Genomic DNA, 144,179 nt, shown 5'->3' with positions numbered 1-144,179 from the left:
TTCCTGCACGACGGGTGGAAGGTGTAAGTCAGATGGTCCATCCACTGGTCCTCGGAGTTTAGTCAAGAGGGGAGAGAATGAAGCCTTTTAGAGGCAGAGCGACTTCAGAGATTATCTGGCCCAAACCTTCATTTCAAACGAGAGGAAACAGACTTAGAGAGGTGAAATGATCGTACAGAATCACTTGGAATTAATGGCAGAAAAGGGTGAGGCCCCCAGGGCCCTGACTTGTCCCCCAGTCTCCCTCTGGTGAAGGCAGCATATGGGGTTTCCAGGGAAATCAGGCAAGTCCTCAACGGCAGATAATGAGGTCGCTGAGGCTGGGGTCCCAGAGGTGGACACAGAGGAAGCACAGTGGCCACAGGAAACAGACAGAAAGGACAGTGGCGCCAGAGGTGGCATAAGGCAGCATGGGGTGAAGTGACAAGTGGACGGCTTAGCAACTACCGCTTTGGGAATTGAAAAGATGAGATCACGACATAGGTGGATGAGAAAGAAGTTATTGGGTAGGTTTATCCTCTGGATGAAAAGGCATGGACGCGTCAGGGTCCCAGGGAGGTGTTGACCTTGCTCTTAGGTGATACCAGGATGCGCTGCCTGGGCAACAGGATGGACTTTGATAAAACGTGGCCACAGGAGATGAAATGCTTCCGTGCATTTTGGAAGCCTGATTTTTCTGTCTGAAGTGGTTGACACGAAAGCATATTGGGTTCTGCAAAAGTTCTGCTTACAGGTTTGCGTTAGGGATGATTAAGAAATTCCCAGCTGGGTGGGATTTCGTATGAGGCGTATGCAAAGAAAGTTGAGGCAGGACCCCGACCTTGTTGTTTACCCACCGCTGTATGAATTCGTTCTAAATTATCTCTAAGATTTGTATCCACAGCCAAAGGTCACATTATGATTGAGACAAAGTTTTCCTTTTGGTTGGAAGTTCATTCGTAGTGCTCGAACACCTTGGGCAAGACCTCCCAGCTCAGGCTCCTGACCTGCCCTGGGCCACCCTCTCACGAGCTCTGGACATTCCACTGCAATAACCTCCTAATGTGTCTTTTTCCTCCAGAAGAACATATTAGGAAAACAACCATCAAGTTCCTAAGGGTCAAGAGAATATACAGGTCATGTTGTGTATGTGCAGACCCTGGGTCCCATATTCGAGGCCAGAGTTTGCTGTCACAGTCTGGTGGACTTTCCAGAAACCGGTATTCCTCAGAGGAATGTTTCAAGTCTGCTGTTTGAAGCCTTGGTAACTTTACCTGGCCTTCTTTTTTATTCAGATTAATCAACCAGGGCTGGGAATTCCTTCCTAAGCCCACTCTCCTGCCTCCTCTACATTAGATAAGCCCACATACTACAGACAGAATCCAACTTGCACTAAACTAGAAACACAAGAAAATCAAGTAAGAATCACTTACTCAGGAAAAACATCGCTCTTTTAGATTTAAACAGGTTTTTTCCTCCTTAGTCAAGATATATTTATTGTCGTTTCCAGAATTACTCTTGTAAGTATCTGGGTATCATAACCACAAAAAGACAGCTGATTAGTTTCAACTGCTGGATAAAAGCATGCAGCATTTTCAAGATTTCTGGTTTCACCCTTTTAACCCAAAGAATAACTATAAATAGATGGCAGAGTCTGGGATTTCCACAGCTAAGTGCTGCTATAAATAGTTTTAAACATTTTCCCACTTCATGTTTTCTAAAAGAACATTCTCCACTTCCTTTCTTGGATAACCTCTGGGAATAAAGTGAAATCACATTCAGAATTTTATTGAGGGAGTTTAACGAAACTCTTAATGAACCTATTAGCAATTCTAGACATTCCTCAGATATTGAAAGAACTGAAAATAAAATGATTCTACAAATTCATCAAATAGTCCTGAGGAATGTATTTTTAAAATAAGCTTTTAAATCCTCATCTCTTCTCTCTCGATACTGGGAATTTTCTTTGTAAAAAAAAAAAATGAAGCCAAGACCTGGACCCCTCACTTACAGTTGTGATTTAACTTAAGTGAAATTTATCCTAATTTTCTTGAGAACTTAGCTAGATTGGGAACTGTGGAGGCTACAAAATGAAAATAATTTTTTTTTCTTTCAACTTTCTTTACACATAAACATCCAGAAATAAAGATGAGTTCACTTCAGCCGTTCAGCAATCCAGACTATTTATCTCCTTGCTTCAAGAATATTCGTAAGACACCCTATAGAACACAAACACAGATTTTAAATTCTTTGAAAAACCTCTGCCATTAAACACTTTCCCATGGTGCATGTCCATGGCAGTCAGAGCAAAGCCAGAGCAGCATAGAGGTGCCTCTCCTGAGAGGGATGCCTGCACTCTAGCAGCCTCTGCTGGTGGTTATTTTTGACAGTGGAGAAAGCAAAATTAGCCAGTCTCCTAAACGGCAGGAAATTTAACAAAGAAAGGACAGCAGTGAACACAGGTAATGTTAGTAAATCTTATGTTCCTGTTTTATATTTTGGTTAAAGAAAAAAGGCGGGGGGGAGAAATGAGATGCTATAAAATTGTTTTAGAGATTTACAAAAATTAAGACAATTTTTACTTTTAGATTTACAAAAAATATTGAGCAAAAAGTAGAGAGTTCCTGTATATCCCCTCACACACCGCCCATTTCCCCCATTTCTAACATCTTACATTAGTTGTACATTTACTACAACTGATGCACCAATATGAACATTAACTAAAGGCCATAGTTTATATTACAGTTCCTTTTTTAAAAAATTATTTATTTATTTTATTTTGGCTGTGTTGGGTCTTCGTCTCTGTGCGAGGGCTTTCTCTAGTTGTGGCAAGCGGGGGCCACTCTTCATCGCGGTGTGCGGGCCTCTCACTATCGCAGCCTCTCCTATTGCGGAGCACAGGCTCCAGACGCGCAGGCTCAGTAGTTGTGGCTCACGGGCCTAGTCGCTCCGCGGCATGTGGGATCCTCCCAGACCAGGGCTCGAACCCGTGTCCCCTACATTAGCAGGCAGACTCCCAACCACTGCGCCACCAGGGAAGCCCTACAGTTCACTTTTTGTGTTGTACGTTCTATGGGTTTTAACAATTGTATAATGCCATGTATCCATCATTATAGTATCATACAGAATAATAGTTTTACTGTCCTAAAAATTCTCTGTGCTCTGTATTCACCCCTTCCTCGCTCCAACCCTGGGCAAGTACTGCTTTTTTACTCTCTCCGGAGTTTCGCCTTTTCCAGAATGTCATAAAGTTGGAATCATACAGTACGTAACCTTTTTCAGGTTAGTTTCTTTTACTTTGTAATATGCGTTTAAGGTTCTTCTATGTCTTTTTGTGGATTGACAGCTCATTTCTTTTTATAACTGATTAATATTCCGTTGCCTGGATGTAGCATAGTTTATTTATCCTTTTACTAACTGAAGTACATTTCGGTAGCTTCCAAGTTTTGGCAATTATGAAATAAAAACATGCATGTGCAGGTTTTTGTGTGGACATAAGTTTTCAGCTCCTTTGGGTAAATATCAAGGAGCATAACTGCTGGATCACATGGTAAGAGTCTGTTTAGTGTAGTAAGAAACTGTCTTCCCAAGTGAGCACCATTTTGTATTCCCACCAGCAATGAATGAGAGTTCCTATTACCCCACATTCTCACCAGCATTTGGTGGTGTCAGAGTTCCAGATTTTGGCCATTCTAAGAGGTGTGTAGTGGTATCTCCTTGTTTTAACTTGCATTTCTCTGATGACATGTGATGTGGTGCACCTTATGCTTATTTGTCATCTGTATATCTTCTTTGGCAAGGTGTCTATTAAGGTCTTTGGTCCATTTTTTTTAAACTGGGTTATCTGTTTTCTTACTTTTGAGATTTAAGAGTTCTTTGAATATTTTGGAGAACAGTTCTTTACCTGATGTGTCTTTTGCAAATATTTTCTTAGTCTGTGGCTGGTCTTCGAATTTTCTTGATATTGTCTTTCACAGAGCAGAAGTTTTAAATTTCAACAAAGGGCAGTTTATCAATCATGTCTTTCATGGATTGTGTCTTTGGTGTTCTATCTAAAAAGGCATCACCATACCCAAGGTCATGTAGGTTTCCTCCTGTTATCTTAGAAGTTTTCATAGTTTTACATTTTATATTTAGGTCTGTGATCCATACTGAGTTAATTTTTGTGAAAGGTGTAATTTCTGGGTCTGGGTTTATTTTACTGCAAGTAGATGTCCAGTTGTTCCAGCACCATTTTCCCCCAGTTTTATAGGAATTTAATTGACAAATAACACTGTATAAGTTTAAGGTGTTCAATGTAGTGGTTTTATATATGTATCTAATCAGCACCATTTGTTGAAAAGACAATCTTTTCTCCATTGTTTTGTCTTCGCTTGTTTGCAAAGATCAGTTCCCTTCTGTTATAGGTTGAATTATGTCCCGCCCCCAAAAGATATGTTTAAATACTCACCTTAAAAACCTATAAGTGTGGGGCTTCCCTGGTGGTGCAGTGGTTAAGAATCTGCCTGCCAATGCAGGGGACACGGGTTCAAGCCCTGGTCTGGGAAGATCCCACATGCCACAGAGCAACTAAGCCCGTGTGCCACAACTACTGAGCCTGTGCTCTAGAGCCTGCGTGCCACAACTACTGAAGCCCGTGCACCTAGAGCCCGTGCTCTGCAACAAGAGAAGCCCGTGCACCACAACAAAGAGTAGCGCCCGCTCGCTGCAACCAGAGAAAAGCCCACGCACAGCAACAAGGACCCAACACAGCAAAAAATAAATTAAAAAAAAAACCAAAAAACCTATAAGTGTGATCTTATTTGGAAATAGGGTCTTTGCAGATTATCAAGTTAAGATGAAGTCATTAGGGTGGGTCCTAATTCAATACGGCTGATGTCCTTATGTCAGTACATTTGAGCTGCTATAACAAAAACACCATAGACTGGGTGGCTTAAACAACAGAAATTTATCACAGATCTGGAGGGTGTGTAGTCCAAGTCCTGGCTGATTTGGTTCCTGGTCAGAGCCTGCTTCCTGGTTCACAGACAACTAACTGTCTTCTTGCTGTGTCGCACTTGGCAGCAGGGGTCAAGGTGCTGTCTGGGGTCTCCTTTTTAAGGGCATAATTCCATTCATGAGGGCTCCACCATCATGATCTAATCACCTCCCAAAGGCCCCCACCTCCAAACACCATCACGTTGGGCGTCAGAATTTCAACGTATGAATTTTGGAGGGACACAAATATTCAGTCTATAGCATCTCACATAAAGGTGAAATTTGAACACATATACAGAGGAAGAAAACATAGACACACACAGGTAAAAGACAGCCACGTGAATGGACAGATTTATCTACAAGCCAAAGAACAAGGATTGCCAGCAAACAGCGGAAGCTAGAAGAGGCAAGAAAGGATCCTTCCATAGAATGGTTAAGACTAGCCTCCAGAAGCATGAAGTGACAATTTCTGTTGCTTTAAGCCACACAGTTTTTGGTACTTTGCGCGGCAGTGTTAGAAAACTAATAATACACTGTCTATTCCTAGTTTGCTGGAAACTTTTGCTTCGTTTTTTAAATCAGAAATGGATGCTGAACTTCACCAATGTTTTTTCTGCATATATTGGTATTACAATATGGTTTTTATTTTTTCTATATGATGAATTACATTGATTTTTCATTTTTTTCCAAATGTTTTTCTTCATCTATTGAGATTACCATTTGGGTTTTCTTTTTTATTCTATGAGTAGGGTGAGTTATATTGACTTTTGAATGTTGAACTAGTCTTGAGTTCCTAGAATGAACCTCATTTGGTTGTGATATATTATCCTTTTGACATATTGCCAGATTTGATTTGCTAATATTTTGCTGAGAACTTCATGACTCTGTTCCTGAAGGATACTGGTATCTAGTTTTCTTCTCTTGTTTTCTCCTTGTATGACTTTTTTTTTTTCTGGCCACACCACGCGTGGCATGTGGGATCCTAGTTCCCCAACCAGGGATCGCACCCTCACGCCCTGCATTGGAAGCATGGAGTTTTAACCACTGAACCACCAGGGAAGTCCCTCTTTATATGACTTTTGCATCAGAATAATACCTTGTAAGATATGCTGGGAAGTTATATTTCCTCTTCTGTATTCTGGAAGAGATTGATAAAATTCACCAGTAAATCAGGGCATTTAGGCTTGGAGTTCTCCAAATGGTAAATTTTTTTTCTAAAGCTATATATCCAGTTTAATAAATATAGAACTATCCAGTTTCTACTTCTTCTAGAACAAGATTTGGTAGCTTGTGCCTTTCAAATAATTGGTCTGTTTAATCTAAATTGTCGAATTTATGAGACTAGAGTTCTTCACAGTGTTCCCTTGTTCTTTTAATGTTTATGGAATCAGTACTGGGATCCCATCTTTCATTCCTGTTATTGGTAATCTGTGTTTTCTCTCATGTTTTTCTCGGTCAGCCTAGTTGGTAGTTCATTAATTTTACTGATCTTTTCAAAGAACTAGTTTGGGGTCAAATTTCTCTAATGTCTGTTTTGAATTTCATTTATTGTTACTATTTCTTCCTGCTTTGAGTTTGCTTTTTTGTTTTTTTGTTTTTTATATTCCACAAATATGCCATATTGCATTTTCATTTTTATTCAGTTCAAACTTTATAATTACCCTAGAAAATTCCTCTTTGCCCCATTAGCTATTTAGAAGTACACTGTTTAATTTACAAATATTTGGGAATTTTTCAGTTATTGATTTCCAATTTAATTCCATTAGGGTCAGAGAAAACAACTGGAATAATTTCCATTTATGCTTTTAAATTTGTTAAGGTATGTTTTATGGTCCAGAATATGGTTTATCTTGGTAAATGTTTCCTATGCACTTGAAAAGAATATGTATTCTACTGTTTTGGGTGAAGTATAATTATTAATTTTATCACATTGATTGGTAATGTTTTTCTGGTCTTCTACATCCTTGCTGATTTTTGGTCTATTTATTCTATCAGTTACCAAGAGAAAGGTCTTGCGATCTCTAAGTATAATTGCAGACTTATCTCTTTTAAATGCTCTCATATTTAAAAACATTTTTAATTGCTTAACGTGGTAAAAATACATAGCATAAAGTTTAGCATTTTAACCACTAATAGGTGTACAACTTAGTGGCATTAAATATGTTCACAATGTTATCCAGCCATCACCACATCCATTTCCAGAACTCTTTCATCATGGCAAACAAACTCTTTACCCACTAAACACTAACTCCGCAGGTTCCCCTCCCCATAGACCCTGGTAACCTCTGTTCTCCTTTCTGTCTCTAGGAAACTGCTTACTCTAGGTACTTCATATTAATGGAATCATACAATATTTGTCATGTTGTGTCTGGCTTATTTCACCTAACATAATGTTTTCAAGGTTTATCTATGTTGTAGCATATATCAAAATTTCATTCCTTTTTAAGAATGAATAATATTCTAGTATGTATATATGTTACATTAAAAAAAATCTCTTCATATGTTGATGGATGTTTGGGTTGCCCTTTGGCTATTGTGAATAATGCTGCTGTGAACATTGGTGTGCAAGTATTTGAGCCCCTGCTTTCTATTCCTTTGAATATATACCTGGAAGTAGAATTGCTGGATCATATGGTAATTCTGCTCAACTTTTGGAGGAATCAAACATTTTTCCACAGTGGCTGCACATTTTACATTCTTATTGGCAGATACTGGTTCATTTTTTTCTTTTTTTTAAAAATAGCCATCCCATTGTGTGTGAACTGGTATCTCACTGTGGTTCTGATTTGCACTTTCCTAATGACCTGGGATGTTGAGTACCATTTCGTGTGCTTTTTTAGCCACTTATATACTTTCTTTGGAGAAATGTCTATTTAAGTATTTTGTCCATTTCTGAATTGTGTTGATTTTTGCTGTTGAATTGCAGGGGTTCTTTATATATTCTAACTTATTTTTTTATCAAGTATATGATTTGAAAATATTTTCTCCCATTCTATGTCTATCTTTTCACTTTCTTGATAGTGTCCTTTGATGCATAAAATCTTTCAATTTTGATAAATTCCTATTACTGTATTTTTTTCTATTGCCAGTAGATTTGGGGAGGGATTTTATTGAACCTGTAGATAATGTTGGGTAGTTTGTCATGTTAGCAATATTAAATCTTCCAATCTATGAACGTGCGTTCTCTCTCCATTTACTTACGTCTTTAATTTCTTTCAGAAATTTTTGTAGTTTTCAGTGTACAAGTCTTTTGTCTCCTTGGTTAAATTTATCCTTAAATATTTTACTCTTTCTGATTCTATCATGATTTTTTCTCTTAATTTCCTGTTTGGATTGCCTAGTGCATTAAAATAAAACCCATTTTTGTGTGTTCATTTTTTATCCTGCAACTTTGTTTATTAGCTCTAGCAGGGTTTTTCTGGTTGTTTTTGAAACTTTAGTGTAATTCTATCAGAGTTTGCTCCATATTTTTTGATACCCTGTAGTCAGGGGCATTCGCATTTAAGATTGTTTTGTCTTCTTAATGAACTGACCCCTTTATCATTACGTACTTTGTTTTGGCCCCTTCAGCTTTCTTTGGATTAGTGTTTGGATATTACTTTTCCCATAGTTTTACTTTTAAGCTATCACCATATATAAAGTGGGTTTCTTGTAATAATGGAGTCTTGTTTTTATCTAATATGAAAACCTCTGTCGTTTACTGGGTGCATTTAGACTTGTCACATTTAATGTTATGGATGTGTTTGAATTTAGGCTGATCATTTTGTTTTCTGTTTGTCCTGGTTTTAGTTGTTGTTCCTATCCTCCCCCTTTCCTGCACTTTTTGAATGTATTATTTGAATGTATTTATTACTATTCCATTTAAATTTATCTTTTAAAAAAAACTCCTATTGCATATTTTTTTCCTGGTAGCTCTATTACAACATACACACTTTATAGTCCAGTTACAGTTAATTTCTCTTTTTAAGCAAGACACAGACGCCTTACAAGCATATCAGTCCCTTCAGCCTCATCCCTTTTATATTACTGTCATATGTATCACAACTATGTACATTGGCAGCCTCACTAAACAATGTTCTAGTGTTTGCTTGCTTTCCATCACACACATTTTAAGCAGCTTAAAGAAAAAATACTTTATCCAGATATTTATAATTTCTCTTGCTATTCCTTCATTCCTTAAGTTTCAAGTTTCCCTTAGCCAGGAGAACTTCCTTTAGCATTTCTTTTAGAGCAGAAGTGCTGGTGCCAATAGCTCCTAGCTTTTTTCATTTGAAAATGTATTTTGTATTTCCAAAGGACATTTTTGGTACATATAGAATTCTGGGTTGATAGCTTTTTTTTTTCTTTCAGCACTTTAAAGATGTTTGACAGTCTTCATGCCACCATGGTTTCAGATGAGAAATCTTCCATCATATGTAATTTTTATCTATATGTAATGTGTTTCTATCTACTGCTTTCATAGTTTTTCTTTTTTTCTTCTTCTCTCTCCCTGTGTCTCTCCTCTCAGTCTGTCTCTCCTCCTTTTAAGTCTTCTTCTCCCCTTCCTCTTCTCCCTTACCTGCTTTCCACTCCACCCTTCTTCTTTTTGCAGTTTGGTTATGATGTGTCTTGGCATGGTTTTCTTCAAGTTTTTCCTGATCGAGGTTCACTGAGGTTTATGTTTTCCCTCAAATTTGGTAAGTTTTAAGCATGCCAATTTTTTTCTAAATATCTTTTCTGCACCAATCTTTTTCTTCTCCTTCTGAGACTCCAATGATATAAATGTTAGATATTATTTCGATATTGTCCCCACAGGTCCCTGAGGCTCTGTTAATTTTGTTTTAAATCTTTGTTTGCTGTGTACTTCAGATTAGATTATTTCAATTAATTATTTTCTAGTGTGTCTCTTTCCAATGTGTCCATTCTATTGAGCCCATCCAGTAAATTTTTTAAAAAATTGTATTACATTGTATTTTTCAGTCCTAAAATATTCATCTTGTTCTTTTTAAAAATAGATTTTCTCTCTCTGTTGAGAACTTATTTGTACCTTTTGTTTATCTCAAGCATGGTTATAATTAGCCACTTAAAGACATCGTCCACAGATTCCAACATCTGAGTCATCTCACTGTTGGCATTTGATTGTCTTTTCCCTTGAGAAGGTCATACTTTCCTTAGTTTTTTGTATTAAGTAATTCTGCCTTATATCTTAGACATTAAGTATTTGTGATATGAGACTTGGGTCCTGTCTGAGTGCTTTGCGAACGCTCATTTTGTGTGGTCTGTTTTAGCGGGCCGTCAGCCTGGTCAGGTTGAGACTGCAAGTCCTGTTTGCCTTCAGTGGCAGTGTTTTCTATCTCGTTGCAGTTTTCCAAGCCTTTCTATTCTTCACTGGGTCTGTTCTGTGCATTCACAGCTCTGGATGAGCATGGGGCTTGTGCAGATTCCTACACAGACTTGGGGGATGACCTTCTCAAACTCACCTCTCTGGGATTTCCCTGACAAAGTCTGACTCTCCAGGGCCTCTTTCCCCAGTTCCTCTGACCATAAAGATAGTTTTCCTTTGGGATTTTAGGTGTCTCTGCAAGATGAGTTAGCTTTATGGCTGAGCCGAGAGAGAAAAAAGGCAAAAAAAAAAAGAAAAAGAAAACAGCTTCCCCATCCCCCCTGCCCCCTTCAGCTCACAGGGTCCCCTTTTCTTAGTTCTCTGGCCAGAAAAATAGGGTTTCTCTTGGAGGTTTTGCTGTCGGCACCTGCTGTGTAGTTCTGCAACTCGGACTGCGCTCAGGTGAAAGTCAGGAGATAAAAGAAAAACACTCCTGGACACTCACTGGTACTGGTCATTTTTCAAATTCTTATTTCCCCCTCAATGTGCCTGCTGTTGTTTACTTTTCAGTCCTCAGGTAGTTGCTATTTGTATCCTTTTTAGAGATGTTAGCTACAATCAACTAGAGAGGTAAGGAGTAACAAATGTTTGTTAAATGAAAAAAGTAAGTCTCATCTATCTCTCTTACTGGGCTGTCAGCTCCAGGAAGGCATGGACTGTGTCTCTTCTCCAATGTGATGTGACGTGCCTGATCCAGTGTGGTACACGGTGAGATCAAAATAGGTTTTGAATTAAATAATATTGGGCAAAGAAGAATGAGTAAGAAAATATTGAAATGATTAAGAAAAAAGAAGTTAACCAAGAACATGTATAGGGCGACTAAGTATGAGAGAATGATAGAAGAATGATGGATCTTTTGCTTAAGACAGGAGATTAATGATAAAAACTCTGTAGACATACCAGGGTTTTGAAAGATATAAGTAGAGGAATTTTGCTGTTGTAATATTAAATAATAAACAAAGCTCTTGGCAGAGAAGGCAAACCTGAAAGTAATACACTGTTCGGTAAACAATAGAAATTGGCATGGATTTCCAAAAAAGAGAAAAACAATCATTAAAAAATCTGGGCTTTAGGTTTTGATAAGAGAAACAGTAATAGTGTGAGGTATAGAAAATAAAGAAAGAGAGGAAGCCTACTGTCCCCTCTGAACAATGCCTAATGAAAGGTTTGAAAGCCAGAGACAATGGGAGATGTCCTTTCTAACTGTTCTATGAGGTGGCAGTGCTTGTTCAAATGAAGCTTCAGAAAGACACTCAGATGCCGGATAACAAAATGGTCACAGGTCAAGGCACGTGACCCATATCGAGGGTCATCAGTACAGAAGAAGTAACATTACACAGGATGGCTGCTGACATCCCTTGGCACATGACAAGGGGAATTATCATGGGGATTCTTTAGTAGAACAGAAGACTGACTGATGTTTAGCCACACATGGCTGTAGGTCGTTCAAATGGTCTGTCTCCAGTGGTAGTGTTTTCGTTATAAAATGAAAGGGGGGGGGAGGAACATTTCCAAAATACGTATCTTTCAACAGAAAAAGAACAATGTGTTTAAATCCCGTAAATTATTCGAATAGTACCGATTCAAGAAATGGTATGGTTGAATCTTAACAGTCTTATTTCTTCCAGAAATTTTGAAGCTCTTTATAGGAAAACACTTTTAAAAATAATTTAAATGATTTTCAATATTTGTTTTAAAACATGAAAGGCCTTAAACACTGACTATAACAATATGGTCACCATTTCTAGCCAATGTGATCATTATTATTGGATTACAGACATACAGAAAAAGAGATCAGTCGGGGAGGTGAGGAGGGAGAAACGGCACTAGCGACACCAGTGATTAACTGTGAACGATGTCCAGTGACTTATGAGGAAAGCTGGGGAGAAACCTTCCATGCTCTAGTGATCTAATGGAACGACCTTTAAATTTATACTTTTTTGTTTGCAAGTTAATAATAACTGGTAATCAAGTCTAAGTCTGATTTTTGTCCTACTGGATGAGCGATAATAAAATTGAAGTTAAGCTGCAGAGAAAGAAATCAGAGTGCTCACTCTAAAGTCCATTTTAGGGACTTCCCTGGTGGCACAGTGGTTAAGAATCCACCTGCCAGTGCAGGGGACACGGGCTCAATCCATGGTCCAAGAAGATCCCGCATGCCTCGGAGCAACTAAGTCCCTGCACAACTACTGAGCCTGTGCTCTAGAGCCCGTGAGCCACAGCTACTGAAGCCCGCGGGCCTACAGCCCGTGCTCTGCAACAAGAGAAGCCACCGCAATCAGAAGTCCGTGCACCTCAAAGAAGAGTAGCCCCTGCTCGCCGCAACTAGAGAAAGCCCGTGCGCAGCAATGAAGACCTAAAGCAGCCTAAATAAATAAATAAAATTTTTAAAAGGACAAAAGCTCTGATAGGGTGTGTCACTCTCAAGAAGAGAAGAATAAAGTCCATTTTATCTGCTGAGATAAACAGAAACATATGAAGCCAAATTTAAATCTGCGTGAAGAATATTCTTGATTGAGCATGTACACAAACACATAATACAAATGCAAATAAAGTATAAGAGTGGGGAGGAATGGGAAGCCCAGGTTATGTAGTGTAGCTTAGTGTTTCTCCTTCTAACATACAAAATAGGAGGATGCATATTCCCGACGTGCAGATGACATTGTTTATATCACACACTAGGAGACTCCAAATAGATCACTGGCCCTGCAACCTAACTACCATTAGAAACAGAGACAGAGGTCAATTATCCTAAAACAAAACTTGTCATTTTTAGTAGGTACCTCCCAACTTGTAACTGGTTTTTAGGTAATAATAATATTATTAGGTAAAAATAATTATTAGGTAAAAAAAATTATATTAGGTAAAAATAATAAGGCAACTTAATCTGTTATCCACAGATAAGGAACTAGCTCATTCCAGAAAGTATAAGTTACTTTGTTCAAAGCTAAACATTCAAAAATAATTATGAGACTATGTAACTAAAAGCTAATAGAGAAAAATTGGGAAAATTTGGTTAATTAAAAAAAAAAGGGCAGGCAAATGCAATGTGGTACTCTGGATTGGATTGTGGAACAGAAAAAGGACATTACTGGAAAAACTGGTGAAATTCAAATAAAGCAAAAAGAGAAAAACAACTTGTTATATACAAAGAAATCCCCATAATCATATTTTTAAGCAGAAACTCTGCAGAATGGGAAGAAATAGCACAACAGATTCAAAGTGCTGAAAAGAAAAAAACTCCCAAACCAAGAATACTCTATCCAGCAAAGTTATCATTTAGAATTAAAGGTGAGATAGAGTTTTCTTGACAAAAGTTAAAAGAGTCATCACCACTAAACTGCCCTTACAAGAAATGTTAAAGGGAATTCTTTAAGGGAAAAAGTAAAGGCACTGATTAGTAACAAGAAAACATATGAAAGTATAAATCTCACTGGTAAAGGTAAATATATAGTAAATGTAGTGAATTAATCACCTGTGAAGCTAGTATAAAGATAAGGGCAAAACTTGTCAAGATAACTATAGCTACAATAATTAGTTAAGGAATACACAGGACAAAAAGGTGTAAAAAGTGAATCAGAAACATAAAACGTGGGAGAGGAAGAGTAAAGATGTAGAACTTAAGAGTACATTCAAACTTGTTATGGGCTAAAAAACAGACTTAGAAATATAGGTTATTATATGGAAGCTTGATGGTCATCACAAAGCAAAATCCTACAGTAGATATACAAAAGATAACGGGAGAGGAATATAAGAATACCAGTAAAGAAAGTCTTCAAACCACAAAAGAATAGAGCAAGAAAGAAGGAACAGAGAGGAACTACAAAAACACCCAGAAAACAATAAAATAGCAATAAGCATACACCTATCAATACTTACTTTAAATGTAAATGGACTAAATGCTCCAATCGAAAGAAAGAGTGTGGGCTTCCCTGGTGGCGCAGTGGTTGAGAGTCCGCCTGCCGATGCAGGGGACATGGGTTCATGCCCCAGTCCAGGAAGATCCCACATGCCACGGAGTGGCTGGGCCCGTGAGCCATGGCCGCTGAGCCTGCGCGTCCGGAGCCTGTGCTCTGCAACGGGAGAGGCCACAGCAGTGAGAGGCCCGCATACCACAAAAAAAAAAAAAAAAAAAAAGCGTGGCTAAATGGATTAAAAAACAAAACAAACAAATAAAAAAAAACAAGACCCATCTGTATGCTGCTAACGAAACTCACTTTCAGATCAGAGCAAAAATAGAGACTAAAAAACAATAGAAAAGATCGATGAAACTAAGAGCTGGTTCTTTGAAAAGGTAATAGACAAACCTTTAAGCCAGACTCATCAAGAAAAAAGAAAGAGCATAAATGAATGAAATCAGAAATAAAAGAAATTACAACAAGTAACACAGAAATACAGATGATCATAAGAGATTACTGTGAACAACTACTGTATATGCCAACAAATTAGACAACCTACAATAAATGGATAAATTCCTATGGTATACAACCTACAAAGATTAAATCATGAAATGAGATAGGAAATATGAACAGACCAATTACTAATGAGGAGATTGAATCAGTAATCAAAAACTTCCCAACGGTCAAAAGTTCAAAACCAGATGGCTTTAATGGTGAATTCTACCAAATACTCAAAGAATATCAATCCTTCTCAAACTCCTCCCAAAAAAAAGAAGAGGGAACTCTCCCAAGCTCATTTTATAAAGCGAGCATTACCCTGATACCAAAACCAGACAAGGACGACACAAGAAAAGAAAATTACAGGCCAATGACCCTGGTGAACATAGACGTAAAAATCCTGAACTAAATATTACCAAACTGAATTCAACAATACAATAAGATCATACACGTTATCAAGTGAGATTTATTCCAGAGTTTTAAGGATGGTGTAATATCCACAACCAAGTCAATGTGATACACCACATTAACAAAATGAAGGGAAAAGAAAAACATATGTTCTTAATAGATGCAGAAAAAGCATTTGAAAAAATACAAAGTCAATTCATGATAAAAATCCTCAGCAAAGTGAATGTAGAGGGAACATACCTTAACATAACAAAAGCCATGTATGACAAGCTTAGAGCTAATAGCATACTCAATACAAAAACACTTTACAGCTTTTCCTGTAAGATCAGGAACAAGACAAGAATACCCATTCCTGCCACTTTTATTCAACACTGTATTGGAAGTTCCAGCAACAGCAATTAGGTAAGGAAAATGTGAAAGAAATCCAAATTGGAAAGGAGAAACTAAACTTCATTATTTGCAGATGACATATTATATATAGAAAATCCAAAGACTCCATCAAAAAACTATTAGAACTAAAAAATTCAGTAAAGTGGGTTACAAAATACACAAAAATTTGTTGTTTTTTCTATACACTAATAACAAATACCAGAAATAGAAATTAAGAAAAAAATCCCATTTACAGTTGCATCAAAAGAATAAAATACTGGGCTTCCCTGGTGGCGCAGTGGTTGACAGTCTGCCTGCCGATGCAGGGGACGCGGGTTCGTGCCCTGGTCCGGGAAGATCCCACATGCCGCGGAGCGGCTGGGCCCGTGAGCCATGGCCGCTGAGCCTGCGCGTCCGGAGCCTGTGCTCTGCCACGGGAGAGGCCACAGCGGTGAGAGGCCCATGTACCGCAAAAAAAAAAAAAGAGAAGAAGAAGAAAATACTTAGAAATAAATTTAACCAAGGAGGTGAATGATCTATATATTGAAAACAAGACATTAAATAAATTGAAGATGACACAGATAAATGGACACTTCCACGTCCATGGAATGGAAGAATCAATATTGTTAGAATGTCCATACTCCGCAAAGCAATCTACAGATTCAATGCAGTTCCTATCAAAATTCCAATGGTATTTTTGCAGAAATAGAAAAATCCTAAAATTTGTATGGAACTATAAAAGACCCTGAATAGCCAAGCAATCTTGAGAAAGAAGAAAACTGGAGCCATCATGCCCCTAAACTATATTACAAGGCTACAGTAGTTAAAAGAGTAGGTATTAGTAGTCATATAGTTATATAGTAGTTATATATAGTAGTAGTAGGTATTAGTAGTTATATAGTAGTTAAAAGAGTAGCCCAGAAATCAACTCACACATATATGGTCAATTAATTTATGACAAAGGAGCCAGGAATACACAACAGGAAAAGAACAGTCTCTTCAGTAAATGATGTTGAGAAAACTGGTCAGCCACATGCAAAAGAATGAACTTTAACCACTATCTTACATTAGACACAAAAATGAACTCAAAATTGATAAAAGACTGAATGTAAGACCTAAAACCATAAAACTCCTAGAAGAAAACATGGATGATAAGCTCCTTGCCATAGATCTTGGTTATGATTTTTCAAATCTGGCAACAAAAGCAAGTAAACAACTGAGACTACATTTTTCAATTTAAAAAGCTTCTGCACAGAAATGAAAACCATTAACAAAATGAAATGGCAACCTACTTAATTGGATAAAATATTTGCAAATCATATATCTGACTAGGGGCTAAGATACAAAATATATAAAGAACTGATAGAACTTAATAGCAAAAAACAGACAATGATTTAAAAATGAGCAGAGGATCTGAATAGACATTTTTCCAAAGAAGATCTAAAGATGGCCAACAGGTACATGAAAAGATGCTCAATAGGGCTTCCCTGGTGGCACAGTGGTTGAGAGTCCGCCTGCCGATGCAGGGGACACAGGTTCGTGCCCCGGTCTGGGAAGATCCCACATGCCACGGAGCGGCTGGGCCCGTGAGCCATGGACGCTGAGCCTGCGTGTCCAGAGCCTATGCTCTGCAACAGGAGAGGCCACAACAGTGAGAGGCACGTGTACCACAAAAAAAAAAAAAAAGTAAAGATGCTCAATATCACTAATTATCAAGGAAATACAAATTAAAACCACAATGAGGTATCATCTCACACCTCTCAGAATGCCCATTATGAAAAAGACAAAAATAACAAGTGTTGGTGAGGGTGTGGAGGAAAGGGAGCCCTTGCGCCCTCTACTGGTGGGCGTGTATATTGGTGCAGCCACTATGGAAAACAGTATGGAAGGGCCTCAAAAAATTAAAATTAAAACTACCGTTATGATCCAGCCATTTACTTCTGGATATTTATCCAAAGAAAATGAAAATACTAACTCAAAAATATATATGGACCCCCATGTTCACTGCAGCATTATTTACAATAGCCAGATCTGGAAACAAAGTGTCCATCAACAGATAGATGGATAAAAGAGATGTGGTATACATACACACAATGGAATATTGTTCAGCCATAAAAAAGAATGAAATCTTGCCATTTGCAACAATATGGATAGACCTCGAGGGCATTATGCTAAGTGATATAGACTCAGGGAAAGGCAAATACAGAAAGAGCTCTCTCACATGTGAAGTCTTAAAAAATAAAATAAAATAAAGCTCACAGATACCGAGAACAGATTGGTAGTTGCTAGAGGTGGGGATGGCAGAAATGTTTTCTTTTCTTAGTTTAAATAAGTTGAAAAAATAACTTTAAAAAGCTAATCTAGAATGTTAGAAGTTAGGATAGTGGTTATTGGGTGGAGGCAGTGAATAAGAGGGGCTGGGTGCTGCTAATTCTGCCTTGTTATCTGGGTACTGATTACATGGAATTGGTTAGTTTATAAAAACTTTCCAGCTGTATGTTTATGATATGTGTACTTTTCTGTATGCATATTATAACTCAATAAAAAAACTTTAATGCTGAAAAACTAGCAAGATCTTTTGGGTGGTGCCCCTAGAAAGGAAGTGCTAGCTCCACACTCCTTCCCCCATACCTGGTTTCATTCATCGCTTCCTTATGGGTGCCCCTGAGTTGTATCCTTTGCATTAAGCTCATCCTCTAGCCCAGCTAGAGATACAGTAAGTTCAAGACGTTGCAGTCTAGGCTACCTCCCCTGCCAGGGCAGCACGGATGCTCAGATACAATCACGGGGCCATGAGGGACCCCATCAGCGCTGGGGGTGCAGAGCCAACGTGAAGCACGGTGACAAAGAAAAAAAATTCTCTTTCTCAAAAGCACAGTTTAAATGCTCTTTGCTGGCAAAGGCAATACTCTTCCTAGAATCTTCTCCCCAATTCTGGTGCCACTGCAAAGGGAAGTTAAAGAGCTTCAAAATTACCTAGTAGAGGTTTGATGATCCACATGTTTACTAGAAAAAAAAAAAAGAAGAAGAAGACGACGACTGGTTGTGGAGTTGGGAGACAAACCTGTCTGCATCTGCAGCCTCATGGCCGTGAAGCACCACTGTCAGGTACAGTGGTGCTTGGACCTGAATGGCATCACCCAGTATCCAGGGAAACATTTTTGGTTCAAGATGGCAATGTAGGGGGATTCTGAACCCCACTCCTCCCACAAACACACTGAACCTACAGCTACATATGGAACAATTTTTTCTGTTAAAAAAAAACCCCTAGAAAGTAGCTGAGCGATGACTACACATTAAACAAATGAAAAGAAAACCACAATGAAACTAGTAGGAGGGACACAGTTACCACAAACCCACCAGGCCGGGCCACCACCAACTGGGAGGGAACTCACAACCCTGAGCTTCTCCTTGTGGAACAGAGGGTTTCATCCTCACATCAAGCGTCCCAACTTTTAAGACCTGCTCCCGAGAAATAAGCCCCCGAATATCCAGCTTTGAAAACCAAAGGGGCTCCCGTGCCCGAGACCCACAGGCTATGGCAGTCTGAGAAACGGCCCTCACCCACTCCGCCTCACCTGCCAAAGGGCTCGGCACAGAAGCAGCTAATCACACCCAGACTTCACATGAAAGAGGCTCATTGGCTAGTCTTTTTTTTTTTTTTTTTTTGCGGTACGCGGGCCTCTCCCTGTTGTGGCCTCTCCCGTTGCGGAGCACAGGCTCCGGACACGCAGGCTCAGCGGCCATGGCTCACGGGCCCAGCCTCTCCGCAGCACGTGGGATCTTCCCGGACCGGGACACGAACCCGCGTCCCCTGCGTCGGCAGGCGGACTCTCATCCACTGCGCCACCAGGGAAGCCCTCATTGGCTAGTCTTAAAGCACCGGCCCGAGTGGCAGGCTTCCAACTTAACATATACCTAGAGGCCTGCAGGGATACTCACCGGGGACAGAGGCTGCTAGGGACCACCTACCCCTGCCATCTGTTTTTTCCCCCCAACCCAGGCCTTCTCCCCACACCTAATGTTCCCCTCTGCCAAGCTCCAGCATGCTTTTTTTTTTTTTTTTTAATTCCAGGCCTTTGTTTTTGCTTCCCCCGCACTGGCACCAAGCATCAACACCCCCTCCACCTGGCCTGAGGCATCAGGCACCACCTGCTCCCTTCTCCCTGTGCAGCGCTCCAGAGCACAGGTATGTCCCCAGGGGTGGGGGGTGGGGGACTGTCACCCACATCTGTGGCCCTGATTTTCACGTCTGGTGCTACAGCTTCTGTGGCTGCCACTAAGGAGAAGCGCCTCGACTACCTGGCTAGGGAGGTCAGGGGGCCTCACGTTCCTGGCACCCAGTGGACTGTGACAGTCAGGGAGACAGTTCTTGGCAGACTACCGCCCCCAAGGGCACTGCACAGGCGGCAGACTGAAACGCACCCCTCGTCTTTCTGAGAAAGAGGCCTATTTGTTCGTCTAGGAGCTTTGGGCTGGGGGCAGGATTCTGGTTAGGCACACATTTAGGGGCCTGTGGAGTTGCTCTTGGGAAATGGGGCCAGTGATGCAATCTTCACGCTCTCCCCTCTGCCTCGCTCCAACTTTCCGTATCTCCCTGAAAGGAGCACGATTTCTGTAGCTACCACCAGGGGACACCTGGACATCACCTGGCCCCTGTGGCCAAGGGGCTCGTGCCTGCAGGTCCCATAGGGCGTAACTGATGGGGAAAGAGTTCTTAAACAGCTACCAGGCTCAGGGCACAGCAAGAGGACACAGACCCAGGAGTTCAATCTTTCTGTGAAAGGGACCAATTAGTTTACCATCGTAGCTGCAGCCTGAGGTGCTGGCTTCTAATTAAACACACATCTAAGGCTGACTGTGACCCTTTCAAGAGACCTCAGGTGGTGGCACTGTCTTCTCACTCTCTCTCTACCATGCTTCAGAGCACCAGTATCTCTCAAAGGGGAGCTATTACAGGTTTCTGATACCCCAGTTTCTGCAGCTGCCCCCTAGGGGATGTCCCTCGATCGTCTGGTCCTGGTGGCCAGGGAGGTTTGCTCCCGGCTCCCGTGAGACTGTAACAGTTGGAGAGACAGTTCTGGGCTGGTGGCCACCCTGAGGGCAATGCAGACAGCAGCAGACTGAAACACACTCCCAAGCTTTCTGTGAAAGAGGCTTATTCACTCATTCTGGAGCTTCGGACTGAAGGGCAGGCTTTCGCTTTAACACACGTGCAGGGCCCTACGAGGCGCTCTCAGGGACCACAGGTTGGTGGACGTCACCTTTGAGCTCCTCCCCTGCTTTGCTGCAGCCCACTGCTATGTCCTAGAATGGAGCTTATGCACACCTCTGGAGCCCTGATTTTGCGACTCCAAGGGACACCTCCAGATCACCTGGGTCTGAGGACCAACAGCAGAAACACTTGCAGCCCCACAGGACTGTGGATATCTGCCCACTTGAAAAGCCGCTGCCTGGGGGTCTGGCTTCCCATCAGCCTGAACCTAAGTGCTGACTGCGGTCTTCCCCTCTGGGACATGGACAGGTCTTTGCACACCCTCAACACGTGGGAGCTATTACAAATAAAAGAGACCACTTCAACAATAAATAAGGTCTGAGAGACAACCAAGAGGTAGAACACGGTTGAACAAGAGGGTTCCTCTCCTACGTGAGGACACTCTTTCAAAACTGGGAGAGGTGTCTTTCATCGAATGCATAGACACAAGCACAGAGTGTCAAGCAAAATGAAGAAAGAGAAGAGTTTGTTCCAAACAAAAGAACATAAAACCATGAAGAAAAAAAACCACTCAAGGAAATGGAGATAAGTAATTTCCTTGATAAAGAGTTCAATGTCCTGGTCATAAAGGTGCTCAGTAAACTTGGGAGAAGACTGGATGAAGAGAGTGAGAACTTCGACAGAGAGAAAATATAAGAATGTACAAAACAGACGTCACAGAGATGTAAAATACAATAAACGGGGCGTCCCTGGTGGCGCAGTGGTTGACAGTCTGCCTGCTAATGCAGGGGACATGGGTTCGAGCCCTGGTCCGGGAAGATCCCACATGCCGCGGAGCAACTAGGCCCGTGAGCCACAACTACTGAGCCTGCGCGTCTGGAGCCTGTGCTCCGCAACAAGAGAGGCCGCGATAGTGAGAGGCCCGCGCACTGCAATGAAGAGTGGCCCCCGCTTGCCACAACTAGAGAAAGCCCTCGCACAGAAATGAAGACGCAACACAGCCAAAAATAAATAAATAAATAAAATACAATAAATGAACTGAAAAAATGCCTTAGAGGGGTTTAACAGCAAACTAGATGAAGCAGAAAAAACAATCAGTCAACTTGAGGACAAGGCAGTGGAGCTCACCCAATCAGAGCAGGAAAAAGAAGGAAAAAGAGTGAAGATACGGCACAGCATCAAGCTTAATAACATTCCTATTACAGGGGTCCCAGTAGAAGAAGAGAGGAAAAGGGGCAGAAATCTGTTTTGAAAAAGTAATGGCTGAAAACTTGTCTAACCTGGGGAAGGGAATAGACATCCATAACCAGTAAGTCTAGAGAGTGGCAGTTGAGAGGAACCTGAGGAGACCCACACAAAGACACATCGTAATTAAAATGTCACAAGTTAAAGACAAAGAGAGATTATTAAAAGTAGTAAGAGAAGAAAAACTTGTTATGCACAAGGAAGTGCCCATAGGACTATAAGCTGATTTTTCAAAAGAAACTTTGAATATATTCACTCCCTTATGGCCTGCAAAGTGCTGAAAGAAAAAAACTTCCAATCAAGAATAGTCTCTCCAGCAAAGGAATCACACATAATTGAAGGTGAGATAAAGGGTTTTCCTCACAAGCAAAAGTTAAGAGTTGAAAATCACTGGATTGGCCTTATAAGAAATGTCAAAGGACTTCTTTAAGCCCAAAAGAAAGGGCATTAAAGAGTAACAAGAAAACACATGAATGTATAAATCTCATTGGTAATTGTAAGTACATAAAGAGGTAGTGGGTTAATCACTTGTAAGGTTAGTCCAAAGATTAAAAGACAAAAGCAGAAAAATAATTTGTTAATGGGGTACACAAGATAAAAACGTAAAATGTGACATCAAAAACAAAATGGGAGGGGGCTTCCCTGGTGGCGCAGTGGTTGAGAGTCCGCCTGCTGATGCAGGGGACAGGGGTTCGTGCTCCGGTCCGGGAAGATCCCACATGCCGCGGAGCGGCTGGGCCCGTGCGCCATGGCTGCTGAGCCTGAGCGTCCGGAGCCTGTGCTCCGCAACGGGAGAGGCCACAACAGTGAGAGGCCCGCACACCGTAAAAAAAAAAAAAAAAAAAAAATGGGAGGGGTATAAATATAGAAGTATAGAATACATTTAAACACATGTTGTTATTAACTTAAAATAGGCTCTTAAAAATGTAAGTTGTAAGCCTCATTATAACCACAGCAAAAACCTATAGTAGATACACAAAAGATAATAAGTATCAATGCATACCACTAAATAAGGCCATCAAACCACAAAGGACGAGAGCAAAAGCAAGGAATTACAAAACAGACAGGAAAGAATCAAAATGCTGATAAAGTACCTATCAATAATTACTTTAAATGTAAATGGAGTAAATTCTTAGAAGAGTAGCTAAATGGTTAAAAAACAAGACCCATCTATATGCTGCCATCAAGAGGTTTACTTTAGTTTTAAGTGTGTACACAGAGAGAGAGAGAGAGAGAAGGGATGGGGAAAGGTATTTCATGCAAAGGGAAACCAAAAGAGAGCTGAGTAGCTTTACATATATCAGACAAAACAGACACTGAGACAGACAATAAGAGACACAGAAGAGCACTGCATAATGATAAAGGGATCAACCCAACAAGGGGATATAACATTTGTAAATATTTAGGCAGTCAACAGAGGAGCACCTACATATATAAAGCAAATATTAACAGAAATAGGGAGAGAAATAGCAATACAATAATAGTCAGGAACTTTAATATTCCACATAACGTTAATGGATAGATTTTTCCAGAGAGAAAATCAATAAGAAAGCACTGGCCTTAAATGCTATGTTAGACCAGACACTTAAACAAAAATATACAGAACATTTCATCCAAAATCAACAGAATACACATTCTTCAAGTGCACATAGAACATTCCCCAGAATAGATCACATGTTCAGCCACAAGACAAGTCTTAACAAATTTAAGTAGACTGAAATCATATCAGATATTTTTCTGACCACAACAGTATAAAACTAGAAATTACAATAAGAAAATTGGACAATTCACAAATATGTGGAGATTACACATCTTATAAACAACCAATGGGTCAATGGAGAAACAAAGGAGAAGTTGAAACCTACCTTGAGACAAATGAAAACGGAAATAAATCATATTAAAACTGATGGGATGATGCTGAACCAGTTTTAAGAGGAAGTTTATAGCAGTAAATGCTTATATCTAAAAACAAGAAATCTCAAATAAATGACTTAACTTTACAACTCAAAGATCTAGAAGAAGAATAACAAAGAAAGCCCAAAATTAGGAGAAGGGAGGAAATAAAGAGCATAAATCAATTTTTAAAAGACAATAGAAAAGATCAATGAAACTAAGAACTTATTCTTTGAAAAGATAAACAAAATTGACAAATCTGTAGCAAGGTTCACCAAGAGAAGGGACTCAAAATCAGACATGAAAGAGGAAACGTTATAACTAATACCAAAGAAATGGAAAGGATTGTAAGAGACTACTATGAACCATTAAATGCCAATAAACCAGACTACCTAGAATAAATGCATAAATTCCTAGAAACATGAAGAAATTATGTGAATTTGGAGAAAAAATAAAATTATGAATTATGAAGAATAGAAAATCTGAACAGACCAAATTACAAGTTAGGAGATTCAATCAGTAACGAAAAAACTGCCCCAAAACAAAAGTCAAGGCCCAAACGGCTTCACTGGTGAATTCTAACATTTAAAGAGGAATTAACACCAATCCTTCTCAGTCTCTTCTGAAATATTTAGGAGGAGGGAATGCTTCCAAACTCATTTTATGAGGCCAGCATTACCTTGATACCAAAACCAGATGAGACACCACTAGGAAAGAAAATTAAGGCCAATATTCCTGACAAACATAGACACAAAAATCAACAAAATATTATCAAACTGAATTAACATTAAAAGGATCACACACAATGATCAAGTGGGATTTCTTCCAGGGATTCAAGATGGTTCAACATCTACAAAAATCAATCAGTGTGAGATGCCATGTATGACAAAGCCACTGTATCATACTGAACAACGAAAAGCTGAAAGCTTTCCCTCTAAGACCAGGAACAAGTTGGGATGTCCACCCTTACCACTTTTATTCAACATAGTTGGAAGTCCTAGCAAGAAAAAATAGGTAAGAAAAGGAAATAAAGTCATTCAAATTGGAAAGAAGCCAAATTGTCACTAATTGTGGGTGACCTGATGTTGTGTATATAAAACTCTAAACACTCTACCAAATAACTGTTAGAATAAACAAATTCAGTACAACTGCAGAATACAAAATCAATATACAAATCTGTTGCATTTCGATACACTAAATAACTATCATAAAAGAAGAAAACAATTCCATTTATAATTGCATCAAATAAAATGCCTAGGAATAAATTTAACCAAGGCTGTGAAAGACCTGTACACTGATAAATAAGATATTAATGAAAGAAACTGAAGACACAAATCAATGGAAAGATATTCCTTACTCAGGGATTGGAAGAATATTGTTAGAATATCCATACTACTCAAAACAATAAACAGATATAATGCTATATCCCTATCAAAATTACAAAGGCACTTCACAGAAATGAAACAAACAATTCTAAAATTTGTATAGAACCACAAAAGACCCCGAACAGCCAAAGCAATCTTGAGAAAGGAGAACAAAAAGGAATCACACTTCCTGGTTCCAAACTATATTACAAAGCTAGGGACATTGTATTGGCATAAAAATAGACACATAGATCAATGGAACAGAATGTAGAGTCCAGAAATAAACCCATGCATCTGTGGTCAATTAATTTAAGACAAAGGAGCCAAGAATACACAATGAGGAAAGGACAGTCTGTTCAATAATAGTAATGGGAAAACTGAACAGGCACATGCAAAAGAATGAAACTCAATAGTAATTTAAACAAACTTTAAACACAAAAATTAACTCAAGGACTTTCCTGGTGGCACAGTGGTTAAGAATCCTCCTGCCAACACAGGGGACACGGGTTCGAGCCCTGGTCCGGGAAGGTCCCAAATGCCGCGGAGCAACTAAGCCCGTGCACCACAACTACTGAGCCTGTGCTCTAGAGCCTGTGAGCCACAACTACTGAAGCCCGTGTGCCACAACTACTGAAGCCCGTGTGCCACAACTACTGAAGCCCGTGTGCCACAACTACTGAAGCCCTCGCGCCTAGAGCCCGTGCTCCACAACAAGAGAAGCCACCAGAATGTAAGCCTGCACGCTGCAATGAAGGGTAGCCCCTGCTCGCTGCAACTAGAGAAGCCCACGCGCAGCAAAGATCCAACGCAGCCAAAAATAAATGAATAAATAAATGATAATAAAAAAGAAGATTAACTCAAAATGGATTAATGACTTGAATGTAAGACTTGAAACCATAAAACTTGTAGAAGAAAACATAGGGATAAGTTTCTTGACGTCAGTCTTGCAATAATTTTTTTTTAATTGACACCTAAAGCAAAGGCAACAAAAGCAAAAATAAACAAGAGGGACCACCTCAAACTAAAAAGCTTCTTCACAGCAAAAGAAGACAAAGAAAACAAATATAAACAAAAAGAATAGGCAGTCCAAAGAATGGGAGAAAATATTTTCCAATTATATAGCTAATAAGATTAATATCTAAGGTTAATATCTAAGGTATATTAAGAACTCATACAACTCAATAGCAAATAAAAACCCTATTACTATCGTGTTTTTGTTTTTTGGTTTTTTTTTGCGGTACGCGGCCCTCTCACTGTTGTGGCCTCTCCCGTTGTGGAGCACAGGCTCCGGACGCGCAGGCTCAGCGGCCATGGCTCACGGGCCCAGCCGCTCCGCGGCATGTGGGATCCTCCCGGACCGGGGCACGAACCCGCGTCCCCTGCAGCAGCAGGCAGACTCTCAACCACTGCGCCACCAGCGAAGCCCTATTTTTTAATATATTTAAAAAATGGGCAGAGCCTCATTTTTCTTATAGATGTACTGATGGCCAAAACGTAAATGAAAAGATCTTAAACATCATAATCATCAGGGAAATCCAAATCAAAACCACCATAAGATATCGTCTGACATCTGTTAGAATGTCTATCATCCAAGAGACAGGAGATAACAAGTGTCGACAAGGAAGTGGAGAAAGGGGACCACTTGTGAGCTCTTAGTGGGAAGGTAAGTTGGTGCAGCCGCTGTGGAGAACAGCATGAAAGATCCTCAAAAAATTAAAAATTGAAGCTACCATATGATCCAGCAACTCTGGGTATTTATCGGAAGAAAACATCACTAACTGGAAAAGATATATGCACCCCGACACTCATTGTAGCATTATTTATAACAGCAAAGATATGGAAACAATCTAAGTGTCCACTGACGGATGAATGAATAAAAAAAATGTCATATATATACATACATACACACACACACACAAAATGGAGTGTTATTCAGCCATAAAAAAGAATTAAATCTTGCCATTTGCAACAATACGGATGGACTTTGAGGGCATTATGCGCTAAGTGAAATAAATCAGGCAAATACCATATGATCTCACTGACTGTGGGCAAAAGCACTGAACTCAGAGACAGAACATAGATTGGTGGTTGCCAGAGGTGGGCATAAGGCTGGGGGTTGGGAGAAATGGGTGAAGGTGGTCAAAAGGTACAAGCTTACAGTTAATAAACAAGTCATAGGGATGCAATATACAGCAAGGTGACTATTGTTAATAATAATGTATATCTGAAAGTTGCTGAGAGTGGCTCTTAAAAGTTCTCATCGGGCTTCCCTGGCGGCGCAGTGGTTGAGAGTCCACCTGCCGATGCAGGGGACACAGGTTCGTGCCCCGGTCCGGGAAGATCCCACATGCCGCGGAGTGGCTGGGCCCGTGAGCCATGGCCGCTGAGCCTGCGCGTCCGGAGCCTGTGCTCCGCAATGGGAGAGGCCACAACAGTGAGAGGCCCGCGTAACGCAAAAAAAAAAAAAAGTTCTCAGCAAAAAAAAAAATTTGTAACTGTATGGTGACAGGTGTTAACTAGACTTATCATGGTGATCATTTTGCAATATATACAAATATCAAATCATTATATTGTACACCTGAAACTAGTATAAGGTTTTATGACAATTACACCTGAATGAAAAATAAAAGGGTGACTCCAGATTTCCTCTGTGGTGTGTCTCCAGGATGACCCGAGGACCAATGAATCTAGTGCCTTTTATATGTATCCCATCTTTTATTCCCTACTATTTCTTTTTTCAGGTAATCGTTTGTACACTGGTGACTATGTTTTGTTGTTGTTGTTAAAGATTTTTCCCTTGAAAAAAATGCATTCTTCATTCTAATTACATTTACAGCTTGTGCATATCCTCCCACCTTCAGCCCACACAGGTCCGAAGACATTCTCCACAGGCACGTAAAGTCCTACTTTAAACATCTGTTAGGAAGTCAGAGCAATAAGTAGAATAAGTCTCTGTGATTGATTTTAAGCGGAATGATTTAATTTTGAGCTTTATTAACCTATAATGAACACTTTATTAACCTATAATGAAATCTAAACCATGAATTTTGCCGATGTCCATCTTATAACTGAGCTGCATTCTCTCCTGCGGGGGGTAAATGTTTGCTTTACGTTGTGTTTTTCTGGTGATTTTATGGTGTGTGGCAGAAAATCAATTTCCACCAGTGTACTTTGGGGCAAAGGTATTTATATACATTGGGGGAGGGGAGGGAGGCAAGGAATGATCCTTCAGTGCTGCCTTATTTTGAGTCAAGTCCAAAGGCAAAAGGTTTTAAAAGGAATGTCAGGTGACTCTCCAGGTAGTAAATAATCTATAAATAATGACAAATGGGAGAATGAAAGGAAAACCTTTCTGTGTAATCTGAGCCATCCACTACAGAAGAATATATCATGACTTAATATTAAATATTTTAATTTGTCAGTGAATTCAAAGTATAGAAAACATCTTCTATCCAGGAAGCGATAACTGATTTGTATGTGTCACAGGATACATTGTCACTTAGACTGACAGTCACCCAAGCCCAGGTACAGACCAGGGAATCAGATAATCTCGTTATCACTGTCCTGATATAACATTAACCCATGGCTGTTAGGCACGCATATTTGAAAGCAATGCCATTACGTATTAAGTGGTAATTGAAAGTTAAAATTATAGACGCTCATTTTTCTAACTGTGATTTAGAGCTACTTGGTGTGTGTGTGTGTGTGTGTGTGTGTGTGTTTCTGTTGGAATTACTTGAGCCTTTTATCCACGCTATAAAGCCCAATTTGTTTCTAGAATCAAGGATTCCAAATAAATGGGAAATTTTTCTTCTAAAAAAATAGCAAGGTGGTAGACTAAACATTCCAATTAAAAGGGAATTGTCAGAGGGAATTTTTTTTAAAGACTCAACTATGTACTATTTATAAGAGACATACATACTCTAAATATAAGGACAGATTGAAATGAAAAGGTAAGAAAATCAGCAAACATGAAGCAAAAGAAAACTGCTGGGTCTTCATGAATATCAGGTGAAGTATCAATATTTCTAGAGATAGAGAGATGTCCCAGTAATTAGAGGAGTAAATTCAATGGGAAGATGAAACAGTTTGACTGCAACCAATACTATAGCTTTAAGAGATATAAAGCAAAAAGTAATAGAATAAAAAAAGAAATAGATACATCAGCAACAATAATTGGAGATTTTAAGACACATCTCTTAGTAAATCATGAATTGAGGAAACAAAAGAATCAGTACGGATATAGAATATTTGACCCGATACCCTAGTTAACCTAATTGACATATACAGAACATGATACCCAACAACCAAAGAAAACACGTTATTTTTGCCATTACTTGGAACATTTATCTAAATAGATTACGTGTTGCACCACAAAGCAAATCATGACAAATTCAAAAGATCACTATCATACAGAATAATTTACATGACAGTAAGTTTGAAATCAAGAAAAGAAAATAGCTAGAAATTTTCTGAATGTATGGAAATTAAGTAATGCAGTTCTAAATTATCCTTGGTGATGAGTGACGTCACTAAGATGGCAGAGTAGGAGACCCCCATCTCTGTCCTCCCACAGCAAACTACAATTAGATGCTCTCCACAAATGAACATCGCTCGGGGAGAGCTCAGGGATTCACTTAAGAAGCTTCACCAATACAGTGGAGCAAAAACCCTGAGAATAACGGCACAAAAAGGGTAAGAGGAACAGTTTCTTTAGCCTGCATCATCCCACCCCTCAGGCTGTCACTGCTCAGTGCCACGAGGTAGCTCACTGGCTGGAAAGGCTTCCCCTCTATGGGAAAGGGAGAGCTGGGTCAGGGACCAGCTTCCCCGCCTTTCAGGGCCCCTCATGAAGGACCTGCTTCAGTGTCGCCACCCAGAGACTGGCATAGCTGAGACATCTAGAGATGGCCAGGAACAGGGAAGAAGGGCAGGGGTATCCATTACCAGCCGTGCGGTGTAAGCGATGGAGTCCCCAGTGCAGTGCTGTGCAGAAAACCAAACCCAGGAGCTTTCACCGCGGAGCAGACCAAGGGCCAGCGTAACTGCAGTGGACCCTCTGCAGGGTCCGCTTCTGAGGGCCTCACAGCACTGCACATGTGTAGACTCCAGCTGCCTGAGCTGACCCAGCTCGCACCACGGGGGGCACCCTGGGTGCGAGGCTCCAATCCAGCAGGCAGCCCCGCCTCTGGCGGAGTGCATGCTTCACAGCAGTCTAGTCCCCTGTGGCCGCCTCACAGCGGTGCACGCACTGTAACTGCACGAGCGCACACCAACAGCGCAGGCTCCCACCGCTGCTACGGCACCCAGACTCCGCCCGCACCACCACTGGCAAGTGAACAGGGCAAAGCCCTGCAGTCGCCTGTTTGTAAGCAGCCGCCCTGGCGTCTGGCACAGATACCCACAGCTAGCCCTGCAGCTGCTCAAGTGAGCACTGGCACAGCCTGCGTCCCAGCAGCTGCCTGTGTACCTGAATCCAGCCCCAGTGGCAATCCTGTCACTGGCCTACCCTGCCACGTGGGCCCAGTTGAGCCTTGCGTCTTTGTGCCTGCGTGCAGCAAGCCCCGATTCCCGTCACCACGTCTCACCGTCACGCACACTCCTACACCGAGCTCCTCCAGCTGTGTGAGCGCACACTCACAGCCCCGGCCCCTGCAACTGCTTTCACATCCCCAGCTGGCCCCAGGCCTCACCGCCGGACCTGGCCCTCACCACAGCCTGTGTGCCAGCAGCCCTTGCCATGACAAGTCACCTGCCCTGATCCCACACCACTGATCCGGAGGCATCACTGAAAACCCCAACTGAAGTCGTGGACCCTGATGGCCTGAGCCAGCGCGACACCACGCCCACCCCCAGCTCAGCGCTGTCGCGTGCCCTCACGGTTGGTGCCCTGCACCGCTCGACACAGGGCCACAGTACGCTAAAGCACGTCCCCACCCGCAGAAGAAGGTCTTTCCTCACTAAACTCAGCCCATGAAGTCTGGAAGAGGTGACTGCTTCTTCAAATGCGCAGATACCCATGGAGGGCTACAGGCTCCTAGGAGTCGCGGAAACACACCTCCAAAGAAACACAATAAACTACCAGTGACTGACCGTCCCCCCAAAATGGAGTTGCACAAGTGCCTGATAAAGAGTTCAAAACAATTCATCGAACGAAGCTCAGACAGCTACAGATAAACCGTCTAAATTTTAGAAATACAAGAACAAAATAAGTTTGACAGAGAGATAGGGGAAGAAACGACACAAATTCTGGAGACCAAGAAGGCTCATATTAGAAGGGTAAGAAGAGCAGCTACATTCGGACCACGACGCCCCTCCTCCAGGCCGTTGCAGCACTGCCCCGAGAGGGCATCCCTGGGCCTACAGGTTCCCCAGTGGGAAAAAGAAAGCCCAAGTTGGACACCCAGGAAGTGTTGCTTCCCAGGAAGCCCGTTCACGCCCACCTCTCAAGGGGAGTCCTGTGAGGCCTGGTGACTGCAGATCGGATTGTGGCAGAAGGAGATGGGGCTTTACGGCCACCGGCTCTCAGATCCTGACAGAATGAGTACCTACGCACTGTGCCCAAGCAGTCGTGTGTACCAGCAGCTCCGCACATCTACACAGCCCAAGTAGGGCCTCAGTCTGACCAGGGAACTTCAGTCCTGCCTGGTTTAGGACCCCAAATGGCTAGCCTTGCCAGCCTTGGAGGCTGTTCCGCTGACTTTCCCAGGTAGGGAAACTTAATTCATAGCCCCATCTACCGCTAACTATACACTCCCTGTCCCCCACGACCAGGAAGCCTGGGTGGAGCACCTGAGAAGCTACGTAACCCAGCGCACTCAAGCTGAGAGCCCGGCCAGCTGCTCTGCAGGGCAGCAAAGCCAAGATGGTGGCCCTGGCTGGCAAGGGAACTCAGCGCACGGTTCTGCCTCATTTGAGACTTTAAACGATGAGCATGGCCAGCCCTGGAGCATGTTCATTGCCACTGCCGTCTTGGGGCCTGTTCTGCCGGCCCGCCCCAGGCAGGAAAACTCATTCATAGCCCAACTTATTGCTTGCTGCTGTCCCCAGACCTGCCTGATAAGGAACCTAGCCAGTGCACCCAGGAAGCTGAGTCGCCCATCCTTCAGCCCCACTTAAAGTGGCAAATGAGCAAAGACCAGCCAGCAGCTCTGTCTGTCTGCAGAGCAAAGTCGGCAGCCCCATCTGGCCAGGCAGCTCAGTGTGCCGTTCTGCCGGATCTGAGTCCCCAGACAATGAGCCATGCTGGCCTTGGGGCCCTTTCTACCACCCTCCCCCAAACAGTGACGCTAATTCACACCCACCCAACTAGGAAGCCTGACCAGAGAATCCAGACAACAGCAGGGCCCATCCACACCCTGTGTGTGGGCAGGGAACCAAGCCAGCAGTGCTATCTACCGGTGCTCAGTCAGCCCCACCCACCCCGGCCCCCAGACCTCAGAGCTCAGGCAGCAGCTTCACCTAAAAATAGGTCCCAACAGCCAACGCCATGTGCCCGAGGATGCTACCAGCTGCCCCGTTCAAAAACCCAAGCAGAGTGGACTGGAGAAGAACTGTCTCTGCCCAAGTGAACCTGTGAAGTCTGGAAGAGGAGACTGCTTACTCAGATGCTTAGATACCAATGTAAGGAATCAGGAATCACACACATACAATATCAGGTAAAGATGACACCCCCAAATGAAACTAACAAAGCGCCCGTAACTGACCCTGAAGAAACTGAGATCTATGAACTGCCTAAGAACTCAAAATAATCTTCCTACTTTAGTAAAATACAGGAACACAGAGACACACAAATAAAAGAAATTAAACAATGCATGAACAAAATGAGAATTTCAACAATGAAACAGAAACAAAATCAGAAATTATAGAGATGAAGAATTCAATGACTGAACTGAAGAATTCAACAGAGAGCTTCAAAGGAAGATTCAACCACGTAGAGAAAAGAATCAAACTCAAATATTGAATGTATGTCATGTAAAATTATTCAGTCAGAAGAGCAAAAAGAAAAAAAGAGTGAAGAAAGCCTATGGAACTTTCTGGACACCATACACAAACTATATACATATAGCGCCAGCATGCTGAACTGCAAAAAGCCAAAGTAAACAAATAATTCCTTAATGAAGAAAAGTGTTTGCTACATCAAACGTGAAGGCAAAGGTACTATTTCATCAAACATTTTGAAACATCATGGTATTATGGCATCATAAAAAGAAAATAATTCTACAGCAACTGAACTCAAAGGCACAGAACGTTGAGATCTAGCAGATGTTCAAAATAGCTATCATAAAGAAATGCAACAAGCTACAAGAAACTCAGAAATGCAATTCAATGAACTCAAAAATAAATGTACAGAAGGAGTTCTTTACCAAAGACATTAAAATTATAAAAATAAACCAACAAATCCTGGAGCCGAAGAAATCAACGAATGAGAAGAAGAATTCATTAGACAGCATAGGTAAGAGTGCAGATCAGATGGAAAAAAGAATGAGAGACTCAGAGGATGTGAAGTTAGAAATGATTCAGTTAAAAGAGAAAAGAGAACTAAGATTTTTTTTAAAGTGAAGAAACCCTTTGAGAGTGACGGGATTCAATCAGAAAAGCAAATCTAAGAATAATTGATGTACCAGAAGGAGAAGAGGGCAGAGAGTTTATTTAAAGAAATAATAGCTGAGAACTTCCCAAACCTGGGGAAGGAGTTGGACATTCAAATCCACAAAGCTGGTAGAACATCTTATTATCTCCATGTAAAAAAGATCATCTGGACAGTTCCATTTCAAGATGGTGACGTAAGAGGATTCTGAACTCACCCCCTCTCACAAACACACAAAATCTATGGCTACCTATTCAACAACTTCCCCTGAAAAAGCCTAACACCTGGCTGAGTGACTCCTACACACTGCACAAATGAGACAGCCCACCCTGAAGCAGGTGAGAGGGGCTGGGACACGATCTCGCCATAAAGCCCTACCTCCAGAGCCGAAACCCCTGGTCAGGAGGGAACTCAGCAACCCCTGAGGAGTGAAGGGTTTAAACCCCACATCAGGACTCCAACTTTTAAGATCTGCCCCCGAGAGGCAAGCCCCCAAACCATCTAGCTTTCAAAACCAATGGGGCTTGTGTCCCCAACAAGGCTATAGACAACCTGAGAAACAGCTCTTAAAGGGCATACACACCTGGACTCATGTGCCCTAGGGCCCAGCGTGGAAGTGGCTGATCGAGGGGTGCCCAGACTTTGTGTTGGGGAGACCCATCTGCTTGTCTGGGAGCATCAGCCCAGGGCCGGCTTCTGATCTGACGTACACCTGGGGGCTGCCTGGGGACAGAGGACTCTTGGGCGCCGTCTCTGGCTCTCCCTCTGCCTTGCTATAGCTGTGGGTGCTATTGTCTTTTAACTCTAGGCTTTTCTTTCCTGGGGGCACCATCTCTATACTCTTTCTTTGACTTCCTCCAGCCAGTGGGCACCATCTTCACAATCACCCTGCCTCGTGCACTAGCTGGAGGCCTCTTTTCTTTTTTTCATTTCTGTTTCCCAGCAGATGCCATCGTGTTGCTCACCCTCTGCTCCACCCAGTGGTATCATCTTTGCACTCCAGAGCACCAGTTACTCCCAGAGGGGACCTTTTACGTGAACCTAGTGGGCTGGTTTTATGCCTGGTGCCTAGTTTTTGCAGCTGCCACCGTGGGACATCTCTATTTTGCCTGGCTCTGATTTGTCAACGGGGCTTACACTCAGGGGTCCCACAGAACTGTAACCAACAGAGAAAGGATTCTTTAAAGGCTACCACTTCTGTGGCACGGCAGGAGTGAACAGACCCAGGAGCTCAGTCTTTCTGTGAAAGATTATTAGCTTATCATCATAGATGCATTAATTAGATTAATTAAACACACATCTAACTATAATCCTTCCCAGAGACCAGGTGCTATCTTCACACTCTCTCTGTTGTGCTGCAGAATACCGATATCTCCTAAAAAGAAGCATTTACACTAATATGGTGCCCTGGCTTTTACATCTGGTGCCTCAGTCTTTGCAGCTGCTACCCGAGGATGCCCCAGCATCTTTTGGCACTGGTGGCCAGGAAACCTTGTGATCCTGGGTCCCATGGGACTGTAACAACCTGAAAGATAGTTCTTGGCATGCTACCACCACCAGGGCGCTGTATAAAAACAAGACTGAAACACATCCTTGGTCTCTCTTTAAAAGAGGCCTATTTGCTTATCTTGGAGCTTCTGAATACAGGGCAGGCTTCCAGTTTAGCACACATCCAGGGGACTGCAGATGTGTTTTCAGGGGATGTAGACCAGTACATGCCATCTGTGCACTCCCTCTCACTACAGCTCATTGGTACCCCCAGACCAGAGCCCTGACTTTTGTGACTGCTGCCCAGGGGACACTTCTAGTTCATCTGGCACTGGTGGCCAGAGTTGTGGTCCCACAGGACTGTATATATTGTATATTTAAAGAACTGCTGCTAGAGGGTCTGGCTTACAATCAGCCTGAATCTAGGTGCTGACTGAGATCCTGGGACACTGACAGGTCTTGGCATAGCCTCAAATGAAAATAAAACAGAGTGAACCATCAGAAATAAAAGAATGTTGGACACTCAAAAGGTTTGAGAGACAACCAAGTGTGAGGGTAGTGTTGAACGGTAAGGTGTATCTCTATATGAAGCCACTCCTGCAAGACTGGGAAAGGGAGCTGTTTTATCTAATGCACAGAAACCAAAACAGAGTCAAGAAAAAAATGAAGAAACACAGGGTGTGTTCCAAGCAAAAGAACATAATAAAATCTCACTAAAAAAAAAACAAAACCTTTATGAAATGGAGAGAAGTAATTTACCTGATAAAGAGTTCAAAGTAATGGTCACAGAGGTGCTCACCAAACTCAGGAGAAGAGTGGATGAACACCATGAGAACTTCAGCAAAGAGAGAGAAAATATAAGCAAGTACCAAATAGATGTCAAAGAGCTAAAGAACACAATGACTGCACTGAAAAATACACTAGAGGGGTTTAAGAGCAAACTACATGAGGCAGAAAAAATGATCGGTGAACTCAAAGAGCAGTGGAACTCAGAGCAGCAAAAAGAAGAATGAAAAAAAGTGATTAAAAAATATTAAAAATTTAATTTAAAAATTTAATTAAAAATTTTAAAAAATGATTAAAAATAAAAAACAAGACTCTATGCTGCCTACAAGAGACTCACTTCAGATGTAAGAACACACACAAACTGAAAGTGAAGGGACAGAAAAAGACATTCCTTTCAAATGGAAACCAAAAGAAAGCTGGAGTAGCTATACTTATATCAGACAAAATAGACTTTCAAATAAAGACTGTAATAAGATACAAAAAAGGGCATTACAAAATAATACAAGGGTCAATCCAACAAGAGGATATAACTGTAAATACTTAGGCACCCAGCAGAGCAGCATCTAAATATATAAAGCAAACATTAACAGACCAGAAGGGAGAAACAGACAGCAACACAATAATAGTAGGTGAGTTTAAGGCCCCACTTTCATCAGTGGAGAATAAGTAAACATTAGCCTTAACTGACACAATAGACTAGACTTAACACATAGATACAGAACAGTCCATCCAAAAGCAGCATACACATTCTTCTCAAGCGTACATGGAACATTCTCCAGGATAGATCATATGTTTGGAGACAAGCCAGTCTTAATACATTTAAGAAGACATGTCATATCAAGCATCTTGTCTAACTACAATGGTATAAAACTAGAAATCAATTACAGAAAGAAACAGGAAAATTCACGATATGTGATTATACAACAAGCTCCTTGAAAAATCAGTGGGTCTAAGAAGAAATCAAAAGAATAAAAAAAATACCTTGGGACAAATGAAATCAGAAATACAGCATTTCGAAACTTTTGTGATGCAACAAAACAAGTTCTAAGATGGAAGTTCATAGCAAAAATACCTATGTCAGGAAACAATTTGAAATTAACTTTATACCTCAGGAACAAGGCAAAAAGAAGATTAAACAAAGGCCAAAGTTATAAGGGAGGAAATAACAAAGATCAGAGAGGAAATAAATAAAACAGTGTTCTAAAAGACGATAGAAAACATCAATGAAACTGAAAACTGGTTCCTTGAAAAGATAAAATTGACAAATGAGTAGCTGTATTCACCAAGAAAAATAGAGAGGACTTAAATGAAAAAAACAGACCTGAGAGAGGAGATGTTACTATTGATAACATTAAAATGCAAAAGATTAAGAGACTACTATAAAAAGCGTTATATGCCAACAAGTTTGATATTTAGAAGAAATTGGAGAATTCCTAGAAACATATGACTTACGAAGACTGAATTAGAAAGAAATATAAAGTATGAACAAGAAGATTACTGGTAAGGAGAATTGAATCAGTAACAAAACCTCCAAACAAAGTTCAGTCTTTACTGGCGAATTCTACTAAACATTAAAAGGAGGATTAATACCAATCAATCCTCTAAAACTCATCCAAAAAATGGAAGAGGAGGGAACACTTCTAAGTTCATCTTCAAGGCCAGCATCACCCTGATACCAAAACCAGACAAGGATGACACTAGCAAATTACAGGCCAATATCCCTGATAAACATAGTTGGTAAAATCCTCAACAGAATATTACCAAACTCAACATTAAAAGGATCATACACCATTGTCAGTGTAATTTACTCAAGGGATACAATGATGGTTCAATATCTGTGAAATCACGGTGATATACAACTTCATTAAAAAAAAAATGAAGGATAAAAGTTATATGATCGATATGATTTACAAAATTAATGTAAAATTGGTGCCGTCACTATGGAAAACAGTAGGGAGGCTCCTTAAAAAATTAAAAATAGAACTACTATATGATCCAGCAATTCCACTTCTGGGTATTTTTCTGAAAAAAAAAAAAAACGCAGACACTAATTTGAAAAGGTACCTGCACCGTTAGGCTCATTGCAGCATTATTTACGATAGCCCAGATACGGAAACAATCTGAAGTGTCCATCAGCAGACGAATGGATAAAGAAGATGTGATATATATATTTATGTATATACAATGGGATATTACTCAGCCATAAAAAGCCATTGGCAACAACATGACTGGATCTCGATGGTATTATGTTAAGTGAAATAAGTCAGAGACAGAAAGACAAATACTGTATGATTTCACTTACAAGTGGAATCTAAAAACACAAGTAAACAAACATAACAAAACAGAAACAGACTCATAGATACATAGAACAGGCGGTTGCCAGAGGGGAGATGAAAGAAATAAGTGAGGGAGATTAGAGATACAAAATAAACGAGTCATGGGGGTGTAATGTACAGTTGTAGGATACAGTCAGTGATAATGTAATATGTCTGTGTGGTGACAGATGGTAACTAGATTTATTGTGGCGATGATTTTGTAATGTATAGAGATACCAAATCACTGTTGTGCACCAGAAAAAAAATCATATGATCATTTTAATAGATGCTGAAAATCAATTGACAAAATTCAACATATGTTTATAATAACAAGTCTCAACAAGTGGGTATTGACGGAATGTACCTCGACATAATAAAACCATACATGACAACCCATAGCTAACACCATACTCAATGGAAAGCCGAAAGCCTTTCCCCTAAGATCAGGAACACGACAATGATGCTCACCCCTACCACTGCTGTTCATCATAGTACCGAAAGTCCTAACCAGAGTAATGAGGTTAAAAAATAGAATAAAAGGGTTTCCCTGGTGGCGCAGTGGTTGAGAGTCTGCCTGCCATTGCAGGGGACACGGGTTCGTGCCCCGGTCCGGGAAGATCCCACATGCCGCGGAGCGGCTGGGCCCGTGAGCTATGGCTGCTGAGCCTGCGCATCCGGAGCCTGTGCTCCGCAACGGAAGAGGCCACAACAGTGAGAGGCCCTCGTACCACAAGAAAAAAAAAAAATAATAATGAAAGGCATAAGAATTGGAAAGAAATAATTTGTTTTCTATATTTGATAACATAATTTTATATACATATGCATATATATATTCATATTCTTAAAGTCTCCAAATCAAAACCAGAATGAGACATCACCTTCGACCTGCTGAATGACTATATTTTTTGTTTTCATTTTTGGCTTCACCACACGGCATGCAGGATCTCAGTTTCCCAACCAGGAATCCAACCTGTGCCCCTGCAGTGGAAGCGCAGAGTGCTAACCACTGGACCGCCAGGGAATTTCCATGAGTGACTATCTTTAAAAAGATAAAACGTAAGAAATGCTAGTAAGGATGTGGAGAAAAGGGAACCCTCATGCACTGTTTTGGGGGATGTAAATTGGTACAGCCGCTATGAAAGACAATATGGAGTTTCCTTGAAAAATTAAACGTAGGTGGATTCTGGTTCAAGATGGTCACGTAGGAGACTCCTGAACTCACTCTCTCCCGGGGACACACTGAATCTACAGCTACAAATGAAAAGAATTCCCTCTGAAAGAAGTCCAGAAATGCCCTTGCACAGTGACATACATTCAGGAGGAACTCACAACTCCCAGCTCCTTTCTGAAAAGTGAAGGGCTCTGAGAGGGACGGAGTAAAGGGACAAAGTAGGTGATTAAATACTTAATCCCATGAGGGGATCATAAGTAGAGAGGGAACTTTGGGAGACCCCTGTAAGTTAATGATCACTCAAGAAAGCAGGCTTGCTTAACAACAAAACTAACAAAACTGTAAATCAAGGCAATGACACCTGCACCCTGCTGGTTGAGGTCACTCTATGCACACTAAAAATAAAAATACAGGGGAAAGGTGACATTATACTGAAACCTGAGATGATTTACCATATTTTAGTATATGTTACCACCTTTTGCTTATTTCCATAGCACCATGACTGTCCCGGTTGGGCCATATAGGGTCAAAAACTCCCCAGCCCAAAGTGTAGGAGGAGTTAATGATGGAAGACTCAAAGAACAAGGAAGAAGGTGGTCTTTTCCCCCTCCCCACTTTTCCTTCGGTTCTAAAACTGTAGCCCACTAAGTTCTCAGGACGGTACCCTCTTGCCTGCCCACTTGTATCTCTCACAAGCATCCTATACTAATAAATGACTTCTGTTGCCTGTCAATTTGCCTCTTGGTGAATTCTTTCTGCACTGAGACAGAAGAACCTGGACTTCATTAAGTTCTGAGTTGAGTTCTGCGGTTTCAGACCAGGTGAATGGTTTTAATTAAAAGACAGTGGTTTTGAGTCCCCTCCTAAGTCAGGGATGGTGGGTTCAAGTCCCATCCAAGGAGGAGTGTGGGTTCAGTATGAACTCAAAATTTCGCAGCCCAGCTTTTAAATTTCCACCCAAGGGACAAGCCCCCAAATACCTAGCTCTGAAGGCCAACGGGGCTTGCATGCACGAGACCCACAACGTATGGGAAACCAATGGGCTCGCAGGACTCAGTGGTGAACCCGCAAGTCTCAGCACAGAGGCCGCAGACTGGCACGTCCATCTCGCGGTCCTTCCGTGAGCTAGGCCTATTTATGTATCCTAAAAGCCGCAGTCTGACGGTCAGGCTTCTATTTAACACACATGTAGGGGCTGAATGGGCCCTTCTCTGCAGACCAGCAAGGCTGACGGCACCATCTTGCCACTCCCCTTCTCCCGAATCCAGGTCACCAGTGTCTCCCTGAAAGGAGCTTGTGCACATGTCTGATGCGCTGGCTTCTGCAGCTACCACCCTGGGGTCACGCCCCCTGGCTGTGGTGGCCAAGAGAGCTTACTGTTCACCGGTCCCACAGGACTGTAACAAACGACAAAGCAGTTCTTAACCGGGTATTCCCCAGGGCTCAGTCCAGAGGGAGGAGACGGAAAGGCCCACTTCCCGGTCTTTCCCTTAAAGAGGTCTATCTGCATTCTTTAAAAGCTGCTGCCTGAGGGGCTGGCTTCTCCTTTGGGACGCTTACAGTTCTTCAAAAACCCTCAACTACTGGGAGCCAGAAACAACAAACAACACCCTCTCCCCCCATGCCCCCAAACACAAAGAAGAAAGCTTGGTCACTCACACAGGTATGAAGGAATCAAGAGGTGGGGTTGGGAGGAAGGATAAGTTTCATTTCTTACACAAGACCACTCCCTCAAGACTGAGAGAGGTGGCTGTTTATCTAATGCACAGAAACTAAAACAAGATGGTCAAGAAGGATGAAGAAACAGAGGACTATGTTCCAAACAAAAAGATAAAACTCCAGCACAGACCTTCATGAAACAGATAAGTCATTTACCTGGTAAACAGTTCAAAATTGTCCTCACCGAGGTCAGGAGGGAAAAAAATGCATGAACAAAGTGAGAATTTCAACAAAGAGATAGAAAATACAAGAAAGTACCAAACAGAAATCACAGAATTGAAGAATTCAATAACTGAACTGAAAAAGTCCACAGAGGGGTTCAATAGCCGAATAGATGAAGCAAAGGAAGAATCAGTCAGCAAACTCCAAGAAAGGGCAGTAGAATTTGTCCAAAGAGCAAAAAGAAAAGAAAAGAAAAACAATGAAGACAGCTTACAGGACTTCACCAAGGGCACCCACATTTGCATTGCAGAGATATCAGAAGCGAAGAGAGAAAGGAATAGAAAGATTATTCAGAGAAATAATGGCTGAAAACTTCTCTAAACTGGGAAAAGAAACAGACATCTACATCCAGGAATTCTAGAGTTCCAAAGAAGATGAATCCAAAGAGACTCATACTGAGACACGTTATAATTAAAATGTCAAAAGTTAAAGACAAGGAGAGAAATCTTAAAAGCAGGAAAACAACGTGTTACATATAAGGGGACCTCCGTAAGACCACCAGCAGAGTTTTCAGGAGAAACTTTGCAGGCCAGAAGTGAGTAGCATGATGTATGTAAAGTGCTGAAAGAAAAATACTGCCAATCAAGAATACTCCACCTGGCAAAACTGTCCTTCAGAAATGGAGAGATAAAGTGTTTTCCAGAAAAGCAAAAGCTGAAGGAGTTCATTACCATTAGACCTGCCTTACAAGAAATGGTAAATGGACTTCTTCAAGCTGCAATTAAAGGTGCCAATTACTATGAAAGTATAAATCTCACAGGTAAAGGCAAATGTATAGTTAAATTCAGAATACTCTAATGTTTTAATGGTAGTGGGTAAATTACTCAAAGTGAGAATAAAAGTTAAAAGACAAAAATGTCTTAAAAATAACTATAAACAACTTGTTAAGGGACACACAATAAAATAAGATGTAAATTGGGATATCAAAAAGAAAATGGATTAGAGTAAAAATGTAGAGCTTTAGTATGTGTTCAAATTTAGATTGTTAGCTGAAAATAAACGATTATAGATATACGATATTTTATATAAACCTCATGGTAACCACAAAACAAAAATCCATAATAGATACACAAAAGCTGAACAGAAAGGAACCTAAGCATACCACTACAGAAAATCATCACATCACAAAGAAAGAGAGCAAGAGAAGAAAGGAACAAAGGAATTACAGAACAGCCAGAAAACAGTGAACAAAATGGTATTGTATACGTCCACCAGAGGGCAAGTATAAGACTGTTCAACTGTATTCATGACAGTTCAGATCTGGACACAATACAAATGCCCATCCACACAATAGGTAAATAAATTGTACTCTATGCATATAATAAATTACTACACCACAATTAAAATGAAAGAAGTACTGATCCATAGAATGAGAATGTCCCCACCAGGAGAGCAACAACATCTGCATGAAGGGTACTTACTCTGGCCTCTCTCCATCTAATAGTTCGGAGGATGCAGAGAGCGGTTCTCCCCTAGATGTGTGACACCATCTCTCAGGAACCAAAAGACCTCTGATTTAGCCCAAACTTTTATAAAGTCTCTCACTAAAAAGGTTCTTTTAGCTTCTGAGAGAATTCTAAGTTTGAGGACTCAACTTCCTCCAAGGTGCCAGGTGGGAAACATGTCAAATCATCCCCCTCCACTGACTGTAATCTTTCACAGTCACCCACTGGGGGCCATGGACTCCAGCTTCCAAACAACATCCCCTTTTTCTCAGTTAAGATTAGCTTTAGCTATAATTCTCATACACACTCACACTCAGCAATGGCCCTAGAAGCTCCAAGATCCCAGCTCTTTCTATCTTACTCCTCTGCCACATGGCCCAAAGTAGCTCTTCAAGCTCCAGCCATCACTTTTTCATTCCACCACCCAGAAGAGATAAGTGGGAGAGAAGGAAAACACCCCTTTTTTTCTAAGACCATTTCCCAGTGGTCTCACAACAACTATGCTTATGTCTCATTGACCGAAATGTAGTCAACGTGGCCACACTTGGCTACAAGTGGAAGTTAGGAAAGGCAGTCATCTAGCTGCATGGCAATCTTCCTAGATTGACTCTGGATTCTTTCTATAAAGAAAAGGAGAACTGATATCAGGGCTCTCCGCTACTACCTCTAACCCAAAAATAATGTTTCCAAGCCTATCAGTAGATGCCAGCAATTGTTATACTGCAGCTGCTTGTGTGTGTGCGTGTGTGTGTGTGTTTCCTCTTCCTGGGAATGGGAGAAGAAAAATGGTTGTCTACTTTATCGATGTGTAAATCACAGTTCAGCTGGCTCAGATGCCTAGTTACAAGTCCCCTACATACAAACGAGTTCCGTTCTGAGAGGGTGTTCGTAAGTCCAATTTGTTTATAAGTCCCACAACGTTAACCTAGGTACCCAACTAACACAATTGGCTATATAATACGGTACTGTGATAGGTTTATAATACTTTTCACACAAATACATACATAAAAAACAAACAAAAAATAAAGAAAACACTTTTAATCTAACAGTACAGTACCTTGAAAAGTACAGTAGTACAGTACAACAGCTGATATACAGGGACTAGCACGCACGTTTGCATCTTTGAAAGTTTGCAACTTGAAGGTTCGCCTGTAGGGGACTTACTGTACACCTGGATTTGGCAAGACCATTAAAAAGCCTTCTACTCAGTCACCACCCTGTGCTGTGCATGGTGACCATAAACTGTGTATATCAAGGGCAATTGTTGCTGTGTTACTTGTTACATATTTATTATTATCATTCTCTAGTGTTAAACGTAAAAACGACTTGTACTTCTCTGTACTCTTGGCTCCAAAAGCTGAGAGCCTACTTCAGGATAAAGCTGTCGTCTCATCACGAAGAGGTCTGCAGGGCGCCAACCTCATCTTGCTATCAGGTACCCACCTCTCCTCAGTGTTCTCATTTTATTACTTGTTCTGTTCTACAGACATCATTGTAAGCTGCCGCATAGTTTATTTGTAACAGACTGAAATGTACACACAACTAATGAAAAGTTATCACCATATGTCAAGTTTAAATATTTCACTAACAGACAAAATTAGAAAAGTCACGACTGCAGCGTCCCGCCAAAAGCATGAGTCATATCTGAAACAGGGTCCAGGAGAAACAGGTGGCCGGACGTTAGCGTCTGCAGAAGGGTTGCTGCTAGCAGGGCAGCTGGAAGGTGGCTGTAAGTCAGGCCAGCGCTTGGGTGTAGAGCCAGCGACTTACATGGTGCTTGGTACAGCTGCAGAGCAGGCGGGGCCAGACTGCGAAAGGCCTAGGAGCCCATGAAGAGTGTGATTTTAAGCTTAGAAAAGAGGAGTCACTGAAGGTTTTCCAGAGGGGGAAGAGTGAGATCAGACTGTTTTAGCGAGGTGGCACTGGCAGCAGCGTGGGGAGGATTTGAAGTAGGGCGGCAGCACAGCGGTCCAGATGAGAGGAGGTCAAGGGCTCAGCAAAGTCCCTGCTACCAGAAGACAGGAGAAGTCAAAAGCCATCTCCTAAAAAAGGAACTGGGATAAAGGAAGCCCGCCAGCCAGCTGGATAATATATAGGGTAGGGTGTGCACGGATGAAGCTGAGGGAAGATGGAAGGGTGACGTCAAGTCTTTTAGCAGCAAACTGAGAGGATTCAGGGAAAAGAGTGGGGTGGTGGTGGTGGAGATACTTTCTGCTAAGAACATTTAAAATTCTTGTAGAATTTTTAGGCTTGGATGTCGAGAAAGCAGATTTTTAAAAAATTTTATTTTTGGCTGCGTTGGGTCTGTGTTGCTGCGTGTCGGTTTTCTCTAGTTGCGGCGAGCGGGGGCTTCTCTTCATTGCGGTGCATGGCCTTCTCCTTGCGGTGGCTTCTCTCGTTGCAGAGCACGGGTTCTAGGTGCGCGGGTTCAGTAGTTGTGGCACATGGGCTCAGTAGTTGTGGCTCGCAGGCTCTAGAGCACAGGCTCAGTAGTTGGGGCGCATGGGTTTAGTCGCTCTGTGGCATGTGGGATCTTCCCGGACCAGGGCTCGAACCCGTGTCTCCTGCATTGGCAGACGGATTCTTAACCACTGGGCTACCAGGGAAGTCCAAGAAAGCAGATTTTTAAAAAAATGATTGTAGCTCGGGAGAAGTAATCTGTGGATTTGGGGGCCATTAGCAAAGAGTGGATGAGCCAAACGCATAGATGGAAACTCAAGGACGTCTGGGGAACTAGAGTGGTTGAGTGCGGAGAGGCATTTTCAGTAGGCAAAGGCTGATCACAGACAGGCTTCAAAAGGTTGAGTGAAGGACTGAGCATCTGACACAGGGACAAGGGTCTGGGCGGAGGCCACAAAGAGGAGGAAGAGATGGTGTCAAAAGCACCTTCTCGGGTAAGAGAAGCACCAATGGGTATTTCAACAAATTGCAATAACTTAGGGTAAGTTCTGTAATAGAGGCACCTTCAAGGGAGTGTTGAAGGTCAAGGGGCATTTACTACGGTCTGGGGGCTCTTTCAGCAGAAAGAAAACTTGAGCTAGGTCCGGATGGGTAAATTAGAGAGGAAGAACATTCCAGCAGAAACAATGGTGCTTACAAAAATGCTAAGATACCAAACAGCATGGCTGTTTTAAACCATGAAAGGGGTCTGTGGGAATGCAGCTTAGTTTAGAAGACGGCAAGCAATGGTAAACATTGGCAGAAAGGCAGGTCTGGACCAGACTGGGAAGAGCTTTACAGGTGTCCTTAAGAGCACGTACCCCAAAGAGACGTAAGAAGTCTTAGCAGGATTGTTCCTAAACAACGAACGCAAACCTACTCAGAGTGGATTAGGTGAAAGGGAATTTATCACGAAGAATCAAGGAACTTGCATGAAGCCAGGTGCTGGAAGTCAGCTGGAGATCATAGGAGAGTCCGTGGGCAGCTTGCCTTCCTTCTCTCCCCTTCTTTCAGGGCACAGGAGCTGCGTGCAACTTGCACTCATATCTCTGCACGTTCATTTGTTCTTCTCCCAAAGCATCAACACGTGTGTTTGGGGTTTCCATAGCACCAATTATGACTGCAATTCCTCAGGACTCCTATGCTCTAGTGTTTAGTCCTGTCTGGCTCATAATCTGTACCTGATGGTCTGTAACTTCATGACCTAGGATCCAACACTGGAGGCTGGAGAGAGGGATTCCCTTGTACAAACCTGATCTTATAGATCTGTCTCACTTAGTCTTGCCTCTGGGGAGCACTGCCAAAGAAGGGGGCATAGAGTAGGAAAGCACCTCCCATGTTTCTACGTAGCAGGAGTGTGCTGGGGGTATTCAGTAAATCCTAGAGAAAACACACGGCACGTCTTCCTGGAGTGCAGATTTCCTGTTTAATTCATCAGCTTTTGATTATTTCTATAGCCTGATCCATGCCTAGCGAATAAAGTAAAAACACAAAGTCCTACCTCTCCAGGGGCCTACCTTATTACAGCAAGGGGGACACAGGTAATGCATACTGTGTCACATAGAAATAAATGTAATACAACATCAAGCGGAGTAAGAGGGATTACATTAGGATCAGATTTGCTGCAAATAACAAAAACCTAAAACAAGCTTAAACAAGTTAAAAGGTTTTTGTAGTTTTGGTTTTTTTGCTTTCAATAAGTCTGGAGGTAATAAACTCAATGCTGGTATGATGCGCCATAGTGTCAGGAATTCAAGCTATTTTCATATGGTTGTTCTGCCATGTGTGCCTGCCAACGTGGCTGACGCTCCAGCCATTACACCCGATTTTACTCAGTAAGAAAAAAGAGTACACAGCGCATCTTATACCACACACACACCACTTCCTTTTACCTTTCATTGGATAGTCAAACCATCTAGGAGGAAGAAAAGCTGGGAAACAGTCTTTATTTTAGGCAGCCATGTACCTAGGTAAAAATGAGGGATCTAATGATTATAAAATGGGAGGTGGGTATTGGGGAAAAACTAGCAATGTCTGTTGCAAGGTAAACAAGTAATAACAAAAGGGCACACGTGGTTAAGAGTTTCTTTGATGACATTTAACCGAGACTGGCAGAGAGACGACAAGCATGTCCATATATGGGGAGGAAAATTCCAGGTTCTGGGAAGGCCTGTCCTGCTCGATGCACAGGAAAGACAGCAAGAGGTCAGGGTGGCTGACGCTTTAGAATGACCAGGGTAACTCACGGATCAACTGAAACCAGTTCCTTACTGCAGTAAAGAATGTCACCCAGATGGGAGAAGAGAGAGCATTTATGGGTTTGGGGGGGTCTGGGTTTGAGAAGGGCTCCGTCCTGACGGCCACTGCGCAGCTGAAGCTGGGAGTCCCAGGCACAGCTGTGGTGCACACAGTGGGGAGGGTGTTCCCGGTAAGGCCTGGAGTCGGGGAAGCATCATAGGCAGGGCTTAATTTGGATTTGACTCCGAGATGCGAGTGCAGTTGACCCTTGAACAGCACAGGTTTGAACTGCAAGGGTCCACTTGTTCTTGGACTTTTTTCAATGGTAAACACTACAGTACTGGAGGAACCACCTTTACGTTACACTCGAATTTTTGATGGTGTGGAGCCCCAGAGCCCCCAGCCCCAAGTGGTTTAAGGTCAACCACCTCGAGCAGAGAATTAACAGAAAGATGGCCTTGGCTGCCGTTTTTGTTCGCTCAGTTTGCTCTAAAAAAGCCCCACAGACTGAGGGCTTAAACAGAAATTGTCCCTCAGTTCTGGGGGCTAGAAATCCAAAAGCAAGATGTTGGCAGGGTTGGGTCCCCCTGAGAGCTGTGAGGAAGGATCTGCCCCAGGCCTCTCTCCTGGGCTTGGAGATGGCCGTCTCCTCCCTGTATTCCTTCCCATCATCTTCCCTTTGTGTGTCTGTGTCCCAGTTTCCCCTTCTTCCAAGGATGCCAGTCATGCTGGATTAAAGCCCACCCTCAGGACCTCATCTTAGCCCACCCGCCACTTTTAAGACCTTATCTCCAAATACAGTCACATCCCGAGGTGGGGGGCGGCTAGGACTTCGCCACATGGATTTTCAAGGGGACAAAGTTCACCCACAACAGCTGCTTGCAGAAGATACAGTGACTGGGAAGGGGGAGGGGGCTCGAGGATGGAAATAGGGAGGCTACATTCGTACAGGTGAGACATGACAGCACCTGGATGAGATGGGGGGGTCTGGGTGACTGTGATGGTCAAACTAATAGTTTACTGAGGGATTGGATGTGGGGTGGATAGAGCAGAGTTAAGAATGACTAAGGGGACTTCCCTGGTGGCACGGTGGTTAAGAATCTGCCTGCCAATGCCGGAGACACTGGTTCGGTCCCTGGTCTGGGAAGATCCCACATGTCATGGAGCAACTAAGCCTGTGTGCCACAACTACTGAGCCTGCGCTCTAGAGCCTGCGAGTCACAACTACTGAAGCCCGCATGCCTAGAGCCCATGTTCCGCAACAAGAGAAGCCACCGCAATGAGAAGCCCCTCTCGCTGCAACTACAGAAAGCCTGCACACAGCGAGGAAGACGCAACGCAGCCAAAAAAAAAAAAAAAGAATGACTGAGGATTTTAGCCACCAGTAGACTAGAACTGCTGCTTACTGAGCTCCTTCCTTCCTGCCTCAGGACCTTTGCACTTGTTCCCTCAGCCTGAAATGCTCTCATCTTCCTTCTGCTCATCATTCCAGTTTTAACTTAAATGTCTCCCCCGTACAGAGGCATTTCCTGACCTTATGATTTAAAGGAACTACTTCACAACTCTCTCTCACACCTCCCTATTTTAATTCACTGCTTGCCCTTATAACTGGATCCATCTCTCACTGCTGACATTGAGACAGGGACCTTATCTGCCTATATGACCAGGTCCTAGACCAGGGCCTGGTACATAACAAGCACTCAATAATTGATTGAATGAGTGAGCAAATGAATGAATGACCTAGTGCCAATGGGTGTAGCAGGAGAGGAGCAGGGAAACAGAATAACCTCTAGGTTTCCAGCAGGGAGGACTGAGCAGATGAGAGACGAAACCCACCTCAACCTGGCTTTAATAGAGGCTTCTTTGTTCGTTAACTAGAACGCTGAGAGATGGGCTGTTGAATCAGATCAGCTGTGAAACACACCCTAAGGATTTCAAAGCCTTCATGTCCTATTTCTTAGCTCTGCCTTCAGGTTGAAGCCGACTTCCTGGCTGTGGAGTGCCAAGTTTCACACTAATATTAATTAATCAGCTCAAAGAGAGGAAGGAACATTTCTGGTAGCATCTTTGGCAGAATCAACAAGCTTCATTTCCAGGACCCACAATAACCTCCACTTGAGTCTCAGAAGCCCTAAGGGGGTTAAGTTCATCCCTAAACAATTTTTGTGTGGAAACAGAAGTAGGGCTGCTTTGATTGTCCTAGAGGAGTGGTTCAGGAACCCATTACCCGTTTTTTACCTTGTTTTTTTAAACCCAGGTTATACTTACTGCTATTTACTATACTGGAAATTGAAGTGGAAAGTTTAAAATATTTAGTAAGTCCTTTTAGAGAACAGTAAAGTCCATTGTATGTTAATATTTATGGAAAAAATTCAAAACAAAGAATTTAGAGGAGTGGCATTGTTTTACATTTTTTGTTAAATCTCTTTAATGTCTGGCTTAATTGAATACAGCTGGATTCTCTGCATTCCATCTGCTGCCATGATTTTTTGGTTGAGGCATCTGAAGAAAATCCAGCCTCAATCAGATATGTGATTAGAAAAGGGAAGGAGTTTTAATAGCCTTCAGATAATGTGAATATTATTTCGTATTATACTAAAACTCAGGAACTGGTCATTTCTTAAAGGTTGTTAGCAATGTGGAATTTGACATATCGAATTTTTGTACCCTGTTACATTAAAATCCATTGGTCTGTCTTGCACTTTGAAATAACCATTTACCCACACGTGATTTTTAGAGTCCAAGCACTGATTTATAAAATATTGGTTCACTGAGTTATGCAGATCTTCTAAATGTTGACATACAATACTGAAAGCACAATAAGTAATATCACCCCAGAACTAAAGAAGTCCAGCTACTGAGAACATGCCAAGTTCATGAGAGCAAATCTAGGTTTTCCAAAATTCTAATGTGCATTGAAAAGCTCGAGGTTATTATCAGCAATACTATCAGTTGTTTTTCTTTGAAGTGACAGAGACGGTTTATTCATTTTTGATAAAATATCTACCAGAATAACCATAGCTTATCTGTTATTCAAGTAAAATTATGTTCTGTGAAAAAACTAGCTAGTTGAGCTCACAAATCCATGTTTTTCCTCTAGAGAACTACTATACATTAATCAGGGTGCAAACATGCTTCACACATACTTACCTTTTACTCACACATGTTAAAAGGATGTGTACTCAAGGGTCAGGATTTAATAGAATTCATGTTTATTGTTTTGTCAAGGGTATTCTTAAGTGAAATGAGTGGTTTTTCACCGGGAGTCCATGGCGATGAATGCGTGGCCACCATGCACTTTGGTATCACTGCCTTGATGCCAAGGTGCTAGCAGGTTTACCCACCAACATTACTCCAAATTCAATGCAAATACTGTTTCAGTGTCATTGTAAATATACTTTTGACTTTGGACCACCTGAAAAGGTCTTCAGGAGCTTCAAGGGATCAATGTCCAGACTTCAAAATGAAAACAAGAAAACCCACAAGAAACCACTGCCTTACATGGATCATGGCCTCTCCTGAGACAGTGGATGGAATCAACTTTCCCCAAAGCACATGAGTTCTGTTGGGGAGCGGTGGATATCTGATCCAAATGGAAATCTTAGGGCTCTCAAGAGCGGAACAGGGCAGGGCATGCACAAACATCCAATGACAGAAACACAAGAAAATAACTAGAAAGTTATGTTTATTACAACCATAACCTCCAGGTGTTCATTACAACCATAACCTCTAGGTGAGTAAGTCGGATTTGAGACAGCAGCAAGAACTTCATTCAATATTCAAAACAGTGTTTAAATCTTTTAGAACAAGAATGCCTTCTCTTGGGCTTCCCTGGTGGCGCAGTGGTTGAGAGTCCGCCTGCCGATGCAGGGGACACGGGTTTGTGCCGCGGTCCGGGAAGATCCCACATGCTGCGGAGTGGCTGGGCCTGTGAGCCATGGCCGCTGAGCCTGCGCGTCTGGAGCCTGTGCTCCGCAACGGGAGAGGCCACAACAGTGAGAGGCCCGCGTACCGCAAAAAAAAAAAAAAAAAAAAGAATGCCTTTTCGTTTTAGTTTTACAGATAAAAGTAAATGAAAGCTCGAATGGAGGCTGAACAAACACAGGCAGTGCTGGGCTACATTCTAAGTTGTTAGTGAAGAGAAGGTACTCTTGTGCCCTTCCTTCACACCGAGACAAGCTTCCCTTTGCTTCTACATTCAGATAGCACCCTTCTGTTCCCACTTAACGGTAGTTAGTTTACAGTACAGCTGATCATGTTACAGCTTTCTTTAATTACATTCCACACCTGAGTTCAGGTAGGATCAATTTAGGTGTTCCAAGGCCCTCACACACACTAAGACCTCACAGCATTCAGGGTGAACGTTCGTGGTTTTTCAGAGACACAAGTTTATTCAATTCTGCTGTCAGATTACTCCGTGGAGACGCCAAGATCACATGAGACTCAATACTTTGTCTTAGTATCATGCCAAGTAAAATCTCCTCCTCGTGAAGTTTATCAAACGATTACCCTGTATCTTTTCTAGTATTTTACTTTTTATTTTTAAAATTTATTTATTTATTTATTTTTGGCTGCGTTGGGTCTTCGTTGCTGCGTGAGGGCTTTCTCTGGTTGCTGCGAGCGGGGGCTACTCTTCGTTGCGGTGCGTGGGCTTCTCATTGCGGTGGCTTCTCTTGTTGCGGAGCACGGGCTTTAGGCGTGTGGGCTTCAGTAACTGTGGCTTGTGGGCTCTAGAGCGCAGGCTCAGTAGCTGTGGCACACGGGCTTAGCTGCTCCGCGGCATATGGGATCTTCCCGGACCAGGGCTCGAACTCGTGTCCCCTGCACTGGCAGGCAGATTCTTAACTACTGCACCACCAGGGAAGCCTGTTTTTAACTTTTTAGATGAAGTTTTATGTTTAAATCCTCCCGTCTGGCTTTTATTTGGGTGTAGGTTGTCGAGTTTGTTTATATAACATTTTCCCCAAATGTACAGAGGTAGTAGCATTTTTTGACTAATTCATTCTTTTCCCTCAGATTTTAAACGCCACTTTCATGAGACACAATACAAAACACACGTACACAGCAGCACCTGTGTCTCTAGACTCTTCCTTTTGCCCCGCTGAGCCGTCCGCTTCCACACTAGCAAGACACTGTTATTGTAGCGTTACACTATGTGTCGGTACCTGCCGGAAAAATCCCTCCCTCCACGGACCCGCTTCCTATTGTTGCTATCAAAAATCACCACCTACTTAGAAACTTAAATAAAACCAACGTATCTTACGGTTTTGAGGTCAGAAGCTCAAAGCAGGTGTCACTGGAGTCGGCAAGGTACCGAGCAGGGCTGTGTCCTCCTGGGGCTCCGGGGGACAGTCCGCGCCCGCGTCCCTTCCAGGCTCTGGAGCCTGCCTTCCCTCGCCGGCCCCCTTCCTCCGTCTAGGAAGCCAGCGAGGGCGAGCGAGCGAGCCCTGCCCCCAGCACGTCGCTCTCAGCTCCTTAACTGCCCCCTCCCACTTTTCAGGCCCCTCGTGACTACATTGGGCCCACCTGGAAAACCCGGCGTTCGCTCCGTAAGGTCATGCATTGGCAATCCTAAATCCACCTGTGCCCTAAATTCTCCTTTGCCAAGCAAATTAACGTATTCATGGGTTCCAGAAATTACAGGGATGCCTTCGGATGGCCGTCACTCCGACTGCCATGCTCAGTAGCCCTCCTCTTCAAAAATTTTTGAGTTGTTTCCCTACATGAATTTTACAATGCGTTTGTCAAGTTCCCTCTCCTTCGCACGTCCCCCTCTTCACGAAATAAACCTAGTTTTACTGAAAATGTACTAAAGTCATAGTGTGAGGTTGAATATCATGCATCCTGACAATGAATGATAAAAACCAAGTTTACATTTATCATGCTAGAAAGGCAATTACTTTTCTGTAGAGAAAATGCAAAATGGTTTTCACAGTCAAAAGAAAGGTATACTTTATCACTGATCTATGATACAGTTACATAATAAAAGTTATTTTTCTGAATATTTTATTTTTGTGATATGTCAGATTGTAAAAATTTATATACTTAAAAATTATTTTTCTCATTCTAAATAAGTATCCATGTTCAAATCCAATTTTTTATTTGTAAACTTGTGTTCTTTTCCTTGAAGTGCTCTCTGCAGCACAGGCTGATTGGAAGCTCTGTGCTCCGCAGAACCTGTTTCCACTCCTCGTAGATGAAAGCAAATGCCACCCGGTTACTCAAGCCTGCAACTGGGGAGGCATTCTTCACCCTCCCTGCCCCTCCTTATCACCAAGGTCAAGACTCCCGTGGATCCCACCTTCTAGTTATCTCCTGCAAAAGTCATCTCTTATTTTTCTCCTTTATTTTTATTTGCCTCTGAAATAAATTAATCCCACTGCCCCACCCCAGACCGCAAGGGTCATGACCTCAGGGCCTTTATCTGTTCTCTCTCTTTACCTGACACCCAGCATGAAGTGGGATATGGAAAACTGGATACATATTTGTTGAATCAATATTTCTTTGTAAAAACTTGAAACAATACAGGAAGTCCAGCTGAACTTCATCTAATCTTACTTCCCCTCCCCTGAGAAGACCGCTGTCATCAGTTTTTAGACATTTGCATCTAGAAATATAGTTTTATTTTTTACAGAAATGAGGTAATAGTGCATGTATTATCCAGCAACTTGCTTTTTTCACCTAACGCGCAGATCATTTGGGTAAATTTAGGTACATTTGGGTCTACTTGGTCTTTTTCTAACTGCTGCATAACATTTCATGTGTCATCTTTGTGTATTCGTGTAACCACTCTGCTACTGACTGTTCATTTAAGTAGATTTCTTGATTCCAAAGTATCTGTCCGTTTGACATGCCTGAGAAGATTCATGGAGTACAGACCGCCTTGCATTTCACAACCGTCCTGCCCACTTGCTCCCCAGCCCCCAACCTTACCACACTGTTCTGCAGTGAGGGGGGAAAGGTGTAATAACTTTAGGACACCAGAGGATAATTCGCCAATTTCTTTTAATTAAGGTACCATTAAGACAAGCATTTCCAATCAAACTTTACCTTTATTTACAATAATTATCAGATTTTGTGATATACATTGATTAAATTGTATATTGCTAACAAGAGTCATAGCTCAATCCAGAAGAAATTTTAACTCTTAGGACCCTGATGACATAGTCTGATCAATAAAAGACTTGGAAGCATAAAATATATTCCATTAAGATAAAATTATGTGGCAGAAGTGGAATGAAAATGTTTTCAAGGAGACAAAGGATCAATGTAAAATTCTAATTGGTAAAAATCTTTTTTACATGGAGAATGTTGGTATTAAATCACTATGGTATTTATAACCCATGGGGTCCACTTAAAAGATTTCTGTAATTTTAACTATTTTTTAATTCTGTAATTAATTTTAAAATTTCACTTATAACTCATCATAACTTATTTCTTTTGTAACTAATTAAACTTATGATAAAATAATTTTAGCTATTAACTTACAAATGTGTGAGGGAAATACACAGCACACTTCTAGGGGGCATCCGAATAAAAAACAGAGAAGAGCGGCTCATTACCATGCTGCACACAGGTCTCTTCAGCCTTGAGAACCTGTGGGCTCTTAGCTTCAGTCCTTGAGACTCGCTGCTCTCACTTGGAAGGCTCGTTCACCTTCCTTCCCTTCTCTAGCTCTCATCTAACTCCACCCTCAAACTTCATCTCAAATCTCTCTCTACCTGAGAAGCCTTCTATGTGCCCCAACTAAATGAGATCTCGTTGGTATACGTCCCCAGTGTATCCTAAATATCCCCCTTTACGTAAAGCTCACCCCACACCTAAGTCCCTGCTAAATGCAATCAGTCTTTTCACTGTTATATCCCAGAGCCACTGTATGCAGACTGGGTTAGACGCGCTCTTTACAAGGAACCGTTTCAGTAGAGTGGTGGAAAAGGAAGTCAGACTGCAAGGGGTTAAAAAATGTACACCGTAAGGAAGTAGAGGCAGAGGGTGCATGCTGAGTACAGCTTGAGAGAGGGGAAGGCAGAAAGGAGGGTAAATCTGTGACCAGCAGGGAGAGAGGAGGCTGAAGAGCACAGGGGATAAGTGAGTGTGTCGAGCTGGGTTTGGATATAAACAGGGGACGAGGGAGGCTCACGTTCTCAGTGTCCCCATGTCAGAACCTGGCACAAAACTCTACAACCAGGTGACTAACAGTAATATGGGGGCAATTCACAGGAAGTAACATACTTACATATCACAACATTTACTGACTGCACGTGTACAGATTGTAACATTTAACACTGAACCAGCTTTATCTCTTCATACATTTTCCTAATTGTAGGGATGTCTGGTCTCAGTTAGTTAAAGGAAGCGTGATTAGCATTGGCTGTGCACAGTATCCATACCTGACTTTTTCCCTCCGGAATGAGTCTAGCTCTCACAGGGCATTACTTTCCACAGAAAGAGGGGAAACCGCGTTGAAAATCTTTTGAGTGTTTAATGCTTCCTGGTGGCAATATACCTGTCCAAATAATTGTTCCTTGAGCAATCTCTATCCACCTGGACTTGTCCCTCAAGGTCACCATTTACCAATCACGTTACATGATGTCAATCATGTAGAGACAGTCAAATCAAGCAGCCACCGTCCTGGCCCTGATTAGAATTTTCCGCTAAAATGTCTTCCTGCATAAAGCTACGCACAGGCTTGCATTCAGGCAAAAAAAAAATATTTTTTTTTCCACTTAAATCATTCGGCATTCTTCTGAAGTGCAAATATCCCTGGAAAGGATTACACAGTAAACCACACTCACTGTAGCCAAAGGGCAGTAGAAGGATTCAGAAGGCCTCAGAGTCTGTTTTGACATCAATAAAACGGCTGCCCTGATTTCCCAGATTTTTGTGAAGGTCACAGAAGTATGTTAGTACTTTATCCCACATGTGCACTCAAGTACCTTCAAGAACTACTCAAAAACTGAGGCTCATCATAAACTATCAGAAGTTAAAGCGCCAGGCCTGGGGAGGTGAAGCAAGAGTGAATTTGATATAAGGCCTGATAAAACAAACCAGTGTGTCAAGAACCTTGTAAACAGGCTGTCCAGCTGTGCGTAAACTTGTAGCGATGGGAAGGCAGGGGCCTGACTCAGAAACATGCAGGTGGGCGAGTGAAGGGCAGGAGAGGAGATTCTGTGCACCCGGCTGGGAGAAGAGGAGGAAGCCAGGAAGGCGGAGGGGGTGAGAGCCACCGTGGAGAGGAAGGTGAGCCTGGCCCGATAACCCAGGGCTGACGCCTCGACAGCGCTTATCGCACTGCTGTCACTGCGGGCCTTCCCACAGCAGGCCTGACCAGTCTCCGTTGCCACCAGGAGTCCTCTTAGCCGCCCGAAGCCAAGGTCTGCAGCACCTGCGAGGTACCGCTGGTCACCGGTGCGCCCCTCGGAAGGGGACATCTCGGCTTAAGGGTCCATCCCGGGGTCCAGGGGCCCTCAGGTGTGCAAGCAGGAAGTGGGGCGTTCCCTCAAGCCAATCTGCGCCCAGAGCCGGACCAAGGGGCACAAGGCCGCCCGGGCCCCTCCTCGGCCGACACCCACCTTCAACCCGCTCCGCCCGGAAGTCGCCGCTTCCCTTTGGGGAGGGGCCGGGGGGAGGGCAAGCTTTGGAGCATGCGCAGTAGCCAGAGCGGGCAGTCCACGCGTCCGGGCGGCAGTTGCGTGTCGACTGTCAGCACGACTCGACCAATCGGGAGACGAGTTCTTGCCGCTGAGCCCCGCCCGCGGAGGGGGACTATGGTAACGGGCAGCCAATCAGGAGTCGTGTTGTTGGCGCGGAGCCCCGCCCCCGGTAGGGGCATAGGGTGACGGGTGAGGGTCATGGGGTGTGAGTGATCCTGAGCTCTCGACCCCCGAGGGCCGCGTCTTCCTCTTGCCCCGTGGCCTGGAGCAGCGCGCCGGGCCCCTCATTCGCCAGCCCGCCCACCGTCCAGCGGCGGCGCGGCCCATGCGGCTGGGGGCGGAGGCCGGATCCGGCGCGGGCTGGGCGTCTCAGGGGCGGCCGGCGGCCCGGCGAGGTGAGGGGGCGGCGGCGGGGCCCGGCCCAGCCCGGTGATTGGCCGCCGACTGAGGGCCGCCGGGCGGCCGGCGGCGGCGGTGCGGGGAAGAGCCGGCGGAGCCTTCCTCGTGCGGAGCCGAGAAGATGCTGCTGTCCCTGGTGCTCCACATGTACTCGATGTGCTGCGTGCTGCCGGCCGCCGTGCTCCTGGGCACGGCTCCCACCTACGTGCTGGCCTGGGGGGCCTGGCGGCTGCTCTCCGCGTTCCTGCCCTCGCGCTTCTACCAGGCGGTGGACGACCGGCTCTACTGCATCTATCAGAGCATGGTGCTCTTCTTCTTCGAGAACTGCACCGGCGTGCAGGTGAGGCCCCGCCCGCCGCACCTGCAGCCCCTCCCTGCGTCTGGGGCCCTGGGGGGGTCGCAGGCGCATCCCCCAGCTGCCACCCACCCACCGTCCGTCCAGCTAGTGTAGGCTCGCCCCGCCGTGGCGGGCAGATCCGGCCCCGGGAACACGTGCCATTACGCCGTCCTCCCACCGTGGGGGCAGCTTCACGTTCTCGGTTAGGGTTTGGCCAGGTGCTTCCTTGCGGGTACTCCAGGATTACTAGGTAGCTCCGGTAACGCTGCTCTGCGGCCCCAAGCGGGATCCACCGCCCGCCCTCCCCCTCTCTTGCAACTGCCTGTCTTGATGCTGGGAGAAGTAGGTGCAGATTAACGTTTAAATAGGGCAAGCAGTTGACAGCTTCTGGCGTTTGGTCTAAGAAGATGGTAATGGTTGAACTCAACAGTGCGCTTTTAAAAATCGGAGACCTTTTCTTGAAACAGATTGGTGTTACTGTTTGGGCGAGAAGTACAACTTTGTTTTGCATTCGTCCGCAGTACAAGTGAAAGCTGGGCAAGGAAATTAATCCATTTGTTACTGTAGAAGCCTTACCGGAGATAAAATTCTTGCCAACTTTGACTAGGCTTACATGTGTGGCTAATCTTTTGTCTGCTTACTTTCTGTTATTTTCTTTCTCTGTAGAGATTGGATTTGTAGATTAAATTTGTAAAACAAACAAAAGTAGAAGGCCCTTTTAACTCTATTTAATTATTTGAAGTCTCTTACACAGGAATAACAGTTGTGTTTTTCTTCTGTTCCCCAATTTGAAAAAAAAAAAAAGAGAGCTTAATTCTTGGTTTTCCTTATATTCAGTTAGTCCTCTTCTTTTCTTTTCTTGGTGGGGATGGGTTGGAGTGAATGGGGTGGCATTATTTTGTCTTTTTGTCTTTTTTTTTCCCCCTAGAGCAGCTGCTTTCACCCTTTTGTCCACCAGCTACCATTTTGAATTTATAGTTGCATTGCTGTTGATTCCTGATGACTCTGTGCGTTTGCCCCAGTTGGAGGTTTGGGGGAAGGGAACTAGAAGCCAGGGACTGTGTTTAAATCAGTATCTATAAGTGTTTCCTAGGAAAGAAAGAAAGATCGCTTTTCCAGATACTGGTTTCCTGATAATTGACTTTTTCAATGGGCCACATTTAAAATTTTCACTAATTCAGACCAGTCATTTCCCCACTCTGTTCTTACCTCACCACGTTTGTCTAAATGTATGGTTTTATCATGATAAGTATTCAATTTCACATCATATGACAACTGGCCTGGGCTAGGATACAGGATCAGAATATACGACATTTACCTCTTAGAAAAGTAATTCTACCTATGGCGGGTTTTAAAATTTTCGTTAAAAGCATATAATATGTCCCATGCAATGTAACATATACCATTGAAGTAATTTGTGTTTAGCGAGTTTCTTATTTTAAAAAAATGACTGTAAAATTTCACAGTATTTCTCAAATTGTATATCTTACCTTATATTTGTTCCGTATAGACCTCCAATTTATTGTTTGAGTTCTCAGCACATGGTTTTTAAAAAGTTTAATCTGATTGATCAACGGACACTCAGTTCTAGGATTCCTAACAAACTTCATCAGGGAACCTGCGTGAAATAAAATTTTGAATTATAATTGAGGGCCATCAGACATCCTTTTATAAATACATGAAGAACCAGTATTCAGTTATAATCTTCTAAATGTCAGAATTCATTTTTCTTTATTAAAAAATATTTTGTTGTTGCTCTTTCCCCTCCTTCTACTGGAATACACCAAAAACTGATCATTGATATTTGCAGGCCAAAATATCTAGTGATATTTATTTCTAGGCATATGCAACATGCCTCGTCATTAACACCCTCTAAATATTTTAGTCACCATTTTCTTCCTGCTGAAATCAGTACTTTAAAATATATTTTACACTAATGGCTCTGTCTGCTAATCCCCACTTCCTCAAATGCTAACATGATACATTATAACAATCAAAAGTAAAATTTGATATAAAATAAATTTAGTTTTTCAGCTGACCTGCTTCAAGTATAAATTAGTTCAAATAACACTGGAAGAAAAACATAGAATTTAAGTCTAAGATTTTAACGTTTTATATATATAATGTGTTCAGTTAGAATACCCTTAACTTCTCTAATAATTTATACATTTACTTGAAAGATTGTTTCAGTTTCCTCAGAAACCCTCAAGGCCTGCATGTCTAGAGGCCATTTATAACTAGTTCTTTCTTTTGGTAGCACTGTGTCCTCAAAAATAGTCCTAAACTCTTAATGAATTAAATTTGTATTCTGTATCTTGTTGAAAAAGCAGCTAAACTGTTGTATTTGAATGAAACATGTTTATTTAGAATCAGAGAAGGGACCTCACAAGTCCAACACCTTTTTTTTTCAAGTCTGGATTCTTTCTGCATTTCTGCTAAAATGTTGCCCAGATTCTTCTCAAATATCAGTAGTTCTAGATAGAATATAAATTGTTGCTTGTGTCCTTAATTTTTTTTCTCTGCTTATTTATCATTCATGTTAAGACCTTTAAAGACCTTCCTACAGTTTAACTGGGAGTAACAGAGCCAGGGAGATCTGGATGTGCTTCTGGGTTTGCTTAAGTAGAATGACACAAACCTTTAAGAGGAAATTAAACATTTCTCAATCAAATGTGATTCCAGTCTAACACAATTTAAGTCTGGCCAGGGAATAGACTTATAAGAAACTCTTAGAGAAATGTAATTAGAACCTTGTTTCTATACTTTCTATAAACATAAATCCTGGACTGTGCAAGACAGTTATTTTAGTTTGCATTTGTGCAATATTTTTTAAAATACCTTGTTTTTCTGTTATGAGTCACAGGTACAATAAAATATTCAAACACTGCAAAAATATATTGAGAAAGTTAAAGTTCCCCTTACCTACACACACCTTTCCTAGGCCTGCAACAGTTCGGTGTGTAACTTTGGATTTCTGCCAAGAGCTTTTATATAAATGTATGAATTGTGGGAAGACTCCTTCTCCATTAAATTAACTTCTTGGATGGGTTTTATAGTAACACTAAATATACCATAACCTATGGGGACACCTCTGTGCCATTGTTATGGAAAGCAAAAGAAAATATGACTCTCTATACACAATTTACTTTCCCTCTTTCGTAAATTTGTCTAATTTTGTAGAACTGAATACACTTGAGAGTGGGCTCTTCTTAAATGGAATTATAAGTTAATTTTTCCTTTGATATTTTCTCATTTTATTATGGTTTTTTAAACAGAGGTTAATATTAGTAGTTAGACGATCCAAAACTAAGTAGTAACGTCTCAGAACCCGCTCTTTATTCATTCATCTGATATTGGAGTGTGCCCTGAATTCCAGGTCCTGTGCTGGACTATATGGGATGGAATGAAGAAAAACATAGACAAGGTCCCTGCCCTCATGGAACTCACATTCTAGTGGGACACGAAATATAAGAAGAAAGTTAAAATGCACTGTATTCTGTGACTTTGTTAACCTAGTGGGTAGAGGTTGGGGGTTTGGGGAAATGTCCCTGAGCAAGTAACATATGCATTGAGCTCTGAAAAGGGCCAGTTTGGGAAGTATTGTAGTAATCTAGGTGAGAGATTATGGTCAGAGTCGTGGAAAGAGTGGGCACGGAGAGAATGGAAAAAATCCCAGAAGTATTTTAAGGTAGCTGATGGGGCTTTGTAATTGGATACGGAGTGGAAAGGAGAGGATTGTGTTAGCAACACACCTAGCATTTAGTGAGCGCTGACTGTGTGCCAGGTACTGTTGTCTTATGTGAGTCATCTCATCCTTACCAGATAGGTGCTGTTTTTCCCATTTTACAGATTAGACAACTAAGGCACCCGGAGTTCACACTTATAATGGTCAAGCCAGGATTTAGTCCAAGGCAGTCTAGCTTCAGGGTCCATTTTCCAAAGATGCTTTGCTAGGTGGTGTGGTTATATTTGTTGAGAGAACAGCCCCACTCTCAAGGTGTGCCTTCTAGGAGTGCCTTCTACTGTAACTGGCAAACAGTTACAGTAGAGGATAATACTGAAAGTAGAGTTTTTGTGTTTATTAGCTTTGTGCTGCAAAGGGAATGTGACTCTGCTGGGTTATTCAAGAAGCCATATCAATTGTTATGAACCTCTGTGAGTTTTTACTTCAAGCAGGAGTAGCATGGTGTGTTAAGGGAAAAGAGATTCTCAACTGATAACTGAATGAAGATGAATACTCCTAAGCATGGCATTCAAGGCTGTCTGAATTCTTCCCTGGCCAGCTTTCCCATTCACTGATTTCACTGTAGCCCAACTACTGCTTCCTCACCAGTCCCTCCCCTAAATTACCAGTGCATTCTCAAGAATGTGCTTTCGGACTCCTCTGTACACTTCCTTCCAACTCGGGCAGCTTTTCCTCATCTGTCATGATCTCACCCCATCTCCATGTCAGGATCACTTATATGTCATATTAACATAGCATTAGCTTATTTTAATATATATGTTATCCCCTTTACAAGATTGTAGCCCCACGGAGGTGGCAATAAAGTGGAGAGTGACTTGCCTTGATTGTTCCCTTTTAACAAAAGGGCAGAGCACTCTGCAGGGAACAGTGGTCTGTGTTTCTGTGGAAATGTGGAAGAGAATCTCACTTTTAAGGCATGGGGGCTCTTGAATGGCCCTCTAGTTGACAAGTTTTGATCTAACAGGGTCAACAGGTAGACTGAGTCAATTTGCTTTCTTTACTTAATAGATGGGGGGAGAAAACATGCACTCCACCCACAGAAGTAAGACTGAGAATAAGGTCAGAGAGCTTATAAAAGAGGGGATTCTGGAACAGCTAGCAATGCAGAGAAGGCTTTGTTTACTTGTCAGTAAAAACCTGTACTTTTTGCAAGTTTTAAAGGTAAGCAATTCTGTAAGCTTTGTTTCCTCTGCTTCTTTGCATGGTCTAGCAGTGAAAACCCCAAATAAGCAGTGTTGCATGGGGATTTAGAGGGCTGTATGTGTGTGTAAGTGTAAGTGATAGTTGGAGGCAGAAAGAAATGAGGCGGGTGGTACCTGGAAAGGGGAGTTATGTTAAGTGCTAACCACATGTGAGGCACTAGCATTTACATTGATAAATTAGTCTCTACGCTCAGCGCACAGTTTAGCAGTTAGAAAGAGGTCAGTTTTTAAAAATATATATATTTATTTATTTGGTTGTGCCAGGTCTTAGTTGCAGCTCGTGGGCTCCTTTAGTTGTGGCTCGCGGGCTCCTTAGTTGCGGCACATGGGCTCCTTAGTTGCGGCATGCATGTGAGATCTAGTTCCCTAGCCAGGGATCGAACCCCGGGCCCCCTGCATTGGGAGCGCTGAGTCTTAACCATTGCACCACCAGGGAAGTACCCTTTTTTTTTTTTTAACTGAAGGTATAATGAGATGTTACGAAATGACAAAATGAGCAAAGAGCTGAGGAAATACAGGAGTACTACAACTGAATGCAAGTGGTTGCTTAACTGAGGGGAGGTGTGTGAATATAAGGAAATGATTCTTCCACGTTAGATGCGATGCACTGAATGCCAGCTCTTCGTGTGCTTACGTGTTGCTTTGCTCTCATTCTTAATTTGTATTTTTCTGTAGGAAAGTATTTTATGTCAGTTTTTCTTGAGTTTCTTATCTCCTTGTGGTTAATGTTCAAAGTGAAAGAATTGCATAAGCTTCTAATTTATGGGAAGCCTCATTTGACATTTTTTATTTGGAATTTTTGCAGATAATAATTTTGTTGTAGTCAAAAGATTTTTGGATCTGGGGTGAGAAACCTGGGTGTAATTCCTAGTTCTTTGCTATTCTCTGTCAGCTTGAATAAATCAACTTTTCAACTCAGCATTCTCATTCTTAAATGGAATACTTATTGTCATGTTATTTTGTGAAGACTAAATGAGATAATATGTGAAACTGCTGAGCTCAGTGACATCATAGATGCTCAGGAAAAACACGCCCTGTAAATGAGGACAATACAGAGAGACAGATATGACGAATGTATAAAAGGAAGTTTGTGATTTGTATGGTTCCATTTAAATGTTGCATAATAATTATTTTTGTGTACTGATTATTAGACAAATGACTATGTTTATATTTTAACATTGTTTCGGAGGGGCGTCATACTTTTCCTATTCAGGGAAAGGTTTCAAATTGGGCAGAAAAAGACCATAGTTTTGTGTGTATTACGGTAGAAGTCTTGTACTTGATCTTGAAATGATGTATTTCATTGGCACAGAAATACATTTAAAAATCATTTCAAATAATTATAAACGTCATAGAGTGTAAGTTATATCTGCAAACTTATTTATGCTGCATTTCTTTATGGCTGCATTTGTATGTAATCAGAGACCTTTTTTTAAGGAAGAGAAATTATATAGATGTTTCTCCTATCCATTCATCATTTAACACGATTTTGAGTAAACAATCTGACTTTGTTGGATAATAATAAGAGCAACAGCTAACATTTTGAGGGACAGTTCCTATGATCCAGGAGTTGTGGCAGGTAGCTTACATGGTCTTGTTTACCTCACCACACCTGTGGTGAGTAGTTACCATTATTACATTCACTCTACAGGTAAGGAAAAATAGGCATGGGGAGGTTAGGGACTTCTGCTGCAGTTCACGTAGTTGGTGAGGGGATGGGCTAGTGCTCAGGTCCGAGGCTCAGTTTAAACCCAGGGTTTCTGCCCGGGCCCTTAGTGACTGGTGTGCTGTGCATAGAGGAGATAGAGCTGTCTGTAGCTGGGCCCGCAGATCAAACTGACAAGGCCAGATCCGCAGGAGAAGAGGCACACAGATTTAACGGGCGTTGATACTTTACGTGTAGTTTAATATTTTACACGCTAGGGTTTTTACTGGCCCCTCTCAGAAAAGAAGGGGAAACTAAAAGAGGCGGTTAGAGTCAGCGCAAGGCAGTAACCTGTGGAGGCACAGCTAGGTGCAGGAAAGGTGGGTTTGGGCTCCTAGGGCTGGTACGTTGTGGGAAGGTCCCTAGGAAATGTATGGTAGATAAGGACTGTTAAGTAAGGCTTGCTGACGCATCTCCGTGCTGTCTCTGATCTTCCTGGTCCTCTAGGAAGGAAAAGCTTTACGAGTGTTTTTGATGTCACTGTTACAAAGTGAAGTTTAGGCCTCCTTTAGGCGGAAAAGGGGAGGGCAGAGAGCTGTGTGTGCTGCTTCTCAGTTACCCTCAGCTCAAAATAATCCTCATGTCAAAGTGGCATGTTTTGGGGCGGCGTGTTCTGATCCCCTTCTACAGCATCATCTGTATCTAAGGACAGTGAAAGAAGTTTTTTTAAAAAAATTTCAATGTGCATGTGGAAAGGAAATGAATATTATTGAGATAAATAATATCTCAATTTTTTTTTCCTTTTTTGAAGAGGAAGAATGCTGTGCCTTATGTGCCCAAGGCGGTGTTGCTTAGATATTCCACCGCGTTAGACACGTGGTTACTGCAGAGTCCATTTTACCACCTCTTCAGGATACAAAAGCGGGAGTTTATCAGATCATGGGAGCAAATCAAAAACAAGGTGAAGAGGCGAGCCCCGTGAGAGGAGAGTGTCTGCATTTAAATCCAAGTCTTCTGAAAGGCGCTTTGTCCAAGATAAACAAGCTTGTTTGACTAAAGCAGCATTGTAACTAGTGTGTCAGTCGCAATGAAGATAATCATTCAAAGAGCATTTTTACTGAATTAATAAAATGAAGAGAGAACATTGTTATTTTTCTCTAGAGGGACTTTACATGAGTGTTTTAAAAATGGAGGACCCCCAACTTGAACAATTATGATGACTTAAAATTACTTAGAGAATGAGGAAGAACCAAAAAGCCGTGTTTTTCACACGGCTTGTTCGAAGGAACAAATTACCTGCCAGAAAGTGATTGTAATTTGAAATACATGTACTAGAAGATTCACAGAATGGTGCCTTTAAAACATCACTGGTGCATTTAAAGTATTTGTTTATTCCCCACCTCTTTACTGTTGAAAATGAGGTTTAGCTTATCCACTTGTGAAAAATAAACGTGCAGCTTCTTGATTCAGTGAACATCTGTTGAAAAGCATTTGAGTGCTGGGCTCTGGGTCGAACAAGGATGCAGTCCTTGCCCCTGAGGAGGCTGTGGGCCTTGAGGGGGATGTGATGTGAGTTGGAAATAAGGATGCACAGCATGACCGGGTTCGTTGTAATGCAAAAGGGGGAGAGATTAATTCTGAGGTCTGGGTTAGAAGGCAGGGGGGCTTCGTGAGGAGGTAAACAAGCGGAAAAGCTGATCTAAGATGACTACAATGAGAGAGCGCAGGGGGCTTTTAGGTAATCAGAGAGTCATTTAAGAATTTATTTGTAGGGGCATTTTGTAAGTTATTATTAAATTTTAAATTCAGAAAACACTACAGTTATCTTATTAATTATATACTTGTTAGTAAGATAGTAGTAACTGTCTTATTAAGTATTTTGAGAATCTGTACTCTTAAATGAAAACTTTTACTTGCCCTCCATGTTAGTAAATTTAAAAGCAAATAACCTTTTCACTTCAATGAACAGAAGAAGTTTGATAATTTTAAGTTGGAGTGAAATGCTTTTTCATTGAAGCCTCGGAAATAAATTAAGTGAAGGGCCTTAAAAACTGCATATATGTGGTACATAAACATTGTAACCATGCATTCCTTTCTTTGGATAATCAACATTTATTTGAAGTACTTAATAATTTGCGTCTATTGCAATAAGATTTGCAGTTCATCATTTCATTTACTTTGCTTTTAGAGCTTGTAAATTTTTAAATCTGAAGGGCTATTCTTTGTAACTTTTTATTTCTGTTGAATTCCAAACAAGTGATAATGACAAATAAAAAAGAAACAAGAGGCAGTCAATCCAAATATCTACTTTGAGATCCTAAATTATGTTATGTCAGAGGCTTACCATCTTCTTTTGCATCTTAATTGGAAATAGCTTTTATTTCAGTGAGATGCATACTGAAAAATAAACTTTAGTAAGTATGAACTATGTATTTATTATTTTCCCTTCAATGGCTAGGAATTAAGATTTTGTTCCTTTCACATTTCGCCCATCTGTTTTGCCCACCAGAATTCATTACTTATCTTACTTTCTCTAGATAACCACTGAAGATCTATTTTTAAACACTGGGCATGTTTAACTTTGTTACTGAGATAAGCTAAATATAGAAAATGTCGATTGTTTGGAAGCCATTTAGGGATGGGGAAAATTAGTGAGTTTTACAGGGATTGCAGAGATGGCTTTCCTGCAAAGCTTTTCAGTTCATGTTTGTGTCTGTAAACAAAGTGGAAAACTGTGGCATTTTAAGGCCAGCTTGGTATATAGTATATGGACTAAGCCCAAGTAGTGGAGGTGTGGCATCTTAAACTGGTGGTGCCCATTAACTGATCATGGGTCACTGAACAAGGCAACTTGGGGGTTCTGTGCCTCAGCCTGCTAAAGCGTGAAATCAGAGAGCTGGACCAGATAGCGGCCAGACGTTGTTCTGGTGGCAATGCATGTACTGACTATATTCACTGTTGGGAATTGTTTGTCATGACATTAGATGACTGTGCTTATTTTTGTGGTTTCCTTTTCACCCTCAACATGCTTGTTTTATTTTAAAGTGGGATATATTGGGTTTTATAGGAGATAAAGTTTGCAGTGCTATGTTTTCTGTATGATTGACACTGTAAATCTTGTGAGACATGCCCATTATTTAAATTTTTTTAAAAATAGATCTTTATTGGAGTATAATTGCTTCACAGTACTGTGTTGGTTTCTGTTGCACAACAAAGCGAATCACCCATATGCACACACATGTCCCCATATCCCCTCCCTCTTGAGCCTCCCTCCCATTCTCCGTTTCCCACCCGCGTAGGTCATCACAAAGCACCGAGCTGATCTCCCTGAGCTATGCTGCTGCTTCCCACCAGCCAACTATTTTACATTCGGTAGTGTATATATGTCCATGCTACTCTCGCTTCTCCCCAGCTTCGCCCTCCCTCCCCGTGTCCTCAAGTCCATTCTCTATGTCTACCTCTTTATTCCTGCCCTGCAACTAGGTTCATCAATACCATCTTTTTTTAGATTCCATATATATGTGTTAGCATATGGTATTTGTTTTCTCTTTCTGACTTACTTCACTCTGTATGACAGACTCGAGGTCCATCCACCTCACTACAAATAACTCAATTTCGTTTCTTTTTATGGCTGAGTAATATTCCATTGTATATATGTGCCACATCTTCTTTATCCATTCATCTGTCAATGGACACTTAGGTTGGTTCCATGTCCGGGCTATTGTAAATAGTGCTGCAGTGGACATTGTGGTACATGACTCTTTTTGGATTACGGTTTTCTCAGGGTGTATGCCCAGTAGTGGGATTGCTGGGTCATATGGTAGTTCTATTTTTAGTTTTTTAAGGAACCTCCATACTGTTCTCCATAGTGGCTGTATCAGTTTACATTCCCACCAACAGTGCAGGAGGGTTCCCTTTTCACCACACCCTTTCCGTCATTTATTGTTTCTAGATTTTTTGACAGTGGCCATTCTGACTGATGTGAGGTGATACCTCATTGTAGTTTTGACTTGCATTTCTCTAATAATTAGTGATGTTGATCTTCCGCCCATTTTTTAACTGGATTGTTTGTTTTTTTTGATATTGAGCTCCATGAGCTGTTTGTATATTTTGGAGATTAATCCTTTGTTGTTTCATTTGCAAATGTTTTCTCCCATTCTGAAGGTTGTCTTTTTGTCTTGTTTATGGTTTCCTTTGCTGTACAAGAGCTTTTAAGTTTAATTAAGTCCCATTTGTTTATTTTTGTTTTTATTTCCTACTCTAGGAGGTGGGTCAAAGAAGATCTTGCTGTGGTTTATGTCACAGAGTGTTTTCCTCTAAAAGTTTCATAGTGTCTGGTCTTACATTTAAGTCTTTAATCCATTTGGAGTTTATGTTTGTGTATGGTGTTAGGTAGTGTTCTAATTTCATTCTTTGACATGTAACTGTCCAGTTTTCCCAGCACCACTTATTGAAGAGGCTGTCTTTTCTCCACTGTATGTTCTTGCCTCCTTTGTCATAAATTAGGTGCCCATATGTGCGTGGGTTTATCTCTGGCCATTCTATCCTGTACACTGATCTGTATTTCTGTTTTTGTGCTAGTACTGTACTGTCTTGATTGCTGTAGCTTTCTGGTATAGTTTGAAGTTGGGGAACCTGATTCTTCTAGCTCCCTTTTTCTTTCTCAAAATTGCTTTGGCTATTCGGGGTCTTTTGTGTTTCCATACGAATTGTTAAATTTTTTGTTCTAATTCTGTGAAGAATGCCATTGATAGTTTGATGGGGATTGCATTGAACCTGTATATTGCTTTGGTTAGTATAGTCATTTTCACGATATTGATTCTTCCAATCCAAGAGCATGATAAATTTTTCCATCTGTTTATGTCATCTTTGATTTCTTTCATCAGTGTTTTATAGTTTTCTGAGTACATTGAACCTGTATATTGCTTTGGTTAGTATAGTCATTTTCACGATATTGATTCTTCCAATCCAAGAGCATGATAAATTTTTCCATCTGTTTATGTCATCTTTGATTTCTTTCATCAGTGTTTTATAGTTTTCTGAGTACAAGTCTTTCGCCTCCTTAGGCAGGTTTATTCCTAGGTATTTTATTCTTTTTGTTGCAGTGGTAAATGGGAGTGTTTCCTTAATTTCTCCTTCTGATTTTTCGTTGTTGGTGTATAGGAATGCTAGAGATTTCTGTGCATTAATTTGGTATCCTGCAGCCTTACCAAATTCATTGATTAGTTCTAGTAGTTTTCTGGTGGTATCTTTAGGATTCTCTATGTATAGTATCATGTCATAGGCAAACAGTACAGTTTTACTTCTTCTTTTACAATTTGTATTCCTTTTATTTCTTTTTCTTCTCTGATTGCTGTGGTTAGGACTTCCAAAACTATGTTGAATAAGAGTGGTGAGAGTGGACATCCTTGTCTTGTTCCTGATCTTAGTGGAAATGCTTTCAGTTTTTCACCATTGAGTATGATGCTTCCTGTGGGTTTGTCATATATGGCCTTTATTATGTTGAGGTAGGTTCCCTCTATGCCCATTTTCTGGAGAGTTTGTTTCATAAATGGGTGTTGAATTTTGTCAGAAGTTTTTTCTGCATCTATTGAGATGATCATATGGTTTTTATTCCTTGATTTGTTAATATGGTGTATCACATTGATTGATTTGCATATATTGAAGAATCCTTGCATCCCTGGGATAAATCCCACTTGATCATGGTGTATGATCCTTACAGTGTGCTGTTGGATTCTGTTTGCTAGTATTTTGTTCAGGATTTTTGTATCTATGTTCATCAGTGATATTGGTCTATAATTTTCTTTTTTTGTGATATCTTTTTCTGGTTTTGGTAGCAGGGTGATGGTGGCTTCATAGAATGAATTTGGGAGTGTTTCTCCCTTTGCAATTTTTTGGGAGAGTTTGAGAAGGATAGGTGTTAGCTCTTCTCTAAGTGTTTGATAGAATTCACCTGTGAAGCCATCTGGTCCGGGACTTCTGTTTGTTGGAAGATTTTTAATTACGGTTTCAATTTCATTACTTGCGATAGGTCTGTTTATATTTTCTAATTCTTCCTGGTTCAGTCTTGGAAAGTTGTGCCTTTCCAAGAATTTGTGCATTTCTTCATGGTTGTCCATTTTATTGGTATATAGTTGTTTGTAGCAGTCTCGTATAATCCTTTGTATTTCTGCAGTGTCAAGTGTGATTTCTCCGTTTTCATTTCTAATTTGATTGATTTGCGTCGTCTCCCTTTTTTCTTGATGAGTCTGGCTTTATCTTCTCAAATAACCAGCTTTTATTGATCTTTGCTATTGTTTTCTTCATTTCTACTTCATTTATTTCTGCTCTGATCTTTATGATTTCTTTCCTTCTATTGACTTTGGGTTTTCTTTGTTCTTTTTCTAGTTGTTTTAAATGTAGGGTTAGATTGTTTCTTTGAGACTTTTCTTGTTTCTTGAGGTGAGATTGTATTGCTATAAACTTCCCTCTTAGAACTGCTTTTGCTGTGTCCCATCAGTTTTGGGTTGTCGTGGTTTCGTTGTCATTTGTTTCTATGTATTTTTTAATTTCTTCTTTGATTTCTTCAGTGATCTCCTGGTTATTTAGTAGTGCACTGTTTAGCCTCCGTGTATTTGTGGTTTTTTACGGTTTTTTTCCTGTAAACTGATTTCCAGTCTCATAGCATTGTGGTCAGAAAAGATGCTTGATATGATTTCAATTTTCTTAAATTTTCTAAGGCTTGATTTATGACCCAGGATGTGATCTGTCCTGGAGAATGTTCCATGTGCACTTGAGAAGAAAGTGTATTCTGCCACTTTTGGGTGGAATGTTCTATAAATATCAATTAGATCTATCTGGTCTATTGTGTCATTTAAAGCTTGTGTTTCTTTATTTATTTTCTGTTTGGATGATCTGTCCGTTGGTGTAAGTGGGGTGTTAAAGTCCCCTACTATTATTGTGTTACTGTCGATTTCTTCTTTCATGGTTGTTAGCATTTGCCTTATGTATTGAGGTGCTCGTATGTTGGGTGCATAAACATTTATAATTGTTATATCTTCTTCTTGGGTTGATCCTTTGATCATTATATAGTGTCCCTCCTTACCTCTTTTAACAGTCTTTATTTTAAAGTCTGTTTTATCTGATATGACTATTGCTATTCCAGTTTTCTTTTGATTTCCATTTACATGGAATATCTTTTTCCATCCCCTCACTTTCAGTCTGTATGAGTCCCTAGGTCTGAAGTGGGTCTCTTGTACACAGCATACAGATGGGTCTTGTTTTTGTAACCATTCAGCCAGTCTGTGTCTTTTGGTTGGGGCATTTAGTCCATTTACATTCAAGGTTATTATCGATATGTGTGTTCCTATTACCATTTTCTTAGTTGTTTTGGGTTTGTTTTTGTGGGTCTTTTTCTTCTCTTGTGTTTCCTGGCTTAGAGAAGTTTCTTTAGCATTTCTTGTAAAGCTGGTTTGGTGGTGCTGAATTCTCTTAGTTTTTGCTTGTCTGAAAAGCTTTTGACTCCTCCATCGAATATGAATGAGATCCTTGCTGGGTAGAGTAATCTTGGTTGTAGGTTTTTCTCTTTCATCACCTAAAGTGTATCCTGCCACTCCCTTCTGGCCTGCAGAGTTTCCACTGAAAAATCAGCTGATAACCTTATGGGGATTCCTTTGTATGGTATTTTTTGTCTTTCCCTTGCTGATTTTAATATTTTTTCTCGGAATTTAATTTTTGTTATTTTGATTAATATGTGTCTTGGTGTGTTTTTCCTAGGGTTTATCCTGTATGGGACTCTCTGTGCTTTCTGGCCTTGGGTGACTGTTTCCTTTCCCACGTTAGGGACGTTTTCAACTATAATCTCTTCAAATATTTTCTCAGACCCTTTCTTTTTCTCTTCTTCTTCTGGGACCCCTATGATTCGAATGCTGGCACATTTAGTGTTGTCCCATGGGTCTCTGAGACTGTCCTCAATTCTTTTCATTCTTTTTTCTTTATTCTGCTCCTCGGCAGTTATTTCCACCATTCTGTCTTCCAGCTCGCTTATTTGTCTTCTGTTTCAGTTATTCTGTTATTGATTCTTTCTAGTGTATTTTTCATTTCAGTTATTGTGTTCTTCATATCTGTTTTTTTGTTCTTTAGTTCTTCTAGATCTTTGTTAAACATTTCTTGTATTTTCTCAATCTGTGCCTCCATTCTGTTTCAGAGATTCTGGATCATCTTTACTATTATTACTCTGAATTCTTTTTTGTAGATTGCCTATTTCCTCTTCATTTATTTGGTCTTGTAGGTTTTTACCCTGCTCCTTCATCTGTGACATATTTTTTTTGCCATCTCTCTTTTTTTTTTTTTAATGAGTGGGGCTGTGTTCCTGTCTTACTGGTTGTTTGACCTGAGGTTTCCTACACTGGGGTTTGTAGGCTGTTGGGTAGGGCTGGGTCTTGGTGCTGAGATGAGGACCTCCATGAGACCTCACTCTGATGAATATTCCCTGGCGTCTGAGGTTCTCTGTTAGTCCAGTGGTTCAGACTCGGAGCTCCCACCGCAGGAGCTCTGGTCCGACAAGGGGCTCGTGAACCAAGATCCCGCAAGGCATCTGAGGCAGCAAAAAAACCCAAAAAACAAAAAAAACAATAAAAAAAACAGCAAAGTAAAAAATAAAATTAGACTAGGAAACTAACAGGTATGTTAGGAAGAATATAAAAATAAAAATATAGCTGAATCAACAACTGGAAGGTACATTAGTACCACAATAGTAAAAAAGAGGAGGAGGGAAAAGAAAAAAAGGGGGCGGGGGGAGGCCTTGACTGTGGAGGGCGGGGCCTAAGCAGGGGCAAGCTTTGGGTGGTGGGCGGGGTCAATGCTCAGGACCCACAGGGCTGGAAAAGGCCCTGGGGGCTGTGGGCAGTGGGGCTTGAGCTCAAGGAACAAAGGGGCCCAGGCGTGCCCCCCATCCCTGGTCTCAGAGGGCAGGGGACCTCACCCGGGAGCCCAGCAGGCTTCCTGGGCTCCAGTGGGCGGGGCAAACACCCTCCTCTCCTCTCCTGCTCCTGCGGTCTGGGAGGGCCCCTTCCACCTGCCTCTCCTGATCTGCCCGGCCTCCATCCTATGCCCCCAGGGACCTACGCAGCCTGGAGGGGGCTTTGGAGGGCAGGGGATCGGCCTGGGAGCTCACCCATTGTTTAGATTTTTAGTTTATTTTTCAAAAATATAAAATTATACATATTTAAGGTGTTCAATGTGATGTTTTGATATACGTATGCATTATGAAATGATTACCACAATGAAACTAAAAAAAATGCCTTTTAATAGCTTGTATGCCATTTACCTTAAAAGGCTGTAGTCTCTAAATGAAGCTCAGAGCAAGAAAAGGGAAGGAGAGTCTCCTAGTGGTTCAAGTTCTGTCTTCAGCCTGGGGGCAGGCAGGTCTCCAAAGAGTGGTATTCAGATTGAATCCGTTAAACCACAGCCTTCCATTGTGAATGTGTCATCCACGGAAGTCAAGCCAGAAATACTCTGTCGTGTAGCTGCAGTACTTTAAACCCAGTGCGTGCCACCCAATGGTCTCAAAGCAATTCTGGCTCGTTGGTAGGAAGGGGCATTGCTCACACACCAGGACTCCACTTTTAACCCTGCGTGGATCAAGTGATTGACTTCGTCCTTTTGTTTTGGCACTGATAAGCTTTCTTAATGAAAAACTATTGAGGAGAAATCTAAACTCATATTACCTGCATCGCACTGTATAGTTTTCTGGGGAAGATACAAGAAATCTCAGTCTGAGTCCCTGGTCTCCAGAACTTTGTCATCTAACTCCGTTTATCTACAGAGAGGTTGGCTTAATGTCTTTTTCTTTGTTCTGTTGTTAAGATATAAATGAGTAGTGGTGTGATCAAAAGATAATCTCTGTGGCTATCTAAAAAGATAGATCTGTAGCTAATTCATAATCTTGAATAATCTGTGATGACAAGATACAGAAACAAAAACGCCCTGAATAAAAAAATACCACTGTTAGGAGTCATTTCGTTTGAAGTCTTTAAAAATGTACTTCCAATTTCTTTAAATAATTTATTATGAAATATTTGAGACAGAGAGAACTACAGAAAGACTCATAAGGAGCACCTGTGTACCCACCACCCAGCTAAAGAAAGGAAGCACGACAGCTGGAGTTGCAGCCTGCTGTGTACACCCCGCCCTGTTGTGCAGCTTCCCCTTCCTAGAAGCCACTGATCCTGAACTCCCTGTGCTCTGTATAGAGATGTAAAGAGTCCCAATCGTGGGACCAAGTTTCCCCATTACTTACAGAATAAAGTTTTCATCTTTAGCTTGGTATTCAGAAGACTGTACGTTCTGGTTCAGATCTCCTCCGGTCCGCCTGCACCCCTCACCGTCTCTAGGTGCAGCCTGGGTGTGCCGGCACCCTGCCAGGTGCACCCTTACTGGCCTCAGATGCTGCTGCTTCCATTCCTTTGTTCCTCTCTTCATGAACCTTCTCTGCTGAAACCACACCTAATGAATGCTACTACTGCCTGCAGTTGACAGTTCTTTAAAATAGACTGTATTTTCATAATATCTGCATTATGTCTCATCACAGTTATTGTATGCACGCCTGTCTCTTCCACTGCACTGTAGACTCTTTGAAGGACGCCGTACCTTATGAACAGTGTTTCAGATGTTGTGAGCAGTCAGTAAAAACTCAGGAGGATACTGATCATTGCTTTACTTTATGACCATTAACCTGCCCTGCGCTCAACTGCTTTATAGACATGTGCTGTTTATGGTCCCTGAGACTCCTAAGAGAAGTCTAATAGTTGTTAATCATGGGTGGGACTATTCATGACATCGCGTATTTGTCAATTTTTTTGACATTGTCATATTTTGTATGTTACAGTAGTACATGTTTTAAAATATCAAAGTAATGTCTCTCTTTATTTTATCTTTTAGATATTGCTGTATGGAGATTTGCCAAAAAACAAAGAAAATATAATATATTTGGCAAATCATCAAAGCACAGGTTTGTATTTCATTTGCATGAAACAGGTTTCTCTACGCACAGTAGGAAAGTAATTGAAAGTAATGTTCTGATATTTTTAAATGGATTTGTTGTTGTTGGTAAAACATGAATTTTCAATGCAGATATTATATGTGACCTCGTATTTTTGTGATGTTAGTTTTTTGGAAAATCAGGAATGTGAAAGCTGTGAATTTTCCTTTTCCCTCTGCTGGGTGTATATAAGCTATTTTCTTTCCTTTTTTTCTCTTTCTTTGAATAGTCTTCCTTTTTAAGTTTTGTTCTTGGAAGTGGAATTTGTGGATCATACTGTATAAACATTTTATATTTTTGATTGTTAAGCTGCAGAAAGGTTGTACTGATTTGTGAGTACTCATTTCCTTAAACACAGTATTAATTACTAATGTCTGCAGTTCCTTTTGCTTCTTCAAATGTTTGGGTTTAATTATATCTTGCTCTTCTATCAGAGGAATCACAGAAGACTCTGCTCTCCAGTGTAGCGCAGTATATACGTTAAATTAGCTCAAGGTACTTAAAAAAAACACTTTTTATATTGAAATAATTGTAGATTCACAAGGATTTACAAAAATACTATGTAGAGTCCATTGACTCCACCAAGTTTGTCCCAGTGATGGCATCTTATACAGTAACCAAACTAAGAAATTAACAGTGGTTAAGGTACTTTTCAGTTCTCCAAATAATTCAGTCCAAGAAACATCCCACTTCATATTTTTTCAAAGCTGTAACTGCTTTTGATACACACTTCCTAAATTCTATTTTTATTACTTTAAAAAATGTAGTACCCAGAAGTTCAAAGCTAAAAACAAGCTGATGAATGATAACACCTGATTGAGAAATTACTAATGGCTGTGGCTGTCCTTTATCTTCCTCCTGTCAGCTGTGTTTCTTCACGGTTACTTTTACTACTACGTATACCTTCTGGAAGGTAAAGAAAGGTAAAGAAGTTGAGGTGCATCTTTCTCAACTTACCTTGTTACTGATTACACTCAGTTTTCTAGGTCAAGAGCTGATGCTCTGAAGGGTGAATAGGAATTTGATATATCTGTATTTCCCTGGCTTTATTACCATGACTGCTAAGACTATTTGATTTAATTACATTTGACTTTAGCAAAGCAACCAGCCCTGTGGTCAGGGTCTGCTTCTAACTCTGACCTATAAAGCAGCCTGACTTCCTCTTTATTTTGACTGTTTCTCCAGTCATATCGGGCTTTTTACTGCTAACACAGTCTTGCTATTCCTGTTCTGCTGCTGATGGCATATGTCTACCAGGGTTCCAATATCCAAATAAAAAGCATTTGTGGGTCTAGGGCAGGGAGTGGCTCATGATAGCCCAATTTCCTTTATATTGAGCCCCTGGTTAATTTCATTTAGAGTTTTCTTTCTGTTTAAAGAATTCTCTCTTAAAATTCCTTGTTCAGGTTCCATGCCAACTTTCCTTTTTCCAGGTTTCAATGGAAATAGTGTTCTGCTAACAGAGCTTTGGTACTAGCACAAACCTGTGGAATAAGTACTCCCTGAACATTCCTGGAGGTGGGAGTAGTAGCAATAAAAATAATAATACAAAAATTATAGCCACTGCTGTCATTTGTCTGCTTACTATGTGTTGGCCTTTATATCCATTACTTCAGAGTGAGGACTTCTGGGAAAACATTTGGAAGGACACAGAGTTTTCACGATTCTGTGTTTGGACCTGGAAGGGTAAAATGGGAAGTGTGAGCCTCTTAGGCAGCCCACGGCTGACGTGAAAACGTTACCTGTCTCATCACAGAGAACCAGTCTGCATTCCCGTCCTCTCACCCGACCTCTGAGTGCCTGGACTTTTAGTACCGGCCCCATACCAGTCCGTCATTCGGGGTTAAGAAGGTTGCTTTTTGAATGCTTTAAAAAATCCATAACTTAGGAACATAACTAGATAGTGACTTTAAATTACTTTAGAATTATAGGCTTCAGTTAGAATATGATAGAAGATACGTAGCCTTTTCCCAGAAAAATGGGCACATAAAACTTTGCCTAGAGTTTGAGGTTCCAGAGGTCCCTAAAGCTTATCCAGGGACATGGCTCGTTGGCCTGCTATGTCTGGGTACCGCTTTTAAAACCCTTTTGAGGTATTAAAAACCACAACCGAGTAATCTGAAAATGTCAGTAGCAGAAAGAACACGTCAAGGACCGCTGTTCAGCTTAGGCTTCCTTGCTCTCCCTCTGCGAGGCCTGCCAGAATACAAGAGTCTTTCCTTGGCCGGGCAGCCAAAGAATTGGCATTTGAATTCGTCCCTCTGGTCCCGTTTTCACTTGATGTGCCCCTGCTGTCTCTGCATTCTTAGTCTCTGTTAACTTATTTATGTCCAGAGTCAGCAAGGCTGCAGTGACCACTATTCCTTCCTCTCGGCCTTCTTTAGCTCTCTGCTTTGGACACTCTGTACCTTTTTAATCTCACGAAGGTTCCCTTTTCTTGGTTTAGGTGACATTTGTCTTGACTAACAACATGTATGGGGAGGTCTGGGCTGTGGAGTCAGACCCCAATTCATAAGCTATTCTGCAATAGGCTGTGTGACTGTGGGCAAATGACTTAGCCTCTCTGAGCCTTATTGGTGAGGTGTGAGTCATGTCTACTGGTCAAGGCTTTTAGGCAGTTTCCATAGGCTAGCTCGTAATCTCACAGAGAGCCCGGCTCACACGGGCAGCGAACAGTAGGGGTGATGATGATGACAGCTAATCCCGAGGGCACGCCGGATCCGTGTTAGGCGAGTGCTCACATGCAGGATCTCCTTCAGACCGCGCTATGCCCTTATGAGTTGGGAGCTGTTGTCACCTGATAACACAGATGAAAAAGCTGTCATCTTCTCTTGCTGCCTCTCCTCACTGCCCTCCCCTCCTCTCTTCCCAGTTAATGGGAACAACGGCTTGGGCCGAATCACCATAGAAGAATTCTTACGCAGCTGCATTTCTTGATCTCATGCCAGAACACAAAATGTGTGAATAGTTATTATAAAGGTAATACATTAGCATCTCAGCCGTCAGTAACTCAGCTGTAGTCTAGTGTCTCCTATCTGAAACCTAGTTGAGAATTTAAAAAAGTAAAAAAGATAATTGAGTAGCAAAAAATGATGGCACAAAGCTTGTGTCTCTTGACTGCTAAATTAGTTCTTAAAATTTTTCCACTAAATAGTTCAGAAGTCTAAGGGTATAGCCAGGACAGTCCGTTACAACATGACATGCTTTGTAAATTTTACACTTTCTCTTAATAGTTATTGGAAGATGTATCCTAGCCTACCATATAGCCATGTGTGTTTTAATATAAAAATGAATTTTCAAATTCTTCCACATTTTAAAAAATGATTGTTTCAGGAAAAGATACCAAATCTTGTTTTTAGCCTTGTATCCCAAATATGTTCCAGAATATACTGTAGCCTGGAAACCATACGCTAAGTTCTCTGAATTTATTCTGAGTCTGTTTACTTTTACATTAGGTATAGTTATAACATTAGCTTGATTATTTAGTTTCCAAGACATGGTTAGAAAGAAATGTGTTTATCAGTGACTGTTTAATTGATCTGAATTACAGGGAAGGGGATAGGGAGAGGGCTTCTATAGGGAGGTACATACTTTAGAGAAAAGTGATAATTGATAGTTCCATAGAGTAGGCGTCACCAACTGGTAGACACCACTGCTGGGGATCATTTACTACAGGGGAAAATCTTTGCATCACTCTATTTAAAGGAGCCATAATAGGAATTATAGATGTAATCATTGTACCTCTTAAATCATCAAGAAAGAGTTAATTATGAATGATAAAAAAGATTGAAAAGAAAGATTTATAATAATTGATAAAACATTTTTGCAAAAGGATAATTTTTAATGTTTAACTTGGCTAATATACTTGTTTAGGATATTCTGTCCAGTATGGTGCATTGCCTAAAGAATATCACACAGCTAAGAGTTAATCTTCCTGTAATCCTGTGGAAAACTGTCCCTTTTGGTTGAAATTTTATTGTTACTCCGTTATTTTCTTGGTTTTTATTTCCTACCGGGTTTTTATTAAAAAAAAAAAAATTCCTCTCGAATTTGCTCCTTTTGTTTTCATTTCCCTGGCCCTGAATACACTTGTGATCCGATGACTGAATCCTTTCACAGATTCTTATTAATTTTTTTTCCAAGTATCCCATCTTCCAGTTCATCTGTAGATACGAGAAAAGTCTCCCTCACATTTCTTTTTTTTTTTTTTTTTTTTTTTTGCGGTACGCGGGCCTCTCACTGCTGTGGCCTCTCCCGTCGCGGAGCACAGGCTCCGGACGCGCAGGCCCAGCGGCCATGGCTCACGGGCCCAGCCGCTCCACGGCATGTGGGATCTTCCCGGACCGGGGCACGAACCCGTATCCCCTGCATTGGCAGGCGGACTCTCAACCACTGCGCCACCAGGGAAGCCCTCACATTTCATTTTTGTCATTTTCATTCTTATGAAGAAATAGGGTAGTTGGCAGCCATTTTTTTTCAAATCCAGATCTCTCTGGTCCTCCAGACCCTTTACCATTTGCTGGCTTAACTTCATTTTATTTCCTCTTGATCTCTTTAAATCATCTCTTCTGTTTGCCATCTTCTGTACAGTTTGCTGGTCTCCGGTTCTTTGCTTTGGCAGGAAGGCTAGTCCCAAGGAAGGGCTACTTCTGTTCAGAATTTGCTCTGCTTGAAAGATCAATTAACAACCTGTCTCTTCCTATAGGTTTTTTGAGTTCTTTGTTGGCACCTCACTCGTGCCTTCTTAGTTTTGTTTTTTTTGAACTTTTAGTCATAACATATCTATGGAATTAGAGTCATTAGCAGCCTGGCTACGTGTCCTTTGATTATGTAAAGAACACATATGTGCCCAGCATAGTTGTAAGCTTTGAGAGATCTTTGTTTTGAATTCCATTATAACCTTTTATTGTGTCCTGAAAGTCATTGGTCAAGATAAAATGTCCTTGCCTCTTGTTGAACATATTGGTATATACAGAATATTTACTTGCACATGACAGCTTCATTTAGCCATTTTTTTGCTTATAATTTCATGTTTTCTAGACGTCAAGAATGAGAGAAGCCAAAATATTTTATTTTGTTCATGCTGCTTTTGGATTACTCTGATGGTTTGTGACTTTTGCATTTTATCCCTGAGACGAGAAGCTTTTCAAGAACCGTAAAAACAAAAAAAACAAAAACCAACTAAAAAAACTCCACAGAATTTATATTTTGCAAATGTCTGAGGTTGTTTTAAAGTAATTTAACAAATTCCAACCCTAATATTTTTCAAAGCATATCCTCATACAGTCTTGTGAAGAGGCATTTTGTGTTTCTGTGGAGGGGATGCTGGCGTTCAGCCAGGGCCGCTTATGCACTAATTGATTCTGTCTTTGCAGTTGACTGGATCGTTGCTGATATGTTGGCCATCAGGCAGAACGCTCTCGGACACGTGCGCTATGTGCTGAAAGATGGGCTCAAATGGCTTCCATTGTATGGGTGTTATTTTTCTCAGGTAACTTTCCCATGCTTCTTTCTTTACATATATGTAGCTTATGAAAATTTTAGATTTTAAAATTTTACATGCATTTAATATGAATGTATGAGTTTTTTTGGTTTATTTTTATAGGTTTAATAGTTTATTCTAAATTAACATGATTTTGTCTGGCATTTTTAATGGTGTGTGTTTATATATATATATGGTTACCCAGATTGTTAAATTAAATAGAAAAAAATGCCAATGTACAAAAACCAAATAAATAGAAAAATTTAAAGACCTAGAACTTGATGGACACTTACCTTAAGAAACTAAAAAGTAATTATCTGTAGGATATAAAAAAATAGTGAGCTATATATGTAAAGTGCCTAGCATGAGTGTCAAGTACATAATAAATATTCAATATATGTTACTTTATGCAAATCCTTTAAAATTACATAATAACCATCAGGTCATGGAACTATATAACAGGCTCTTTGATATTCAGAAGGGGATTACTAGCATTTTTCTATGCCTTTTCTGAATATATTATTTGATATGTAATTTTCTAAATATTAAGAATGAAATTTGTATGGAAGACAGACTTGTTAATAAGACTTTAATAATCGATTAAAGAAGAAAAGCTAAAGTTATGGTGAGCTCTGAAAATATATAAATCTGAAAGTCATCTGTTGGACACAAGACAGTGGTACCACCGATCTGTGCTGCCCCAAGTCCCATGATCAGTGACCCTGTGGTGTTGGAGGTTAGTGTACTTACTGCCCGTCTCCTTTCCTCTTTTCCTGAGTCTTTTAAAGGGAAATAAAATTCATATATATTTTGATAAAAAGTATTTTAAACTATTGGGTGCATGTATAAACGGGAATAGATTAATAAGTAGTGGAATTTATGCCACGAAGTAAAATTTTCTTTTAAAAGGATTTTTTTTTTACAGTTTGTATGAAACAGAAATAATGCTATTCAAAAATAGTTATTTACAAGCAAAATACGAGGAAACAGACTCTCCAGTTTTATATTTCTTATAATTATTATATTTATAAAATATTAAGTATTTTATATGTGTAGAAAAATGCATATTAATATATAGACATTCAGAAAACTAAATATTTCCAAACTGCCAACTTGTGAGCATTATAAGATGCAGATTAACTGTAGCATTCAGAACAGAGATCTCTTTGCTCCCTCATCCCAACCAAAAGCAGGTGTTTTGGGAACCTTACTGTTGGGTTAAATTAAAAAATAAATAAATAAAAAGGGCAATAGCGAGCTTTTGCTCATTTAAGCCCTGTGAGTATAACTAGAGATATGTATGACAGCTGTGATTGACCCCCACTCTCTTTCCTCCACTCTGCTTTCGTTTCTGGCTATCTTTATTATAACACTTATCAATTCTCTCTATATCACACACGTATACATATTTTGCTTCCTCACTAATCAGGGAGTTCCTAAGGAAAGATACCTGGTCTTCACTTCTGTGGCTTCCATATACCTGGGAAAGAATTCAGATGTTTTTTAATTAAAATAGACTTTAAGGGACTTCCCTGGTGGCGCAGTGGTTGGGAATCCGCCTGCCAGTGCAGGGGACATGGGTTTGATCTCTGGTCTGGGAAGATCCCACATGCCGCGGAGCAACTAAGCCCGTGCGCCACAACTGCTGAGCCCACGAGCCACAACTACTGAAGCCTATGCACCTAGAGCCTGTGCTCTGCAACAAGAGAAGGCACTGCAATGAGAAGCCTGCGCACCGCAGTGAAGAGTAGCCCCCGCTCACCGCAACTAGAGAAAGCCTGCGTGCAGCAATGAAGACCCAACACAGCCAAAAATAAATAAATAAATATATATATTAAAAAAAAGAACAAAAGATGCTCCTAGTTCTCTAAAAAAAAAAACTTCAATAAGCAAATTAAATGACTGGGAAGAAATAGTATGTGAAGAATAGACGTCATGGCATTGAAAGCTTGGGAAAGTTTCACACTGCAATGTATGCATTCTTTGGCTTTAATTCTAAAGAGTTAGTGAAGAATGAATTTATTCTCATCAGTCCTCTTAGTTTGGGTAAATAGTGACATACATTCTGTAGAGCATTTTGAGTTTCTTCTCCGTACTCAGGCAAGCCAGTTCACATGTGGAAGGAACCATGACCAGAATCTAAGACCACCTTTCCTCTCCTCTTTATCCTATCCCCTCCTTGCTTCTCTTTATTTCCTTTGACTCATATTCTTGATTAAGACAAAATCAAATTCATCCAGTCGGTTAATTTTACAGATGCGTTCAAATTAGTAGAAAGGAGTACAAAAAAATAGCTGACCTGATGCAAAGTTTCAGTGAAGTGCACTTATGAGGTTTAATTAAGGCTACCTTAATTTTTGTGAAGGTGCCTGTATTAGCCTGCTAGGGCTCTCATAATAAAGTATCACACTGTGTGGCTTAAACAACAGGAATTCATTTGCTCACAGTTCTGGAGGCTGGAAGTCCAAGATCAAGTCCTGGTGTCAGCGGGGTTGGTTTCTCTTGAGGTCTCTTTCTTTGGCTTGTAGACAGCTGCCTTCTCCCTGTGTCTCTCCTTTGCATGCACTTGTCTGTGTCCTAATCTCTCCTTATAAGGCTCCATTTCTGTTGGATCAGGGCCCACTCTTACGACCTCATTTATTTTCCTAAAAGCCCCATCTCCAAATACAGTCACATTGGGGGTTAGGGCTTCAACATAAGAATCTCGGGGGGGAGAACAGAATTCGGTCAATGACAGTACGACATAAATATGTAGCAGGGTCGGTTTCTAAAATTTCGAAGATAGTATTTGTTGAAAGGAGAATTTTTAGTTATTCCATAATAGGTCATTGGAGAAATTGAGCTAAGATCCATCTGATTGAATTTTTGATTTTAAAAATATGTATTTTTAAGAAAGAAAGCATTTTTAACTGCCAACAGACCTAAATATTCATGCGTTTTCCAGTAAAATGTCGCACACAGTTTTATTTGAATTGTATTAAAAACGTAGGAGAATTTTCAGCTAGTGTTCTCTAGATGCTAACAGATGAATGTATTAAATATAATTTAATTCCTAAAATGTAATTTTATTCTTCACTCTTTGGGAATAAAGTTAACCCTTTTGATGACTGGCCGTTGGATATTTTAATAGTAAATACGTTTTTCCCCTCTTTTTTCCTTTTTTTCTTTTTTATGTGGCAGCATGGAGGGATCTATGTAAAGAGAAGTGCCAAATTCAATGAAAAGGAGATGAGAAAAAAGCTGCAGAGCTACATCAATGCAGGAGCTCCAGTAAGATTACGCTCATTTTCATTAATTTTCTTACCATCTCTCATTCTTTAACTTAAACATTAAATTAGCATTTAAGAATTGTTTTGAAAATATAGTATCCCGTGTGTAATAAATAATTCAGAGTTTTCGAGGCAACAAAAACCCTCTAAATATAGGTAAGCAGTTATTTTTGGCCACCCGAAAGATTGCGGCAGGCGATTGGATCCTTTGCTGGTAGTTGTCAGTATTGACCTTAAAGAGGAGTAGCAAGAACATTTGCTGTCTTCAGTCTATAAATAGAAAACAGAACTGCGCTTGTAACCTTAACTTCAGCCACTTCAGAGCTCCTCCAACTCCGCTTCTTCAGTCACATGGAGTTTTAGAACAGCTGTTTTCTGTCGGTATAAATTTGGATTTCTTGTATCTGTTGAGTTATTTGAAAAGTCAGGAAAAGTATGAACATCTACAAATGAAGAATCATTGAGTGTAAATGTTACTTATAAAACCTTGCTCCGCCCAGAAGGAATCTCAATATTCTCTTTGAAGAATGCCGATTGCTGCCCTATAGCTTTTCCCCCGCGCTCTCCGAGGACAGAGCACCATGACTGCAGTGACCTCCTGAGCTTTATTCCCCAGTGCATGGCATGCTTTTCTGTCCTGGTGCTCAGGGGCTTAGCTCCCAGTTACCAGTTCTTTTCTTCTTTCTTCTTTCCTTCCCGCTCTCCTGCTCCCCGCCCAGTTGCCCCCTCTCTCCACCTTCCGCGTCTTCTCTTCTTGCTCATGGTGCCTTCTTTCCTTGTGTGCTTGGTGATCTTTGTCTGCTCCTGATTGTACCTGGAAAATTATTTGCAGAAATCAGCTCAAGCGTAAGATGAAACTGCCTTCCCCCAGAGAACAGTGGCATTTGTTTTAGCTGGGCCCCTCGAGGTGCCTCTCGTCCGGGCCCTCCCAAACCAAATGCTGAGCTTGAGGCTGACTGGACCACCCAGGCGACGCAACCAAGGTGGCAAGTGCACGTGAGGCCTGGATTGCCTGCATTACTTTTGCACCAGGAGTGAAGCCTGTGGCGCTCTCTCCGCTTCTGGTTCACTCTCACTGTTTCCAACAGGAGGTCTGTGGCCTTCGATTTCCGTTCCCCTCACCTTTTGAATCTCTTAGAACGAAAGTTCTTTTCTGGGCTTACTTCTGCCTTACTGTGTTTGCTTTAATCTTGGTCTTACCATCTTGTCAGCTCTTGGATACTTTTAAGATGATGTTATATCCAGCTTTTTAAGTTGTTTTCAGTAGGAAAATCAGTTCAAATAACCTAATCTTGGGCTACCGGAGAACGTTTCTGTTTTTCAAGGGCAAGAGTCTAGTGTTTTGATGTTCATGCAGTGATGCTGAATGGCAGGCTCGTGAGGCAGTGCTGTGAGCCGCTGTCACTTCAGGTCACTACAGGTCTGAGGCCGGTTTCTTAGAGTCTGGATGAATCGTCTTTTTTTTTTTTATTTTTGCGGTACGCGGGCCTCTCACTGTTGTGGCCTCTCCTGTTGTGGAGCACAGGCACCGGACGCACAGGCTCAGAGGCCATGGCTCACGGGCCCAGCCGCTCCGTGGTATGTGGGATCTTCCCGGACCGGGGCACGAACCTGTGTCCCCTGCATCGGCAGGCGGACTCTCAACCACTGCGCCACCAGGGAAGCCCTTCATTTTTTAATATTAAAGGCTATGAAACATACATAATCTCAGACTCTTCATTATGCTCTTTTGTTTCTGAAAGTTAATCACATAATTGACAGGGTGGAATATATTTATCAAGTCAATTTCCATATGGCTTAATTTTCCTCACAGAAATCTATGGTTAATTATTAAATCAGCTCTTATTATTCACTACTAGTATTATTTGAGAGACTGCAGAATTTTGTTTCCAAAAATATGTCTGAATTATCAATTACTAAGAAATACATCTTCTCAATAAATATTGCTGAGACAATATTTTTATAAGGTACTTATCAGTTGGGGGTGCAAATGAAACATTTATGACAAAAATAACTACTTCATCTATAGAAGTCACTTAGTCAGCATTGGAGCCATGCAGTTTACAGCACAAATATGGAATCTTCTGCTTTGTTTCTTCCCAAATTTAACTCAAGTTCCTTTTCAAATGTGAGGCAACCTAGTGCATAAGAGTATTGGCTTTGACATCAGATTTGAGTTTAAATTCCAGATCTGCCATTTAAACTTTGTTACTTTGTACATCACTTCACTTCTCTAAGCTTTAGTTTCCTTATATGGTAAATTTGTTAATATTTACTTAATTTGGTAGATAGGATTAAATAACATGTTTGAAAATTATGCTTATTGTATTTTCCTATTGCTGCTGTAACAAAGTACCACAAACTTACCAGCTTAAAATAACACAGACATTGGATGTAGCAGCAAAAGCACAGGTAACAAAGATAAACAAATGGGACTACATCAAACTAAAAAGTTTCTGCACAGCAAAGGAAATAATCAACAAAATGAAAAAGCAGCCTACAGAATGGGAGAGAATACTTGCAAACCACATATCCTATCCAATAAGGTGTTAATTTCCAAAATATTTGAGGAACTCATGCAACTCACTAGCAAAAAAACAAATAACTCAATTGAAGATGGGCAAGGGACTTGAAAAGACATTTCTCCAAAGAAGACATACAAATAGCCAACAGGTGCATGAAAGGTGCTCAGCATCGCTTATCATCAGGAAAATGCCAGTCACAACCACAGTGAGTTATCACCTCACACCTGTTAGGATGGCTGTTATCACAAAGTCAGAAGATGGAAGTGTTTGTAAGGATATAGAAAAGTTAGCCGATGTTGGTGGGAATATAAGAATTCCATAGTGGTACAGCCATTATGGAAAACAGAATGGAGGTACCTCAAAAGATTAAAAAAAGAACTACCGTATGATCGAGCAATTCCACTCCTGGGTATATATCCAAAAAAATAAAATTACTATCTTGAGGAGACATCTGCATTCCCATGTTCATTCACAGCAGCCAAGATATGGAAACAACCTAAGTGTGCGTTGACAGATGAATAGATAAAGAAAATGTGGTGTACACAGACACACACACACAAAATGGAATTTTTTCAGCCTTAAAAAAGAAGGAAATCCTGTCTTTGCAACAACATGGATGAACCTCAAGGGCATTATGCTAAGTGAAATACGCTTGACACAGAAAGACAAACACTGCATGGTCTCACTTATATGTGGAATCTAAAAAGGCTGAACTCATAGAACCAGAGGGTAGAATGGTAGTTCCCAGGGCTGGGAGTTGGGGGAAATGGGGAGATTCAGTTACAAGATGAATAAATTCTGGAGATGTAGTGTACAGTATGGTGACTATACTTAATAATAACATATTGCATACTTGAAATTTGCTGGAAGAGTAGATTTTAAGTGTTCTACCATAAAAAAAGTACGGTAACTGTGGTGTACACGTATAGTAAGGCATCGCATTGTACACCTTAAATATATACAGTTTTTATTTGTCAATCATACCTCAATAAAGCCAGAAAACAAAATAATACTAATTTATTATCTAAATCATTCTGGAGGCCAGCAGTTCAAAATGGGTCTCACTGGACTAAAGTCAAGGTGGCAGTGCACTGAGGTCCTTAGGGAGATTCCGAGGGAGAATCCATTCTCTTGCCTTTTCCAGTTTCTGGAGGTTTACTGCCCTCCTAGCTCACGACTTCTTTCTGTCTGCAAGGCCAGCAGTGGCCGGTCTGTCTCCTTCGTGCTGGCCGTGTCTGTGGTTCTGACTCTTCTGCCTCCCTCTTTCCTGTCCTTATGATCACGTGATCGCATTGCCCCCACCCCCCCCACCTGGCGTTCTACGATCAGCCCTTACCCTGAGGTCCAGTGGCCGGTAGTCTTAAATCCCCCTTTGCCGTAACCTGCCCTATTCACAGGTTCCGAGCATTAGGAGCTGGACGTTTGGGGGAGGGGCCGTTATTCTGCCTGCCACGCCCGTGTTCATCTGTGTGATTTTATCACTGTTTTCTGATCATACATAGGGCACTTGCATAATTAAATAATATACTCTTTGAGGAAAGAGATACTTTGTATCTTCCACATTTTTGTATTCTTTCCTCTGTAAATGTGCAATGGAATTTTTAATGGGTTGAATGTTTCTGATTATAAATGTAGAAAACTTTGTAAAGAAGTTATACTGTGCTAGATTGGTTTAATTTGGGAGACAGAAGGCAGAGAGGAACCATCTTATTTATATTCTGTGCATCTCAGTATGAAATAGCTTTTTATTTAAAGAGAAAGCAAGTAATTAAAAGATGTCTAGCTAATCAAAACTTATTACGTTCTGAGATATTATTTCTGTATAAATGCGCCTGCTTTGGAACTCTTCAGTAAGCTAGTAGAATTTTTAAAAACCAGCGGGAGAGGAAACAATATGTTTGAAGAGCTGCCACACAGGGCTTGATATTCTCACATATTTCCTTTAATCCTCACAGCAACCCTGAGTCTTCATTTGGGAGTGAGAAACTGAGGTTCACTTAAAAAGTAAATTAACTTTTCCTAAGCATGGAGAAAAGGCTGTTTTTAGTAGAAAATCATCAGTTCAATAGTTGGTTACAATTTGAATATATTTTAAACTCTTAAATAGCTCTTTTCTTTTCGAGTAGACTGTTAATGTGAAATATAGCCTGCTAATTTTCCGGTAGGGGCCAAAGTGCGTGTGTTTAAAGTGGTATGTCACATCTTGAATATAGATTTTTCTTATGTGGAAGGTCATCACTAAAGAAAAACAGACTCTGTTTCCTTCCAAATGAAAATTTAGCAGAATAAAAGAGTTACATGAACAGTAGCAAAAATCTTTTGCATAATTTGATTGGTTTGTGACAGTTTGTCAGTTTTTTCCTGTCCTCCTCATTGCTTCCCTGTCCTTGAGCAGGGATTTCACTTATATTTTCCTTAATTGAGAAGCAGGTCCAGAAATGTCAGTCCCTGTGGCCATTCTTCTCTTGCCCTAGTGCTCTACTTTTAGTCCCTCCACTTCCTCTGCTGTCACCTTCTCTATTTCCAGGGGAACTAAAGAAGGGAGCAGCCTTTTGGTCAGCAATTTGAAAGCCGTAGCAAGGAAGTTATCAGATGAGAACACCTCTGTTGTCCTGGGCTCTCATTCCTGAGAGAAGCAGAACTGCTTTGTCTCATGGCCTTTGGAGGGAGTTATTGAGAAGGCAACACACCAAGCTGGTGGCAGGGAAGGCAGGTCCCCTCGGTCAGGGTGATTAGCTACTCATGTCACGTTGTTCTTCTTCCCACCAGATGCACCATCGCAGATTTCTAAAGCAGATCTGTTTTCACTGTAACAGCAAATTGCAACGTTATTTTGCACCAGGCACCGTACTGAGTAGACTATATGACTTACCACCTTTTTTTTTTTTTTCTTAAGAAGCGATATGAGTTTAATTACTCTGGAAACAGTCACCCCCCAAATGATGCCTGAACCTGAAAGGTACATAAAAATGACCAAAAATATCTTAAAATAATAGAGCTGAAGGTTAATTGTCATTTTTCCCTCAGAGCAAGTGTGTGTTCAGCTGGACAGTAAATTACAAACCATGTCAAACCATGTTAAGGCAGATGATAAATCTGGTTGCATTTGTTATGACTCCCGGGCAAGTGACCTTGTGGGAGCGGGGCGTTCTTCCTCCCAGCTGTGTGGTCAATCGGCCCAGGACGGGGCAGCCCTGGAGGCAGCAGGTGGAGACCAGGCCCTGCCTGTCTGGCCACTGCTCGTCCTGCTGACCCTCTGTGACTGAAGTGGACATAGCGCCCTGGCCCTTGTTGACATCACTGATGCACACCCACTGCCCGTCGACCGACTCCTTCCACAGGGTCACCCTGTTGTCTCCCCTTGAGGCGGCCAGGATGTTGGCTGTGATGGGCTGGCTCCCGTGCCATACAACATCACTGAACTTGTGCAGCAGTTTGGGGGACCACGCACTGCCCGAGGCACCATCACAGGCCCAGATGAACACTGGACCATCCTGGGAGCAGCTGGCAATGGTGCTGGTGGGCAGGCCGATGGAGGGGGCCCAGGCCACATCTCAAACCCAGTCAGTGTGCGCTTCCAACTTCTGCCCTTCCTTCCACTGCCGCCCTCCTCCTCCGTCCACGGTTTGATGAGGTTGTCACAGCCAGCTAATGCAAACTTCTTGATGTAGTTGGGCTTCTGCCCAGATGGCTGGTCTGTGAGGCTTCCAGGTCCGACAGCAGGGGCCCAGCTGACGGCATTGCAGCCAATAGTGTGAGCACTGTTGGTCTTCTTCACTTCCCACCGGCCCAACCTGGTGTAAGTCAGCAGAGAAATGGCCCCATCCGAGCTCCCACAGGCTAGGATCGGGCCGTAGTCATGGGGGGCCCAGCACACAGAGTTTACTGAGGAGTCGTGTCCCGTGAGCTCATGCGTCTTCTCCCAGGTGCCATTTTCCTCTTTCCGGTCGTAGGAGCAGGATGCCAGGACATTGCCATGCATGGGGTGGGCCCAGGCCACTCGCCACACAGGACCCTCATGACGCCTGAGGTCGGCGACGAGGATCTTTCCTCCGCTGAGCACGTCGAAGGTCTTGACGGGCCTGTCGTCAGATGAGCAGGTTGCCCGGCGGGTGCCGCGGTGGTCCGCCTGGGCATCTCGCTGCAGAGGGAGGGCTGCTCCGGAAGCCTGCGGAAATCACGCCCTCATGGGGCGTGTCTGCAGTGGTAATGACTGACGCCACGGTCACGGCAGCTCCAGGCCTTGGACATGGCAGGTCCCGGCGGCGCGTCGACTTACCACCTTCTGTCGTTGTAACATCCCAGTGAGGCGTAGGTGCCACTGTTGCTTCATTTTATAGATGAGGAAACTTAGGTGCAGAGAGGAGGAGGTCATCCAGGGCCACAGGGCCTGTGAGGGGAGAGTCGGGATTGAAGTCAGTTATTCATACTGCTCTGTGCTTTCTCTAGTGACAGTCTTTGTAAATACAATTTCCCATAGAAGACCACCTACTCTGTGGCGTAATGGCCATAAAATAGCTTTATTTATTGTTTAGCCAGTGACCTTAATAATTTAATAATAATTCATTGTGTGACTGTCATATTTTACTTTTTTAATGTAACTTTTATTCTGTGTAATGATTAGTTTCTTTTAAAGTTTGGAACCCATTCGCTGACTTGTGGAAGATAGTAATGGGCTTTGGCCTGTTTATTTGTTTATTGAGATGTAATTCACATACTGTGAAATTCACCATCCTAAAGCATGTCATTCAGTGGTTTTCCACGTATTGGCCAAGTTGTGCAGCCGTCACCACTATGTAATTCCAGAACATCTTCATCACCCCAAGGAGCCTGTGCCTCTTAGCAGTCGCTCCCTGCTTGCTCCTCTTCCCATCCTGCGCCTAGAAAATCTGTACAACTTGTGTGGTCTAATGTTGCTTCATGCCATTCTTCCACTTCCACATTGAGTTACATTGGCTTTTTCTTAGTCCTGCAGCGCCCCAGCTCTTCCCCACCTGAGAGTCTGCACACAGTGCATCTTCTGTCTGGTGGCTCCCTCGCTCTCTTTTACTGAAGTACTGTTGGTGAGGTGTGATTGACGTGCAGTAGGCTGCAGACGGTTACTGTGCAGAATTTGATGAGTTTTGGTGTCTGTATACAAACCATTGCCACAGTCGAGATACTGCCCATATCCACAAGCTCCAAAGGTGTCCTTGTGCCTCTTTATGCCTGCTCCGTCTCAAGGCAGTCACTGAGCTGCTTTCTGTCACTATGGATTAGTTTGTACTTTTTAGAATTTTATATAAATGGAATCATACAGTTTGTACTCTTTGTTTGGGAGTGAGTTTGGCTTCTTCCACTTAGCATAATCATTTTGAGATTCCTCCAGTCATTGTATGTATCAATAGCTTGTTTCTTTTTACCGCTGCTGAGCAGCCTTGAACAGAACTGGTGAGGGTGGGCGTCCTTGCCTTGTTCCTTGTCTGCTGGGGAAAGCACCTGTTCTTTTATCATTCTTTAGGCCTTAGACCCATCATCCATTCTAGTTTCCCTCGTGTCATTTTCTTTCATATCACCTTGTTCTTTTTCTTCGTAGTCACATAGTGTGTAATTATATATTTGTATTTGTTTAGTGTACTTTTTTCTCACTTGTCTCCAAAGACCATATTGTTTTGTTACTCTGTATATAGCACCTGGCACATAATAGGTGTACAAGAAATATTTCTTGAATGAACCCTGCATGAATAGTTCTTTCTTACTTTCTTGCTAACCGTCAGTGTTTTGTTTTTTTTTTTTTTTGCGGTACGCGGGCCTCTCACTGCTGTGGCCTGTCCTGCTGCGGAGCACAGGCTCCAGACGCGCAGCCTCAGCGGCCATGGCTCACGGGCCCAGCCGCTTCACGGCATGTGGGATCTTCCCGGACCGGGGCACGAACCCGTGTCCCCTGCATCAGCAGGCGGACTCTCAACCACTGCGCCACCAGGGAAGCCCCCGTCAGTGTTTTTTAAGTAAAACATCTGAGAGACAGAAAATAATACCACATGAGTTATTAACCATTCCAATCATGAATTGTTTTATTTATAAATGATTGAGTGAAAAGCTAATAGCCTTCACTAATTGCTTTCATGGCTTTGAATACAAACTTCACTAATTTAAAATGTTTTCTCATGAGAATGAATTTGTGGTTTTGGGAACTAATTTTAGTATTTTTCTTCTGGTTCCTGGAACATCATAAGGAATTCTTAATTAAAAAAATTTTTTTACCCAGTTTTCTACATTTTTTGACCATTCTGAGAAGATAACCAAACACAACCTATTAATTTCTAAGTTAGGCAAAGATAGTAGCTTCTAAAAATTATATATGCAGATGGATAAAAAGCTTCTGCATTTGCATGGAAGTTGAAAACACAAAATTGCAGAGCCACCATTATACCAGCTTTTCAGGTTAAACTTTGGAAGAGAATGATCATATGTTTATCTAATGAAAAAATTCAGATTTTCACATAGGTTCATTTATATCTATGTGAAAATCATAGATCATTCAGATAAAAGAATATTTCTGTGCTGGACATCTAGGTAGATGGTCTTACCTGGGATCTGGTAAGGATGGATAAAATGAGCATACTTTTCTCTCATGAGCTCCTTAAGTTTAGACTAATTGATTACTTAGTAAACATCCAGCCTGATTTATAACTCATTTATAATTGCATTGTTTTAATTTATGAGGCCACTTGTAAATTGAGTCATTTAAATGCATTAAGGGAGTCTTATAAAATAAGAATACTGTGTGAATCTTTTGAAATATGAACATCTATTACCTTTTATATTGTGGAAATTTATATAGTTATGTATATAACTATATATCTCATCCCTCAAATGAGATGTACTTAGGGACCCTGATGTCTAAAATTTACACGTTTTCTTTTTATTTATTTATTCATTTTATTTATTTATTTTGGCTGCTCTGGGTCTTCGTTGCCACGTGTGGGCTTTTCTCTAGTTGCGGCGAGCAGGGGCTACTCTTCGTTGCGGTGTGCAAGCTTCTCATCGCGGTGGCTTGTCTTGTTGCAGAGCACGGGCTCTAGGCGCATGGGCTTCAGTAGTTGTGGCGCATGGGCTCAGTAGTTGTTGCTCGTGGGCTCTAGAGCGCAGGCTCAGTAGTTGTGGCGCACGGGCTTAGTTGCTCCGCAGCATGTGGGATCTTCCTGGACCAGGGCTTGAACCCATGTCCCATGCATTGGCAGGCGGATTCTTAACCACTGCGCCACCAGGGAAGCCCTAAAATGTACACCTTTTCAAAAGTCATTTTGCAGAATCTTAGGGGGAAGAAAACCTCTTTCGTTGATGAATTGAGGCTTTGTATGAGTCATTTATGGCCAGTTTTTAAATTAGTGAATATTTGCATGTAATTAGAAATGTTGGATTCTTAATGACTGACCTACAAATGAATGTAGGACTGTATTTCACATATAGTCTATGTTAATATTAAGACTTAATTGAATTTGTGCATTTTGGTTGTTCTGCTTGAAATGAAGGTCATAGGTAATTGAATATACTTTTTTTTTCCCCACCATGGGAAATACTCTTAGAATTAATAGGGTTAGCATTGATAAGTTAACAGCAACAATAAAAACACTCACATAAAACAAACCAAATTTTCTTTATGGCTTCACAGATGTATCTTGTGATTTTTCCAGAGGGAACAAGGTATAATCCAGAACTAACAAAGGTCATTTCAGCTAGTCAGACGTTTGCTGCTCAAGAAGGTAAGTAAAACATTACCTGTATTTGAAAATAAAAATTTTAAAGATAATGACATTTTAAATTTTTGTTCCTAGAGAAGATATTTATGTTTTACGACAGATGAAATGAATGAATGTTTTTATTCCTTGAATGAATGTCTGTATTATTTCTTAGGAAATGAAGTTTCTTCTCATTAATTCATATGTATGCTATTCCATATGTCTGAGAGATTACATTCGAGTGCTTCCTACAGTACGTATTTTGGTGCCGTGGATTTAGGCAAAATCTATCTGGGCACGTGATTATTTAGATGGAACCTTTTTCTGCAGTCTGGGTTCTGTGTGATGGACAGAGTTTCTATTTTGTAGGTTGACAGACCTAGATTGGAATCCAGATTCTGACATTTATTAGCAGTGTGGCTGCAAGCTGCCTGATGTGACTGAGCATGAGTTTGCTCGTCTCTTAAAAAAGATCTGTGGATTCTGCATCCATGGTTTCAATCAACCACAGATGGAAAATATCTGAAATACATTTTTTTCAGGAAGTTCCAAAAAGCAAAACTTGAAATTGCCATGCTGGCAACTATTTACAAAGCATTTACGTTGCACTTACAACTATTTACGTAGCATTTGTGTTGTATCGGTTATTAGAAGAAATCCAGAGCTGATTTAAAGCATACAGGAGGATATGTGCAAATACTAGGCCGTTTTATAGAAGGGGCTTGAGCATCTGTGGATTTTGGTATCCAAGTGGTGGAGTTGGGATTGGGGCTAGTCTTAGAAGCAATCCCCTGTGGATACCAAGGGGTATGCCTCAGTCTGTGTAAGAATTAAAGTAGAAGATATGTGAAGTTCCTACTGGAGAATATTACACACAGTTAGTTCACAGTCTTAAAAGCTATTAATGTCCCCAATAATGAGAATGTTCTTAACATCATATTTTAGAAAATTGGATAACTGATACACCAATAAGCTATACAATTTAACCAAATTGGCTGTGTTCTCAAAGGTGTCTCTAAAGATTGACCGTGGATTAGCATGTGGTCTGCCTACTTTGATCAGCAGCGCTACCTGAACAGATGCCTTGTTGCAGCGCTCTGCCAGGGCCTCTGAGGTTATGAGAGCCTGCTGCAAGGGTGGTACTGTTCTGTGTCTGCTCTGACCCATGTGGTAGTGATCATTCGAAATGTGGCTGGTGCATCAGAGGAAATGCATGTTTAATTCTAGCTGGTTTGAGTCAATTCATCATGATCTGAGACGGAATTCTCCCCCTAGACTTCCATCTGGCTAGTCTCCATTTTCCTCCTACCCTCTGGTGCTTCCCGCTTAGTCTCCTTTCTAGCCTCCTCTTCTGCTTCATTCTTTCCTGTTTCATGTTATTTCTGGTGTCTGACTTTGGTCTTTTTCATTTATTTCACTTTCTGTGTTTTTCATGGTGGCCTTCATCTAAAGTCCAGAGCTGTCGCCACCATTTATTTCACTGCAGATGACTCACAAAAAGCTTTCTCCCATCCGCACCTCTCTGCCTGACTCAAGACCTGTATTCACAGTGGCCCAGTGGAGAGCTTCACCTGATTGACTCAAAGGCATGTCCCAAACTTGGTGTGTCAGATACAGTATTTACCTTTCCACTCATACGCTGTCAGCTGGGCCTCTCTCTTCAAGGTTCCTTCCGCTTTTCTTTACAGAATATACACGTATCCCTCTTGAACTAGTATTTAGTCTTAGATGAACATTACCACTAGTTTTGGGCTGCATTCCCAAGCACATATTAATTCATATAACCTTAGGCAGGTTACTTTATTTTTTTTGGTCTATTTCCTTATTTGTAAATCAGGAATCATAATATCTCCTTCATAGGGCTTTTGTGAGATTCAGTGACATAATGTTTATAGAAAGCCTGGTATGTAATATATATTTACTAAGTCATTACTGCTAACTTAGAAAATGGAGGAGAGGTACCACCACAGGTAAATCTATTAATAATGGCAAAAATTGATAGCCGATCCTGAGGGATAAAACAGAAGGGCTAATAAAATTGGATGTAAGAACTCCAGTCATTACCATTTGGAGCTATTATGTAAAAGGCAAGCAAGGCTATGTCTTGTAACCACATTCCTTTAAGAAATATTTATTACAAAGCAGATATGAGTCATTATCCAATCGAGGATAGATAAGAACACACGTATATGATGTACAAAGAGATGAGATGTGAGAAGTACAGATAACACTCCGTGGGAGTTGAAGGAAAAGAGAACTAGTGACACACAGGGTGTCTGGACGACTGCCAAGAGGAGGTGACGTCGGAAATGTAGAATTAGGGCCGACACGTATGGGGAAGGGAGGGAATTCTAGATATAAGAAATAACAATAGCAAAGACATGGAGTTAAGAGCAAAGAGTTTGATGTCTTCAAGCAAAAGATGAGTGAAGGAGAGCTGTGTGAGTTCAGTGCATCAGGCTGGCGTGAGTATCAGTCATGGAAGGCGGCGAATTTTAGGCTTCGTGGTCTGGACGTCACTGCAGAGTTGAATGGAAGTCATTGAACAGTATTCTTTGTAATTAGTTCATTATGTTTTCTTTAAGAAATCACAGTCTTAATTCCATTTTTCTAAAAGCATGTTCTATAACTGAGCCCACAAGATATTTTGGGGAAAAAAAGGGTTTCATGTCCAAACGGGTTTAGAAAATGTTGCATTTTATATCCTTTCCTTAGGGAGTTATAGTTCACGTTTGTGTATTAGTCTCAGAAAAGTACTGTTGTGAAAATGTCTTATTTTGTTTAAGGAACCGTTTTCTAGATTTGTATAAGAAAACAATGATCTAAAATGGTTACACAAAATTTGGGGTTTTCATGAAGTAAATTTTTATGGTTTCAGAAAATTGCGGCTCTCCTGAATTATTCCTTCTCTAATGATTCTAGGTTGCTGAGCCCTGACTTTAACAAAATATATATTTTACTCTTTGAAGCTTAAAATAGTTTATAGATGAATTAGTTTGAGACTCTTCATAAAAACTTGAGTTATGAAGGCTATAAACTATATAAATTTTCAGTTACACTTGTGTGTCACCTCTTATATCCACTTTAATTCTGTTTAGGAATTACAATTTTATGTTAGATGAGATGAAAGGGAAACAATAAACTTAATATTTGGGGATTTTTTTCCTGTTACTTTTCATGTGTCTTGTAAAATCTGATGCATTTTGTTGTCATTAAATAATCAACTACATCTTGGAACACGTGTTTTCAATGAGTTGAACAGAGAGCTGAACTCTGGAGAAGTTGACCTAGAGTGCTTTAAGTCCTCACAGACTGTGCTGATTTCATTTTTGATTTCTAACATGTAACACATTCTGCTAAGGTGGTACAACTAGCCATAATGTCTTCTAGGAGTTTATAATTTAATAGGAGAGAAAAACATGATTGTATTTGTTATCTATTGAGGTGTAACATATTATTCCGTACCTTAATGGCTTAAAATGACAAACATTTATTATCTCACAGTCTCTGTGGGTCAGATGTGTTTAGCTGGTGGCTTCGCGCTCAGGGTCGGTCTGAGGCTGCAGTCAAGGTGTCCGCCGGGGCCGTGGTCACATCCTGGCTTCCCTGGGGAGGAGCTGCCCCCGCGCTCATCACACGGCTGTCAACAGGCCTCGGGTCCTCTGTGGCTGTTGGCTGCAGAGTCCGTTTCTTGACACTTGAGCCTCTTCACAGAGCTCCTCACAACAGGACAGCTTGCTCCTCTAGAGCGATGGATCAGGGAGGGGCGGGGACAGGAAGAGGGAGAGGTAGTGACAGTGGGAGCATAGGGGAGGGTGAGCGAGACAAGCATGGTCTTCTCAGAACCTAACCTCAGAAGTGACACCCCGTCGCTTTTGCCATATTCTCTTCGTTAGAAACAGTTCACTGGGTCCAGCCCACACCCCAGGGGAGACTGTACAGGGGTGTGACTACAAAAAGGGCCGTGCTAGAGGCTGCCGACCCCAGTGGTGCTCAAGTAGGAGTTTTGCGTAAATAGTGACATCGCGCTACACTGTGATGAGACACCGATGAGCAGAGTGCACTTGAGGTTAACTCAGTTCCAGATGCGGGTTCGGTGAGGCTTCCTGGGAGAGGAAGCATCTGGGCGGCTGTAAAGAGCCTTGCTGGAAGAGGCGTTGGTCGTGGGGAGGCTGCCTTTCAGTAGGAAAGGGTGGCACGAGCCCAGGAGAGCTGAGAGCTCTCTGCTGTCTCAAAGCACAGTCAGTGTGTGGGGCGTAGGGCAGAGTGAGAGCCTGGGGGGTTCCCGCTACTGGCAGGAAGGCCTGAGCGCGGCTCCGCAGGGGCAGTTGAGGTCCTCACAGTAGTAACCAGATGTCCAGAAACTAGTACGCTGTTTTCAACACCTTCGCCTCTTACAACCCTTTTATAATGTGTGATGGACTAATTCATTAAATATATTAAGCAAGTCAGAATTAGCCCTGGACATTTTATTGTATCTTGTCATCGGGTCAGATCACTAGTTGTTGTTGAGGTATAATAAGTTTGCATGATGGAATGAGTATAATCCCAGATTACTGTCTGTGTGGAGAATAACATAGAATTATTGTGTGTTTTGGCTTTGAAGGACTAATGATTTCTTTTGTACAATGTATGTGTGTGTGTGTGTGTGTGTGTGTGTGTGTGTGTCCTGCTATTTAAATATTGGTGTACTTTTTTCAGTTGGGTAAGACAAATGGTTATTTGCAAATAGATTTATTTACTGTGTTATGTTTATGCAGATTTGTCGTTTCAGTCCAGGTTTTAGGGCCTGTGTTAGTCACCTCGGGCTGCCGTAACAAGCCACCACAGACTGAGTGGCTTAAACAGCAGGCATTTATTTTCTCCCAGTTCTGGAGAGTGGATGTCCAAGACCAAGGTACCAGCAGGGTTGGTTTCTCTTGAGGCCTCTCTTCCTGGCTTGTAGGCAACCACCTTCTTGCTGTGTCCTCACATGACCTTTCCTCTGTGGGCTCGCTCACAGAGCGAGGTCTCAGGCATCCCTTCCTCTTTTTATAAGGACATCAGTCCTGTTGGACTAGAGCCCCACCTTTATGACCTCATTTAACCTGAATTACCTCCCTAAAGACCCTTTGGGGTTAGGGCTTCAAAATGAATTAGTGGGGCAGGGGTGGGGTGGGGACAGGGACAGACACTTCAGTCCATAACAGGGCCTTAAATTATTTTTCTATATGTAATTACATTTAATACTAATATTTCTTAATTTATCATTTTAAAAACAATGTATATAAATACATTATATAAATATTATTACCTTTTAAATTTAATAGCTTATATATAGCTACTAAAAGTTACTTATTTTTTAAAATGCACACTAATTTTGTAATGCTAAAACAAGTACTTTTTTTTTTTTTTTTTTTTTTTGCTGTATGCGGGCCTCTCACTGTTGTGGCCTCTCCCGTTGCGGAGCACAGGCTCCGGATGCGCAGGCTCAGCGGCCATGGCCATGGCTCACGGGCCCAGCCACTCCACGGCATGTGGGATCCTCCCGGACCAGGGCATAAACCCATGTCCCCTGCATCGGCAGGCGGACTCTCAACCGCTGTGCCACCAGGGAAGCCCTAAAACAAGTACTTTTAAGTAATTCTTAAAATAGCATAATAATGATATATACTGTAGGTTTTTAAATCTAATAGTACCCTAGTCACCAGTAACTGACCATTATTGGTCTGTCATTTTTCTATGAGTTGTAGATCTTTCTCAAAGTTACCAAAAGGGGAAAAAGAATGAATAATTTGTCTCATGGATATAATTTTTAACTGCTAAGTATTCTTTCTTTAAATTCTGTAACTGGGAAAACTTGCTATCTATTAGAAATATATTTTCTTGTAACTATAAAGGTAATTATTTCCCACCACACATAAAGGAAATTGATTTGTGAACAGTATAGGCAGAAAAAGTGTTTCCTGTTTTCTTTCCTCTTAGGTCACAACTAAATGACATTGCTTGAAAATAAAAACAAATGAACTTGTTTATCCAGCTGCTAAGCTAATTTTTCTTCAGGAAAATTGAAACTTAGTAGGACTTGTTAGTCTGTGATATGTTTTGCTTCAAAACATTATTAATTTTGCTCCTAAAGTACACCTTCATTTGAATCTGACTTGATAAACAAATAGAAAAACAAACCAAAATGAACCTTTTTAATTTAGATTTTTAAAATTTGATACTTGTTTACATGTTAAGTCATTATACCATATACCATTGACGGTGATGGCCGGTTTAAGAGGGAGGAGTGGTGGGTGTGGGTGTGTCTGTTTGTCTGTCTTATAAACCCTAAATATTTCAAGCCCCTGGATAACACTATTTCCTAGAAGTATATGTTGCTTCAAAAAAATATTAACCACAAAATATGTTCATTTATTATTAGAGTTGTTGTTTAAGGTACGTCTGTGTTAGAGCGTCATGAATTCTTAATATTGTCCACTTCAAAGGTTGTCAGATTAATGATCTCTAAATTCCATTCTCACTTGAAACTAAATGTTAGTCATTCCTTTAAAAAAGACTTACTCATATTTCCAAATAAATTAGTCAAGATTTTGTTTAACTACAACCAACCTCTCCAGGACAAACATTAAGATTTTGAGAAGTTTGAAATATCGGTAGAGTCTTCAAGAAACTACTAAGCAAGGTATATATTGAAGGCTGCTCAATTTTGGGAATTGAGCAATCCCTCAATCCCCTACATTTAGGGAAAAGAGAGTTGTTTTTTCAGAAATGCTAACGTAGAACTTGTCATTTCAGAAAACTATGGTAAAACATTTAGTAAGGAAAGCTTCAACATAATATGTAAATATAATAGAATTATATGGTATAACAGTATTATAGAAATGTAAATAAAATAGTATAAAAGAGTACTATACAGTATAATAGTATTAAATAAATATAAAGAAAATAATATGGCAGGTAAAAATGATCTTTTTGTGTTTCTAAATTGTTTATTTTGTTAAGTAACCAATTAGATTATTTTAATTTAAATCCAACAGCCTATCACACAGTGACCTCTTCCTCTTCTGACGTCCCGAGGAAGTTCATTTTCGGCCCGTTGTTGAGCGTTATTGCTGTTTTGTGTCGTTGCGCGTCTGTTAATCTTTGCAGCGATTTGTAGAATGCTCTTGTTCCTAGAAAGGCCACAAAGTAAATCTCATGGATCTCAATTACTGTTGAGTCAGAGATCATAGATGGTTCGGGATATACAAACAGAAAAGAATTATATTGGAAAACCACACTCGAACCTTATATTCCCAGTCTAGAATGTTTTGTTCTTGTATGCTGGTCATTTTTGAAAAAGAACAGGAGTGAACAAAGGGAGTTGAGAAGGCTTTCAAATTATATTTGTAGTGATATAGTCACCACCCTCCTCCACCGTCTAAATCGCAGCCGTAGTTATTTCACTTCTCGATCCTCTGGCCTCTTGCTTCCTTTTTCTGTAGCGTGGCTCCCGCTGGCACCGCTCAGGTCGCAGTCTCAGGGGAACGGCGGCAGCAGGGAGCAGTGCTTGTAGATCTGGAAGAACTCGGTGGGGGAGACCAGGTCACCTGTCACAACATTCCTGTGGGGCTTTGGACATCGCAAACATTCAGGGATTTTGAGAGCTTTGGTTTGCCTCTTTGAGGTCATTTCCATACCATTTACTTAAAAATTTTTTTTTTTTTTTTTTTTTTTGCGATACGCGGGCCTCTCACTGTTGTGGCCTCTCCCATTGCGGAGCACAGGCTCCGGACGCGCAGGCTCAGCGGCCATGGCTCATGGGCCCAGCTGCTCCATGGCACTTGGGATCTTCCTGGACTGGGGCACGAACCCGTGTCCCCTGCATCGGCAGGCGGACTCTCAACCACTGCGCCACCAGGGAAGCCCTACTTAAAAATTTTACCAGAATAAATACTGCTGTTTACTCCTCCTGCCTTTTCACAGTCCTTTCAGCTGCCCTTTTGCGAATTCTTGATCCACTCAAGCCTGGTCTGAACTCTCAGTCAGCAGTTCCCAGATTGGTGCCGGAACCAGCAACATCAGCATTGTCCAGAAACTGGCATGAAATCCAGATTCTCAGGATCCACCCCAGACCCACTGCCTCAGAAGCTCTGGGGCTGAGGCTCAGCCTTGCAGATGACCCTGAGGCATCCCAAAGTTTTAGAACCACTGGTCCAAGCGAGATTAGTTGTGTGCTCAACAGGCTAGTTGGGTCAGATTCTGGTGTTTTAACTAGAACATGTGGATCTATTATTTATTGGTAAACTTTCATTTTATTCTTGTTTCATTAAGAAAAAGAAAAAAAATAATAGCAGTTACTTACCCATTGTAGGGAACAGACATGGGGAGTAGGGAAGGGGCTTTCCATCTGGGTCCTGTAAACTTCAGGTACTGCTTTCCTAATTTAAATCTTTCTCAGTTATGTGAGGTGTTTCATTTGAACTCATTTTCCTTAGAAGCGTTTTAGATATTTGGCTAGGAAAATTGGCATCTTATGTATCTTAATCTTCCCCCTGCAGCTATTAAAGTGAGCTCAGAAGTGGTTTTTACCACAGCAGCCAGCAGGATGATAGACATAAACTTTTAGAACTCTAGTAGTAGAAGACAGAAATTTTAGTGACACACCTATAATGGCAAAACGGATACCTAGAATTTTCATGTTATTGAGCAAGTTATATTATTGATCAAGATCTTTGTAGTTTTAAAACTCTTTAGGATTTGTGGAATTCAGCTTTCATCCTTTGAATAACACTGCCTATTGTATAGGTTTAAGGGTCCTTTCAAAACATAAAAGCAAAAGGATTTTTTTTGGTAGACTTCACTCAGTAGAAGTTATTAGTATGTCTGGAACATCATATAAACAAATTTAAGTGGCAAATGGCAAGCTAATATTTGTAATATAAGGCATATTAATAAACTTAGTATAGAAAGAGATCTTGCTAATTAGTAAGAAAAAGACAAATGAAATAATGGGGAAAAGGACATGAATAGGAAATTTAAGAGATATGAATGATCCACACCAGTGAACAAGTGTCCTTCCTCCCTAATAATCAAGGTAATACAAATTAAATGCGCATTGTGAGACCAGCTTTTGAAGGCCAACCTGGCAAACATTAAAAAAGAAAGTTACTGCCCAGTATTGGCCCAGGTTTGGTGGAAAAGACACACTTCTCTTTCTACTGGGCGCTAAGACGACATACTTGTTTCCCGTGGTGCTGTGACAGATTGCCACAGATGTGTCCTCTTACAGTGCCGGCAGCCGGGAGTGTGAAATGGTCTCACGGGCTGAAATCAGTGTGGGCATAACTAGTTCTGTTCGTAGGCTCTCAGTGAAAGTCCGTTTTCTTGCACAGGATCCAGTGATGGTTTAATGCTCTGCGTTTATAGTCTTGAAATTGCACTGGGTCCTGCAGATTATGTAGCTGGTTCTGCCTCTACCTCTTCCTTGCTGTTCCTTCCTCTGAAGCTTTTTCTTTTTTGGCTTAATTCTGACCTGTCTTTCCTTGGCCCTGCTGTAACTCTGAAGGCCTTCGGGAGCTCTCCTGTGTCTCCTGGCCCTGCACTCTGCTCCCCCCACCTTGTACTTCCCGTCCCCTGGCCTTTTGACAGTCCTTAGCTGTCAGTAACCCGGCTTTTTCTACCTTCTCAGCAACTGGGAACGTGATAAAAATCCATGCTGATTGCCGTCTGCAACCAATCTACACCATCAAATCTCAGCTGAGCTAATTACGCTGTGTTTAGCGATTCTTTATTTTTCGCTTTTTGACTATCTGTTCTGTTTTTCAGATTTCCCCTCTCACATCTCAAGGTTTCTCTGCCTTGAAGAAGTTGTTTCTCTGACAAGATTGTATCATACCATCATATTTATCTCTGTTTCAAAATCTTAATGTTGCTGCTTCAGCAGTTGCCTTTTGCTCGCATTACCTCCACACTGTTCCCCCGGTTCACAAGCACAGCCTGTTTCTCACATGGATGGATCGTGTGTGTGTGTGAGAGTGTGCACGTATACCCCACCTAAGGCTTTGCTGTTGTCTCTGTCCTTTTCTTTGGCGCTAGAGAAGCGTGGGCCCGTGCGTGCTCACATTTACTCCACCCAGCCTCCAGAAGCTAATCCCAGTGAGCTCTGACTCAACGGAGTGTCACGTCACTTTGGTCACTTGTATTTGTTAATGTGCACGTAACATACAAAGTCATTACTTATGCTCGCCTTGTCATCTCTCCCTTTAGTATTCTCAGTCGCTGCCGTTACTTCAGTTGTCATGTCTAGTCAGATGATTCCCAAATGTTTACTTCTGCCATTTTATAGACCATATTTTCAACTACTTGTAGAGGGTTCTCTCCAACTTCAGCTTCAGCGCCCCAACTGGACTCACCTTTTCCTTGTTAGCTGCCTCGTGTTCTGCCACTTGTGCTCTTTCTGCACGATGGGTATCCGCACACACGCTGACACGCACACACCCTCCGCCGCGCTTCCTCATGCCCATCTCTTCCTATTGATGGCCCAGCCTCGTCCATGTCTGCTAGGGCAGAAGCCTCGTTACTTCTTACTCCGTTTTTTTTTTTAACTGCCACATTTAATTTTTGCTGAATCGATGTATATTTGGTTTTTTGAACATCACTTGACTACATTTTCTCTTTCCAGTTGCACTACTTCAGTCCTAATTCAGGACCTCATTGCCTATGACCTGATGTCCTAAACTATTTCTGAAACCTAAACCGTGCTTCTTAGCACCTAGATATTATTTCTCCTTTGGCCTAAAATCCATGGAGTCCCACAGACCAACATAAGTACATCCGCCCATCGTTCTAAAGCCTTCAGCAGTGTCGCCCGGTGCACTTAGCAGTCTTAACTCCTTACTGGCTCTGGACATGTGCTCCACAGACCTTCCACATCCTGCCTCTCTTCCTTCATTCATCCGCTAGGCTTTCCCCCACTTTCTACCCTACTAGCCTCCATCCTGGCCTCACTCCAACGTGCTGTTTTTCCTAAAGCCTTTACCAGTAAGTTATGAGTGAGTGACAGTATCTTTAAGTGTGAATAATATTTTTATATTCTGAGGATATTTTTAATCTCTTAAGACATTCTACCGTGTACTATAGCTATTTATTTTATTGTCTCATTAACCTCTAACCTACATGTTTATAATTTTAGAGTAGTATCTTGTTAATAATTACTGAATTAGAAAGTACTGAACAAGACATTATAAAGTCTTGTGAGCTGTGTGACTTTGAGCAAATGATTTTATCCCTCTGAACCTTGGTTACTTAATTTTTGGCAGTAAAGTGAGATGATAATACGTATGTGTGTGTGCATGTACATATATATTATATATATATAGATATATATATATAAAATGTAGAATCCCCTGCATGGATCAATAAAGATTTTCTGTCCAATGAGTATCATTCATTTATGTTTCCAATATATAATACTAACAACACAATTTCAGTTATACCAAGCATCACTATAATGGCCCTCGGGGAGAAGCTTGGTCAAAAGGTAAGGTAGAGTATCGTTAGTACCAACTAGAAGTTCAGGAGATCTAGAGATGGAAACAAGGCACAGCAGATACTAGAACAGGCTAGATATTGACCAGAAGCAATTTAATTAGCTACCATTTTCCTATTTAGGGCTCAGGGGTTTTCTCTTCCGTAGAGGCAGAGGCAGTCCTCAGTATGGTGAGCTCGAGCTCAAGCAGTTAATTATAAATGCCTGTTATCTGGCTCTCTCTGTACTGAAACTCTGATTGGTCTCTATAGTGTTATTATGAAATTGGTTTTATTTTTTATTTTATATTTATTTATTTTTGGTCGCGTTGGGTCTTCATTGCTATGCGCGGATTTTCTCTAGCTGTGGTGAGCGGGGGCTACCCTTCGTTGCGGTGTGCGGGCTTCTCACTGCGGTGGGTTCTCTTGCTGCGGAGCACAGGCTCTAGGCACGTGGGCTTCAGTAGTTGTGGCATGCGGGCTTAGTAGTTGTGGCTCACATGCTCTAGAGCGCAGGCTCAGTAGTTGTGGCGCACGGGCTTAGTTGCTCCTTGGCATGTGGGATCTTCCCAGACCAGGGCTGGAACCCGTGTCCCCTGCATTGGCAGGCTGATTCTTAACCACTGCACCACCAGGGAAGTCCCTATGAAATTGGTTTTATAATAATGAGCCAAGGTTTGGAGCAGCCCCTAGTACATTCCTCAGTGAGAAGGCTTTGCCTTCACTTTGTCTACATACTAGTGATAGGTATTTCTTATTCATCTGCCACAAAGTTGATTTTTCCAAACCTTCACTATAACTCATTTTTAGGGAAGTATTACTTTTCTGTCTTCTTATCTTCTTACTGATTTAACTTAGATTCTAATAATTGTTCTTACTGCATACCACAGTGTGATTCTGTAGAACTATGGACGTAATAAAACTGGGTGAGTTCCAATAGCAAAGAAGGAAGTATTAACTAATTTAATTGACAAACCAGTGTTTCCCAGCCTGGTATACTATTCAGATTTTTGTTATAAGTTTGTGAATAAATTAAACTGTTTCTGCCCTAGGGACTCAAGTCAGACATGTGGTTGTGGGAATCTTTGTCTTTCCCACACCACTCTGCATTTTAAAAATTCTTCTGCGGGAAGATCCCAACATACTATAGCTGTTCTTTCTTATGCAGCTAATTTTCCCTGGAGAGAAGCCATAGAAAATCCAAATCAAGTTTTTTTCTAGTCTATTTTCATGTCACTTCTTCGGAGAGCCACACTTTTCTGTTAAATTGTCAATAAATATTCTAATCCAGGAAAAGGGGGACAGTAGGAAATAGGACGGGGAAAGGAACAAATTCTTAGCATTAGCAGGCACACTAATGAATGTGTGATGAATTATTCTATATAAATTGCAATATTGTCTCACTTAAAGAAGCTTTTGAAAGTATAGGTGTGGTATATAACTGATTCAGTTTGCTGTACCCCTGAAACTAACACAACATTGTGAATCAACTATAGTCCAATAAAAATTTAAAAAAATAAAAGTATATGTGTGTGTATATATATAAATAATATACTCAAGAGAATTGAAATCGTATGTTCATACCAAGACTTGTCCACGTGCAGCATTCATATGCATTTTATATGAATGTTCATAGCTGCGTTGCTCACAATAGCCAGAGGGTGAAAACAACCCACATGTCTGTCAGCTGGTCAGTGGATTTACAAAATGTGGCATATCCATACGATGGAACATTATTCAGCCAGAAAAAGTAATGAAGTACTGATGTATGTGCCGGACACAAACGCCCACATGCTGTGATTTCATTTACGTGAAATGTTCATAATCGGGAAATCCATAGAGACTGAGAGTAGATTTGTGGTAGTGGGGTGGGTGTGTGCCGGGAGGATAGTGTGCAGTGTCTGCCGTGGCTGAAAGGTGTCTTTGGAGTGGTGAAAATGGTCTGGGATTTGTTAGTGGTGAGGGTTGTAAAGCTCTTTGAATAAACTAAAACCATTGAATTGTATGCTTTACAATGGTGAATTTTATGGTATGTGAATTAGAGTTCAGATTTTTTAAAAAGTTTACCGAGGAATTAGATTCTTTGGTTACCCTAAAAGTCAGGCCAGTATTTCATGTTATATAGACCACATCAGCTCTTAGTTCAAATATTGTACACAGTGGGGGTCATTTAGGTTCCCACCGCATCTCTATTTGAGTAGAAATAGAACTGAAAGCATCAGGGACTTGGAGTCAGAAATTAGGGAATTGTTCCTGAGTCTTGAGTGACCATGGGCAAGGTGCTACCACCTTTATTCTGTTGCCAGAAATGAGGATCATATGTTTACTCTTGTCAGAGTTTTCCAAATCAAAGGGTTTCTGAGAGGCCATAAGCTTCTTGAGGGCAGGTTTCCAACAGCTTCCCACCGGGTCTTATACATGTAGATATTTAATAAATGTGTATTAAATGACTGTTGATTTAAATTGAGGAGGTCATGGGAGAGCTGTCTAAACTTCCAGCGCCCTGTAGGTATGCGGTTTAACCGAAAGTGTATACTGGTCTATTCGTGGAAACTTAAAACCAGTGTAGATGTTATGTTCTATTTCGAGGGTGTTCTGTGACTAATGTATGGCCACACTGAATCAACTTCTTTTCTAGGCCTTCCAGTATTAAAACATGTGCTGACACCAAGAATAAAGGCAACTCATGTTGCTTTTGATTCTATGAAGAATTACTTAGATGCAATTTATGATGTTACAGTGGCTTTTGAGGGGACTGTGGATGATAAAGGGCAGCGGAAAGAAGCGCCGTCCATGGCTGGTAAGTTGGTTTCGAGCGAGTCGTGTATGTTCACCCAGGTAGAGTTTATCTTGTAAAAAGGTAGGTGTGTTCTACTACATTACATTGATATGGTTTCCAAGTATATATACTTGTATTTCTCACGTATTTTTTATTAATCTGTAACAGTTGAAATTTCATTAGTCCTGCTAAGTTTGGTACTTCTTGGCTGTCCTGTTAGTCCTTGAACTTGCCCAATATCATTAACTCAGCCTCTTTCCTCCCAAGGTTTACACCAAGAAATGGAAAAGTTACATAAATCTAAGGAAGGAGTGAGGCAGGAGAGTGGAACCTAGCGGCGCCGAGGTGAATCTAAGGAAGGAGTGAGGCAGGAGAGTGCAACCTAGCAGCGCTGAGGTGTGCACTGATGCTCAGTGTCTATCTTTGTATGTGTTTTTCATATGACATCGGTGACATCTAGTGTCACTGACAGTTACGTGACTTTTTCTTTTTTTCAGCCATGTGCTAGGTATTGGGGACCTTTGAGCTACTGTTTATGTCAGAATAACCAGAAAAAACTAGAATTGTAAGCAAGCAGAATGTTTTAGTTAGACATACCCACAGGCACTCGTGATTGCTGTCGCCGTTGGGACGTGGGGTGGGCACAGGACGCGTGTGGAGCCGCCGTCCCCTCCTCGGGGTGTCAGGCTGGGGCCTCACGCTTCGCCTTGGCAGCTGGCGGCCGTGCGACTAGCTTGCTTGTCAGGTGCTTCTCTCCGTAGCAGCTCTTGAAGGCGGCTGTTCAGAAAGTGTTCAGGGGCACAGAGGGTAGCTCCCGGACGTTGGGAGAGAGGACAGACGGCTGAGGCAGGAAGGGACTAAAAGGTGGCAAATTTGATGGTGGCGGGAGGAAGTCAGACCTGGGGCGGCTGCACCTAAAGCAAGACCGACCGATCACTCTCGTGACCGCCTTCAACTCCGAGGAAAGCCGGAAGCTCACGCTTTTTAAATTTTATTTTAAGTGTAATTCTTTGGCATATATTATACATCATACAGTTTAAAAATCAAAAGTATATAAAGTGTACAGTGAAACGGCCTGTTTCCACCCTGTCCCCATCCACCTGGTCTCCCCCTTCCCCTCCGCAGTGGTAACCACTTTTCTTCCTTTCTTGTGTATCGTGTGTACAAATTTACTGTCCATCCCTCTTACAGAAAAGGCAACGTATAATACTTTTTTTTCTTTTTTAACCGTGGAAGGAGTCATTCACCCAGTTCTCCATTTGAGGACAGTGCATTTAGTTATTCAGCAGTATTGCCACCCGTTTATCAAACGTTGTTCAAAAAGTAAGATTAAACACATTTTTATTGTTTATGAAGACCAGATCTAATTCCCATAATAACCTTTTAAAAATGCTGCTTTATCATGTCACCATCCAGTCCTAGGAACTCGTGGGCTGGGCCGCGCCCACGGGATCAGCGCTGGCGTCCCGGGACTCAGCATCCTGGTCCCTAAGCCCCTCCTTCACATCGTTTCCTCCTACTCTGTGCTGCTCGCTGGGTGGGACCGCTTTCCTCGCTGTCACTGAAACCCTCCTGCACCTCCATGCGGGCTCTGACCGAAGGCCGTGTGTAGGCCAGGCCACCTTCCCCTCTGTTGCTCTCATCCAAGTCTGCAACCTTGTCCCCATGAAGGCTTCTCTCGCTCCTCTGCTTGCTAGCTCACGAAGCTTCCTCTTGCTCTCCACTCCCGTGGCACAAAGTGCACGTAAGGTTAGCACTTGGCATGTGGCTAATCTGCCCCCGCCCAGGTAGATCAGAAGTGCCTTTGGAGGCAAACCGTTTTCAGCTGTGTCTCCCGGGCTCCAGACCCAGCGCCCCATCTCGTTGCTCCACTTGCTCTGCACCGTAGCCGACGGGGCTTTGTGTATTCATGACGGAGGGTCTCTGTTTTTGAAAAGGCTGGCTTTCCTAGCTGTCACACTCAGAAGCCATGTGGAAAACAAAATGTGTCATTTCGTCAATTAAGAGTAAATATTTCCGCAAGGAAGACTACAGCAGAGTAAAAGCAAAAGACAAGCGGAGGGTTGCAGAGAAAAAGGCTGATTTCCTTAATGTACAAAGTGTTCCTATAAATTGATATGATCAGTAGTAACTCAGTAGAAAAATGGGTAAAGGGCAAGAACAGACAGTTCACAGAAAAAAATTGTTCAACCTCATTCATAATAAGAAAAATTCAAATTAAAACGTATAATGAGATACCATTTTTTTACTATCAGACTGGCAAAAATCCCCATTAACAGGTTAGATAACAGGCCCTGTGGGTGAGATTAAAGTATGTCAGAGACTTTCATACTTTGCTGATAGGAGTGCAATACAGTACAACCTCTGTAGAAGTTGGCCAGACAATGTCTATCAAAGTTACAAAAGCATTTACATTCCCACTGCTGAGACATTATTCTACAAATATACCTGTGCACGTAAGAGATGACATCTGTTGTGTGTTGATTTTGATTGTGAGTTGAGACCTGTAGCTTGAAAAACTCTCATTATTACATAAACTGATTGATACGCTGCTCTACTTAGTCTAGTATAAATTAAGATTCACTTTAAATTTAGATGTAAGTAGGGTTAAGTATAAAATTCCATAACTTGGAATATTGTAGGTACCTTGTGGCTGAGTTGAATAAGTATTAAATGTTATCTCCATACACAGTGGGCTGTTATTTAATATTCATATTTGATAGCCCAATTAAAAATTTTTTTCCATAAAGTTGCTAGATTGTTCATAGATATGCCATAGACTGGTGTTTCTCAAAGCCCTGTAGGAGGATCGAGGTTCCATCAGAGTTACCTGGGTGGCCTCAGCTGCACTGCAGACTGCTGACGGGCTCGCTGCAGCGGGGCTGAAGCTGCGTGCTGGTGGCCCTGCAGGGGTCCTTGCGGTGGCCAGCGTCTAGTAGCGTGGGTCTCAGGAGGCCTCGTGTCAGAGAGGGCGACTGCAGGTAGTGAACCGTGTCCTTCCCGTTTCGTGGTCTGTTTCATTAGAATGTGGGTATGGCTCAGAGCCATCTGGGCGTCCTCTTGTGGTTCATCTGGTCTTTTCAGCAAAGTCTGAACGCTTTCGTGGACAGCGTCCATTGGGCAGAGGTGAGACAGGGCAGTTTGATTGTAATTGATTTATAAATCCTGTTTTTAAAATGGGTGGTGTACCAGAAGAAATTGTGAGCTAAAGGGCAACAATTGATATTCTGTTTAAGCGTTTTATATGGTTCTAGGTAACTTTTTTGTCTTAATATTTTCTTATACGAAAAGAAAACATATTCAGAGGGAAAGAAGGGAAAAAACTCTACAAACTCACCTGTCCAGATGCAGCCCCAGACAACAGTTCAGATGTTTCCCTCGAAGTCTTCTTTTCTGTAATGTCTGTATGTTGGCGTGATGTGCCTTTATGTATTTTTTTAAATGAGATTTTATATATGTATATATATCTTCATATCCTGCTTTTTTCCCCCTTAATAGTGTGTCATGAACATCTTTACATGTCAGTATATACACTTATGTAATTTTTGTATAAGGCTACGTAGTGTTCATTGGTGTGAATATACAACAATGTATCTATCCAGTTTTTGTTGGATTTAGGTCACATTGGTTTTTTGTTTTTGTTTTCAGAGGGAAGGGGGCAGGTTGTAAGGCGGACGGTAAGCAGTATGGGCACCACCTGCGGGCCCGGTGTGCAGAGGCGCACAGCTCAGCCCGCACACATCCTGGGCCCCGCTGTCTGTGCTCTGCCTTTCTCGCTAGGTTCCCCAGGCACAGAGCACTCGGTCTCTGAGAGACTAGACCTTGTGACATGTGTGGATACTTGGAAGACTTTCTGTTTGGCCCTAGCGTATCAATATACTCTAGGGACCTGCTGGAAAAGCTGTAGTTAGAAAACAATTACACCTTAATTTGAGTACTTTCCTACATTCCCTAAATATTATGGATAATTGTTGCTCATGCCCTATGAAATGTGCCCCAACTAAAAGCGTTTTTACTAATATAGACACAAAAGCTTTATTGACTATCGAGGAAAGTATTCGTTACTCATTTCTTATCTTTGGTGGGAGAACCTCCTGGGTGCGCTGAGAGTTGATCTGGTGCTTGTATGGTCTGTATCTGGACGCCTGACCACAGGGACTGGGCCAGCCTGTCTCCACTGCTGACGACACTGGGCCTTGGTTCGTTCATCCCCACGGGGAGACAGCAGTCCTTGCCTAGAGAGGTGCACGAAGGTCCAATGAAGTGACGTGCACGAAAGCGTGGTGTAAATACCACAGTACCGTGTACATTTTAGGTGGGAAAACCTAAAAGCACCCATGCGAACTTCAGGGCCCTTTCCTCACGCCAGCATCTTACTAGAGGCCTTGCTGACACGTCCCAAACACTTGAGTTCACAAGCATTCGTTCCTGACGCTGGAAGTGCAGTCGGTTTCGTTTCCTTGCGGACTCTGTACGTCTGTGCACGGGACTTGGAATATCGAGGATAAACGCAGTGTCAGTTGGATGACCACTTAATTAACAGAAGTGTTGAGGGGCAGGCGTAGGTAATTAAGTGAAGGTAGGAAAGTTGGTGTCGGCATCCGTGTTTTTATGTATCAGAAATAGAAATAGGAAGGTGAGGTGAGAAGTCACGTGCAGCCAACAGATTCTGGTCAGTCACCTGCAGCGCACGCATGTGTGGGGTCCTGTCCCACGTGCTCCCAACACCCTCACGTTGCAAAGAGGAATCAGAGGAGGTGGCTTTCGGTGGTCGGCTACGTCTTGTTTCCCTTCATAATAGCGTAGCTCATGACAACCTCTCAGGCAGGGGCTGCTGCTGTCACCTCCCTCGTACGGAGGTGGAAAGAGGCACAGAGAGGCTGACAGGTATGCGCAGGGCTGACAGGTATGCGCAGGGCTGGTGAGGGCTCAGAACCCAGGCCGCTGGCTCACTGGCTGTGCTCTTGGCCCATGCCCAGTTCAGCTCCTGAAAGCACTTCTTAAGCCAGTCTTTGATTTAAAGGGAAATGGAACTTGAGGAAAATTAAGAGAAAAATATTGAAAAAGTAAAATCTTCCCTGTGGCAGTGTTTTTGCACATTTATCATCAAAGCCAATTCATTCCTAAAAGTGTAGAAAAAATGAGAATTTTTGATGACCTAAGTGCAGCACGTTACTCAGAGCAGTTGTAGCGAGCACTTAGCAGAAAGAGGTGTGTGTGGTCCAGAGGCGGAACCCTCTTTAAGGGTTAGCTTAAAGTCTTCCGCAAACTCTGCAGCACACTAGTCACCGCTTCTCAGAACACGTCTTTGGACGCATATCGGCTTGAGATAAAAGGGCTCGGCCTCCTACTTGCGTACCCACCCAGGGAACATAGTCTTCTCTTAAATCTCATAGCAATATTTCCTTGTTCTCCAGGAATTTAAGTATGTTAATACGCTCATGTCTCCACAGAAAGCCACCTGCAGAAAAGGGTATTTCCGGACTCAAAGTTCTGTCTTATCTTGGAATAAATCCTGACCTTGTCCCTTGTGCCATGTGGGCTGCAAAAAGGACCATCTGCTTTTTTCAAATTAGCATGTTTTGGGAGCTGTAATTATTGAAGGGCTCATAGCTATTCCACGGAAAGAAATTTGGTTCCCGAACCACGTAGAATACGTTAAAATACAGCAAGGATCAGGAAAGCAAGGAGTACCAGTGAGTAGAAACCACTGGCAGGTCACAGAGGAGCGGGGAGGACTGTGGAGCCGTGGAGGCAGGGCCCGGGCCGGCCCAGCACTAGGACCGAGGGGTTAAATGCCCCTGTGCGCCCAGTGCTGCCAGCGACACCCATCCCTGCCCTGTGGGGCTCACCGCCCAGTGGGAGCAGCGGGGACGCGCGACAAGCCCTAAGCTTGGGACTGGAGGCTGGTGGCCCCGTGAAGGGGATTGGTGGGTCTGATGGTGGTTGGCATCTGGGGATCCCTTCGGAGGGTGGGTCCGTGCTTCTAGTAGAGGCCAGCCTCCTGACCCTAAAGGTTGTTGTATGGAAAGTCACATTTGGTTGATTTAACTCGTGACCTAGTTAACTGTGGAAAACTTGGAAGTTATTACTACTTCAGCTTGAAACCCAAAACCACCAGTTTATGATCTTTGTTTTCTTCTTCTTTTTTTTTTTTTTGGCTAAAGAAAAAATCTGGTCTTCATTGTTTTTAAACTTTTTTAAAGCTCATTTTTATCGTTTTATGTAACTGTGAATTCTAAAATAATAAAAATGAAATATTTTTGTTTCTTGTTAGAATTTCTCTGCAAAGAATGTCCAAAAATTCATATTCACATCGATCGTATAGACAAAAAAGATGTCCCAGAAGAACAAGTATACATGAAAAGATGGCTTCATGAACGTTTTGAAATAAAAGATAAGTGAGTAACGACAGTTCTAGCCCTTCAGAAACAGTGGCTCAACAGTCACTATAGTAAACAGCGTGAGACGAATGTAAACAGTTTTATTATCTTAAAAAAGCCTTTTATGAACTCAAGTCAGATCTCATTCCATGCCTCCTCTGTCCATGTTTTAAACTTGACTGTTACAGGTCACTGTGAAAGATCTTGTTATGGGGGCTGTCCTTTGTTATTTACTGCATTTCAGTAATTTGTGTATAAAGATATAAAATTTTTTAAAGAAGAGAGAGACACACAGAAAGCTTTGTACTGTTGAGCTGCCCCAGGCCCGCCCTCCCGGGTCCAGGGGAGTGTGTGTGTGCTGAGGGCAGGCCGGCAGGCCAGCGGTGTGTAGAGAATCGGGCTGTGGGGTGGAGGATGGTGTCTCACGTGTATGTGGAACTGACTCCAGTGTATTTGTTGGAAGAAGAAGGGGCGGTTGACATTTTCACGAAAAAAGTGTCCTTTTGCTTTTAGTATTTTGGGGCCTAAACCGTTTCTGGGGTTGGCCTTGTGTTTCTCCCACCAATAACATGACTTGGGAGCTAGTGCAGTGTTGGCCCCTGGCTGAGAGTTGCTGTGAGTTAAGTTCCAGGCGGGGCCTCTGGATGCCTCTGGCAAAGGCGGAGCTCGAGGTCAGATGAGGGTGCGCCTGTTAGTGTCTCTGTGATTTACACAGATTTCTAAAGGTAGAAATTTTAGAATTTTCTTCTCTTTTCAGGAAGATAAAAACTGGGTTCTTAGGTTTAGACGTAATACTTAGAAATTGAATTTCCGTGGATGAAAATTTCAGCATATATTATTTATTTACTATTCGTTTTGTTTTCAGTGGAAATTTTATCCTTTTTGTTTTTTGAAAGATGTGTTTTAAACATCTATACTTTTTTTCCTCTTCTGAAAAAAAATGGCTCTGTGAGTTATAGGATGCACCATTTAAATTTATTAAGACCACATTGAAAAGAATGGTTTTTAAAGGCTTTAGAAAATACTTCCAGGGCTTCCCTGGTGGCGCAGTGGTTAAGAATCCGCCTGCTAATGCAGGGGACTCGGGTTTGAGCCCTGTTCTGAGAAGATCCCACATGCCGCGGAGCAACTAAGCCCGTGCGCCACAACTACTGAGCCTGCGCTCTAGATCCTGCAAGCCACAACTACTGAGCCCACGAGCCACAGCTACTGAAGCCCACGCACCTAGAGCCCATGCTCCCCAACAAGAGAAGCCACCACAATGAGAAGCCCATGCATCGCAACAAAGAGTAGCCCCCGCTCGCTGCAACTAGAGAAAGCCCGCGTGCAGCTACAAAGACCCAATGCAGCCGCAAGAAAAAAATACTTCCAAAATTCTGTTTATGTTCAGAAATTTTACCTGTGTTTTAGTCTCCTAAAATGCTTCTTCTCAGGAAACTGCCATTGTTTCTCCTCTCCTTGTTGTATGGCAGTAAAATATTTCCTAATTAACCCTCCTAGATTAACTTTAACAAGTGAAAGCTATTAAAAATGTACTGTGTTGAAAATGAAACTATATGAAGTTTATAAACAAATTTCTGTATTTCATTGACTCTCAATTGTGCATGACAATGTGTTAAACCAATTAATCAGCGCTACCCACTTCGGATATGGAAGAAATTTTAAAAGTACGATTTATGTGTTTTGACATGAAAATCTGTTATCAGAAAAAAAACCCCTGAACAATATGATTAATATCCTATGTATTTTGTGTTATAGGTGTTTATATGTATATTTAGAATGAGTCTGGACGTTTTAAAACAGTGATTTTCTCTAGGGAGTGTGAGTTGAAAGGCAACAGAAAGACTTTCCCTTTTTGTACTTTGTGTTTCAGATTTTTATGTTGAGTGTATTCTGCTATTATAACTTTACATTTTTAAAATAAGGAAACTGCATTAGCTATGCTACTTTTCCTTCTTTTACCTGCTGTTGTAATTCCATGCGAATAGGGGCGCTGGGGGTAACTCTCCATCTATAGGAGCTGCTGGTCTTTTCTCTGACTTGTGGTAGAATAGGAGCTGCGCTGAGGAGTGTCTGGAGGGGTAAAGACGGGGGAGGCAGAGAAAAAGCCCGTGTGCGTGTCAGGTCCCTGTGAAGTTTTAAAGATCTAAAGTTTAAAAAACATCCCCATAAAGTTACTTGAAACCATCTGTCTTTACATATTACATATAATTCCTATACATTAATCATAGAGCATATTAAAGATATTTTTAGTGTCTAGAAACTCCAATTAAACCAACTCTCTGGGTGTTTCCTATAAGGACCTATAACTTCTCCAGCATATAATAGGCAGCCAATAAATATTTGTTGAATTACAATATTGAAATGGCTAAACCTGAAAGTTAACACTTCTTTTTTTTCATTCTGGCCATAGATTGCTTATAGAATTCTATGATTCACTGGATCCAGAAAGAAGAAACAAATTTCCCGGAGAAAGTGTTAATTCTAAACTAAGTCTCAAGAAGACCTTACCATCATTCTTGATCTTAAGTGGTTTGACTGCTGGAATGCTTATGACCGAGGCTGGAAGGAAACTATATGTAAAAACGTGGATTTATGGAACCTTAATTGGCTGCTTGTGGGTTAGTATTAAAGCGTAAACACATAGCTGTCTCCAGGCAGTGGGATGTGCTACGTTGTTTATTACTGGCGGCTGCACATTACATCCGATTGTTCCTGAATTTAATAAGAAGTGTAAATAAAGCCTTGTTGATTGAACATTGGATGAAACAGAATTTCTGACTAAAGCCGATATGCAGTTGGTCTTGGGCAAACATACATGGTTTTACAACTTTAGTCCAGAAGCTGCTGGAAAGGGAAAAGATAAACAGAGTTTATGTTATAGTTGGCATTTCCTATGAACTAATGTCAACTCCAGAAGACTGTTAGGATTATCTATTTTGTTACTGTTTTGTAATTCCGATAGCTGCATTCATGAACGTTAATTTGCAGTACATGTCACTGTATTTGTTATCTTCAGTTTTTTACAACTTGACTGGTCCAAACTCTTATCACTGAAATATTTAGTGTCTTGCAGCTGTGTAATATTCTGCCTTGTGTTTAATTTCTCCAAGTCGATGAAAGAAATTGTAGTTAAGTATGGAGAAGGACACGAGGAGAGGCTGAGGAATGCTGGTGAGGGGAGCTCTGGTTAGCGAGGACTTGTATTGTATTGTGTTGTTAGCCGAGTTCACTTTATGTTGGCAAAGTGATTAGCATCTCTGGTATTTACTGAAACAGCTTCATTTGCACACCCTGTACTCTATACAAAAGAATAATGTATAAAAATACGAGAATTAAGTTTAAGTTAAAATTGTGATCCTGATTCATTGTAGCAGAACTTTAAATTGCTCAGCTTTTTGAAGATTTAAGCTAAGCTCCTAGCACTTCATGACATTTGTGCCATAAGTACTTGAAAACCTTAAGATTTCCTGTTATTTTTTATATCGAAATAATCAGTGTGAACCTTTGTTGGACCTGAGTCCATAGATATTTGAGATGGTGGGAGCTCTCAAACACCTGACTAGGTTTATTAGCATGTGCCTTTTGCCTGTTACTCTTGGGTTTAGCAAACTGTTTAATCCCCAAATCATTTTGTTTATGTCATCGTGGTCGGTTTCCACTGTATTCGTGTTCTTTTCCTTTGGATCACTGGCAGGGGTGCTGCTCAGGGCTGGCCCAGGGGCTCACGGGAAAGCGCTGTGTCGCCAGCCAGCGTTGGTCCTGATGCGGAGTTGAGCCTTGTAAGCTCTCGTGAGCAGCCCACCATCCACAGCAAAGGCATTTTGCGTTCGTCTTATGTCAAGAAATCACCTTCCTCAAGCCAGTGAAGTACAGGCTTAATCCATCAGGACGGAGTGAATTTGTTTCATTCCCATTGGTATTAATGGGGCCACACAATTCATCTGTATCACCTGAAAAGAAGAGCTTTGTTTCAGGAACCAAATCACACAATTTTCAGTCATGGAACGATAAATCCCCTAGAAGAGGACCTTTTTTAAAGTGTGATCTGCTCTATTTTTAATGTTACAATTCAAGCTTGATTGCCTGCTGGTCATTTAAGATACCAGTTCTGCTTCCGAGTAATGGATTTTTATCACCATTTAAATCATGATAAACAAAATGGAAACACAAATTAAGGGAAATTTGGTCTGATTTTCCAGAACCAGAGTAAGCCATTTCAAGTAACCCCTCTGAAGAGTTGGGTGGTGTGAATTGGTTTGTGTACGTTAGTATGTGTGTATGTATTGATACACACATTCCCACAGGACACAGTTGGCTTCATTATGAATGGGGGTGCAGGTAAAACTTGTTCTCATGCCAAACTGCAATTTTCTCTTACCCTGTAAAGTGCAATTTAGATCAACCCCATGTCTTCGTTAAATACTCTTTTTAACAGTCCTAAACTTAGAAACTATTTCTAATTAGATCACAATAAATGTAAGTTGTGTAACTTACTTTGAATGTCATGGATATGTTCTCAATTTAAATTTTAAGAAGCAATACCGTTGGAATCATGCTGATTATAACTGATTTGAAGAAGGCCAGGTGACCTGCATAAGATCACTTGAACAGCATGTTTCTTGTAACTATCCTTATATTCTCGCAAAAGGTCTATAAAATATTTGTTTAAAATTTTTTTTGTATCAAAATATTTGGAAAATTAGAAGCTTCTTTTTAACATGTATTGATATGACTTGAATTATTTTATGAAATTAAGAGCCCTGTATACCTGTAAATCTTTTCACATAATATCATTTAAGCTTTTGTTTGTGCTACTGTTGATTTACAGCTTAGTTGGTACTTGGTTTATCTTTAAAAGAATGCAATCAATGTGCATGCTTTTATGTTTTTCGCAGAAGGGTGTGTTGGGATGAAAGTAAAAGAAAAAATAAAATCTTTCACTGTCTCTAATGTCTGTGCTATTTTGTGACCCAAAAATTCACCAACAGTCTCTTATTCCATAAAATAGGCTTCATGGCTGGCCCTGTGTTCTGAATATATAAAACTATAATAATTTTTCTTAAGTATTGGGCAAGTGTTTTTTTAATACATTGAAATCTTCAAAATTGTGAAGCAGTATATTTGGTTAACTCATCCATATACTTTATAAGATGTATGGCAAATATTAATTACTTAACAATTCGGTGATAATTAGGATACCTCACAGAAACATGTCAGATGCCTAAAATTAGCCAGGTTGGTGAGTCCAGTGTGAACCTGACTAATCCTTACATCACACATACCAGTGATTTCTTTCATATGTATCATTTCCGTGTGATTTTTTTTCTCATTTAGAATGGTACAGTTCTCCTTTATAGCCAGATTATGTAAACTTTATCGTTTCCTTAGTAATATTATGTGGTTTATACTTAGTGTTCACTGAATAGGTCCATGTCAATAAAATGATCTGAATAAATTGACCATTAAAACAAAGAAATAATATAAAAAATTTGCCCATCAAGTAAAATTAAACTGTAACCTTAATCATATTTGTTCTTGAAGCGTCAGGTGGGGAAGAGGTTTCCTTGGCCCCTGTTCCAGATGTCATCTTTGCTTATAAGTAGGTTTTCTTTTTTGGGTAGGGACGTGTTTTTATTATGAATTACACATATTTTTAGATTGAAGATTAGCTAACTTGGAATATTATGTTACCATTTGGCATAACTGGCATTATAAACACACTAACTTAACCTAACACCCAAGCATTAGACTGAAAATTGGTACTTGGCCAAACTGATAATTGGAAATATTCAGATAATTGATGTTATATAGGTAAAATCTGCATTGACGGAATCTAAAACTTTTCATTCAGATATTTTGGAGCGCCATGTTTGCAGTCACTAATTTATGTCAGTTTAGAGTAGTTATGATTTGACATTATCCCTAAGATTTCATTGACACCTTTTCCAATTTGTGGATGATAAAGTAAATCCATTACTTCTACCAACGGGGGGGTCATTTTTGACCTCATTCATGCCTGAGGTCAAAGAGACAGATTCCTGGTTTTTATCCTGAGTAGAAAGAAAAAAAAAACAAAAAACTTTTTCAGAAGGACACTGTAAATGGAAAGCTCGGTACCTTCTACCGTGTGGGAGAAAATCTGATGTGGGCGGCAAACTCTCAATAAATGTTTACTGATGAGGACGAGACGGGTCAGTCATTCATCCAAATTAGTGCCAATTCATGATCTTATATGTGAATATGTAAGAGAGACATGTTCTCAAATTTTAGTTTTATGAATCTTTACATCTGAAAAAAAAGTGGAAGAAGTTGCTGTGGATGTTCTCCGCGTGTCCAGCGGGAGAGAATATTTACTAACAGCCTTGTCTCCTTACGGTATGTTCAGAATAAATTCTGACTTATATTCTTGGGCTTATTGGTGTTTCCTTATTTCAACAAAAAGGGAAATATAAATCTCAAAAGTTATCTGGTGATATATGGGATGGTAAAGGATATATTTGGTTACCGTTACTTCATGTATATGTGATATGTAAGTATGTTTCATTGACACCTGTAGCGATAGAATACTGTATATTGTTTTAAAAGCTCATTTTGCTTTTATACTTGCCAAGACTTGTTGAGTGCTTACTACGCGTTGGGCGCTGTGCTTACCCACAGGCGTGATCTCTAATCCTCATAATAGATCCCGAGCAGTGGGGATCTGTTGGCCTTTGAGGGTAACAAGTCTGTAGGCGGACTGCCAGGTTTTGGGTCCTGGTTTTACCACTTGATATCTGACCTTGGGCAAGTTAAAGTTTCTGTGACCCGATTTTTTCATCTGTAAAACAGCGATACTAATCGTGTTTACCTCAAAGAGTTGCTGAGGACTCAGTAAGTCAGTGCATCTGAAGCACGATATGTAGTGCATGGAATGTAGCCGGTGCTAAATAAGTCTTGTTCTTGGAAGGTTCCTCCTGCCTCCGGTTTTACAGATGAGGAAACTGAAGCTCAGAGTTTGAATAAAATAATACAAAGTCACATAACTAATAATTCGGGCAGAAAAAAGTGCTCCCATTCTTTTCTGCTTAGTGACGATGTAACACAGTACTTCAAGCTACTTAAGTGCCTTTAAAGGTGGACGATCGTAACTACAATCATAGTTATTTAAAGATAACAGGTTTTGTTTTAAATCTAGATCAAATAATCCAGAGATCATAAAAGGAAAGGTTCTCCATATTTTCATAGGAAAGTCTCATGGTCTCTCCAAACTGACTCCACGTTGGTCCTGAGAGCCAAGGAGGTGCCTGTCCTTCAGGTTGGTAACACAGCATCCTTCCCACGTTGGTAAAGGGGAGGTGTAACAGCAGGTTCAGAGGGCTTTCCTTACAGTGGCACAGAGGAGCGTAATGTTTGAAATTATCCCACCTAAGTCCCCTTACTAAGGGAAATCACAAACTGTACAATAATCTGGGCTTTATCACTACATGTTTATAATGTTAGAAAAATTACCTTCCCTGTTCGAGCCCTCCTTTATCTATAAAATGAAGAGAATACTTACTTACCTCACAGAGTTTAGTAAGAGTCAAATGGGTTAATAGTTGTAAAAATGCATCCTTACAGGGACTTCCCTGGCGGTTCAGTGGTTAAGACTCTGCTTCCACTACAGGGGGCCTGGGTTCAATCCCTGGTCAGGGAGCTAAGATCCTGCATTGCTGCACGGCGCGGCCAAAAAAAAATACATTCTTACATAAAGTTCATGAGTGAGATTATTATAGTTCTTCCTAAATTACTTCAGCTTTACCTGCTGTATAATGTGTGACTAAATAATGATTTTCTGAAGCACATAGGAATATCTATCACTAAACATTTTTGAGTCATTCAGGATCCTGTTTATGTTGTGTTCTGTCCATGCATCCTGGAGTTACTTTCCATCTGCATCACAGGACGATTAGCCAGTTTTCATGTGTTCACGACTGTCTCCATCTTTTACGAGGTCTTTGGAAGTTCGTTTCGGGGAAGGTGCCAGAGCAAGTTGTGTTTTTCCCACTCCCCACCCCGTCCCAGTGTCTTATCGCTGCTCAGAATGGGAAATACCAGTAAGCACATTTGGAGATCATTTCTTGCTGTGTATAATGGAAACCAGGATGAAGAAAGAAAGAACCCAACTTAGAAGAAAGAGCAGTTTCAAATTGAGGACCCGCTGAAGAGAACTAGAAGTAAAGGAGCATTTCCCTGTCGAGCTGCTGTGTATGGGGTGTGGGAGCTGACGGAGAACATTCTGGAACCCTGGAAGGTGTCTGAAGAATATCTACGGGGCTTTGTCCCGTGCCTGCTTTGGCTGATTTGATTTTATTCTTGGTGGTGGTGGTTACAGTTTGACCTTCTAGCTGAAAGGCGATCTCAAGAGCTAGCAGCACAGTTACTGTCACTTAAAGATTTCGGGGGTGTGATTGTTGTTCCCCAGATTTTCTACAGCTGCAGCCAGCATTGCACATTCACCTCACAAAATATCACGGAGCACCTGCGAGGGCTGAGCTGACACAGCTCTTTCCAAAGGAGCCTACTTAGGGTGCAAGGAGAGATGGTGAAGAATCCGGCAAAGCCAAAGACATCTTAGGAAGTAGGGGATACTACTGGACACGGCCACCCTGCCACGTCCCTCGTTCAGGTTTTCGCAGAGCTTGATGATGCTTCGAGGACCTACACAGATGACAGCTGTTGGTGACGCCATCCATTGCTGGCATGTTCTTCCGAGAGGCAACTCACCTGGAACCAGGAAGAGTAAAAGCAGTCGCTGCGGGCTTCCCTGGTGGCGCAGTGGTTGAGAGTCCGCCTGCCGATGCAGGGGACGCGGGTTCGTGCCCCGGTCCGGGAGGATCCCGCATGCCACGGAGCGGCTGGGCCCGTGAGCCATAGCCGCTGCGCCTGCGCATCCGGAGCCTGCGCTCCGTTGCTGCTCTGACCTCGAGGATCTTGAGGATGCTGGCACCTCGGGGGGGTCACAGCACCCAGCGCTGTCAGTTACACACTTCGTGTCTCTTCAGAGAGTGGCTTCGTGTAGCTCTTTATCATCCATTCTGTCTTTTAATGCTTTTTGTTTGGGGAGATTTGGGGAGGAGTGGGGCTGGGGGGGAGTGAGTGGAGAGGCCGGCGTAAGAGCATGGACTCCGGAGCCAGGCCTCTGGGGTTTGAACCCTCCAGCTCCGCACCAGCTGGGCGACCTTGGTTCGCTGCCTAGTCTCTGTGCCCCCATTTCCTCACTTATAAAATGGCTATGATGAGAATGGTCCCTACCTCATAGAGTGGTTGTGAGGATTAATGAATAATTAATGATTAATGAAGTTCCTGGATGATAAAGTACGCCTGTCATGTTCTAAGCGCTCGATGTTAGCTGTTGTTATTACTAGTGTTCTGAACATTCAGAGCCATGAGGTTGGCAGCCACCCTTCCGCCCAGGAATCCCAGTATTAAATTGGTAGCTAAACTACATACAAGTCTGGTGTACCTGTGCCTTTTATTGTAAACTACCTCGAATTCTTTGTCCATATATATGTCCGTAACTGGCTCTGCCTTATGCTAGAACTAATAGCATTCTTGTTTCAGGGTTTTGGTATGTTGGTCTAATTTGGCCTGTGACGGACACAGACTTCACATTGTGAAACGAAATAAAGGATATCGAAAAGGTCAGCCCGAAAGGGTGTCCCTCTCTTCTTGTGCACTGATGTCTTTATTCTTTTTTTTTTTTTTTTTTTTTGGTCTCTGTATTCCTTCCCCATTCTCTTTCTAGAAGTTGAGATAAATAAAGGATTTTAGATCCGAAATAAATCCAGTACAGAGCATCCCTCCATGTGTCCTTTTCTCGGGTACCTCCTGGCTCTGAGGTTGTCTTTGACACTCTTCTTCCCGCGCTCACTCTGGTTACCTGCTGGTCCTCTAACTTTATCAATTGTGGAACTTTTTTCCAGATATATTTTATTACTGACTGCCGGCGTCACTCTAACGTGCGTATGTGTCTGGCGTTGGTTTCTTTTGGACAGACTGGTCTACAAGATGACAGAGGCCGGGGCTTGTGGGTCCTGAGACCCCACCCCAGTTCCCAGCACGTTAGGTACCCAGCAAGGTTTGCTAAACTCACTCAATAGGTACACATCCGAGGCTCGACAGTTTACGGTTAATCATCGTGACATCAGATTGAATATCAACTGAAGGTTTTTTAAAGCAATTGTGTCTTAATTTTATAGTCTGAAGTCAACAAATTCTTTTTTAAAAGTAAATGGTATAACCAACATTCAGTAAGTGATAGGGGGTTTCCCTGGTGGTGCAGTGGTTGAGAGTCCGTCTGCCGATGCAGGGGACACGGGTTCGTGCCCCGGTCCGGGAAGATCCCACGTGCCGCGGAGCGGCTGGGCCCGTGAGCCATGGCCGCTGAGCCTGCGCGTCCGGAGCCTGTGCTCCGCAACGGGAGAGGCCACAACAGTGAGAGGCCCGCGTACCGCCAAAAAAAATAAATAAATAAGAAGAAAAAAAAAAAAGTGATAGGGAAGTTACTATTTGGAAGGACCATCCAGGAATTGATGTTCAAGACAGTAAAGCACAACCAAGGAACAACAATCTGAGGCAAATAGGACAATGTTGAAATATGTTCATTATGGGTTGGGCTTAGAGCGGATGCTACATCAAACCATTTTCTGTGCAGGGAGAGGGGGATTTTTTTTTTTAATCTATAAGTTTTTCCAAATTAAAAAATGTTAAATTTTATCAATACTAGGCACATAGGTTATTTTGTTTAGCAATGTTATCTGAACATGATTCCATATGGTATCATGATGACTAGTTAAATGTCAACACTTTTTCATCATTACTAATCAGTAAAGTCTTAAAATCTGCAGGGATTGAAAAATCCTCTATCTGGTGGATCTAAATGAATGTCATCGGTTAATGTTATGTGGTACAGCGTTTCCAAGTAGTTATTGGAAATAGGTGTGTGCTGTTGCGTCGGCTTCTAATGAAGAGCTAAAATCTTGTCACTTCTGTCTGCTCCTTTCATTCTTCCCAGAGGGAATTACTTGGGATAAATTGTGTTGAAAGGCAGTGTGTTTATAATGGCCTCAGAAGACACATTAAAAATGCTGACAGCAAAAGAATGAGACTTTTTAAGAAGGTTGCAGTTAATTTCCAGCAGTGTATAGGAAACAAGATAATTCCCCCTGAGTTGTTAGAACAATCTTGTAATCTCCTGAATAATGTTCCACTGTAGGTTAAGACTAATAGTTCCAGTATCAGATCAGTTTCTAAATAGCTCAAGGCAGTGATACAATAGGGAAGCTTGAGTTGGAAAAACCAAGGAGAGAGAGAGAGTCAAGCACTCTGGCTCACTTTCCAGAAATGACTGTGATGACCAAGGAAGCATGGGGACTGGATTCAGATCTCACAGGCAGAGGGGCGAGTGGTGATGCCAACCAGAGCCAGTTTGAACTGTAATCATCAATGTTGGTGGGACTTTATTAGGAGTATAATATGTTCAAAAGAATGGATAGGATGTAGAAACCTGAGTTCATATTAATGAGATGTATGTGTGTATATATGTGCACATGTATAAAAAAATATGATTTACAATTGATGGTCAGGATTCTCAGGCAATACTGAATTACCTCTCTTCACATCTTTAATGTTGAATCCAGAATCTTGGGGACCTTCTCTGAAGAGTCCTTTCACACTTTTTGAGCTGGTGACCTCCTATTCAATGGCATAATAAACTGTTTAACCAACCTCTGTCCTGAAGCCTCCTAGTTAATTTGGAGACAGCTGACTTTGTTTTTTTTTTTTACATCTTTATTGGAGCATAATTGCTTTACAATGGTGTGTTAATCTCTGCTATATAACAAAGTGAATCAGCTATACATATACATATATCCCCATATCCCCTCGCTCTTGCGTCTCCCTCCCACCCTCCCTATCCCACCCCTCCAGGCGATCACAAAGCACCGAGCTGATCTCCCTGTGCTATGCGGCTGCTTCCCACTAGCTATCTATTTTACACATGGTAGTGTATATATGTCCATGCCACTCTCTCACTTCGTCCCAGAGACGGCTGACTTTGATACATGACTTCTTGTGTTCTCTGATATCCATCCATGCCCTGTTACTGTCTCTCTTACCTCGTAGAAATCTTTCTTTCCTAAAACATACTACATTTATATGTATAGTCATGCCATGTGTATCTGTCTTCGCTAAACTAGGGCAAAAATGTTTAATCAATAAAGGGTTTCACAGCTGACAAAATTCTGAAATTATTAGCCACACCCATATTCAAATAAAAGCCCCATTCATAATAATTAGAATAGCTCCGTTATTTACTATCTGATAGACAACGTGCTAAGTGCTTTTCATACATTCTACTTAAATTCTCACAGTAACCTTGGGAAGTAGATAGGGGTCCCTAAAATGTCCTAGTCATAAGAATGAATATTTATTACCTTTGAAAAATCTCATCCAAAAGCAGAGCTGGGTCCTAAGAGATGCCTGACATTTGCTCTTATGTCCATAGAGGATGAAACAGGTCTGCAGAGACAAGGCCAGCTGGAAAAACACCTCCCCTGCCTCTGGGAGGGCAGGGGTTTACAGGGTAAAAGAAGTCACCAATAATTTCTTTTGGAACCGTGAACATGTAAGAAAAGAAATGGCCTAGTTCATAGACAGTATTGCACAATAGCTTAGATTTTCACGATACAAGTTACTTTGAAGCCTACTTCCAGATACCCTGTGGGTAGTGGTGGGTTCCTCTAGGTTCACGGACTTTGGGGTAAAAGGCGGGCATCAAGTGTAGACAGGGTGAGCAGGAACCCGCCCTCGGGCCTTTGTATTCCAGCCCCTTTTCCATGATTGTTCGACCCCCACCTTGGTGGCCACTTGCCGGCAGGAGCCTCGGGGGAGGCATTTGCCTCATCCTCATTCACGCTGACGTCGGGGCAGGAATGGCGGCGGCCCCGTGCCTTGGTCGGGGTGCCTTGGACAGCACCTGGGGTCCTGTTAGGATAGGGGTGATCTCCTGCGGCCAGTGGATAGACTCGGCCGCCAAGGCTTCGGGGACCCCGCGGGGCCGCCTCCGAGCCGGGCAGACGGAGTGGAGGTGCCTCTCAGGTGAGAGCCGGAGACCACGTGGGTGAGACCCTTCCCCGGCTCACCTCCTCCGGGGGCCCTGGACCCCGCGTCCCTGACTGTCCTGCGCCCCGTGTGCCACGGGGACGGTGACGAGGGCACAGAGGCCTCAGCCTGGCCGGCAGGGGCCCGCGATCAGGTCTCCCCAGATGCCGCAGCGGCCGAGGGACAGCCATCCCGGGGCAGTGGTCCTCCTGGACCCAGGTGGCAGGGTGAGGGGCACAGCGAGGGCGTCCCAGCACGACCCCCACCTGTGGCCCTGCTCGGGCCTGGGCCGGGGGCACCCTCGGGCTCCGTCTGCCGGCTCCGGGCCCCTCGGCGTGGGGCGCCGCCGTCGCCTTGGCCCTGGGCCGCCCTGGCCGGCAGCCGCTCAGCCCGAGGGTCCTGGACGCCAGGGTGGCAGCAGGGCCGGCCCGCTCTCCTCGGCGGCCCCGGCGGGCGGCGGGTGAGGTCCTGTGTTCCCGGCGGGAGGGCTCGGCCCCCAGGAGCGATGGGGAACGTTCGGGCGCTGAGCCCAAAGCCCGGCCCTTCCCGCGCTCGCGCCTCGGTCCCCGCTTTGCATCGAGCGACCAGAGGCGTGGAACCCCCCGGGGCGCCTCGCTCCGCGGCAGGACCCCGGGCCCCTGGCCCGAGGCTGTGGCCCCGCCTCCGTCTCCATGGGGAGAGAGCAAGGGGGGAGACGGTGCGTTCTGCCTAATTCTCCGCGGCCCTCAGCCTGGACCTCGCCCGCGTCCCCCCACCCCCCCGAGGGAGGACCTCAGGCAAGACTCCTGCCAGTTTGCAGCTGAACAGGTGTTAGGCACGTTCCTGAATAACAGGAGGGACAGGGTGGTGGCCCCTCACGAGACTTCAATCTCACTGGAAGGGACAGTGACGCCTCTGGTGACACTGCTGGAGAATGGGCTGGCGGCCGGTGGCCGCGACAGCTCAGCAGTGAGGGTCACACTCGGTCCTCCCGGGTCCCGCTGGGCCACCTCTGGCCCACGGGTGCCATCACCACACAGCCCGGGGGTGACACATGACCAGCCCTGGAAATGACCCGAGACCTGTGAGGTGTCAAGTGTTTCTCATTTCCAGGGGGCACTTAGGCCTGGCAGAGCAGCCGGGTCTTGAGCTAAACTCGAGGAATTACAGTAAAAACGACTCGCGTCTGTCGTATCTCAAGTGCCAGCCGCACGTCTGTTGTTTGACATGTTTCATCCTCACGGTTTTATAAAGCAGGCATCACTGTTCCCACTTTACAGATGAGAAAACTAAGTCTCAGAGCCGGGAAGGGACACGCCCGAGGCTGTAGACCTGGTCATAGATGAAAAGCCCTAGGAGGCAGAGAGGTGGAAAGGGAAGGTCGTTTCCAGCAAGGAGAGCACGTGAGGTCGGGCCCGGGCCTGCCGGTGGGGACAGCATGTGTAGCGGTGACACCACATGGGGCTGTGGGGACGGAGAGGATGTACGGCTCACGCCTGGGACACAGCGGTGCCGCGCTGGGGACTTAATTGTGCACTGTCCCACTCATTCCTTACAAAACCCCAGTGACACAGAAGTTTGTCCTGTTTTAACAGCTGAGGCAAGTGAAGCTCACACAGATTAAATAACTTATGCAAAGTTCCTGAAAGAGTCAGGGGCTGAGCCAGGTCCAAATCGGTGTGTCTGACCCCAACACCAGGGCTTCCCCCCACCCCCAAAGCCTCTGATGAAGCTCCGTTGTGAGGCCTCCAGAACCATCACCAGCTGGAAATGAGGAGAAGCAGCTCTGCTGTGGCCCTGGCCTTTGCTCTGCTTGGCCCGGCACCCGTGGCTCTGGGCTGTTTCCCTCGTCCATGGGAAAGTTGGTGGCTTGAGATCATCCGCAAGGTCACTTTCACTTTAGACTCTGGAAAAGGTCAGTTTTCTAGAAAAGTCATCCCAACCGATGCCTAATTGAGAAGCTCTTTGGCTGTGGACTGCACTCTGCCCATAGCGCGAGCCTGGGCAGGTGACCTGAGTCATAGCCCGCGTGCTATTGTGGAGCAGTTTTGTCTTTTTGGTTTTTTAATTTATTTTTCACTGCATTGGGTCTTCATTGCTGCGTGCGGGCTTTCTCTAGTTACGGCGAGCAGGGGCTGCTCTTTGTTGCCGTGCACGGGCTTCTCATCGCGCTGGCTTCTCTTGTTGCGGAGCACGGGCTCTAGGTGCGTGGGCTTCAGTAGTTGTGGCTCGCGAGCTCAGTAGCTGTGGCTCGTGGGCTCTAGAGTGCAGGCTTAGTAGTTGTGGCGCACGGGCTTAGCCGCTCCGCGGCATGTGGGATCTTCCTGGACCAGGGCTCGAACCCGGCTGCTGGGGCCGGAATACTCTCTCAGATGGGTCAAGAATACACAGAAACTGTCTAGACAGAAGTGAACTGAGATGCCCTTGAGGCTTTTCCGTCTCCCTTCCATCCTAAAATTGCTGAGATCTATAAACTTCTTATTGTTGACATTCTAAAAGCAACTCAGCAACTCTCAGTCTTGAGATCTCTTAAGGTCCATTATAGGGGAACAGTCAGTCTGGAGGTTCTCCAAGGACTGACTTCTGTGCTGGTCTCTGAGGGACACCCATAGGAGCTGAGGCAAATGCTTTTTGGAGGAGTGATTTATTGGATGGATTTGTTCATTGTTTCACTCTTTGAACAATTGAGAGAGATTGATACTACTTACACCCTTGGATGGGATCCCCTGTCCCCTGGTCTGTAATGTCCCTGGCAAACTCCTACACGTCTCTCAAAACCCAACTCAGGGGTTTGTCTCCCCCAAGTTGAGTTGACTAGTACCTTCTTAAAACTATCCCTCCTTGTTAAACCTCTTAAAACTATCCCTCCTTGTTAAACCAGGTCCGGGTTGCTCTGGACTGAATGTTTGTGTCCCCCCCAAAATTCATATGTTAAACCCCTACCCCCCGAAATGTGATGGTATTTGGAGGTGGGGCCTTTGGGAGGTAATTAGGTTAGATGAGGTCAAGAGGGTGGGCTCTCAAAATGGAATTAGTGCCTTTAAAGGAAGAGACCGGAGCAGGCGCGCTCTCTACCATGTGAGGGTACAGCGAGAAGGCGGCCGTCTGTGAACCAGGAAGCAGGGCCTCACCAGACACCTGATCTCAGACTTCCATCCTCCAGAACCCAGAGAAACAAACATGCGTTGTTGCATATTGTTACAGCAGCCCAGGCTGACTGAGATGGTCTACGGGGACCCCTGGGGGGAAGCAGTTTTCCTCTCTGCATGGGGCACAGGCCTTGGAAGGATTTCCATTAACACGAAGTGAATTAATGAGTCACCAGGACTAGGGATCCCGCCCGTGAGCCTGGAGCAACTTAGGAGGTGATGTTATATAAACTTAGGGCCTCATTGTTTCTGTTCATTTTACTTCAGAGGCAGAAGCAAACAAACTGGTGATGTTTTAGGAGGCGAGGAAAAGCCTCTATCCCCTCCGTGATAAGAAGACCACTCTCAAAGGTGATCAAGGTGAAGTTCAGGGAAGCTGGGAATGTTGCTTCTTCAGACCTCTGCCCAGGCCTTCCTGTTTCTCCTGGGACGGCAGCATCCTGCGGGCGCTGACGGCACCGGATGCAGGAGTCACAGCTGCCTGAGCCAGTTCCCCTGTCGCCTGCCGCTCCCAAGGGCCCTACTCAAAAGTCACGGCCCGGAAAGGCAGTTTCCACAGGACGGGCCACAAAGGTGGTAGCTTTCTGCTCATCAGGGGATGAGCCTGCCCTAGGTGCTAAGGGATTCGCAACCAGCCTGGCGAACACTGGAGGCCGGAGCCTGTCCTGTGGACGCAGAGGCACCGACAGCTCGTGTTTCCTGCGGGGGATGGAGCGGCTAGAAGGACCAGGCTGATGGGAAAACAAAACCAACCGCCTGCTTCCGAGCGGAGCCCGGGAGAACGCAACTGCGGTGGAGACAGGGAGTCAGGGAGGCCCGTGGGCGGCCCCGCGGCTTCCTGGCGGTGGGGGGCCCCCGTTTCATGTAAGATTTTCACCTTTGGGGGCCTGAGACGATGCTTCCCATGGAGAGAGCATCCCGGCCTCTGTGACTCAGGAATTATTTTGGCTCCATACTCTTTCCCAGACGGGCTTCCAGATGCAGCACATTTGCCTTTGTCTCTTTTTTTCCTGGATGCTTTCGAAATTCTCTCCTGGATTTCACTCCGCTGCCCGTTTCTCTCCTCTAACCTGCCTTCCCAGCCAGGGTGGGCGCTGGCCCGCAGCTCCCGGCGGGCGAGGGGCAGAGACCGGGGTGGGGCGCCATCTAGTGGCGAGCGGAGAGACGACTGTTCAGCCCCTCGAGGCGGAAGGTCTGCCCGAATCCAAGTCGTTAGGTAAATACGAAAATGCAGAGGACAAAACAACAGCAGTGACAACAAGAGGCCATCCTGTTAACACGGAGCGACCCTGTAGCCGCCCCAGGTCTTGGGTTCTCTCCTGGGCCCTCGCTTGCCCCAAGGGTGACCTGGTCCTTTCGCCGTCTCCCTCCTGCCTCCCAGTTGCTGGGAGGACAGAACTGACCTTCTGGCAGGACAGCTCCCCAGCCCTTAGCAGTCACCCCTGCCTCGCAGTGTGGGGAGAGGTGGGGTGGGACCCGGGAGGTCTGGTCCTTAAGCTCCCAGGCCCATCCTCCAGAGACGGGGTCAGCAGGTCTGAGATAAGCCCAGAAATTCACTCTGATCACCACCTGTCGGGCGATTCTGACACAGGTGGCCTTTGGATGTAGGAATGCGGCCCGTGGAGGAGGGGAAATGGCTCATATGATAAACGCCGAGGACAGAAGTTCCCCTGTGTACTGTGGACCACATACCTTGGGCCGGAACCTCCCACTTTCACAGTCTCACACACCAGTAACGCGGGCCCCGCACTTCAGTTAGGATACAACCCCACCTTTGGGTGGCTGGGGGCTTCCTTCTCCCAGGAGGAGAGCTGCTGTTGCTGGTAAGTGGTGGAGGCCCAGCTAACACGTGCTGGGGAGACTGGTTTTCCTTCTGTGCAGAATACCTATAAGTAGGGATATCTGCTTTCTCTTTGGACACCAGAGGAAAGATATTCACTGCAAGCCTAGAGCAAGGGGACAGCTTCCAAGAGCTGCAGAGAGGGGAATCACAGAGAGCCTGGCCTCAGAGGCCTGCGGTGCTCGGGGATTTCAGAGGCCAGGAGACACAGAGGAAACACCCCTCGGTAATTCCCCTTCCACAGACTAGTGGAAAATCCTGCCCCTAAATGCACACGGCAAGGTCTGAAGAAGGTCTTGGGAAGAAATGCATTGTGGAATGTTATTAAAATACTTAGGGCCCCATGTCTAATCTGCAACAGATCCTAATTCTTGGGGTTACTATTGAAATGCGTTCCTTTCCAGATTGAATGAAGCTGGCGTAGACAGGAGGGTCATGAAGTGCGGGCTTTTGCTCCCATGTCTAGTGTCCGGTGGTCATATAAGCCTGGGCCCCCTGCCCTTACTGAGTGGCTCCGGGGAAGAGTCTCTCTGAGGCCTGGTTTCCTCATTTGCAACCGCAGAAGGTAACAGTTCCTTCCCCGTTGGATTGTTGGGAGAATCAGATGAAACGGTGCATCAGGGCTGGCATATAAGTGCTTGATAAATGTTTGCAATTATGACCTGAAGACAGTATAACATTAAAAGAAGTTCATGGAAATCAAAGTAAATTTTAAGCTGGTGTGTTTTTCAGTGACTGGGAAGCTATCATCTTTAGGCTAAAAAAAACAACCGTGTTATTTTTCTTTTTTGGTTTGGTTTTTCATGAAAAAAAAGTAAAAAAAAAAGCTCTCCCCAAACTTAAATGAGCCAATGAACTGAAGGAAATTTACAACTGCATGAGCCATTAACTTTCAGGCCCTCCCTGGGGGCCGGGGAGAAGCCATTGCTCCATTGCTGCAGCTCATGGAATCATTGGAGAATGCCCTTCCCGGGACTGGACAGAATGATGCAGGCCAATTTTCCATCTGCAGTGCTGTGAGGACAGTTCCCACCGGCCACTGACCAGGCCTGTGACTAGGTGATGGCTTTCCTTCCGCATGGAAAAACCGCATTTAATGGGAGAGATCACATCACGGTCGCGGAATCCTTTGCACCTCACAATGGACAGAAGCATTTCCTAGCTCATTTCCCTGGAGTCCGACCGCCAGAAGGCATTGACCCCATTGCAGACACGAAAGTCCACCTGATATAACGAGAGTTTTCCCCAAGCCACAGCCATCTGCCTCAAGTTGGGAAGCGTCCTTAACGTTATTCCTACAGGGGCTGCTGCCCAGGGTATGAACAGGAATGGCCTTCGCACAGGCCGCTCGTTGAAAGAGGGCTGGATCCAGCGAATCCAGTCTTAAATCCTAACGGTTACTTACAAACTGTATGATCTTGAGAAATTCTTCTTTTTCAGCTCCCGTGTATTCATCGGTAAGGGAGGTGATTAAACCATCTAACAGAATAAAACCGAGGGAAGTGACATTTTGTTATACAATGCTCGATGCATAGATATCAGTTGAATATGAGTATGTGGGAGGGGAAGGGCTCAGGTTAAGAGGGTTGTGGAAACCGTAAGAGCAAAAGCTTGTAGAACGTTCATAACTAGAGGTCAAAGGCGTATAGTCATTTTTCCAGTAAGACAGGTCAGCACCAGACAACATGGTCCGTATGGGTCCAGGAGGAGGAAGTCTGTTTCCTGGAGACTTCCAGAAAAGTCTCTGCAACATTAGATGCGTGTTATATATGAAAAATATGTAAGTCCTAATTGTATTTCACGTACATAATGATAAACACGTGCAGCAGGAGGGTGAAGTGAAGACAGACAGGAGACACACACGATCCTCCACGTGAAGCCGGAGGGTTGGAGACTGGCATCCACAAGCCAAGGGACGCCAGAGCTCACCAGCAAACCATCAGGAGGGGTTTCAGAGGGGACGTGGCCCTGCTGACACCTTGAGTTTGGATGTCCAGCCTCCAGAGCTGAGAGACACTACATTTCTCCTGGTTAAGCCCCCAGTCTGTGGTTCTTGGTTATGGGAGCCCTAGGAAATGCATACAGGTTTGGGGTGGGAGGTTTAACTGATTTAATGAGGAATTCTAACTCAGAATAAAATTAGGTGGAGAAGTTGAGGTTCCCTTGGGTCTGATCAACCATTCTTATACGTAGCAAAGTTGTTGGACCAAAGAAAAAACCTACTGCCAAACACAGTTAACCCTACTTGCAGGTGAAGTTTCCAAACGCAGATAAACATGCGAGCTGGCTGGGCAGACCAATATCTATGAGGGGACAGGATTCGAACATACATAGTTTTCTAGATGAAGTAAAACTGATAAATTAGAAAATTATTGTTTGCTTTCAAAATACTAGCCAGCCCGCTTAAAAGATATAAAGGATGCCTTTAGACATAAGTTTGCTAAAGAATCAATATTACCTTGTTACAAATAGTGTTTTATCTTTATACAATATTTGGGTTGCATGTCTAGTATATTTTTTTAACATCTTTATTGGAGTATAATTGCTTTACAGTGGTGTGTTAGTCTCTGCTGTATAACAAAGTGAATCAGCTATACATATACATATATCTCCATATCCCCTCCCTCTTGCGTCTCCCTCCCACCCTCCCTATCCCACCCCTCTAGGTGGTCACAAAGCACTGAGCTGATCTCCCTGTGCTATGCGGCTGCTTCCCACTAGCTATTGATTTTACGTTTGGTAGTGTGTATATGTCCATGCCACTCTCTCACTTCGTCCCAGCTTCCCCTTTCCCCTCCCCATACACTTGAGTGTCCTCGAGTCCATTCTCTACGTCTGCATCTTTATTCCTGTCCTGCCCTTAGGTTCTTCAGAACCTGTTTTTTTTCTTTGTTTTTTAGATTCCATATATATGTGTTAGCATACGGTATTTGTTTTTCTCTTTCTAACTTAACCTCACTCTGTATGACAGACTCTAGGTCCATCTACCTCATTACAAATAACTCAATTTCGTTCCTTTTTATGGCTGAGTAATATCCCATTGTATATATGTGCCACATCTTCTGTATCCATTCAGCTGTCGATGGGCACTTAGGTTGCTTCCATGTCCTGGCTACTGTAAATAGAGCTGCAGTGGACATTGTGGTGCATGTCTAGTATAGTAAGTGCTGGATATCAGCGATTCAGTGCAGCAGGGATCTGTTGTAACCCTCAAATGTGTCTGGGGACTCTTCCACCTGCTCTCATCTAGAGAAAAAAGCAGAATTCACTCAATATGGTAACTCTAAATTTTTCTGTATCTATTAAGTGTTTATCTCAGGAAACATGTAATTGTGCCAGTTATTACGAGTACCAATAATCATAAAACTTCATTTTTAAAAGCATTTGATACAGCCTGAGAAGAAATTACATTAGGACAGGCAGTAGAACTGCTTGAACTTCCAGCTGGCGTGTTGAATCCTTTCCTATAAATCGCAGAGAACAGAACGCTTTATCACCCAGGTATGACTTTTTCTGTGAACACAGGATCCTTGTGCTAGACCAGAATTTGCCAACGTGTAGCAGGAAACCCCTTGGAAGTAGCCCCCCCGCCCCCAGATCTCAAGCGTGCTTTCTACAGGCTGTGAAGTGGTTCCATACCTGGAGACAAAAGTGATCACGATGCGTCCATTTCTTTTTCGTCGTCTAAAGCAAACTGAGGAGACTCAGCCTTGCCTGTTCTTATCTGTGTCCATGTGGAGAGAAAAGTTGAAAGAGAAGATTATGAAGCCAGATGTCTGCTCTTTCCACCTGCGTCATGTGCTGATAACTGAGCAAACACTAGGAGAGGATTTGGGGTGGAAAGCCGTACTGTCTCTGCTTTGGGAAGTTGCTAATGATGTGAGTCTATTGATATGTTCACCTGACATTCATCCACTCATCCAATCATTCATCCATCCATCTATCCATTCACTCATCCATCCATCCATCCATCCATCCATCTGACCATCCATCCATCCATCCATCCATCCATCCATCCATCCATCCATCCATTCATCCATCCAGTTGGCATTTCTTAAGCAATTTCTCTATTGTGCCTGGTACTTTCTTACCATCAGATGATTTCTTTCTCTTCGTCAGCACGGAGGAAGTCCTTGCTGGGCACCTGTGGACAAGAGTGAACTGTCTTTTGGCCACTGAGTTGCCTGCCCACTCTGGACCAACCAGCTTCAGCAGAGATGTTTTTTCCTCAAGTTCTCCACTCACCACCTTAAATAATTCTGTCTGGATGAAGAAAAATGGAACCCCTTACGGGGTCCCCCAAAGGTGTCTGGCAAGGTTCTCTAAGTGTCGGAAGAGGCTTGTCAAACTGCTTCCAGACTACTTGTCTCCCAAGGAAGGCACCAAAGGCCACAACATTTTTTATGAGGCGGCTCAGGAGGAGATGCAACTGTTATGGAAAGATGGTCTAGAGGAAGATCAGAGAGATAGTGCCATCCTGGAGGGTGGCAGGAGTGTTGCTCCGTGCAGGAAACTTTCTCAGAGAGAAGCTGATGGAAGCTGAGACAAGGCTGGGGTCCAGCTCTCTTGGAAGCAGGTCTCCTGGTGTCTTGAGTGCTATAGAGACCCTGCCATGTTGCTTCCAGGACCATCTTGATATGCCTTTTGATGCTGCTGTTTTGACCCAAAGGAGATCATATTTTCTTATGATATAAGCCAGTGTACAGAGGATAGACTGGACTTCACACAACAGCAGAAACTTTTTTAAAAACTCATTTCTTTAGCGCTCCCCGCAAGTGGTATAGGTTATCTCATTCAATTATCTTAGTATTTGCTACTCTTTCCCCCATCGTTTTTATTTTATTACTTTATTGTTAAATAACTTTATTGACATGTCATTTACATATAAAAATTGTGAATATTTAAGGTGTACAACTTGATGTTTTGACATATGTATGAATTTTGAAAACGTTCGAAATTGGCTAAATAATTTATCCATCACCTCTGCATAGTTACCGTGTGTGTGTGCGCGTGAGGAGAGATGATGTAAGGTCCATCCTAACCATTGTCACCATGCTGGAGGATCTCAAGAACTCCTTCCCCCTGCATAACTCCTTCCCCCTGCATAACTGAAACTTTGTACCCCTTGGCCAGCACCTCATTTCCCCCTCCCCCCATTGTTTTAAGTAAATGACATCAGAGAAGCTGTGAGAGATTAAAGACCTTGCACAGAATCACACTGTTACCAACTCTTGGAGCTGCCAAAGCCCTTTGCATTTTAGTGTAAAGGGAGGGTAACAGGTGAAACAATTTCCCAGTTTTTACCCCAACTCACATCCAACCATATACCTAAAAGCATTTGTCCGGAGAGGGTGGTAGAAAGGACTCAGAAACCACTGCTGCACAGACCTCAGGCAGCGGTGTGCAGAGCCAGCTGGCATCTAGTGCATACCCTGAATAAAGCTTCCAGTGTCCCCCTCTTTGCTCCGTTTCCCGGGGCGGGGAGGAATGGCTCAGTAGGGAGGAAGGGGGTTGGGAGGGGAGGGACCACAGGGCATACACCCGCCCGGGGGAGGCGTGGTACCCAGAGCCAGGTAGAGGGTGGTGTGAGGTGAGCTGGGGCTGGTACCACTTTGAACTTTGCACAGCCTTCTGCCTGTGGTACCTGCTCTGGGAATGGGAGGAGGCCTTCCCCAAAGACCAGTAACCATGTACCTTTCTTTCCTTACTTACTTGAAAGAAATTATGGTAAGACATACATAACATAAGATTCACTCTTTTAACCATTTCTAAGTGTACAGCTCAGTGGCATCAGTTAGATTCACATTGTTGTGCGACCATCACCACCACCATCCCTCTCCAGAACTTTTTCATCTTCCCGAACAGAATCTCTGTCCCCATGAAACACGAACTGCCCTCCCCCTCCCCCAGCCCCTGGCCCCCACCACTCTGCTTCCTGTCCCTGTGCATCTGATTCCTCTCGGGACCTCTCGTAAGTAGCATCATACAGTATTTGTCCTTTTCTGTCTGGCTTATTTCATTTAGCTTAATGCCCTCGAGGTTCATCCGTGTTGTAGCGTGGGTGAGAATCTTCTTCCTCTTTAAGCCTCATTAATATTGCAGTGTATGGATAGACCATATTCGTTCATCTGCCCATCGTTTGGTGGACGCTTGAGTTGTTTCCACCTCTTGGCTGTGGTGTATCTTCCTTAAAGACCTCACTCACCCCAGGACCAAGGGCTCTAGGGTATGTCATCCTTTTCACAAATCATCACGTATAGTTACTAGTCAACTTGCCATTTATAAACAATGCTTTTTCCTTAGAAATGACTTTAGCTCGTGAAACTAGAAACAGATGCAAAGCAAGAGAATGATAAACCCAGCATTTGTGAGTGGAGTCCTGTGTGGGTGGGGGGCAGTGGGATGGGTGTTAGTGGGTAGTGATGACCTAGTTCTCAGGTGAAGCAGTGGTCTCCCCACGATCGCTGTTATGTGCACACCCTTGTCTTCGCTATCAAACACAAAAGCAGTAATATAGGAAATTTTTCTCCAGCCTAGTAATTTTCCACATTGGCTCTGAGGTGAGATGTAAATGGTACAGATGACTGGCGGACTTGGCTGAAGTTCACCTAGTTTTGCTTCGGGAAGGGACCACCCCGCGTTCAGTGGCAGGTGGGTGGAGCAGGGAGGTCTGTGGGGTCTCTTCCCTCCCAGCTGTCTCTCCCCTGGGGACCGTTGAGCCTCCAGGACCCGTGTGGCCAGGTTCAGGTTCAGTCGCAGGCTGGAGTCCTCCGGAAGGTCAGCTCCAGTCTCTGTTGGCTCCGGAGGGTGGCCTCTGGGGTCACCAGCGCCCACCTCATGAGCGTCCGCACGGCCCCGGCATCCCTCAGTCCCATCCCTCTCACCCTGTGTTCTTGGCCTCAGGAGACAAGCGGGACCGCCACGGCCCTGGGTAGTGCTGGGATGAGCACATGGTCTCCAGCCCTGTCTTCCTCTGCAGCCCACGTGCCGGCCAGTGGGCAGGTGTGATGCTGGCAGGAAGTTTTCTCCTTGAGGACACCCCTTACTCCTGCTTCCAGCTCCTTGTACAGCGATGCCTCCTGCTTGCTATACCTTTCCCATATCTGTGGGCTGTTAGTACATGCCCTGCCCCCTCAGTCCCAGTGTAGTGAAATTCTGCAGATCTAGTCACTCCGTCTTCCTTCAAAAACCAGTCCCTCCTTAGATTGGGATTGATACATACACACTACTATATACAAAATAGATAACTAAGAAGAACTTGCTGCATAGCACAGGGAACTCTACTCAATACTCTGTAATGACCTATATGGGAAAAGAATCTAAAAAAGAGCAGATATATGTTTATGTATAACTGATTCATTTTGCCGTATAACTGAAACTAACACAACATTGTAAATCAACTCTATTCCAATACATTTTAAAAAATAAAAATTAAAAAAAAATCAGTCCCTCCTTGTTGGTTATGTAGCACAGGGGACTCTGCTCAATATTCTGTAATAACCTAAATGGCAAACGAATCTGAAAAAGAATAGATACATGTATATGTATAACTGAATCACTTTGCTATACACCTGAAACTAACACAACATTGTTAATCACCTCTATCCCAATATAAAATAAAAGTTAAAAAAAAATCAGTCCCTCCTGTTCACTCATCGTTGGGCTGTGCTTTGGACTATCTCCGCCATGCACACTCACACACACACACACACACTCTCATGCACACACTAACATGTACACACACAGACACACTCCCAGTCACTCTCACACACACTATCCATTACCTCACTTCTTCACACACTCTTCTCTCCCTGTTTCAGAGTCAACACATGTCCCTCACCTGCCAGGAAAACTGTGATTTGCCAATCCCATTAGAATTCTTCTCGTCAAACAGATTTTTAAAACCACAATTCAGTCTGATGCCTTAACTCCTTTATTCTCACAGATGCTGTCATCATTAGGACGAAATAGTTATTCTTAGTGACTAATTGGTGATGCCGGGGGTCATAAGAGGTTATCGGACAGCTTATCATTCGCCTGGGAAAAGACTACAGTTCAAAATACGAGGTACGGTTTGTGCTCAATACCTATGGCTATTGCAACATCGTAAAGTCAAAACCTTTTAAGTAGAGTTGGGTACCATCTCTGTACATATCTATAGATAGAAGGATCGATACGTTTCTTCCTCCATTCATCCACTGACGGACCCTTAGGTTGTTTCCACGTCTTGAATGTTGCAATGAACATGGGGGTGCGTGTATCTTTTCAAGGTCGTGTTTTCCTTTCCTTGGGAGAAATACCCAGAAGTGGGATTGCTGGTACGTATGGTGCTGTATTTAGTTTTTTGAGGGAACTCCATACCGTTCTCCATAGTGGATGAACCAATTTACATTCCCAGCAACAGCGTACAAGGTTCGCTTTTCTACACATCCTCACCAATGCTTGTTCTCCCTTGTCTCTTTGATGATCCCCATTCTGACAGGTGTGAGGTGATATCGTTGTGAATTTGATTTGCGTTTCCCTGATGATTAGTGATATTGAGCACCTTTTTTACACCTGTTGGATATCTGTATGTCTTCATTGGAAAAATGTCTATTCAGGTCCTCTGCCCATTTTAAAAATCAGATTGTCTGGTTTTTTTGCTATTGAGTTGTATGAGTTCCCTCTCAAACATTTTAAGGGTACAGTTCAGTGGCATTAAATACATTCACGCTGTTCTACTTCAATTATCACCATCCATCTCCAGCCTTTCTTCCCCTTTTAAATAGACTTTATATTTTAGAGCAGCTTTAGATTCACAGCGAAATTGAGGGGAAGGTGCAGAGGGTTTCCATACATCCCCTGCCCCTGGACTCAGCGAGTTCCGAGCGGCTGCTTCCTCACTTCTCCTGCCGTAAGGTTTTTTTTCTTAAACATCTTTATTGGAGTATAATTGCTTTACAACGTTGTGTTAGTTTCTGCTATATAACAAAGTGAATCAGCTATACGTATACATATATCCTTATATCCCCTCCTTCTTGCGTCTCCCTCCAACCCTCCCTATCGCACCCCTCTAGGTGGACACAAAGCACGGAGTCAATCTCCCTGTGCTATGTGGCTGCTTCCCACTAGCTATCTATTTTACATTTGGTAGTGTATATATGTCCATGCCACTCTCTCACTTCGTCCCAGCTTACCCTTCCCCCACCCCGTGTCCTCAAGTCCATTCTCTACGTCTGTGCCTTTATTCCTGTCCTGCCCCTGGGTTCATCAGAGCCATTTTTTTTTAGATTCCATATATATGTGTTAGCATACGGTATTTGTTTTTCTCTTTCTAATTTACTTCACTCTGTATGACAGACTCTAGGTCCATTCACCTCACTACAAATAACTCAATTTCATTCCATTTTATGGCTGAGTAATACTCCATTGTATATATGTGCCACATCTTCTTTATCCATTCATCTGTCGATGGACACTTTGGTTGCTTCCATGTCCTGGCTATTGTAAATAGAGCTGCAATGAACATTGTGGTACATGACTCTTTTTGAATTATGGTTTTCTCAGCGTATATGCCCAGTAGTGGGATTGCTGGGTCATGTGGTAGTTCTATTTTTAGTTTTTTAAGGGACCTCTATACACTTCTCCATAGTGTTTGTATCAATTTACATTCCCACCAGCAGTGCAAGAGGGTTCCCTTTTCTCCACACCCTCTCCAGCATTTCTTGTTTGTAGATTTTTTGGTGATGGCCATTCTGACTTGTGTGAGGTGATACCTCATTGTGGTTTTGATTTGCATTTCTCTGATGATTAGTGACATTGAGCATCCTTTCATGTGTTTGTTGGCAATCTATATATCTTCTTTGGAGAAATGTCTATTTAGGTCTTCTGCTCGTCTTTGGATTGGGTTGTTTGTTTTTTTTTTATATTGAGCTGCATGAGCTGCTTATAAATTTTGGAGATTAATCCTTTGTCAGTTGCTTCATTTGCAAATATTTTCTCCCATTCTGAGTGTTGTTTTTCATTTTGTTTATGGTTTCCTTTGCTATGCAAAAGGTTTTAAGTTTCATTAGGTCCCATTTGTTTATTTTTGTTTTTATTTCCCTTTCTCTAGGAGGTGGGTCAAAAAAGATCTTGCTGTGATTTATGTCATTAAGTGATCTGCCTATGTTTTCCTCTAAGAGTTTTATAGTGTCTAACCTTACATTTAGGTCTTTAATCCATTTTGAGTTTATTTTGTGTATAGTGTTAGGAAATGTTCTAATTTCATTCTTTTACATATATCGGTCCAGTTTTCCCAGCACCACTTATTGAAGAGGCTGTCTTTTCACCATTGTATACTCTTACCTCCTTTATCAAAGATAGGGCGACCATATGTGCATGGGTTTATCTCTGGGATTTTTATCCTGTTCCATTGATATATATTTCTGGTTTTGTGCCAGTACCATACTGTCTTGATTACTGTAGCTTTGTTGTGTACTCTGAAGTCAGGGAGCCTGATTCCTCCAGCTCTGTTTTTCTTTCTCAAGACTGCTTTGGCTATTTGAGGTCTTTTGTGTTTCCATACAAATTGTGAAATTTTTTGTTCTAGTTCTGTGAAAAATGCCATTGGTAGTTTCATAGGGATTGCATTGAATCTGTAGATTGCTTTGGGTAGTATAGTCATTTTCACAATGTTGATTCTTCCAATCCAAGAACATGGTATATCTCTCTGTATCATCTTTAATTTCTTTCATCAGTGTCTTATAGTTTTCTGCATACAGGTCTTTTGCCTCCTTAGGTAGGTTTATTCCTAGGTATTGTATTCTTTTTGTTGCAATGGTAAATGGGAG

The 144,179-nt window shown here is 42.3% G+C and overlaps 1 protein-coding gene and 1 pseudogene across 5 annotated transcripts; one reads left to right on the top strand and one right to left on the bottom strand.

Moving 5' to 3' along the window:
• The first annotated feature begins 57,709 nt into the window (after window positions 1-57,709).
• Window positions 57,710-120,182, top strand: AGPAT5 (1-acylglycerol-3-phosphate O-acyltransferase 5). Of its 4 annotated transcripts, none has more exons than XM_082680515.1 (8): window positions 57,710-58,014; window positions 75,524-75,593; window positions 80,999-81,114; window positions 84,286-84,375; window positions 94,554-94,644; window positions 108,854-108,913; window positions 115,170-115,293; window positions 117,689-120,182. In XM_082680515.1, exons 1-8 carry the CDS (start codon window positions 57,796-57,798, stop codon window positions 117,912-117,914), a joined length of 996 nt encoding a protein of 331 aa, XP_082536641.1. In that variant the 5' UTR covers window positions 57,710-57,795; the 3' UTR covers window positions 117,915-120,182. The 4 variants fall into 4 exon arrangements, with proteins under 4 accessions (XP_082536641.1, XP_082536639.1, XP_082536640.1 ...); XM_082680513.1 differs by having other exon boundaries at window positions 108,752-108,913; XM_082680514.1 differs by lacking the exon at window positions 84,286-84,375 and having other exon boundaries at window positions 108,752-108,913.
• LOC309839001 (protein SEC13 homolog) lies at window positions 89,968-92,068 on the bottom strand (annotated as a pseudogene). The gene is made up of 3 exons: window positions 92,042-92,068; window positions 91,179-91,289; window positions 89,968-91,067 (listed from the first exon to the last, which is right to left on the bottom strand). The product of its transcript is annotated as a protein SEC13 homolog (transcript).
• Window positions 120,183-144,179: the final 23,997 nt, after the last annotated feature.

The sequence above is a fragment of the Grampus griseus genome, assembly GCF_964374135.1.
Source record: "Grampus griseus genome assembly, chromosome: 21".
In the NCBI taxonomy this organism is placed as follows: Eukaryota; Metazoa; Chordata; class Mammalia; order Artiodactyla; family Delphinidae; genus Grampus; species Grampus griseus.
The sequence above is the reverse complement of the archived record's forward strand: the minus strand, read 5'-3'. Positions and strand labels throughout refer to the sequence as shown.

What these genes read in the sequence shown, in the direction of transcription:
- AGPAT5 (XM_082680513.1), top strand. Translation starts at nt 57,796, where the DNA reads ATGCTGCTGTCCCTGGTGCTCCACATGTACTCGATGTGCTGCGTGCTG. An exon ending in ACATCAATGCAGGAGCTCCA is followed by an intron (nt 84,376 to 94,553) that starts GTAAGATTACGC and finishes ATGGCTTCACAG; the next exon opens with ATGTATCTTGTGATTTTTCC. An exon ending in AGAAGCGCCGTCCATGGCTG is followed by an intron (nt 108,914 to 115,169) that starts GTAAGTTGGTTT and finishes GTTTCTTGTTAG; the next exon opens with AATTTCTCTGCAAAGAATGT.